Raw genomic sequence first — 109,134 nt, forward strand, 5'->3', positions numbered from 1 at the left:
TAGATATCAATTTTCACCTCTTTTTATTTTCCAAAATTGATGCACTGGTGAATATTTCTTAAATTATTTGAATTCTTTGAATACGAGGCCACTATCTGTTTTAGCATTTTTTTAAAAGATTCTGTTCTCCAGAAATCTGTTTATTAAAAATCACTACTTGGGGTTAATCTTGAAGTAATAAAAGGTATGGGGCAAAAAGTAACAAAAACCGAAGATATTTCTGATATCTCGCGGTAAAAGAAACGTCATTGCCATGTGTCGCCGCTTGTTGTTGTAGACAGTGATGGTGATCAAGATCCAAAAAAACTAAAAAAAAAAAATACACACGGCCCAATGTTATACTCTGAAGGATCAAAGATCTGTCGACTTTTACTGAATCTAAGATATTTTGTTTAAAAGAACACAAAACACTTTTTCCATTATTTTTTTTTTATTTTGTCTTTATTATGCACTATTCCGTCATATTTACTTGGCAACTCTTCGGCAGATTTCGTCAAATGCATCTCGCCTAATTTGCTATTTTCGCCTTTTCAGAATGGTTGAATAGAATTTTCTTGTCAAAAATAGCCCTTTGAAAATAACTTGAAAAACGCTTTTTTTCGTTCAGATGGAGAAAACATTGTTCTACAAAAGTGTAGAGGAATAAATTTCCTTTCAAAATATGTCGTCTAAGTATTTTTTTAAATTTACAGGAGCCCACCGAAATAAATCGAATCAAAATATGATAAGTTTACCCTATGCCTGATACTATTTTACCCAGAATTTTTGAGGAATAGAGGAAAATTATTATCACAAAGTTAAGGAGTGGTAAATTTTCTATAAAACTGTGCTAATTAGAGATTTCTAGGACGCTCGGGTAGCTTGTAAAAAAAATAAAATATCCGTTTTGTTACTTTTTACCCCAATCTCCCCTATTCTCCATTCAGTGGTAATATTGAAGTCTGTATAAACAGTGTCTTAGAAATCTTTTTTTTTTCATTTTTTTCGAAGAGCTGCTTAGATATTTAGTTATTGCAAATTCAACTGCAATTAACGTTATTCATTATATTTTTTGAACTTTTAGTAACAATCAAGATCAATAAAACTAATTGTTTTATTTTTATATATTTTTTTTATGATATCTGGTCGGATTTCAAATTATCCCATACTACTTCAATATGTCAAATTTTCCCATTAAAAAATTAAAATTCGTCTGTAAAACAAAGAGAAAGTCTAGGCATAACCTATGTGAAGATTTCGGTTCTCTCTAAAATCTAAATTTGATTAAATCTGATTGAATTAATAAAATGTTTCCTTAACCAAAACGACACAGATAAAATCATTTAATAATAACTTATCGCTCAATATTAAATAAAATTAATAACAGTTTTTTTACGCGTATTTTATTTTATTTTTTTTTTGTGAATTGTGTTATATGGTAATTGTAAGTAATTTTATAATTGCAATACTTTCTAAATGAGTAACTTTGGGGAGGTTTTATTGTATAATTCAGAAATTTTTGAAATAAAATTTTTACATAATATTACATTATGAAAAAAATAATTCAAACTCAACACAGATTATTTACAATTTAAGGCCATACTGTACAAAATGAGTAATAAATAAATAAATTTAATCCGTAAAAAAATTAAATTTGAGCAGTAGGAGGAAGTGGGGCACTTTTGAGTAGAGGCACCTTTAAAATTGACCTTTTTTCTCATATTTTTAAATAAAACTAGATATTACCGTAATACAAGTTAGCTGCACAAATCAATGTGAAGCTGAAATTGTATAATGATAAGGGTCAGTTCCATCTAAAAATGGGAGAATTTTAAATCTGCCCCATTTCAAAAATGCCCCAATTCCCCCTAACAATATCTAGAGCTTCAAAAGCAGTGATTTTTTTTTAACAAGTTTTGACAAATGGTAAATAAATAGGTTTTCATTAGGGGGAAGTGGGGCTCCTTTGAAAGTGGGGCACCTTTGAAATTGGGATTTTTATCCGATGTTTAAGTGAAATTGAGCCATAACATAATGTAATTAAGCTTCTCAATCTGTTTGTGTAGCTAAATTATATTACGATAAAGCTCAATTTTATTTAAAAATAAGTGAAAAATTCCAATTTCAAAGGTGTCCCACTTTCCCCTACGTAATCTTAAATGTTAATTATATAAATTGTAGGGGAAACTGGGGCACTACCAAACACGGGGCACCACCAAACACTAATTTTTATTTCTAAACTACTTGGACTATCTCGACGATCTCGACCATTCCTTCAGTGGACAAGCCCCTATAGTGCCTATAAATTCCTATAGGTCTTATCCTGTGAAGTCGAATATCCGATTAAAAAATCGCAGTGTTTGGTGGTACTCCGTGTTTGGTGGTGCCCCAGTTTCCCGCACCCTTTTTTGTAAAGATTTACGTTTTTACTGACCAACATTCAATATTTTATCTGTCCAAATTTGATCCTTATTGACTAATTTCAGTTTTACTGCTCATTTCTTTCTTTTTTTTGTCAATTGTAAATTTAAAAATTCTGAACAGGATTTTAAGTTTATTAAAGGATTTGACTTTTATTTAAACGTGCTTTTACTCAAAGGATACTTCTGGACTGTTTCTTGCTGATATTTCCCATACTAAAATGACTTAACAACTTTCCCATTTTATATTCTATTGCTGTATACCAGGATATAATAGAAGTATTTTCCAAATATAAAATATACACAAATTTTTACAATATCCTGAATATTTCTTGAAAATTTGAATATTTATACATTCTCTGTTTATCACTCCTATACCTCCTGGCAGTACAAGCTCATAAATCATTTTTCTTTAATATAGAATCCTAACTCAACAAGGGGTTGAATTTTTTGAGTCAATATGTAGTTTTCTTCTTATATCCTTAACACATCTTCAGTTCTATATATAATATAGTTTTCTACCTAAATAGCTTTTTGACATGCATGAACATTCCACATAGCGTTTGTGAGAAAATTCTAACCGTTTGCTATCAAGATAAGTTGTAAACGATTACAAATTAAACTTTCAATAAAATCACTCAAATTCCAATTTGGCTTAAAATAGAAACGAATCGCTGATAACTTTTTTGGCGGTGTTCTGAGAACTTTTTCGAAATATTCAGAGAATATTATTAAATTAGTTTTGATCTATTTAAATTTGAAATAGTTATTTGTTTCCTGCTAATTAAACGTGGAAAAAATTGCTGAACATTTCGATGATGTTTGGAGTATAATTTTTGCTCATTATGAAAAATTTAGATATAGGGTAAAGTGATATAATTTGGAATTAGTGTTACAAGTTGGACAATTCGCCGGTACAAGTTGGACATGGCTTTTTTCTTGATAAATATAGTACAAAATTTGTTTTTAAGCACAAGGAACCAAATTATAAAATTAAACAAATAAAAATGAAGTACTAAATTTATTAAGACAAAAAGCCCTGTTCAAATTGTACTATTATCCAACTTGTACCGCTGTCCAATTTGTACCACTTTACCCTAATTATTGAATTTTTAAAGTAAACCTTTTTTACTAAGATGCAAACAGAGTGACTTACTGTTGACAGTATCGATCGGAAGTATAAGTATTGACATTAATTTTCGTAATTGAATGAACTTTTTTCTGGTAATTGTGAGGCAATTTCAAAGAAGGTTCCGTTTAATGAAAAAAAGTCAATAAATTAGAGCAAAATAAAAATACATCGCAACATTCTCTCTTAATATAATTCAATGATGAAGTAAAGTTGTAAAGTGTTGAAGGGCAGAACATTATCATACCTTTGATGTGGATGGAGTAAGGCCTCATCAGTGTGATAAAAACAATATAGATTATTTTGCAAGTGGAATATTTTTAGTGCATTCTCCCGTGGGGTAATTGCCAAGGACCTTGACACGGAAATCAGTTAGTAGAAGGTTGAAGTACGCGTAAATTTTATTATTTACCTTCTACTCTGTCATCTCACGTGAGATTTTCACTGTGTCAGCTTGAGGACATTGGGTTGGATGTTCGATTGCACAGAGAGTAGACATCACAACAATTGCTTTTGCGATGATGGAAAAGGCTCTCAAAATAGATCGATTTGTGCTCCTTCGGCAACCAAAATCTCTCAGACTGTTTTCTCACACCCATCTTGATCGTTTTCTGGCTAAAAATAGTCGATGAATTTTCGGATAAATTAAATTGACGACGTGGCAATATTTCTCCTTTTGGTACCCTCTTTCGCTTTTCCTCCACTACATCCTACTTCTGATGCTTTTCTCTGGTGAACTTTCGAGGAGCTTTTGGCAAAACATTTATAAGAAATATTAGTCTAATGATTCTACGTATTTTACTTTATGTCCAGGAATTTCTTGCAGGGATGTTCATAGTAAAAATGATTTTGGGTCTATAAGACCATTTCTCATCAACTTCGAGATAAAGTATCTTCAAATTACTGCATAAATTCTTAAAATGTAGCACTAAATCTATCATTTTCAAGTGTTGTATTCTCAGGGATGTCAAAATTGAAATATGTCTACATATGTATTTAATATCACCTCCAGGTTGTTGTACTTCAGGGAAAAAGAATTACTGTTGCGTGTAGGACATAAAACTGTAAATACAGAAATTTAAAACTCATTTTAACTTTACGTCGTGTAAGACATAATGTTGGCTTTTCGTATTCGATTTTTATAGGAAATGAAGTATGGGTTTAATGGGTTGTAGAGAGATTTTTTACAGTAAAAATTAATATATTAATTCAAAACGTGGTCCAAATGGGAACATTTTTAATTAAAACTTATCAATATGAATGAAATTTCGATTTTATTTGTCAGTAAATCTTCAGTAGATCGTCAGTGAAAACTCATTAGTAAATGTTACATTAATATAAATATATGGAATAGTAAATGTTGAATACCTATAGCTTTGCATCGTCAAATAATCAATCACTGGATGGATCATGTATTTTATTAGACAAGTTTTAAGATGTTCTGTTATAAGACTTGAAGCTTCAAAGTGTGAAGCAAATTTTATGAATACATACCATTAAAGTTAGAAATTCTTAGAATAAATTGATATTCAGTATCCAATATCCTAGAAAAATAATAAGAATTAGTTATTTAGTTATCATAGTTAGTAGTAATTTAAATTTAATTTTAAAAACAATATATTTTGTAGGACATAATACAAAAGAGATGGCAAAACGTCTCAGCTTTGCAGAATGCTCGAGCTCACGAGACAGAGCTCTCCGTGAATTAGTTTCGCATGATCTTTTGTTGTTTCCTAGGTATGAATTCTGAGATACGTGAGTTTTTCACGTGAGAAACTCACGACTTTTGGATCGTCTTTTGTAAGAGTTTCGTTAAGTTTTCATGTTAAGTGTCATCATGTGAAACACTTAATGCACCTAAGAATTTACACTTTACAGTTTAGTTCTTACGAAAGCTTTACAAAACGCTAACTAAAGGTGATCTCAGAGCCGTGAATTTCTCACGTAAGTAACTCACGCATCTCAGAATTAATACCCTGGTCTACTAAAGATCAAATTGATTCACAAATCACAAAACCATTTCAAATTCAAAAATTGTCAATAAGAAATGATCATTTTAGAATATTCTGGCATGAGTTACAATAATACGGACAATCAAAAAATGCAAACACGAAAAAGATAAGTCATTCTCGCATATTTAACCGATTCAACTGATTTTAAGGCCAGTTAAACTCTAATTTTAGAATATTCAAGATGGCGATTTTTTAGGCCATAGGGGAGACTGGGGCAAATTTGACAAAACGAAAATTTCAATATTTACTTATTTCTAAAATAAAAGAGATTGAGACTTGAAATTTTTATTATAGATAGCCTTCATGATCCTTCTTAAACTTACAAAGTTTCAAGGGATTCGAGGAAGGATAATGTAAAATAAAAAATAATAAAATTTTGAGCCCAATTTTGGAATATATGGCTTACAGAAAATATCAGTTACTGATTAGCTCAATTTAAGCACATTTCTCGTTCAGATAGAGAAAAAATATCTTCGACAAAGTTGTAGAAAAATAAATTTCCTATAAAAATATGTCTATTTGATATTTTTAACGTTTACGTGAATGAAACGTCACAAATTATCCGAAGACTGACAAAATTTACCCCAGTAATTTTGAGAATCTCCACAAAATCGACTTTTAGAAAATGATTCGAAAATCACATTTCTTTCGAGATAGAGGAAAATAGTTTTCTGCAATGTTGTAGAGCAGTAAATTTCCTATAAGAATATGCTCATTATAAAACGTTTAAGTTTTCTCAGAGGTCGTGAAAGAATTAAATATGCGTTTTGACAAGTTTTCCCCCGGTCTCCCCTATGGATGTTTGAACGAAATGTTCACCTGGAGGGGGATTCTGTAACGCTCTGGCAATGCCATATGACAAATTGGGTTCGAATCTTAAGAGAGCTTTTTCGAAAATGCGATTCTGTAGCCGTGACATTGCCATTTCAGCTCACGTGGCATTGTCAGAAGTCACATATTTGCGATTTTTGGCAATTCAAATGACAATGAATTTTCTTAAACAAATTAACTAAGACATACTGTATTTTCATAAATTTACGGGTTATTTACGGTTTACTTAATCGATTGCGATCGATGCAAAATTTTAAGAACGATTTTAAGGACGAATGGGACACCGGTGTTCCAAAAATAAAACCTAATTTTTCGGACTATTTAATTTATATTTATCGGACTATTTATATTTATATTTAGAAGACAGAATAATTTTTTATTATCAATAAAACTGTTTTTCTTTTTGGAACACCGGCGTTCCACTCGTCCTTAAAGGGTTAAAACCCAGTAAATGATTCCTCATATTCTTCTATACATTTGCATGGGACTTGTTAAAGACTTACAGACTAAATAGTTTGAGATAATGGTTTAAGGCTTTTGGGGAATCACCGGAACCACCAGATTTTCAATAGGACTTGATTAGTTTCAGTTCTTGTGAATATCCCTATGTAATTTTGGGTAGGATTTTGGGCATAGAAACACATTTAACGCACCACTCTAAATAAGTGATTGAGAGATTTTTCCGAAGGCGTCAAGTTGTGGATAGCACAACAATCTCACTTAGTCATTCAGTCACATACACCAGCATTATTTGGTCACGTTGAAGGTGTTTTGGTCTTCAATGAAAACTCCTGAGATTCAATCTTTTACCTCGTCAAACAATCACATAACGTCTGACCCTTTCACTCTCTCTTTCACCTCCATCCTTTCACTCGACCAGTATTTTTCAAGGTGATTTTGCGAAAAGGTATAAAAAGGAGTTGCACGTAGTGAAAAAGGGTGTCAATAATATGGTAAGTTCTATCTGGGATGAAGGGAAAATCTCATATATAGATTTTATTGGTGATTTAAGAAAGATGATTTTACCCTCAACAAAATCATTCGTGTGTTTTCCTACCCTCCTTCTCATCATATTTCATTTTACAATGATTTTCTTTCTCCTTCTATGTATAACCATGTCTCATCTTTTCCTCTTGAAGCCCTCTCAAGCAGAGACTTCTTTTGCGAAGGCTTCATTGGAACCAAAAACACAATTTATTCACCTTTCTCTCCCTCAAAATACTGAGAAAGTTACTGGAGCTTTTTAAAGGCGCACGTGTTGCTCGTCTTCATACCCATCCTCATGTGAATTTAGTCCAAATTTCCCAATATTTTCTGAATTCATGGTGAAATCTTAATTGAGTGCTTGCCGCCATTAGTGTGCATGAAAATCCTTCACACCTTTCAAATTTAATTTGATAACACGCACCGCTTAATACGCAAGAGCTGAGCAGAAGTATATGAATTTGAGAGGGAAACATCCGGAAGTTTGCATAATTAGTAAAGGAAGAAAATTTGTAATTGACAGAGTTATATTACTTCCTTATCTAAAATTTTCTTATAATAAATCTGCAGTTCAATCATTTCCCATTCTGTTTGTATTTTCAGTTACAATTTCTAGTAGTTATTTAATCAAATAACTATACCACAATTATGCTGCTTTTGCATATTCGTTAGAGACACACAAGTTCACTGATATATAATTCAATTAAAGTCAGATATTGTCATTAACAACTAAATTTCAAATACAATTAAATTCTCAAATTATCCTCTTTCGGTTTCTGAATATTCATTATTTTGTGTTGTCACAAATAAATTAATACGCTTCACACTTTTCGCAGTAAAATTTCTGTTAAAACTTATATAATTCCCATTGAATAGCATAAATGAGGATTGTTATTGAAATCACATCCTGGAAAATCCCTCAACTTTAATTGCCCATATCCTCTTTAGTACTTCGTTGTTTGCAAAAGATGATGCACAATTTTAGAAGCACGAATTTCATTTCCAGCTTTCAATTAAAAAGGAATGCCCTTGAACAAATTTCATATTTCATTATCCTTCAAGGTGTATTAATGTGAGAGTCCTCGAAAGTTTGTAAAACTGTACAACGTTTGATAGGTATGTTTTCTTACTAGGAAACGCAAGTTCATTGCACATGACTTACATAAATAGGTTTTTACAATTTTTAAATCCTTTTATACAAAATAATGTTTTTTATTATTATAAGTTTAAAAAAAAATCTTCATCTCATGTTAAATTTAATTTCAAACTTTAACTTTAAAGAGTTCAGGATTTTTTTCTATGCTTATATTCCTTTAATTATTCATTTTCTTTTATTCGAAAATAAACAGGACAAATTTAAGGAATTTTTTCATCTGAAACTTTTGAAGTTGTGAAGGTTTACTGAAATAAGTAGGTACTCAATTTTTCTTTGAACCTACCGGTAAGAAAATCTAATACAAAGTACTGAATTAAAAATTTTTGCTAATGAGATTCCCTATAATTGCACAAAAGTGAGAAGGAAGAGACTGTTTTGGCTTTTATTTCTCTTTAAAAAATAAAAAATAAATAAAATTTTCAGTATTTTTTATATACGTGACTATATTGAATCTGGTGTTAGCTTCACAAACTTTAGCAGTTTAGTTTAGTTGGCATTCAAATATCATCAGCTTATTTTTACTTTGTTATCATACTTGCACATTGAAATTTTAATATGAATAACATTAATTGTCGCTGGTGAGAGTCCAAATGTGTAATTTGTGTGTTTGAATCATTTTATATTCAAAATTTGATCTATTTGTTGATAAAAAGGTAGACTTGCCCTGCAAAATTTGATATAAGTTGATTTATAGTATTAATGCGAAAAATTAATGCGATTTTCTCTTTAATTTTTTAATGTGAAAAATATTTATGCTGTAGGTAAATTTAAACTTATTTTTGCAAGTCAAGTTCACTTCTTTATCAATAAATAGAAAAACCCTAAATATCAAGTGACTTAAAGATACAAATAACATATTTGGATGCTCACAAGCGACAATTAATGTGAATCACATTATAATTTTAATGTGCAAGTGTGATAACGCCGTTATAAACAATAAAATGGATTTAAAAGAAATGTAGCTATATTCATCTAAATACCAAAAACGAACATTTCGTTCATGTACGGAAATACCATTGAATCATTCCTAATAACGATTTTTCAAGGTCAAAGCTTAAAAGGGCTTTAGATAGCGTATTTTTCAATCGAATGATGTCGTGTTTGAGCTTTTTGGAAAGGTCTTGAAATTTCTGACAATTCTGAACCAGATCCAATTGATTTTAAACCAATTAATATTTTTTGTCAGAAAATCAATTAGGGTAAGTGTGCCAAATTTCGGCATAGTTGCATATAAGCACCGAAGTCCTAAGTTTGAAATGCAATATTTTTAGTTCATAGGGTAAAGTGGTACAAGTTGGACAGTGGTACAAGTTGGACAATGGTACAATTTGGACAGAACTTTTTGTCTTGATAAATTTAGTACTTCATTTTTATTTGTATATTTTTAATGCTTAGTTTTATAATTTGGTTCCTTTTGCTTAAGAACAAATTTTGTACTGTATTTATCAAGAAAAAAGCCATGTCCAACTTGTACCGGCGAATTGTTCAACTTGTGACACTAATTCAAAATTACATCACTTTACCCTATTGATATTTTTTGTTACTTCCTTTTCGGGAGGGCTGTGTGGAACCTTGAAGACTAGTTTATCATCTTTGTTTTCTTTAAATCACTTCCTAAAATATTGAAGAATTAATAATAATATGGACATTGCTCTGGATAGTATTCCGGCCACTTTGAGTGCAATACCGGCCACCTTTTTTCTGACCACCTTTTGTGACGCAACGGATAGAAAATTTCAAAACGTCAAACGGAACGAGTTTAATATTTAGTTTAATATATTTATATGTCCCACAAGCCCAGAGATCTTCCGTGTAATTCGTCCTGAAGACCTCAAGAGTAGCATCTCAAATTTACAAGCAGATTCCCGTAGTAATTTGCCCTTCCTGAACTCTTCCAAAGTCTTTTTCACATCATATTTTTCGTAGAAACGATGGGTGCATTATAGAACCCTGAAATTGAAAAAAAACATGAAATAAATAAAGAATGTAGGAAAGCAAAAGATGTTGCCGGAATAGGCAACACTACCTCACAGGAGAGACGCTCACAAACTATATATTTTTTTTACGCGAAATACAGGATCCAGCTGGGAAATTTTACACGAAATTTAAAGATTGATTCCCTATTAACATAAACAGAAACAATCTTTAATGAAAACTTATCAATTTTTATGGAAAACACCGAAGGAAAACCTTTTGTACTTCACCACAAATCACAAGACTGCTAGAAACACAATCGATCTGTCACATTTTTTGTAAGACTCACTGAGTTTTTACAACGCAATTTAAATTAAAATTATACCTAAAATTTAACGGTCTTTGTGTTAATACATCTTAAAATGAATAAATATTTAAAAACAAAATGAATTCTTTGACTATTTGAAGATTACATACATAATTTGAATTAATTTATTTGCATGGCCGAAATTACACTCAAAGTGGCCGAAATTTGGCACACTTCCCCTAATCTCTAAACCCCTAAAGTTCCATGAACATTTACGAACAAATGATTGTAAGAAAAAACAAAAAAAAATGCTCTTCAAGTAATCGTTAAGATTCGATCATCATACGATTATATTAATATTTTACTAGTTCCCAGTAGGTATCTGTTCACAAATATTTACGAACAATTTTACAATTTTTTTTCTATGTAGGCTACTTTGGGCGATCTTTTAAGTAATTGATCAATCAGTTCAAATCGATTGTGAACCGGTAAACGTTTAGTAGTGCGAAAGTATTTCTGAGGTATAGCATCCAAGTCACGAATTCGAGTACTTCCCAAAGCATGGGATGGTGTGTCTCCCCTTTAATAATAATGATTTCTGTTTCTTCGCGTTTTTTGATTTATTTAGCAAAACAGGCATAAAATTGTACTAAACTGCCCCACTTTTTCTGAGCGAAAGATTTAACCTGAATTATGGTTTGTTGATTGTTTTCTTTCTTTCCGTTTTTCAATTTAATTAAAAAAAATATGAATTAATCTATTTACATAGAAATTGATCAAGGAAACTTATAGGTTTATCATGGATATCCATTTGCATTCTTAATGGTAAGATGTTGTGTAAATAAGCAAATATTCTTATATAGAACAGTTAAAACAATAATTTATTCTAGAAATTAATTGAGAAAGAATTCGTAAAAACTCCGTATTTATTCCAACTTTTCTTTCTCAGATCTCTTTCTCAAATTAAGAAAGGAAGTTCGTTAGAGAGAAAATTTTAGGGATGGGAATAGAATAGGTCGTTATAGAATTTTGAGAAGAGTTAGTTGAGATTCTGTATTTTCTGATGGTTTGTGCATGTGCAAACAGAAAAACAAACATGGAGAAATATGATTATAAAGAAAAGTAATCAAATATTATAAAGAAGAGGAAAATGTCTTTTTTTGAGTATTTAAGAAGGAATCTTTTTTCATTTCAATTCTTGTATTTTTCGAAATGTCTTCAACATTTCCTCGTGTCAACTTGTGGTTTTTCCTCAGCACGAGAGAATGAATGCTCTCAAAAGCAAACGATGATTGTGTTGGAAATGAATAAAAAAAATCTTACTCTTCAGTTGAAATTGGTAGAGGGTGAGAAAACTTGTGTGAAGAGCTCCATGCTAATTTAACTTTCCCCACCAAAGTCAATTTCTCAGCGTGTTCTTGCTTAATTCCATGGGATATTTTCTTTTACTTGCGGGGAATGAGAATATACTGGTGGATTGTATTGAGGGAAAATACATCGATTTCATATGGCAAATAACATTGGGATTTACTAGACAGATTTCTAGGAAAAACCTCACAGCAGGAATATATATTTCTGGACTCTAGACGGAAGATATGGGGAAGTCTAGGAGAAGGATAACGTATAAAAGCTAGTGATAAGCTTGTATAAGCTGATTTCAGCTATGATTCTTTTATTTAAAATTTAAGTTGTCAGATAACTTGAAGGGAAATCTTCAAAACTTTCTGATAGATTTTGAAGTCTGTTTTCAGTTTTGAAGATACCTAGGTAGATCTGCGTATGTTACTGAAATCAGAATGTAATTTATATTTTATTGAAAAAAAAAATAAAAATATAGCAAATGACCGACTTGTTTTTAAAAAGATTTTGAACAATATTTAACCTCAAAACTTGCAAATAAACGCGACCATATTAACCCATTCAAATGCATAATATTTATTAAGCGAAAATTATACGTATGGACAATTTATTTCTACACAAATGGTCAAGCAATTGGTATTCAAATTGCTGTATAAGATGAATGAGGTGAAAACACATTATGTTGTTCCTTTTGCACTTCGCATAAAGTTTGGAGTGCGTCAATTTTGATAATATTTTCCTTCATTCTATTTAGAGTAAGCGTCCTAATTTAAAACCATTTCCAGACGCTTTAATTTTGACAGAAGATTCATCATATTAAGTTAATATTTTTCTGAAGAAAATTACATAAATATGTTCCTTAACTCTTCTAGAATGTTACAGTTTAGTGAAAATTCTTTAATATAATATGAAAACTTCTTAAGTACAAGAAAAATACACGAGCGTAAAATGCTTCTATTGGAAACAAATTAATCCAAATGGAGACAAGGGAAAGTTTCTAATTTGAGACAAATAGTGTAAGTGAAACCGCGACGAAAAGTTTCCAAAACCCTGTTCAGTTGCTCTTGAGTGTAGGATTTATTCTTATTCCTGTAGGGGAATTCTGTAACGATATGACAATGTCATATGACAAATTTTTGTGCTAAAATTCGGGAACAGGACAAAATTAAAGCCCAGTGAGCATCGAACAGCAATTCCAAGGGGCTTTATGAAGCTTTTAGTAACTGATAAGAATGTTATTTTCAATTAATCTTTCCGAATTATCCACATAAGAATTTTTAAATTTATCATATGACATTTTCATACTGTTACAGAATTCTCTTACTGGTCTTTTCTCCTTTCCTATCTTAGACAATAAGAAAATCTCTAAAAAAAATTATATTTCCGGTATTTTCAATTGAAGCATTTGCAGATACTTCAGAAAAACCCTTTTTGTTCACAAAATGGGCAATTATTTTAGTTGAAAACTTCACGTGCCGTTAAAATAAAGATTAACACTTAATTTCACATAATTCTGCCAGAAATATTACATATATGTAAAAAAAGTAATAAAGAACAATCACCCTAATATGTTTTTCATTAGTAAACATGGTTGATTCATGAAAAAATCAATGGTGAAAACGTATACTTTTAATTTTTCTGAGAAATTTATAAATTAATATTTGTGAATATGTATGGATTTTCGCTTTATTCGGAGCAAAATTAACTAAATAATGAAACTGACGTATAGAAAATATATAAATAAAAATTTAGTACTGTATTTATCATGGAAAAAATTATGTTTCCATTTGGAGTAGCCAAAAGTTTCCATTTGGAAAAGGTTTTAAATTAGCTTAATTTACCCTACTGATTTAAATTCTGTGTGGTAAATTCTTTCTTAAGATAGTTATGCCATATGAAAAAATTTAGCTTGTAAAGATTTAGTGGTAAAAAAAATAAAATTCAATGACCTTTAAGACGAGTGTTTTATATCGCCTAGAGAAATTGTACCAAATTTCGCCCACCTTGAAATTTCGGACACTTCCTTTGTTTCTCAAAATTCCATATCTTTTTTTTCTTGAGGTTATACAATGTGAAGAAAAACAAATATAAAGTGTCGCCTCTACAAACGAGATGATGTGGGAAAGACCAGAAGTGTTCCGGAAGGGTAGTGAACTATGAGAATCAGGGTGTCCGAAATATTACTCAGATGAATACCCAGATATTTTTATTCAATAATTGAAGGGAAAATAAAGACGATAAACTATCTAAAAGGGTCCAACCAATACCTGTGAAAAAGGAATAAAGAAAAATTTCAACTTGTATTAAAAATATTGCTTTTCCGACTTAAGACTTTGGTACTTGCGAGTAATAGTGCCGAAATATCGTACAGTTCCCCTACCCATACCCGCCAAATAGATATTCATCATCATGTAAGGAGCTATTCCTAATACGAAGTCTAGAGGGGTTAAAAGAAAATTATTAATATTCCCTTTTTCAATTGAAAATACAATATACGACGCCTTGAGGTCCAAATTTACCAAGGATTTTTGAAAATCAAAATTAAAGCTTATCTTCGATTCTTTTATATTTAATATTCTCTCAATAAAAAATGTTTTATATGGAAAATACAAAACGGTGCTATGTAGTTTAATACAACAAAAAGAATTCTTTACATTATTGGAGTTCAAAAGCTCCATTGCAAAGGTATCGCAAAGTATTTCAATCCGGTTTTTACAATAATAGCCACCCTTCGAAAACGTCCATTGCCGTCTTAGCGTTACTTTTCTAACCTCTGAGATTAAACGATTCGAAGCTTTTTTCAAATCCAAACTGACTTTAGCAGCCAGTGATTTTCAGAATTAGGGATGTTCAAAAAATCCTAGAACTGTTAATTACGAAGTCCATTGGGGATGGTTAACGAAAGAGCACGTGTACACTAGCTGTGATCGTGAGAAAATCATAGCTCACAGGAAAGATTTTATCGTCACATATTGGACCCTTTTTTCTCTTATCAGCTTGTCGATTTGAATTAAATCCTCACGATTGAGGGGATTAATTGACTACTGAAATCCTAATGTAAGTGGCACAGAAGACAAGAGAACCAAGAGAACGACTGGGAAATTGTCAGAAAAGCCTGGAAAAATGTTGTACTGAATTTTTAATTATGTTGGTCTCTGGGACAAACGGGAATTAACTTTTTGGTGCGTGAAGCATTAATCAAGAGCAAAAAGTTTAAAGACTTCAAAAGGAAACAAAAAGTTGTTCCAAATACATAAACTTCTTGCTCTAAATACTTTTTTTTTGGTATAATTAAATGTGCACTTGAAGAACTTCAATTGGAGAAAATTTCAAGGGCATCACCTGTTAAATTTTAATTATCCGCGTCTTTTAAAATTTTCACTGGGAACGTATCATGTATAAATAAGAGGATATTTTATTTGTGAAAATTAATTGAGGGCTTTGGAGCAGAACCAATTTATTCTTCATCAAGCTTTATGCCATTGTCATGTGAAATTATGTCATGATAGATATGAATTACGGCTGAAGCTTATTAATTATGTGCCGAATTGATAAATTCATTGAATTTTCATCAATCTCGTCAAATTTCAATCACCCCGGCCCAGTAGCATTTCCCGTACAATAGAGTTGGGGGATAAAGCTCGGTAAATCTGTGAAAAATCGTTGGGTAGCAAAAAAAAAGAACACAGCGTAGGGTTGATGTATAAACATTTTTGGTACAAGAGTTCAATGTCTCCTCAAATGTGTATGATAGATTGGTTATTGCTATTTTATGTTCTCGCCTACATCTGTTAAAGGCTCCAGCCACTTGTGTTTTATATTTCCGGCTCATGATGTGAACCAATGGAAAATTGACGACTAAACATGATGCTGGATGGGGAAGGAAATGCTAAAATCACTTCTTTTAGGCGCGCGTGTTCCTTTCTCAAATGATGAATGAACATTGGCGGTGTTTGCATTTTTTGGGGTCAGATTTCAAAAAGGCCCAAGTGGTTGGGGGCGGATGGTAAAAAAAAGAAGCTTCTCTCAAATAAAACGTACATGCTTAAAAGGTTCAAACCCAAGAAGAAGACCTTCTGGCAAATATTTGCTCTAGTCGGCAGCTGAAGGAGCTTCTTGTCTGTTTCTTGCACTTAAACTCTCTCCTTTCTTATTTTCTTTTCGCACTTCACCAGTCCAACATGAGTGGGGTTCCTTTAAATGGTTAGAGATCAAAATCAAAATGATGTGGTGCAATCCACTGGAGAGTCTTGTTTTTTCTTGGTCTAGCATTAACCTTTGATATTTTATTCGTCACCTCTGCCCGCGATGCTCTTTTCATCGGGTTCTCTTTCAAGAACATCGACAATCTACCCTCTGGGGACACAAAGAAGTTCCTCTCACACTTGAACTTTTGGAAGCACGAAAAAAAAGCGCGCTTTTTATTGGCAGCAGACGCACAATCTAGATGGATTGGGTAATTTGGCGCTTTCACCCCAAACTCCACCAAATAATGAGCATCATCCCACTTAAATGCATTACAAAAGCACCAACGTATTCAGCAACATCTGCAATTACACTCACCGACACGCATTTCACGCCACCGTCTTTAATGGTGAAATAAAATTATGCTGGAAATGAGATTTCACCGAATATTACACCGTAAGAGATTTCCACCTTTTATGTGATGTATACACAGGTTGTTCAGGGTCCTGTGGGACTCTTTGTTGTCTGACTTAAAAAAATCCAGTAGTAGGGGAAGGCTTATAAGCTTCGCACACACTCTGCAGCTTCAAACACGTCATGTTTTGCCGTATTACTTGAATGATTCTGAATGAGATCCAAGAAATACGTGTTCCGGAAAATATCTTGGCTTACCAGTGCACAGAAGCCGGGAAATAAAGTCCACCACACGGACTTAAAGATAGGAGAACAGTGGTAGACCGAGAATGGATGTACAGTAGACTCTCGCTAATTCGGCTCTTTTAAGATCGGAATACTTTTTAATTCGGGCGGCAGTTAAATTCGAAAAAAGTTTCTTAACATTTTTCAAGTTTGATTATGATTATCAAATGAAGCAAATATGCTCAAATTTGTCATGATTTGTCTTAGTTTTGATGTGATTTTGCATTATTAAGAGGATTTCATGAAATTTATAACAGCAATGAGCATATAAACTCAATATGAGTATGCACAGGGGCATGACATTTTCTATGTTTCCCATATGTTTCTAGCGCGCCGAAAAAACTTTTGAGTTTATTAGCTGTTTTCTGTCATTGTAGAATGACTTAGGAAAAAATACTAATACAAAATAAAAGCCAATTTAATAACGAAGAGGCAACCGAAATTAATTTGGGAAATTAAATTTTTAATTTCCCAAAATATTTTATTTCCATTTTATTTTATGATTTGATAGAGTTTGAAATTTAAAGTTTTAAAGTTTGTATTTAAAGCTTCAGTCAATCAGAAATTGACTATTAAAATAAATTTATCCGGAAGTATAATAATAACACTAATCTCAACCCTTAGATTTTCTTGTACGAAGTCATTTGCCTTCCATACAGCGTACGAACTCCTTTCTTCTTCCATTCCAGGAACAAAACTCAATAATCGCTCAATTAAATTTGCTTTTGAAATTTTAAAACAAGCATCAAATATTTGATTAGCTTTTAACAAAACTGTCTTACACTTTTCCAATCAAAAGCTCAAGCTCCGTAGACTACATCAAACACTGGATATACCGTATATACAGGTTTATTCACCTTTTCTTTTATCACCATTTGGCAGAGAAATCTCTCTTAAAAAAAGGAACCGGAAGGTAAAAGCGAATGAAAGTATTCTTCTTGGACTATGACATCAGTGATTTCTCAGACAAATCAACTTAATGGAAACAATTTCCTATATACTCACTCTAATGTAATCAATAATTTTCCCTAATTGCCTGTCAATAGCCAGAAAATCTACCTTCATCTCCTGAAAGTTACTGCAAGACATTTTCCGGGTAAAGTCAATGACCTCTGGGATTGTATTTAAATGTGTCCCTTGAGAGTAAAACATTCAAATTTTCCCTGCTGTGGCACAAGTTCATTGAGCTTCTTAGGCAATCTAGGCCTCTAGGGAGCCCCAAAAAGGGAAAGATTCTTCTAGGGAAAAAGGGGTGTACATGTAAAGTTCATGGGTGAATCATAAGAGGATTAAAATTCACTTGGAATAGACTTTGAAAAAGACGGGTGTTATGTGATCCAAAATCGTTAATCACGAACACCCATAATAAATGATGCTGTCGTGCACTCTGAAGCAACAAAGTCCATTGATTATTTGCAGATTTTGCTATTCAGTAGTTAAGTGTCTTGAGAGTCTAATGAAAATTTCTGTGAAACTTCAAGTTGACCACACATGAGATTAATTGATGTGTGAAACAATGAAGGATTTCTTACCACGTGGTATGGCCACTTCAAGACACTTTAATCACGGTCCATGAAACTTGATGATCCTTTTCGGGGAACTTTCACTGCTTATTTGGTGGTTTTGCTCATAAAATGTGTCTATGGCAGCTTATATGAGGTTTTTTGCTTAAATTCTAACACTTATACTTCTTAATTAAATTTACTTGATAGATGACGAGCAAGAATTTTGAGTAAATTTTGTGTTTTATTGTTTATGCATTTGGCCGTCCCGAGCTAATTAAGGAAAAACTGCAACTAAATTTTCATAATGCAATAAAAGTAGCGGTATCCTCTACTCTACGTGCTATGCTTCGAATGTCGTTTTTAGTAAAATTAATGTTTTTCTTCAATATAATTGAGAGCAAAAAAGAATTAATCAAATAGGGGGAGATGGGACTGCATTGAGCTGGGGCTGCATTAAAAACGAAATTTTTGCACACTTCTAATGGAAATTGGTTTTAAAGTACAGCAGAGTCTCTTAAATTCGAACGCTCGGGGGGTATTTTTGACATTTCTCACCTCCCAAATTCGAACGATTTTTTCAAAACTAACGAAATTTGTGTGAGATTAAATTGTACTTTGAATCAAATTCTCGTACTTTCTCGCAAGTTTCAGTGATAACATACTTCCTTTTCATTTTATACGATAATAATGTATGTAAAATGTAAACATTCAGGAAGAAGCACATATATATGATTTTCATTCACCGAGAACACGAACTTTCCAACATAACCTGACAATTGACATTTTGAATCCAAACGGCGTTCGAATTTGAGAGATTCAGATTTGAAAGATTCTACTGTAATGTAACTTAAATAGGTAAAACAATTTTGGATCTAAATTAAATTATGACTAATCTAGTTTCCTTTAGAGGTAGGGGAAGTGTGCCAAATTTCGGCCAAATTTCGGCCACTTTGAGTGTAATTTCGGCCATGGAAATAAATTAATTAAAATTATGTATGTATTCTTCGAACAGTCAATGAATACATTTTGCTTTTAAATATTTATTCATTTTAAGATTTTTTAACACAAATACCGTTAAATTTTAGGTCTAATTTGAATTTAAATTGCGTTGCAAAAACTCAGTGTGGAAAGAGTCTTACAAAAAATGTGACAGATCGATTGTGTTTCTAGCAGTCTTGTGATTTGTGGTGAAGTACGAAAGGTTTTCCTTCGGTGTTTTTCATGAAAATTGATTAGTTTTCATTAAAGATTGTTTCTGTTTATGTTAATAGTGAATCAATCTTTAAATTTCGGGTAAAATTTCCCAGATGGATCCTGTATTTCGCGTAAAAAGTATTGTAACGAAATTGGCTCTCTCAAGGCGGTAAAATTGAGCACATTTCACAGACTGGAGGAAATTTAAAATCACGCGCCAAAATTACGCGCCAAAAACAATGTATGTGTTCACCGCACGGTGGTGCTGCGCAAAATACCAGTCTTCCCGTCTCGAAGTTGTGGCGCAACAAGCGCACCAAGTGCAGAGTGGGGACGTGTGCAAAAGGATCCCGTTAGAATCGGGCTATATAAGCAGCACTCCAGAGCTCCAGAAGGGAGTCGTCGCCGGCCAACAGGCCGAGGGGGATCTCCAGGAGGAACCAGCAGCAGAAACAGCCAGCATCAACACCCAGGACTAGGAGCAGCCACCAGCCAGCAGCCAAGAGGGCCAACTCCAGCAGCAGCAATCATCGTGGGAAAGAGCTGTTGCTACGCCGGGAGGCTGCTCGACTGACTCAAGAAGGAATGCTGCCGAAAGGGACCTGCAAAGTGCAGCAGTGCGAGAGGGAAGGAACAATTCCTCGCACCATCTTCGCCACAGGAGACAGCAGGACAACCGCATTAGTGCGAGAGGGACCATTCCTCGCACTAACTTGTGCCCCAGGAGAGACAAAGACAACAGCCGAGCTTGGGGACGTCACGTACCAAGGGAGAGGATGGTGGCCAAGATCGACGCTCACAGCCCGTGTCAACGCTCGAGGGTGATGTCCGCGCTGGGACATGTATACAGCCCGTTGCCCGAAGACAGCCGAAGACATCCGAGGGCCCGCATAGCGTCGGAAGCCGCCACAAGATGTCATGCAGCGTAAACCTTAGTGAGAGGGAGATTCCGGACAGAGCCATAATGCCATCCGAAGGTGCCCGAAGACCACCGAGGTTAACCGAAGGTGAATCAAACGTCGAGACCAGCCGCTAAAAGCGTTCCACGAGTTTTACAGCGAAGAGGGGAATGCCGGACTGTAGTCAAACTCCAGCCGATGGACCCCGATGACCGCCGAACTCACGCGAGGATCTCCAGACGTTTGGACGCAATGTCAATGCATGCTGTTGCGGAGGAAGCGAGAGGGAGAAGCCAGTACCGAAGTAGAAATCATCAACGCATGGCCCCCGAAGACCGCCGAATCCCCACGAAGACTTTCCAGACGTCCTAGGCTGGCAGACACCTCTCCATCTGCCCCCCCCCCCCCATGGAACGATCTCAATACGGGCCTAAGCCCCCCCAGAGTAAAGGAAATGGGTGGAGCCACCGAGACAGGCTAGAGGATGAAAGCTGCCGAATGAAAGAGAAAGCTGCTGCCGAGAAGAAGTTGAAAGAGTAACGAGAATGAAGCTGCTATGGTTCGAAAAGAGATGTCTGTACTTGGTAAAGAAATAAATGGATCCCCTCTAGAGAACAAGTTGGGTGTTTTAGTCACACAGAGGACTTCGTCGCTCCCTTCCACTTAGCCCCCATTGACTGTTTCGATTAGGAGAATCTATGGTCAGGGTGTTTTCTTATGAAGAAGGGGTACCCACTCCCCTTCTTTCGTAACAGTATATACTTTGTGAGCGTCTCTCCGGTGAAGTAGTGTTGCCTATTCCGGCAACATCTTTTGCTTTCCTACATTTCTTATTTATTTTGTGATTTGTTTTCTCAATTTCTGAGTTCTACAATGTCCAGAGAAAAAAACCATCGCTTCTATGAAAAAGATGATGTGGAAAAGGCCTTGGAAGAGTTCAGAAAAAGCAAACTGCTACGGGAATCTGCGCGTACATTTGAGATGCTACTCTTCAGGTCTTCAGGACAAATTACGCGGAAGATCTCAGGGCTTATGGGTCATATAAACGTATTTAACTAAATATTAAACTCGTTCCGTTTGAAGTTTTGAAATTTTCTATCCGTTGCGTTACAAAAGGTGGCCAGAAAAAAGGTGGCCGGAATTTCACTCAAAGTGGCCGGAATACTACCCTAAGCAATGTCCATATTTTTATTATTTTTCAATATTTTAGGAAGCGATTTAAAGAAAACAAAAATGATAAACTAGTTTTCAAGATTCCACACAGCCCTCCCGAAAAGGAGGTAACAAAAAATATCAATATGAATTAAAATTATTGCATTTCAAACTTAGGACTTCGGTGCTTATATGCAACTATGCCGAAATTTGGCACACTTACCCTAAATAATAAATAGCATTTTGAATGGAACCCCAGCTCAATCTAGCCCCACTTCCCTTTACTTTGATTTAGCAAGACTCAAAAAAAGCGATATATTGAAAGTGACTATTTTATTCAAAATGCCATTAGCACTAAACCTAGCGACCGTTTTTGGTCGTTTTTCGGTCAATTGACAAACCGTGGTAGGGCAGAATACTCAACAGATTTGTCTTGGAAAAGAGCAAAAAACTTAAAATTTAAACACTGAAAAATATATTACTTGCATAATTTTAAGAAATTCATAAACTTCATAAAGTTTTTGTTTTTGCCATAATATTATTCACTTGCGAATTAATGATGGCTCAAAATTCCTTACATTGTGATCATAGACCTAATCAAAAAATCTTAAGACAAGAGAGAAAAGCCTAGAGAACTTTCAATTGGTCAAAAAGCTTAAAATCACGTAAAGAAAATTATTTTGTTGGAAAATGATAGACTGTTAATAAACCTACGAATTTTATCACAAAATTACCATGTTCTTACATAAATATTTTTTCTTGTGTTCAAAGTGTTACGTTGATACACAATAAGACTGGTTTTTATTTCGAACAGATCATATTAAATCATATGATATTATTAGTTCAATAACACAAGAAAAGTTGACTCTATCGGAGTCAATTTGGGACCAAGTTGACACTATCGGAGTCCGTAGAGTAAAAAAATAGCTGTTGACTCTAATGGAGATTGACTTGGGGGTTGACTCTATCGAGGTCCCACTGTAATATTAATTTATATAATTCTTTCTAACACAGTAAAAACGAGTTTAAGAAATTGTTATTCAATTAGAATTTTTGACGTTCTTGAGTGTTTTCTGATTTTTTTTTTCCAGAAATAAGAAGAATGAGAAGAACTCAAGTAGATTCTTAAAATTAGATTCTTAATTTAGAATTTAGGTATTTTCAACTTTCTCAATTGAAAACATGAAATTAGGCTTTTAATGGCTTTTTCGCACCCAAAAAATCCTTCCCATACCTCTAATTTCTCACCTTAAATTTTCCTTCTTTACTCCAATAACCAATGATTTTCGTGAGCCTGAAAGCCTGGAGAGAGGGTAACTCTGGGTGAGTCCCTCAATCTTATTGAAATTTATTGGCCTGGGGTTTTTTTGAGAAATTTTCACACAATTGATTCTTTAGGATAATGGGAAAATTTTAACAATAAAGATTGTATGTTAAGAGTTTAACAGTCTGGCAGAATTGGATCGTAAATTGGTTAGAAATTTTATTCGATTACTCCTACAGGATTGACCTAAAAAGCTCTCCTGGATGGGGTTGGAGTTGCCTGAAATCCTGCATATGACCTTGTTTGCTGAAAACATTACCATCAATCACGCGTTTCATTCAATATTTGGACATTTATCATGTGTCTCGTTTTTATGCCTTGTCTTGGCAGCAGCAGCCAGCCTCAAATTGTCCTTATCTGATTGGGATTGGGGTGTGAGGTAGTTCGCCTGGAGGAAATTGATAGAGGAAGTGGCAATCAATTGATTATGTGATTTGGCCCAATTTAGTGCGTTTCTCGCACTCATTGAGATGGTTCTATTGAAAACGATATATACCCACATATCCTGACCAAGATGATGGGGGAAGATAGTAAAAAGTGGTTCTCGTTTAGACTTGGAGAGTGAGGATCTTTCATGACGCGACCTAGTTTAAGGCACAAAACACTGAGGGAAAAAATATGGGGGTACCCTCAAGAGAAGTAAAAAAAAAGAAAGAGCAATAAAGACTAAAAGTTGCGTCTTGGCCCAATTCTTTTGCCTTCCAGGCACCAAATAGTCCACCTCCTGTGTCAACCACAAATTCCACTCCGCATTGCTCCCATATAATGGTAATGCCTGATGCCGAATGCAAATATGGTGCTATAAAGAATGGAGGAGAGATTATGAATTCCTTCTTTTACAAATGACAGGATATTCGTGTCCCAGATCTTTCCCATTGCGTCATCAATTACCAAGAGAAAGAGGACAACATTTGTGTGGTACATTGCCTTTTTTCCCGACACTGCGGGTATAAGTATATTAACCCCTTTTTTCCCAGCACAATACTCCACATTCTTCATTCGGGAAATCCATTGTGCAGAACGTGAATCTATTGCAGTTCTTTGGCAAGCACTTGGGTCTTTGATCTCAATCGGCTCAGTTGAAAACAGTCCAAGGCGACCTCATACCCTATGCAAGGAGTTGCCAAGAATAAGTCTAACATGTTGAGCTTTTTCTTTTGATTTGTTGAACAGTTGGACTGGATGAACAAATCTTAACTGATCTGAACTTTATAAGGATTTCTTTTTTTGGAATTCTAAAGAAATTCAGAAGACTCTCAATTTTCAAAGGGTTGACAAGCACTCCTATATAAGTCCTTATCGACTTTAACTCCTTTTTTTTAAATAGACTTAAATTATTGGAAATAATGTGATTTTTTCTAAAGAAAATAATTTGTAACAAAGTTTCTTACTATAAGTTTGAAAAAATGACTTTTTTAAAATTTATAAACACAGTACACTCCATAAAAAAGTAAATGTAACTTTAGTAAAATCAGCTCTAATTTTTAATTATTCTAAATTTGTCAATAATTTTATTTCCGTGTGTGTGTATTTAATATTTAATTTCGGATATCGGCCTTGATATAATATTTTAATCTTATAAACTCTTACAATATTTGCGAAAATTTAAAAATATTTTTGTCGGTTCAGACTTGAGTGTCTCTGAAGGATGAAATTAATCTTTTATTTAATATTTTTGATAAGGATAATACAACTTGCTAGAAGATGTTTCAAGGATCTTAAAACTGAAATCTGTTTCTTCGTGGTCCCACCTAAATATTTTCATTATTCTAATTATACATCCTTATTTATAAGAACAAATGATCAATTTAATTCTCTATTACTCTTTTGAATATGCCAATAACCATAAGACCTACGAAGAAATTATAGAATAGTTTTTTTAGAATTTTTAAAAAATTGCATTATAAAATGTAAAAATAAGAATAATACCCATTTTAGGGTGCAGTTTTTCAAAAAGTCTTTGAACGGATTCTTTAATATCATAAATCCCGAAAGCCAAAATCCCGAATTCTTAAAAGCGTCATAGCTACTACTACGATTGCACCCGCGCTTGCTGGAGGCAAAGGGAAATCTTCTGTGTCTTTAGAAATTATTCTAAACATTTTGTTCCATATAATTTTATCCCTTTCAGGAATTTGAATATTCGGGATTTTGGTCTTTTCGGGATTTTGGAGTTCGGGATTTTGGCTTTCGGGATTTTGACTGCCACCGTCTGATTGGTCTGATTTATTGTATTCAAATAAAATAAATTAAGTTCACCTTAAGTATTATTATTATTCAAACCCTTTCGGGAAAGAAATGCTATAAGGTTCTCAATTTTTTGGTCCTTTAAATTGTCCTTTTCTACCTACTCTTCGTAATTGAATCATTACTAATAATGTTTTATTTTGCAATCTCAACGATTGAAAAGAATCTAGAGGAAGGTATTTCTCAAATGATTTGGGTAACATTAGGCTCATTGGAAAGGTCTTAGAATCCGTTCAAAAACTAAATAGATTTCAATTCGGGAATATGCTAGTCTAGTACCGGTGGCAGCCAAAATCCCGAAAGCCAAAATTCCGAAAGCCAAAATCCCGAACGTCAAAATCCCGAAACGACCAAAATCCCGAAAGCCAAAATCTCGAACGCCAAAATCCCGAAAGCCAAAATCCCGAATTTAGGTATTTTGGCGTTCGGGATTTTGACTTTCGGGATTTTGACCGGGACCCGGCTGGCACAGTATGCCATAGAGGAACTATGCTTCCCTGCAAGGGGATTTCTAGACATGCATTATTATTTTTTCCTCTACGAAATGAGGTTGTCAGTACCATTCCCCGTGGTATCAAGTAAAATGAAGCTCATCTGGGACGCAATTCAAACACCTTTAACGCCAGAAAATTCCTAATGACCTAAAGGGGAATCGAACCCGAGACACTTGCACCATAGAGCGGGTACTCTACCACTTGACTCATTGAGTACTTTTAATGTTTACTCCAAGCCTATTTTCATACAAAAGTTAATACACAATTGAATTTTAGGGCGTAGTACCCAAGTTATTAGTTTAAGAATTTCGCAAAGCTGGTATGCTTTGCCACTCCTTTCAGATCTGAGATTGGAACTTAAGCTATTTACTGTACTTCTGATCTGTGCGTTTAATAAATTGCTAATTCCAAAATATCACAGCCAAATCACAATTTTCTAAAAGAAAATGAAGAAAATAGTCTATTCCTACTAATCGTATATTAATTTTTTAAAATCTGATTGATTATTTATCGATTTTTTTCATTTTTAAACTACTTGGACTATGACGACCATTTCTCAGGGGACAAGCATCCCTATAGTATCTATGAATTCATACAGGTCTCGTCCTCTGAAGTCAAATATCTAATTAAAAAATCGCAGTGTTCGGTGTTACCCCGTTTTCGGTGGTGCCCCAGTTTCCCCTAAACCTTGACTAAACCTTTGGAATAATACGATCATCACACATAGGGCTTAGCCGAAGGCTTAATTTCTCTAATTCCTTTTATCAGAGACTACATTTTTAAAGAAAGTCCTAGTTTAGGATTGCATATTAAAGCCAAACGATATATAGATTTAAAAAAAAATCAGTAAAAATGCTTGTTATTCAGATTTTAGAGACATTTGTGAACTAGATTAAACCTGTAATCTGAAGCCCCCTTATTTTATCACCCTTTCGCGATACCCCTCTCTTAGTTTCGATTTAGTGGAACGTTACTCATCTTGCGAGAGAAACCCCATTGTCAAGTCACTTGACTCAAGTGCATTATCATAAGAGAAATGGTAATTTTAAGAATGTTTTTTTTTAATACGATTAGAATTAAATATCAGAATACTTATTTATCAACCCCTTGAATGCTGTATATAAGTCCTATAATGTATTTTTGGATTTAACCTCTGCAGAGTGCACTAACCCCAATTATTCTCCAGGGAGACAATTGGAGACAAAATTTACATGCCCTTGCCTTCAATTTCCTCACTTTCATCTCTGCAAACGGGATCACTTTCCCTCTCTTTTCACTGATCTCTAAAAAAAAACAGCAGAGAATCCTAAAACTTCCGTTAAGGAATAAGAAAAGAACTCAATCTGTGGTTTGTTGACTTTCTTCCGAATTCCACTTCATCAAATCCTCCTACTACCATTCTTTCAAATTGAATTGAGGTGTTTTCTCGGAATAAAAAAAAAACTGAAGAGTTTCCGCATGATGGTTTCTGAACCAAGCTCTTTTATTTGCACAAAAACCCCAAAAATTTTCACCATTTACATTGAGAAATTTTTGGCTGAGATTTATCCACCCAAACCTCAATCGTCTTTACGGAACAATGTACCATACCATGGTTACATGTGGGGTGATTTCTTGGAGGTGGAATTGAATGTTGATGAAATCAGAGCCAAGAATAGAAAATATTCTACTCAGACAATGTTACCGCGCCAAATTATTGGGGACTTCATCTTGACTGGGTGCTCCCTACTGAGACAATTTTCGGAATGGGGAAAAACATTTCCAGTTTTTTTTGTGTTGAAGGGAAATGAACCACAAGTGCATTGGCCTCAATTTCCGCACTTTCACACATTTTCACAAAATCCCTTGTTGCCAAAAGCATCCCCCTAAAATGTCGTCATACCCTGGGATTGCATACTCAGAGAAGCACTCAATTGAGACGCCTCTTTGGCGACTGACCACCCAACAATACTTCGTGCCAGGAACATAAAAATAAAATTGGGGGGTTTTGATGTGAAAAATAGGGAAGTAGGACACGATGAATATCATCTCGGATGCATTCACTTTTGGCACTTTACAATGAGGTCACAAAATGCAGAAAAAAACGTCACGACATGGAGCCAAGAGAATGTTGATTGATGTGGTCAGGTCACTCCATTCAGGATAAATAAATCCAATTAAAAAGTATCCAACTGGATACAAAAATTAATTTTCAGTCACTCACAGAATTCTGTTGAATGAACCCATTCATTCTGAATTTCCATGCAATTGAAGAATGGAAAAACAGGATTTTTTTTTAAATTACATAAAATTAGTCAATAGAAAGAGCTTTTTTTTTAACACATCTGTCCAATGCAAACTGTAGCCACTATAAATGTATTCAGAACTATAGAACTTTTCATGGGAAATGCAAATTGGAATTAACCGAGTGTGTGGGTGTTGAAATTGACACCTAAAGAAGACAATGAATTTCCATTTACCAAACAATACTTTGTACTCTATATATTCAATCAATGGTCCCTAAAGGTCAAAGAGAAACGTAGATTTGCTGGAAAAGCGTATAATAAATTTCCTATTGTGGTATCAACACTTGAAGCATATTAATGGAATCAACAAACATCATACCTATCTAGAACGTATGGGATCAAGGTCAGGATTATAATCGTATGGATTATCCGTCACAATAGTCTTAGGTACATATTTTGCTTCTAAATTTTGGCACAAAGATTGACTTATGATACTAGAAATGGGACTGAAACATTGTGTTGCAATGAAATGAATTTGAAGAAGGTTTTCTAAGTAAGGCTCTTACTTGTATAATTTATTTTTCAATTTTAACAATTAAAGTTGTAGGGTGTTTGCTTTAACCCCTTAAGAACGATTGGAACACCGGTGTCCCATAAAGAAAATATGTTTTCCTGTCTACCTAAAGTTATTTTTTTCTTATGTCTGTACATAATTGTAAAGTAGAAGGTTGAAGGAATCTAGAATATTTTTTGCAAGTCTCTGGCTATTTGCTTGAAGTAAATTTTTAAGCTCAAAAATGGCGAATTTTTAAATTCTCAAATTCATAATTGATTTTAATTATTTTTTATACTTCCAAATTTTTTTAAGCAAAACCCTTTTGGCAATAAAAACTACAATACTCATACGTAATATTTTTCATTAAAGCGAAAAATATTATTCATTTGTATTCCTAGAAAAATTACATAAATTTTTTGGGCTATTTTGTCCCTATCGTTCATATAGGCACAAAATACACCGAATCAGACTCTGTTGGACTTTCCAAAGTTAGATGTAAGACTTATCATTTGATTATGTTTCTCAGTTTAATTTTTATTGTAGATTTTTAGTCCGTAAGAAGTGTCTCGTCGTTAAAGGGTTAAGAGAATCGTTCAATAAAGATGACAAAATACATAGTGAAATAAAACTTAAAAACATTAAAAAAAATCAAAGGTTAAAATTTGCGGGATATATTCGACATGCTTAAGTACCTATCTAATTATGCGTGATACTTCCTTAATTACAGCTATTGTTACCTTGCGGTTTAGTCAACCTCCCCAATTGAAGCTTGCCTATATTCACAGAAATGTTTTAATCATTCTTGATTCCGTATAAAATGCGCCTCTTAAACTATTCCTATCGATGGTCCGGTCAATCGTAATAGAGAATATCCCCGGTGCGGAGAGACGTATTTTAGTTAAGTTATTTTAATTTTACTAACTTCATCTCACGCAAACTCTTGTACCATTATATTTTAGAGGAAACAACTTGAAAATTGTTTAGAATAGAGGTCTAATTCATAAATCAAAAATTGAGCAAAACCAAATACTTATTATCTCATACAATACACCATTATTCCTTAATTCGATTTTTTTGTCCCAAAAGTAGACTCAAATAGAGCCTAAAAAGGCCCAAATAGTCTGATCCTCGAGAATATTTAACCCACAAAAAATGGTGGCAAAGGATTAACTAAAAGAAATTTAAGCAAATGTCCTCTAATCAATGATCGTAAGCCATCAGAGTATGACATTTTGGGATAAATCTTTGCTGCTAAATTTTCCAGGCAGAATTTTCTCGAGCATCAGCCTGAGTTTATTTGGGACCCAAAGCCCCTTATCAAGGTTTTAAATATTGGGACTTATTTTGACCTAGGTCAAATATAAATAAAAAGAAATAAAATATTATCATGGAAGACGATAATTCGAACAAAAAACGCATCCTGATAAAATTAAACATATTGGCTATTTGATAATGATTAAAAAAAAACAAACATAAAAATCAATAAATATATGGACGAACAACAAATAAGTAAATAAGATTTTTTACTTGTTTTATTTTTTTTCCCCCCTTACAGCGGTCTTAGGCCTTTAAGCCTATTTTGACCAGTATCCTATATTGAAATTCCTTGAAAAACTAAAAACATCAATAAAAATAGATACCAAAATCATCAATCTATAAAATTACTATCTGAGAAATACTGATGAAAAACAATAAATAACAAAGACGGGAACCTTACACATTAATAGCAGTACTGGTAAATAAAGCTTTGACATTTCACTATTTATAAAATAATCAGAATTACGTAGAAATATTATTCAAAATTTTGATTTTAATATGTTTTACTATCTATCTCTAACACTATAACGGTACACTAATTTGATTTTCTGAGTATCAATTTTTATGAGAATTTAACTTGATTTAACGTATCAAAAATTTTGTATCTAAAAGTTTTCAAATTCCAATCACTGATTTTCATTGTACTTAATTACCTAGAGAGTTTGAGATTGAGAATCGTAACCATGGTATAGGTTCATGCAGGGGCATGACGTGGGTTCATGTATATGACACTGCGTTACAATATTACTTAAATTTTATTAATCTAAAATACATTTTTATGGGTAGTCAAAAGTGAGAATATATTAAAATCGGTGAGACCATCCCTTCTATAATTCATTTTTCGTAATTTAAACAAAAATGGTATATTTTAAAAATAGTCTATAATATAAAAATATAATCACTTATAAAAAAAAACTATCAACAACAAAAAACAGGCCATGTTTTGAGAACTTTATCCACTTTATCTTTACGTCCGTGTGTCCGGTCGTTACCTCGCCTAGAATCCAAACGATTAGAGGTAGAGAATTGGGGCATTTGGGGGACCCCTCCCTTCCATAAGTCGACTCTGGGACCATTAACATGCCATTCATTTTTCCCTATCCCTTTCATTCCACCTCCAAAACCATATTTTTGGGACTTGCTTGAAAACACGTTGTACGATTGTTTTCGTTTTTGGATATGTTTAGTTAGAGGTTATCTGAGTGAACATTTCGTTTTTATACAAAAAAAACATTGAATCATTCCTATTTTTTAAGATCAAAGATTTAAAAGGCTCTGGAAAACATATTTCTGAACCGAATGGGGTCATATTTAGACTCGCTAAAAGGCCTTGGAATTTCTTACAAGTCTGGACCGATTCCAATTGGTTATGAACTGGTTATGAATCGATAAGCAATAGTTTGTTCGAAAATCAACTCTACTAATCTTATAATATATTTTGAGGGATCTGTTGAATGATTTATAAATCGAATAAAATCGGTTGAGAACCGGTAAACGTTAAATGATGTGAAAGTTCTTTTGAGGGACAGCATCTAAGTTACAAGTTCGAGCATTTCGCATTTCGCATTCGCACCCCTTTTTTTGGAAATCTTGATTTTATTATATATCATTCACCTATACACTAGGTGAAATTACACTACCTAAAATTTGTACCGTAATTTGTAACATATTTGATTAAGAGATATTCTGTTATAAAAAAATTATTATTATTATTATTATTATTATTATTATAGGGTGAAAGGAACGTCTATTGACAATTTAAGAACTCGTGTCAGCACCTATTGACACCCTACTCTGTACCATTTGGGATATGAAATTTGAACATCCCTGTTTATAGTAAAAGGTACATTACAGAAAAAACGTTATATTACTTATATTTTACTAGATACATTAAATAATTTTCAACATTTTGACAAAAGTGTCAATAGGGGTTCCCTGTCGAACAGACGTTCCTCCGACCCTATTTGTTTAGGAGGTGGAATTTTGTGAATAATTTGCTACCTTCGGACGACTCCAGCTTCAGACAATTCAATTTTTTCTCTATGTTCCTTATGGATTTCACCCCTAACTCTTTCCTGTAATTTTGAGGCATTGGATTAGCTATTAAACTATAATATTATAATGGGCCAAGTTTATTTATAACTCATTGAAAAAAATGATTTGTGCGAAACATAAATCATCCGAAGGTAGCGCGCTTCCCCCTACACTACACGTCCGTGTGATACTTTCTTTTTTTTACAATTTCTACAATTTTATATGAAAAATTTTTAATGCCTGAACATTTACTTCCGATTTTATTCTCTTGAGCAAGGATAAAACTCTAACTTACCTAATTAGTGAATTTTTCAATCTTATTGATTTTAAGTTAATATTGATTGCAATAAAGAATCAAATACCCAGGGGAAAGTGAGACTATTTTAATCTGTGAGACTACACTGATAAACGATATTTGCATGTTTTTAAAGAAAGCTAGGCCTTATCAAAATCTTATTTAATTCCACAATTGTATGTAGTAGGGCTAAATTACATTAGGTTAAAGCCCAGCTTCTTTTAGAAATATGTGAAGGAATCGTATGTCAATGTGGCACAGCTCAAAGTAGCCCCACCTCTCTTAGCATAACATGGTAAAGTTTAGTGTAGCTGTCATATATAAGCTTACTTTCCCCGCAAGTTATTTTGTATTCATCCATAAATGTTAAACATACGAAGGACTTTGAGAGACCCAATTGCATATCATTGACCTTTTTTAACTAACGATTTAAGGATAAGCTCTTAACATATTAACACGCATTGGAACATTTAACAAACAATGAAAGTAAGAGTAACATTTCCCTCAATAACTTTTACCGTGCTGTTGGTCCCTATTTTTCCTGAAAGTTATTCCATCGGACAGATTCATTAATGAGATCAAATGGGATGCTCATGAGCACGAGGAATGTGATAGTTAGATCCCTTTCTAAGACTAAGGGTACACAATAGAACAGAGGAATTTAACATTTGGCACATGAGATTCACAGAGAATGCGACACGCATATTTGATTTCTTTCATCACGGTACTTGCCTCCGGAGGGACTTTTTTCCGGGATGAGTGAGAGTGAGGAGGACGCGGGGGGCTTGGGCGTGGGAGGTGAATGGAATGGAATATAATTTTCTTTTTTTGCTATTTTTCCATGTGATTTACTTCCCAGGAATCACCATTCCCCTTCCATTTTATTGCCATCCTTGCCGGGGCAATGAACTGATTGCGTTGCTGTGAAATCAACCGAAGCAGAAATTGGTGCTGTTCTTCCCAGGTGCGACAGAGAGGGATTTTTGTACACGATGCCTGGACCCTGTCAGCGTCTTCGACTACCGTCCCTTGTGACCGTCATGCGTAGCCCCAAGGCTGAATGTTCACCTGTGAGGCGAAAGGAACACCATCGGGTGGTCATGATGGGAGCAGCTCGGGTGGGGAAATCCTCAATCATCTCTCAGTTTCTCTACGACAAATACCTGGCTCGCTACCGACAGACCGTCGAGGAGCTACATAGGGGTGAATATGAGTTGCCTGATGGAGCTGCTCTGACCCTAGATATTTTGGACACTTCGGGAGCCTATCAGTTTCCCGCCATGAGGGCTCTATCCATATCCACGGGGGGAGCTTTTATTCTTGTCTTTTCCGTGGACGAGGAAGAATCGTGGAAGGAAGTGGAACGCCTTAGAGAACAAGTGAGCAATTTCCTCTCTTCTGCATGTGACAGTTTTAATACAATATGAATTCTATTGCAAATCTTCATGAGAAAAGCATATAGAATAACGCTTAAAAATAGAAAACATATCTATTAAATTCTGATAAGAAAAAAATTGTAATACTATTATTAAGTTTTTTTGCAAGTAGAAAAATTTTCTGGTGCAATAAACTTAATCCCTGCCTCTACTAAAAGAAGGGGTTCAAGTATTAACAGGAAACTTATTCGATAGACAAAAAAATGTTGCGTTACTAATATTGTAATTATGCTAATGTTTTCAATGTGAAAGTTTTACATAAGTTTCATGATATTTCTTTTAATTTCGTGTTATTTTCTTGAAAATTTCATTTATTTCTTTTATAGCAAGGTCCATTCTACTGTTGCTAAGTTTAAAGAGTAAAAGTTTAGAAATAGCAATTTAGGGAATTTGATGGACCCCTTATATCAATTTTCGAATCATTACCATTCATTTTCTCAGAGACTTTTTTTTGTCCTTTCCAAACCCAAGTTTAATGGATTATTTAATATCTAAATGTATTTAGTCGCAATTTTGGATGAATTTTAGATATTATGCAAAGAGGTATTTCGCTGCTTCTATCAGTTTCAAGAAGGATTTTTTTTTAAGTAGAAGGTTAAACAGCCTTAGTGAACGTATTTATAAATCAATTTCTACGAGTTTGGTTTCATTTGAAAGGTTTTTGAATTTTGGACAAATTTTATAAGTATGAACCATATACATCAGGTTAGAATAGGATAACGTTCATATACTTATAAAACGTAACCATAGTATAGGTTCATGCCATAGGAATGTCATCTACATGTAGATGACATTCCGTTACAAAATTACTTAAATTTTATTAATCTAAAATACATTTTTATGGGCAGTCAAATGTGAGAATATATTAAAAATCGGTGAGACCATTCCTTCTGTAATTCATTTTTCGTCATTTAAACAAAAATAGTAAATTTTAAAAACTGTTTAAAACTTGTTCAAGATTTAAAGATCTTTCAAATGAATCCAAACTTGTAGAAATTAATTAATAAATATTTTCGCTAAAATGTTTTAATCCTCAACTTTTAAGAAAATCGTTTATAAAACCGTTAAAAGTAGCAAAATATCTGTTTGCATTATGTATCAAATGCATCACCGGTTATGAAGCAATAGTCAATTTTAATCCTGAATTGGCCAATTTTGGTATATATCAAAATTGTCATAAGAATTTCATTCAGTTTCAGATATTATGTATAACTGGTTCAGATGAGTGGACACTTTGACCGGAAAATTCGCCATTTTGAATTTTCGAAGGTCTAAAAAAGTTAACCATTCTAGAGGGCTATATTTCCAACGGAATTCTTTACTCTTTAACGACGAGACAGTTTTCGCTGACCGAAAATCAGCAATAAAAGTGAAACCGATAAACAAAATCAGTAAAAGGTCTTACATCTAACCTTAGAAAATACAACAAAGTCTGATTTGGTGTATTTTGTGCCTATATGAACGATAGGGACAAAAATAGCCCAAAAATTTAAGTCATTTTTCTGACAATACCAATGAATGACAATTTTCACTCTAGTGAAATATATTATGTTTGAGTATTGTAGTTTCTTTTACTAAAACGGTTTTGCTTAAAAAAAATTGGAAATATAAAAAATAATTAAAATAATTTTTCAATATAAGAATTTAAAAATTAATTATTTTTAAGTTTAAATATTTACTATATCGCAAATAGCTTGAGACTTGCAAAATATATTCCAGATTCCTTCAACCTTCTACTTTGCACATAACTTTAGGTAGTCAGGAAAAATTATTTTCTTTATGGGACACTGGTGTTCCAATCGTCCTTAAAGAGTTAAATTTGGATTTTTTGGAAAGGTCTTGAAATTTCCAATGCAACTGTATTGGTGTTTATCAGTAATGAATCGTTTTTTATTTGATTTACCTCTCTCGAATTTACTTATTTATTTGTCTGTATGTTTGATACTCTTTCCTAAACATTCGAAAATCGGGATTTGGTAACCAATTTTCGAATTCAGAATGCCTGTTATGAATCAATTTACACTGAGAAAAAAACAGGGTGCGATTAACTTTTTTCCTGAGAACTTTAACCCCGTTTTAGATGTAAAAATATATCAACATTTTTTAATGTTAATTTTACAACTTTTTAAGGGTGAAATTAACATGAAAAAGGGTAACTTTAACCCCTAATACACCTAAAAAGGGTAATATTTACACCAATTTTGGATCAATACTGCAGGTGCAGGGTAAAATAAACATTTCCGGAATGTTATTTTAACTTTTTCGGATTTCTCTCAGTGTAATTATGGTAGTATGCAAGTATGCACCCAAAACCAATGCGAAAAATTAATTCACGGAGATCTCTTTCTCAAGAGTTTGAGCATTCCGCAAAGTTGAGACGCTTTGCCATCTAATTTTACTTCAAGTTGAACCGCTAAACAATTAATGAGATAGTACTTTTGAGGATAAAACATAAAACTTACGAGATCGAGCATTCTATAAGTGTTTATCACTTGGTCACTTTACTTTATAGTACTCTTTAACTGTTTCTTTATAAATAGTCGATAATATGACGATTTTTATGCGCATTTTTATGAGCTCTCGTTTGGTTATGATAAAGGATTTTTTTTGAAGATTTATCTTTAAATTGCAAATTCAATTACGATATAACACACCATTCGCTGACATTCATAAATGAAAAAGAACACCTTAAATTTTTACCTTTGAGAATTATTATTGCGTAGAAATTTCCCAAAGTTTATTCAACTTTGAATTTCTGCGGAAAAAAATTGAGGCATTTTCTCGTACTGTCGTATTTCTTCAGAATTCATAATATATAATGCAAAATCATTGAAATTAATATCACACAACGTTTGTGTAAATATTTTGTCAATTGGGTTTAAAACAATCGTGAATTAATATCAAGGTAAATAACGGAGAATTCAAAAGATATGTATTTAAACATAAAGTATTTTATGTATTTACCTGCCAATGCAAGTCCTGGTGAATTGTTATGTGACAGGCGTTGAACTGTACAAAGTCTGATATTTTGGATGGTTTAGAACTGGAGACTTTGTAGGTGGGAGTATTACATTGATTTTCACACCACATGAGAGCTTTAAAAGCTACTTTTTCACGCCAATTCATCCATTAAATGCGCTTTAGGATTGCTTTAAGAGTAAATAAAAAAGTTCATTTCACGGTGTTTAGGAGGGACTTTTTGGGCCATTCACTTTATGAATTATTCTGTTCCGGGCCCATGTTATACGAAAAAAATATCGTAATTTTCGTTTTATTGAACTGGAAACAAATTGTAATTTAATTCAAAAAAGAAGTTAAATGAATTAGAATGTGAAACTTTAAGTAACTTTAAGTTTGCTTAATTTTAGGTAAATTGTTAGTTTTTCGTAATAACGACGTAAAACTTACCAAAATGAACTTATGTGTGATATTCCACACTTTTTTACCAGTTGATGGTGAGCTAAAGCACTTTAAAAAATTTAGTACAGAGAATTAGAAAAAAGGCTGTAGTATATTTTCTAAAAGATTTTTTTAAAAACAAATTTGCAATCTATAACCTGACCTTCCGCATTCTCTGTTTGGCAGGAACTTTAAGTAATTCAAAACTCTACCCTCTAGTCTAGTCGATTAGAGAACACGATGGTCCATAATATTTATTTGGATTTATCTTATATAAATGAATTATTGTGGTATTGCAATGAGAAATGAAAAGGGCAAATCTTTCTTCTGAATATTTTTTTTAGAACATGACTGTTCTAAAGTGCCTCTATATAATCAAGTTTTCTTTGTGTTGGTTCATGTCACGACTGTTTGGTGGTTTTACTCGAGACAAGAATCAACCGGAAGAAAAGTCGGTAATGCAGAAGCACTTTAGTACAGTAAAGTGCTAAAAAACTGGTTTATTTTTCATTGGAATAGGACCATTATTGATTTTTCTTTATATTGGTTCCTATTTCGACTATTTTCCCCAGTCCTCATCGTGTTCCAAACCATCAAACAGTCGCGACGGAAACCAATACAGAGAAAAGTCGATTATATAGGGGCACTTGAGAACAGTCATGTTCTATAAATAATGTTCAGGAGAAGCATTTTATCCCTTTATTATTATTAATTGGAATAGCACCATTAAAGCGCAAATCACTGTTTCTAAAATTTTACAATCAATTGAAAAGTAAGGGAAAGTGCCCATGCTTTGTACGATCCCAAGCTTCGTAATGACTAAATTAGGTGTGATTCCTTCATAATCATAAATATATTTCCTATGTTTCTCAATAAATGTGACTCATCGCACCCATATTTTGAAAACTATTGGAAATTCCCAAGAAATTGCGGGGTCACATTTATTAACCCAAGTACGCAATTACTCTACCATTGAGATGGAGTCCCAAGAGATTATTTAAATAAATTATTAAAAAAAAATAGTGGACCCAAGACTGTCCCTTGAGGTACTCCATATTTAATGATTTTAAAAATACTGTGTGTGCTCCCTTCGTACCTATGCGGTAGAGAAGGACGCCAAATGCATTGTTTTTGGCGCGTCATTTTTTGTACGGGAAAAGACCGTCATTTGGAGTCGCTTTTGTTACTGCATGGCAGAGTAAACTTTAGAACCGTAAAATAACGATAATATTATTACAGTGCTGTCTCTCTATATGCACACTCTCTATATGCACAGCTTTTGTGTCGGTTGCATTCAAAATCAATTTGTTTACATTTTGACAAAGTAATAAAGAAAATTATTTTCTTGGCAACTAATTTTTCTTGTTCTAATTTTCTTAATTTTGTTTTTTTTCTGTCTCATATTATATTTAAAACAACACGGAAAATTCTAGAACAATAAAAAAATGATAATTTATTAAAAGAAAGAAAAAAACCGTTGGGAATTTCAAAAAAAGTTGTGCATATTCAGAGAGAGAACTGTCAAAAAAAGTACCCAAACTGTGCATATAGAGAGACAGCACTGTAATTCAATCTTGAGTAATGCTGTGACCGAAATACGACACGAATACGACTAATTTTTAAGATTCCAATTAGGAGTAATCTTTCTGACTATTTCTTGTACACCAAAAACCAGTCATTTTTGAGTCAGAGTAATTTTTTGCGGATTGGGAAGATACATGACAAAAATTTAGTCAGTACGAAGCATTGACACTTTCCCCTTTAAGGGAAAATGTGCATTGTCTCGAGAAAATACTAATACACTGAAAGAAAATATTTCGTAAAATTGTTTGTAAATGTTTGTGAAGTCCTACTGGGGATTTACGAAATGTTCGTAGATTGTACAACGTACTAAAAAGTTCATAAAAGTTTGTACATTTTTCACAAACTTTGTTTATAAAACTATTACTTCACGAGCAGTTTTTGTTCTTTTACAAATATTGGTTCATAAATGTTCGTGAACACACAAATAAATGTCCAAAAAAATTTCTATTTTGTTCGTAAGTTTTTGTTAAACAAAGAAAAATCTTTTTTTAATACATTTTTTGTTTGGCAAAAATTTAAGAACAAAACACAAAATTTTACAAACATTTTATTGTGTGTCTATGAACTTTTACTAACCAAAGTTTGTAAAAAAAACAAAAAATATTCTCGATAAAATTACGTTAATACGACGAAATATTTACAGCGAAACTTTGAAGGAATGTTTTCAGTAAAATTCTGGTAACTCAAATTACCTGAAAATGAAGTTCACGTGAAGTACTTAATTTGGTAATAAAATGTTTATTGGGGTGGATAATTTAGCTCATTTATTGCCACAGATATTTAAATGAGAATTACTGCTTTCTCTTTCAGATCATCGAAGCCCGTGGCTATCGTGTGCCCATAGTTATAGTGGCCAATAAAGCGGACCTGAAGGAGCGGAAATTGCCACGTGAATTGACCGAGACAATCGCAACAGTTGACTGGGAATGTGGGTATGTGGAGGCTAGCGCCAAGGACAATACAGGAATTGTAGATGTGTTCAAGGAGTTGCTGGCGCAGGCCAAGATTCGGTACAATCTCAGTCCAGCTGTCCGGAGACGCCGACAATCGCTACCATCGTATGCCAGTCAGCACAATGGGAAGGGCCCATCGACGCCGAAGCACTCCCTGAAGCGGCACTCCTGCACCGTGGCGTAGGTGAAAATCGTCAGACACCTCCACCCGGACACCCACGCTTCCTGCAGCCGTACTTTTGCGCGCCAAAGTCATTTCGTCACCCTGGTCCCCAGGGGACTTCGGTGTTCGGAAATACAAATACACGGCGGATATTGCGTCGCTAGAGCCTTATTGGGGAGGGAGAGTACGATGATGATAAACATGAGGAACAAGGTTAAAATTTTTTTCTTAATGACTATTTCACCGAAAAATTCCACGTAATTCCAATGGGAGACAAGCTTTGTCTTCAGGGCAGCTTTTCAGATGTGGAACACATTAACAGGGTGCTCTAATGAAATTTCGCGAGACCTTTAAATAACACGGAATTATAAAAACAGTTTCCTGATTGATAAAATTCAGGTTGTGAATTTATATGGAATATTAATAAAGTTCAACGATACTTGAGCATTATCCACATGTAAAAGGTTTAAAATAATTTAGGGATGAGCTATAGTGGGTTAATTACATATGGATAATGCTTTAGAGCGATCTGAGAAAAGAAAATTTGCAACGTCCGAATATAAAATCGCAGGTTAGTATAGGCTATATGTATGCAAAGTTAATGAATTTTTCATGAAGACACCAAAAATGTGCAGTATTACGATTGGTTTTGGCAGGGACACATGCAAATGACGAACATTTGTGTAAAAAAAATGAAAAATAAATTGGAAATATCCTAAATTTATTAATGAGACTGATAAAACCGTTCCGTATTTGACAAATGGACGCCATTCTAAAACGATTTTTAATAAGAAATTTAGAAATTTGGATAATATTTTGACACAGATGTAAGTCATTTTATTGTGTCTGCCTTACGGAGTACTCACGTACAGCTCTATAGCTAAAAAAAATTATTTTAACCTATAATAAAGTTCTAAAACTCAAAATTTTAAACTTGAAGAAGGGTATTTTTTCAAGTTTTGCTCTTTTAACTGCATTCTTTTTTTTTTTAATTTTAAGGGAATAATTCTTGTTTAGAGACCCTTCACTGAGAAAAAAAGAGGGTGCGATTAACATTTTTTCCTCATAAATTTAACACTTTTTAGGTGTAAAAATATATCAACATTTTTTAATGTTAATTTTACACCTTATTAAGGGTAAAATTAACATGAGAAAGAATACATTTTACCCCTAATACACCTAAAAAGGGTAATATTTACACCGATTTCGGATCAATACTGCAGGGTAAAATTAACATTTCCGGAATGTTATTTTAACTTTTTCGGATTACTCTCAGTGTTGGGACTGATTGATTAAGTTGTTAGAGCCCTGAATTGAACATTCAAAATTTGCCTTTGTTTATCTAAAGGTTAACATATTGTTAAAATACCTGATCTAAAATCAAAGGGATGTCTCCAGTGATTGCCAGTGAAAAGGTAGTCACCCTAAGATGAAAACATTTTTTTTTGTTTTCAGGATCGAAAGCTCTGGGCAAAAAAAAGTGTTTTCATCTTAGGGTGATTACCTTTTCACTGGCAATCACCGGAGATATCCCTCTGAAATCAATTGCGCCATTCCATTTTTGAGCGTATGATCTAAAATCATCTAGAATTCTTTTATGTAATAAAAATTTCAACGGTAAATACTCAAAGACATTTTAAGAAATAATAAATTAAGAAACAAAGAAGCTATTTTATCTGATATATGAGTAACTATTCATACGAGTTGGGAAATATCAAATCGATCGCTCAGAATAAGAAACGAATAACTCGCAGCAGGCAAATTTTACAGGAGAGCAAATTGAAGCTCAGCTTTTACATCCAAAGTATAGGATTTTTGAGATTTAAAATCTCTATATTATTGGAAATAATTATCTTTTGAAGTATAATATTCACAGATAAGGTAAAGGGTATGAAGGAGTATCCAAAAAGCGAATAAAACGAATTTTATAAAAAATCGAGTTGTTCGACTTATATTCTGAGTCGTCGAAATTACATATTTTTATGAGAACTTTGGGAAAATTTGTTTTTTTCCGAGACACTCTCCACTCATGACGTTCATTAGTTCTCATAATGAGTAAATTATTCGTCAGTTTTCACTAAGTATAGTCAAATAATAAATAATACTCTTACCTTTAAATCTGCTTCTGTTTAAATTTTCGAAAATTCCTAACGAAGAGAATAAAATTGCAAAGGAAGTTCTGTTACAATGCGCTATATTTCAATAAATACGATATCATTTAAATTCATTAAATTCTTTTATATTTAATTTCTTTTTAGATTACAGGGAGTTCCGCTTTAAGTGAAAACGAATCGAAAGAATTTTATATAAATTGCCTACTATTGGAAGCTAATTTATATAATAATTTTTCAGATGCACCTAAATGTATGCAAATATTTTACACGCGGTAAATTTGAAATACATTTCTTATGAATTGCTGGCGCTGAAAATAGACTGGAAAATTGGTGCTTAAAATGTTTTGCATACATCACGGCGTTTCTGTAACTTATTCCAAAGACCTCTCCTGTGGGTATACAATTTTTCTGTGTCACTGGAGTGAATTCGCGGGGTTTTTCACGCGGAGTAGCACTGCATCAAGTCACGACAATGAAGTCATAAAGACGTGGAGTGAATGATAATACCCCATAAGTAAAATTACTAAAATTTTAAAATTTTGATATCAATCAAAATGAATATAAATTTATTGTCGAACTGCCAACGTAACGATGGCGAATTATGGTATGTTTCTCGATCATGAAAAATGAATTATCTATCATTATCTTTATTATTTTTTGTTTTTTCTTTCTCACAATTCCACACGTTCTTCAGCAAATATCACAAAGCACAAATAAATTCAAAGAAATAGATTTAGAGAAGATTTTGAAATATTCATAAAATTTTGCATGCAAAAATATAGTAAAATTTCATTTAAACTCTTAAGTGCTCTATATAAAGTAAGTATCAACGTAGGTCAGACTTACTAAAATGTGTGCAGTGAAGAATAGATTTTGTTACTTGGGAATCTTTTTACAAATATAGAAAGTTTGATTTTTAAGGCTTAAATTAAAAATTTTGTTAGTTTTAAGTTTTTTTTAACAAAAATTAACAAATAAAACTGACTTAAATAACTGACTTAGGGTAAAATGAGGTAATTTGGAAGCATTATAATTTGGGACATTTGAGACTTTCTTATTGTTTCAGATGAGCAGAGAGGAAACAAAGACCGCGAAATAGAAGAAAAAGGAAATTAAGAAGAACAGAAACAGCTTTTCTTTCTTTTCAATTTCTAAAACGGTGAAAAAATCTCAAATGTGCCAAATTGTAAATTGTTCCAAATTACCCCATTTTACCCCATATAAAAATTTTCATTGCGCTTAAGAATTTCAAAATTAGATTCTTATCTTGATTTTAATAAATTTTAAATACTCTTACTCCACATTTTAATTTAAAGTAGATAGGAAGATATTTTTTGAATGAGAAATTTACAGAGAAAACTCTACTTTGGAATTCGTAAATTAAACTTTTATAACAGGTTAATTAATAATGCGTTTTGATATAAGGAATTTAAGTGATAATTCATCATTTTATTTTATTTTAAATAGAATAAATATCGGAATTAATAATCTTTGGAATTTAATGCTTTGTATTAAATTCGTGTAATCTGTAATACTCACAAGAAGTAGTATCATTTTTCGAGAGCTTTTGCATAATTTAATCTTTCGGGATTTTGTTAATCTGGGTCTATCGGGTCTATAGCTTTAATTTCAATTTTAATTAGCGAAATTTGAAATATAGAAAACAGGGACAATCCTCTCAGCGCTGAGTGAAATATTTAGGAATATAACTTTTAAATACGGATTTAAAGAAAATATCGTGTTGAAGATTTCTAATTTTCCAATTCTAATTCTAATGAGGCTGACACAGCTTATCAATTTAGTGTAATCAATAGATTAAAATTTTACCTTTTTCTCTTAAAAACTGAAATCAGATATAATTGTCTCTCTCATGTAAGAGGTGGAATATCAATCAATTGAATATAACTAGTTTGATAAGACGTGCTAGCTAGCGCCATAAATTGTTAATCATTATCCATATGGAGTGAATTATTTAAAATGGACAGGTAAACTTAGATCAGTTTACTGTAGGTGAGATTTTTAATGTGAACAAACTCGGATTGCATGCAAAATCGATTTGGAACTACTTATACTGAAAAAAAGGGGGTGCGATTAACTTTTTTTCCTCGTAAGGTAAAGTCCCCTCAAGTCGACCGGTTCCTTGACTCGACCGGTGGGTCAATTTTTGAATGTTTTATGGTCAATTTCTATGAAATTGTCACAGATTCGTATTATTTATGGAATAATTGACCCATATTAATGTTAGATATTACGCCAAATATTGTAGCATTTTGTCGAAATATAGATATAAATGTCCTCTACAATTATGTCGAAATAATCATTAAAATTGGTTGAGCAAGAGTCGATATATTTGAGTTTTGTAATACAGTCGAGTTCCTCAAATTTGAACTCCTCAAATTTGAACGATGGCGACGGTTGCATTCAAAATGTAAAATATGAGGTTATGTAAAAGAAATTTTGCATGGAGTCTGAATTAGAAATATTTTTCTCTGATGTTTCCTAAATATTGTCGTATTATATTAATTTCCTCAACAAATTCCACCTATTTAACAACAAATTTAATCGATAAAATTCTCTGAAGTTATTTTCCTTAATTTAGGAAAAGTGAATTTTAGGGTAGAGTCAGCACTTTTGGCCACCTAAAGTAAAATCACATTGTAAGGCAATTATGAGTTTATTTAAAACAGGAAAATGGGTCTTATTTCGTGACCTCTAATCTAACGAATCAGAAAACCATATTTGATTTTGTATCGACTTGATTAATTCTAAGTTATTGAAAGAAATTCTCGACAAGGTGGTAAACAATCACTAAAAAAACATGGGATTCTTAAGAAACTTGTTAATGTTAAGAGAAATTGTTTTGCATTATTTCATATTTTTGATGAAAATATTTGATGTTATTCAATGAAAGTCCATTTCTTAATTAACTAAATTTTATTGTGATATCATTCTTAATAAGATTTTCTAACAAATTAAATGAAAATCGGATGTGGCTAAAAGAGCTTACTTTTTTCGGCTGTGTAAGTACTTTTGGCCATTCATTTTCCCATACATTTTACACGTGGCGCACCTGGCGGATTTCAGTAAAACCAATCGTGACTTTTGACTGATTTTTACATCAAATAGAAAATGTGTAAAAAGTCATTTAAAATACTCTAATAATCGCATAAAATTGGTGTTAAATAAGAATAGGACTTGTGCTGTGTATTTGTGAAAGTTTTCGAAATTTCTTCTCTTATTTTATTAAAATTCTATTGGAAACAAGTGGCCAAAAGTGCTTACACAATGGCCAAAAGTGCTTACAAAGTGGCCAAAAGTACTGACACATGCATAGTTGCATAAAATGAATTTTTCACTAAATTATCCAAAACATTTTGGGAATTCTCTTGGATTATTAGGAAGAAACGGCTTTAAGGTATCTTTGTACAAAATTTCATTTTCTTTAAATAAAGATGATAGAAATTACAAGCACATGAAACCTCAAAGTGGCCAAAAGTACTTACTCTACCCTACATGAATTCTGTTACGTTTTTGATAATATTGTTCAAATTTGAGGAATTCTACTGTATGAAAATTGTTTTTTCGACTGTACCGCCTCTAGCGTTGGTCTAGAAAGTTATAGTGCTTTGTGAGACCTTTAATTTTGTGCCATCACTTGTCAAAATCGGTCGAATAGAACCGGAGACATGGCGTTTTGAATTTCGTGGACTTTGACTCTCATATCTTCGGTTCTATTTAAACCACAGCGAACCCACACAACTTTTTGGAAACTTCATAGCCTATAAAGTACACTAGAGTCTCGCTATAGGCCATCGCTCTACAGTCCACAATTTATCGACCGTTGATTTCAAAACACTGATTTTAAGTTAGGTTATGTTTTTTAGTATGCGACATGCATAATTATTTTAATATTTTTGGCAAACTTTATTAAGTAGTTGTGATAATTGTGATCCACAATGAAGAGAGCAAGGACAAGTACCACAATCGCAAAGAAAGTGGAAGCCGTCGAGCAATTTCAATACTAAAAATCGTTGATAATTTTAAAAAATTACATGAACTATAGTGCGACCCAAGTGTCAAATTTGAAACCAAATATGGACTATAGCGAGACTCTACTGTATAATAGCATAGAATTCTATAATTACAGTAGACTCTCACTCAATCGGCTCTTTATAAATCGGGCGACAAATTTTGTTGACAATTTTCTCGTTTAATTATGAAGCTAATTCGCTCAAATTCGCTATAGTTCTTCCTATTTTATCGTGATTCTTTATAATTGAGCGCTTTTTGTGGAATTTACAAAGGCTTTGACGCTCAATTCTATCGCTAAACCGGATGACATTTTGCTCCATATTCCCGATTGAGAGAGAGTCTACTGTATGTCTTTTTAATCTTCTTTAAAACTTTTATACTAATTCTACTAAAAAAAAAATATTGTACTATATTTTCGAGACGTTGAACAAATTCAAAAAATCCATCCGGATAGAAGCAGACATCTGTCATATTGTCTCCTAATCATCCGGATTACAAAGCGGGCACTGTACGTGTATCCATTCCAGTTTTTTCTCAGTAGATAAATTATGATTTTAATTTGTAAATTTTATATTTATTATTTCATTGAATTTTAGGTTTTTGTCAGAAGACAAAACTTGGTAGAAATTTCACTTTATCATCAGAAAATTTTAATTTGTTATAAAGAAATAAGCAAAATGTTGTATTCGGACAAAAACAACTATTTCAAGGGATTCAAATTTATAAAATTTTAAAGTATGAGAGCATAGCATTACAGTAGAATCCTGCTATAGGCCATCGCTCTATAGTCCACAATTTATCGAGCGTTGATTTCAAAACACTGATTTTAAGTTAGGTTATGTTTTTTAGTGCGCGACATGCAATGTTGTCATAAATATTTTAATATTTTTGGCAAAGTTAATTGAGTAGTTGTGATAATTGTGATCCATAATGAAGAGAGCGAGGACGAGTACCACAATCGCAAAGAAAGTGGAAGCCGTCGAGCAATTTCAATACTAAAAGTCGTTGATAATTTTGAAAAATGACATGGACTATAGTGCGATCCAAGTGTCACATATGGAACCAAATATGGCCTATAGCGAGGCTCTACTGTACTTTAAAATCGTGAGAAATAAAACTTTAGCGTTTAGCCCCAAAAAAATGTAGAAAAGGATTGAAATAGTTTTAACTTCAATTTAAAACCAATTAAAAACCGCGAAATTTCATGTATTGGAGCATCCTGTAGTGGATAGAATTAAAATCAGTAAGACTCTACCCCTCTCCAGAAGATAGAATTGCGGGAAATTGTCTCAAAACACCTCCCTCAGTGTCGGGAGATGCGTGTTGGAATAAAGCAGAAGTTGTTAGCATTTCTAATTGTAGCTGTAGGTTTTTGGATGTGTATGAATTTGCATTAAGCTTAGTGTTAAGTAGTTGTATATTAATTGTCAGAATTTGTGGTAGAGACATTTCTCCCCCAGATAATTATGTCTTGAGCAAAATCACTCAAAATTTGCATTAAAATAGTTATTTCAAGAGTCACGTGCTTTTGTTTTCATGAGGTCATTTCCCTCCAAAGCATCGCACATGGTGGAAACTCTTCAACGGTTGGATAGCTGCTAACTGGTTGGTGTCTTCACTCAATGGTACAGGAATTCTTAAAATAAGAGACGCATTTGTGGTTGAAATCAAGAGAATTTATTAAGAAAATCGCCAAATAAAATAGAAAATTCAAAAGAGAATTTCTGGTGGTAGCAAGGAGTTTTATCTCAGTGGCTGTCTGAGCTAAAAGTCCTTTAAAAGAGCTGGTTCTTGTACAAAATTCTACATGGATTGATTTATAAGATTTTCCCTCCAAAAAGTCATCTTTCCTTTCATTCGTAAAACAATAATTGCACTGAATGGCTGTCTCAATGCAATTATTCAATCTTTGAACACTTTCCTCCGCATTTTATTCTTTTTGAAAATATTTCAATGGCTGTATAAAATATTTCCAAATGAAAACAAATCCACAAAAATCTCAAAGGGATCAATCTCATCAATCTACTAAAGGTACTTACACAAGCTCATACGAAAGGATTTATCATTTAAAATTTAATTATTTTCTTTCTCGATTGGACATTTTTTTCAAAGTTTTTTTTTGAACGAACTTTTCGGATAATGTTAAAACCGCACTGGTATTTCTTTCAATGTCTTTTTAAAGCTCAATTTACACATTGTCTGCTTTGCTAAATTACATGGTTTCATTCCTTAAGAACTAGGATTAATTATTACAATTTCTAACACACTATAACAAACTTATTTTCGATCATGTATGAAACATTTCTATTATCTACACAGCATTTCCGCATATTTTATTCAAACTTGCTATAACTCTTTTTTTTAAATCTTCATTACAAAAGAAATCCTTTCATGTGGTTTTTATTCTTCACTTAAAATTAGGTTTTTTTTTCACTTACTGGTAAAAATCTCATTGGGATTTGTAAGTTTTGGAAGAGAAGAAATCAATAAGGTAAGTTTGTTTTTATAAAAGGAATAGACTCTAAATTGCAATTTCGTCACAGAAATTGTCTTCCTAATGTAACAACTTAATATTTACTAAACATAGTAAATTTTAAATCTTGTCCATGGCGCAACTCAGACATCCTCAGCATCTTTAACGTCAGCCAAGCGAGCTTGCACATGAACTGACTCAATCCCATTTGCATTGGCCACTTGAGTATCCCTCCAGGGTGTTGTGAGTTTCCTAAAGCGCTGCATGGGATGAAAAAAAATTACAAAAATTTATTAAACATTTAATAACAATGATCATAGTCGGTTATTCTATTTTATTTTAATTTGGTGTATTTTGAGGCGCAAAATAATGATTATATTACATTTCCATGGCTGCGGCTTTTTGGTCAGTAAAAAATCAAATTTCGTCAGTAAAAAATTAAATTTGGCCAGTAAAAAATTGGTCAGTAAAAAATAAGATTTGGTCAGTAAAAAATTAAATTTGGTCAGTAAAAAATAAAATTTGGTCAGTAAGAATTAAGTCAGTAAAAAATTCAATATGGTCAGTAAAAAACTTAAAAAGATCGGTAAAAAATTAAATTTGGTCACTAAAAGATCAAATTTGGTCAGTAAAAAATCAAATACGGTCAGTAAAAAATAAAATACGGTCAGTAAAAAATAAAATATGGTCAGTAAAAAATCAAATTTTATCAGCGTATATTTTGGTAAGCAAAAAATCAAATTTGGTCAGTAGAAAAGTAAAATTTGGTCAGTATAAAATAAAATTTGGTCAGTGAAAAATCAAATTCGGTCGGAGAAAAGTCAAACTTGGTCGGTAAAAAGTTAAATTTGGTCAGTAAAAAATCAAATTCGGTCGGAGAAAAGTCAAATTTGGTCGGTGAAAAATTAAATTTGATTGGTAAAATATTAAAAAAAAATTGTCAGTAAAAAATAAAGGACGTGGTCAGTAAAAAATCAAATTTTCTGTGCTTCGGAAAGTTATCTGCATCGCCTGTTGAGGCAAAGGGAAATTTTCTGTCCTTTGGAAAGTTGTCAGTAGCACCTGTTTAATTTTTGTACAAAATTTAGGAAAGACGAAATATGAAATACGAAATGGTAAAATACGAAATGTACTAAAATTCGAAGTTTTCGCAATACGAAATGTGCAATACTTTTTATCCGGATATGCAAAGTTTTAACTTTTATTGATTTTGAGTTTTTTGTTGACTAAATTATTATTCACTGATCATATTTAATTTTCCACTGAATAAATTTCACATTTTACTGATTAAAAAAAAATTACTGACAAAATTTGACTTTTTACCGACCAAATTTTACTTTTCTCCGACCGAATTTGATTTTTTACTGATCAATTTTTTATTTTTTACTGACCAAATTTTATTTATTACTGACCAAATTTTATTTATTACTGACCAAATTTTATTTTTTACTGACCAAATTTGATTTTTTACTGATCAAATTTGACTAAACCGACCAAATTTTATTTTTTACTGACCAAATTTGACTTTTTACCGACCAAATTTAATGTTTTACTGATTTTTTTAGTTTTTTACTGACCATATTTAATTTTTTACTGACCATATTTTACTTTTTACTGACCGAATTTTATTTTTTAATGACCAATTTGAATTTTTTACTGACCAAAAAGATTTTGCCATTCCCATCAGTTTCTCACTAAGCCCTTTCTCGGCTTAAGCAAGGGATATTTTTTCCGGGGAACTTGAGCCAATCTGGCCAGGAAATGCACCATAAACCCGGGGAATTCACGGGAAACTCGGGGAAACCATACATTTTGTCAGGGAGCCCATGGGTAACCAGGGGAACCCATCGTTTTTCTAGGGAACACGGGGAACACATATATTTTTTTAAGAACCCACAAGGAATCCAGGGAACCCATATATTTTTCAGAGAAGTCACAGGAAACCTGAGGAATCCTTATATTTTTCAGGGAACTTTTAGGGATCCCGGAGAATCCAAACATTTTTGTGGGAACTCACGGTAAATTCGTACATTTTTCAGGAAATCCAGGGAACCCATATATTTTTCAGGGAATCCCAGGGAACCTTTATATTTTTCAAGGAATTATCGGAGAACCCAGCTAACCGTTACATTTTTCAAGGAACTTACGAAGAACCCCGGGAACCTTTACATTTTTCTGGGAACCTATGGGGAAACCAAGGAAAATATACGTTTTTTAGGAGACTCACGAGAATCCATATATTTTTCAGGAAACCCGGAGAACCATATATCGTTTCAAGCAACTCAGGGAACTCATATATTTTCTGGGGACCCACAGGGAATCCAGAGGGAACCTATACATTTTTCAGGGAGCTCACGATAAATCCGTACATTTTCTCAGGAAACTTAGGGAATCCATATATTTTTCAGGGAATTCTTGAGGAATCCGGAGAACCCTTACATTTTTCAGGAAACTCACGAAGAACCCGGGGAACCCTTACATTCTTCTGGGAACATATGGGGAAACCAAGGAAAATTACATTTTTCAGGAGACTCACGGGAATCAACATATTTTTCAGGGAACCCAGAGACCTATATAATTTCTTTTAAGCAACTCAGGGAATTCATATATTTTCTGGAGACCCACGGAGAATCCAGGGAACCTATACATTCTTCAGGGAACTCACGAGAAATCCGTACATTTTTCAGGGAACCGGGGGAACCCAAATGTTTTTCTGGAAACTCACGGGAAATCCGTATATATTTTAGGAAGCCCGGGGAACTCATATATTTTTCAGGGAATTCTTGGGGAACTCGGGAACCCTTACATTTTTCAGGTAACTTACGAAGAGCTCAGGAGACCCTTACATTTTTGTGGGAAAAAATGGGGAAACCAGGGAACACATTCATTTTTCAGGAAATTCACGGGGAATGCGTACATTTTTCAGGGAACCCGGGAAATCTGAAAGTATTTCCTGGGAACCCGGGGAACCCATATTTTTTGTGGAAACCCACGGGAAACTCGAGGAACTCAAAAACTTTTTTTTTGGAAATCAGGAACTCGTGACAATCTAATTGCTTATGAATCACCCCACACAGAAAAATTTTGATTCTAAATTTAAGAATATATAAGACTCTGCATGGGAACTTAAATTGGACGTGAATCCCCGAGGCGTTTAAATTCTGAAGCTCTTTGCCAATGAAATTGGGCTAGAATCTCTATCTCTTTGACGATAAGAGATCGGGGGTTTAAGTTTAAGTTCAACATTAGCTGAAAAATGAAAAATGTCTTGATATTTGCAACTTACAATTAAAACTAAATGATCAGGGATTTAGGATTAGGGTATTGGCATTCATTGGATGGGATTTGAAATTAAATTCCTGGGTGTTTCTGTTTAAGAATATTACATTTATCTGTGTGCATGAAACATTTTCATATCAAACTGGAATTTGAGCATAACGAATATGTAAGTTTAACATTATTAAAATCGTTTTTAGCTAGCCCCAGGCGGTTTTGAGTAAGAAAATTTTAATCGTAAAGTTTTCGTTACTTGCATTTCAATAAGGTAAGACTCAAGTTACAATTTAAACGCAAGCTACGTAAGTTTTATGAACATTTTTCCTAAAAGTTTAAGGTTTAAATAGCATAATTTCCGTAGTTTTGTAAGTTTAACGAAAGTAATCCTCAAAAAAATAATTATCGTAATTTTGAAGAAAAACACCAACCAAATGAGGCATGACACTCAGTAGTACCAATGCCTTATGAAGATTTTCCTGATCCTAGATTTCCAGTATCATAAAAGCCTTCTTCAAAGGAAATATTCAAGGATTAAAAAGTGTGTAATCTCAATTATTCTTACCTGCCTACAAGATCCGGACGTCGAGAAGAACTTGTAGGTGCCGATGATTGGAATCATGGCCATCGACGATCCAGCAATGCACCATCCGAGTGTATTAGCCCAACCAGGATACACGTAGTCTTCGTAACTCAGGGGTTCATACATAATCAGCCCGTAGAGAATGATAAAGAGTAAGAAGATTGGTGCCACGAATTTCCAGCAGACTCTCCAATAGAGTCCTGGAGGGAAACCAATCATGTCCTCAATGTCATCGCAGAAGCGCTGAACACCATAAATCCAGGATACAGCAATGGCTTCAAAGAACACTGCGATAAGAATGGAGTATCCTGCTGCGTATCGATCCAGGAGATGGAAGAAATAGAATCCACCTTGCGTGCAGCTGGCTAGGCCCACAACGAAGTACAGCGAGAACAGACTAGCCACGAATATCTCGCGGTTGCGTCCAATCTTGGGGAATTCATCACTTAAAGCTGTGATGATGGCTTCAGAGCCCCCGAAGGAACTATCAAGGCCCAGTGTTAGAAGCATCATGAAGAAAATTAGCGCCCAGAATATACTTCCAGGCATTGTGGCAATAGCGGCTGGGTACACGATAAAAACCAAGCCCGGACCCTACCAGAAATAGTCAGTGAATATTTTAAATAAATTAATTAACTTTGACCATCTTTACCTCCGTAGCTACGTCCCTAATATCCTGATTGGAAGTATGCGCCATATATCCCAGAACCGAAAAGATAACGAAACCTGCCACGAAGCTCGTGGCGGAATTTATGAAGCTGGTCAATAGGGCATCTCTGGAAATAGTATTTTTTAGAAAGTGCCAAAAAAAATAAAAGACATTTGTTACAAACTTGTAAACGTTGTTGTGGTATTTATTGTAGGAAGCGTAAGCTAGTAGAACTCCAAATCCTGGACCTAGGGAGAAGAACACCTGTGTGGCAGCGTCTACCCACACTTCAGCGTTGTAGATAGCGTCAAAATTGGGACTTAGGTAGTAACGGACTCCATCTGCAGAGCCAGGAAGTGTGATACCGCGGATAAAGAGGATTAGGAGGACAACGTAGGGGAAAAGAGCCGTAAACCAGACGACCTTTCCTGACGTGCTGATACCTTTCCACAGGGAGAAGTAGCAGATGAGGTATACAGCCAAGAGGCAGAGGGCCATCTCCCACTTGATGATACCCAAATCATGGATACCATCACTCTGATGGATCTCCAGGATGTAGCGACTAAGTGATGGTAAGTAATGGTAAGAGATAGATAGTTCATAAACTTAGAGTTGCTCCCTTTACAATTACTTGGAAGTAGATTCGGGTGTGCTCCAAGCTGGACATTAATTGTTTAAAAGTGTCTCTAAAGGTAAATGCCACGTTGGCACTCTATTAATACAAAATGTTGTTAATATTTGAAAAATTAAAATGGAATTTCGAATTTTCAAATAAAATTTTCGCATACTATGAAGATATTAAAGAAGTTAATTGGACTTTATAATTTGATCAAATATTGTAAACGTAAACCACGTTTCATAACAGGTCAGGAATGTAAAAACTCATACGTGTTTAGAGACATTTCTTAATCCTCACTATAAATTACGTGAGGAATCTGCAGTATTGTGAAATCAAACCGTTTTTTTTAACAAAATCGAAATATGGAAAATTCGAACATCGTTTTCTGAAGCCAAAATGTCAAATAAAAAACATTTTAAAATTTTGGTAATTCCGTCGCGTGTCTCTTGTAAATTTCTGTTTCGATTTCGAAATGTTTCGAGTGTCAAGCTTCCCATTCACAGCTGGAATTTGATTCTCTAATTGTGTCTTGGATAAAAGATAAATGGAACTCTTAGTTGTCGAAAGAGTCGTTGATGTTTAAAATTCACACAGAAATTTCGAAGTTTAAAACTAAATTTTTGCACAAGGAGAGCAAAATTTATGAAATGTCATGCTAAAAAGTTTTTTTTTAAAATATTTGTACTGTGATTAAAAGGGAAATTATGATAAAATGAGCCTTGTTTCTTTGATTTTCCGCAGGACAAAGCAAAAAAAAAGATACATTTTGACATTCGTAACACTTCGAAACTTTTTAAATTTTCCCGTGAAAAAATTGGATTTCAGAATTCGTAACTAAGTTTGACATTTTCGAATAACAATGACACTTTATACAAGTACAAAGCCATTATCTTTTAGCCGACACACTTTTTGGAGAGTCAAAAGCTCTGACTTTAAAGACAGAAATTATCCCTTCATTGGCTTTGGAAACCGATTTTCCAATTTTTCAAATTACGACTGTAGGTACATGGAATAAGGACTGAGAAGTTTCTCTGACTAAAATGTAAATGGAACTCGATTTGAACAAAATGTCATTGTTGTTCGAAGATTCAAAATTGTCGTTGATGTTCAACAATGAGAGAAAAATTTTTGAAATATCACCAGTAGGGGAATTCAGTAATTTTCGTGGCATTGTCACGCGTGAGTTCGAAACCTGACAATGGCATTCGAGAGTTTTTTTGTGATGTCATATGACTTCGAAAATGCAATTCATTGGATTTTTAATGAAATCCCTTTACTTGATAATTTTATGAAAATACAGTACCTCTTGATTGATTTGTTTAACAAAATTCATTGTCATTTGGATTGCCAGAAATCTCTAATATGTGACTTCTGACAATGCTACGTGAGCTGAAATGGAAATGTCACGGCTACAGAATCGCATTTTCGAAAAAGCTCTTTTAAGATTCGAACTCAATTTGACATATGGCATTGCCAGAGCGTTACAGAATTCCCCCCCCAAAATTTACGAAGTGCTCCAATTTGTGACTTAGATGGTATTCCTCTAAAGTACATACTTTCGCATCATTTACCGATTCTCTACCGATTTAAACCGATTTGTAAATCACTCGAAATATCCTACAAAATAATTTTTTTAAGAGTAATAAAATAGATTTTCGGACAAAACTTACTTATCGGTTCATAATCGGTTCATTGCCGATTCACTACTGTTTTGAACGGATTAATAAATCAGTCAAAACATTGCCTAAAATATCTAAGGACTAATATAATTGAATTTCGAATAAAAATTAGTTACTGGTTATGAACCGATTCATTAACCGTTAAAAACCGATTGGAACCGGTTTAGTTTTGTCGAAAATTCTAAGACCTTTCTGACGTATTTCGAGTGGACACGCGTTCTTACTTGTTTCAGACCTTACACTACAATTAGTCGTTGAATTGTTGAGGAAGACACTTTCGATGAAATTAGTTCGAATTCAGACTTCGCAGAATTTGAAGTTTCGGACCAAATAATTTGAAAGTTCGCGCATGGATAGTCTAGCCTAGTCCATCATTTAGTGATTTATAATTCTAAAGAACTTTGAAGATCATCTATAATTTATTTTTTAACAATTTATTTATAAGGAAATTGTCCGAATTGTAAATTGGTTTGTTCGAAATTTCGTATTATCCAAATTTACAAATTTTACCCTAAAGCCTTATTCGAGACTTTGCACCAAATTTTGCAATGGAATAAAATGTTAATTTATTATTACTCTTTTCAATTAACCTTGTATCTTTTAAGTCATATAATCCACAAAATCAATCTGCACAAGATATTATTGTGCTTTCTAAACCAAATGACTTTGTTTTATTATTTTTTAGCAAAAAAAAAAACTAAATGTGAAAGGTAAAACTAAATGGGATTGTACATGATCAAAGTTTACTCACTTGAAATACTCTGAGGCAGCTGAGGCGAATTTAGTTGTTGGCATTGGTGTGGTCTCGTTGATGAGGGTGTAATTGATATATGAACTATTATCAAATTGTCTACAGTTGTCAGTGTTCCAGGGATTGTTGCATGATGTCCATGGCAGGACGTCAGTGAATGAGGCAAAGAAGAATCTCAGCGACCACGCAATTATCACGTTATAGTAGAAATCCACGTAGAAAGCGATTAGAACCACCGCATAACCAATTCCTGCAAATACGACCACAGATCATTGTGAAAGAGGAAGCTCTAAAGTGGTTGACATACACATATAATTTTTATATGATGGCATAAAATAAAAAGAACCCCACAAAAGTCACTTCAACTGTTGCCTCCTTTTTTTTCCCTACTTCTTTCTTTCGCCCAGGAATATGTGATAAATCAGAAGAAACTTTTCCCTTTTGTGGAGACTTGACACAACATCCACCTTCCAAATCCTCACCCAACCTCAATCCTCATGCTCCTTGTGGTAAGATGTACAAGAGGGTAAGTGCACATCATTATGGGGATGACAATGGGAAGAATTCACTTCATGTGTGTCGTAATGTCGATTTAGACGAGAAAAATGATAACATTATCGAACGATGGAGACATAGTGAAATAATATACACTCAAATGGAAATTATTTTCCATAAAAAATATTGGATTTTCTCAACAACTTTTGCTATACAAAATATTTTCAGCGGGAATATGTGGTAATCTCAACGTTAAATCTGTCCTCAAAGTCGATGAATTACTATTCAAATTCAATTAGATTTCATGAATATAAAAAGGTGTATTTGTAAGAGCTTTAGCCTTTTTAACACCGCCTTTTCATCCCTTTTGCATCTATAAATAAATTTGTTTGCACTGTAAATGCATCAATTTATATACAAAGCTCGTTAAAAAACTTTATTCTTGTATGTTTAAGTCTTTGTATAAATAAATTCTTAAACAGTTTATTTTTCTGAATGTTGCAAGATTGATAATAATAAACTTAAACGCCTGGGTAAATATTTAACATCACAAGTTATTTTTTGCAATTTTATTTTTAATAAAATTTCGAAATTTAAATAAGCTTACTTTAAACTATATAGGGTAAGTGTGCCAAATTTCGGCATAGTTGCATGCAAGCGCCAAAGTCTCAAGTTTGAAATGTAACTAGATGTAGTTCGGTCAGTTTTGATTGATGAGAATTAAAACACGGGTTTTGACCTGGTTAGGATTTATTCCTTTTTTCTCTTTACGACGTTTCGGGGATTGTTGTCCCCTTCTTCAGGTCTACAAATTAAACAAAATTAATTTTTAGAAATTTTCAATAACCTAAAAATAACATGGATCGTTCTTTTGACTTTCACTTACATTGAGATTAATTGGACAAATCGGGTCAGGGTTTTTCACAATCACTACCTTTTTACACAGAGTTGGACAAGTTTGCACCATGACGGTCAAATGCCGACTAATGGGCTATTCCGTTACGTGGGATCGTTGACCCCCAAGTCTGGTTATTTCATTCCTCTCTCCTGTGATCCGATTGATGACGTTCTCCTTGCTCATGCATTTGATCAGTTCCTCCTTCACAACTGTGGAAAGAATCTTCTGCTTCCCTGGTAGGCACATGTTGTCGTTGTTTCACTCTTTGCAATAAGTGTGAATATATTGAACTAATGGCAGTTGTATCTGTTCTTTTGTTGATGTTGTCTCGTTTCGTCATGTGGATGTACAGCATCTCCAGGAACTCCAGTTGTTTATTATGATCACATTTGTCGATGATTTCGGTTTGGTCAAACCTGAATTGATGTTTGTTTTCTCTTGCGTGGGTGACCAAAGCAGTGACGTCTTGTTTTTCTTCTGTGTTGTTTTGTTGTTGTTTTATGCTACGTTCATGTTGTGATATTCTGTCTTTTAGTCTTTGTATTGTTTTACCCACATACGTTTTACCACATTCGCATGGGATCTGATAGACCACTCCACTATCTGCTAAAGGGTTGATTTTATCTTTGAGATTGGTGTGTAGTTTGTGATTCGTATTGTGACATTTAAATGATATTTTTAATTCATTCATTTCCGATCTTAGTATTTTTCGGATCTTGTCACTGAGTGTTGGTATGTACATTATGGATCTATATGTGACGTCATTTGGATTTGTGTCCTCTCGTGTTGTGTTGTGATTTGTGTTGTTGTTGTGGGTGTTCCAGAGAGCATTGATTAATCTAGTCGGGAAACCATTCATTTTTAATTTCGTAATAATTATGTTTTTCGTATTGTATGTATTGGCTGTTGTTAACTTGAGAACCCGGTTAATGAGACTAATCGCAGTGCTGACTTTTTGTTGTAAAGGATGATTTGAGTGATAATTTAGCATCCTGTCCGATGCTATCGGCTTTTTGTACCACATTGTACGCATGCATGATTCTTGTCTCACTACGTATGTATCCAGATATGGTATGGCTCCATCAACTTCTTTTTCAATTGTAAATTGGAGTTTTTCATGGTAGTTATTAAAGTACGATAGGACTTCATCGGATTTGTCATGTGGGATCAGGCAGAAACATCAATCAAAACTGACCGAACTACATCTAGTAATACAACACACGGAAAAATGACTAGCTATCTACAAATTATTCAGAGCAATTTTGGATCAGAAACAGCATCAATGATGAAAACATATATGCGAGGACAACGTAAGTTCGCACGGTTACTGGCAAGGAAGAAATTCCTGCTGAATTGCCGAAAAATGGGGTTGACCCCCTCGCATATCTTTAACAATGTCAAATGCCTATATCAAACACTCACCAAGGATTCACCGTACAACAGACAAATAGATACAATGGTGAGATCGTTCCAACTTAGAATACTTTACATGGAGATCAAGGTGACTTACTGGGAGATTGGACAAACTAAACTGAGTTTAATGAACTTACAACAGAGACTGAGAGCGACAGAGATAGCATCAGTGAATGGTTTCTTGCTCGTGCAAGATCAGGTCTTCTGGCGGGAATTTCGGAGGTCAACTAGCAATCAACAGGAAAAGTTCAATGCCCTCTTTTTGAGGCAATTGGGGCACGTCACCAACATGCCATCAGCTGATTGGGTTGTAAACAAGACTGATGTTCCTATACCTCACGAAGTAAAACTTCTCATGGGCTTAAGCCCAAAGTTTGCATTACCACAACAAAATCTTCCACCACGTACAATATTACATCTCTTAACTGAGATTGAAGGTGTGATTGATACAATAAATAATGACAATAATGAAACGAAAAAGAACACATTAAGGTATAAAATATCCCAACTTATCAATAGCCACCTCACACATCACAAATTACGCCCACAAGACAAATATTTCATGCATTTAGAGAGAACAACAAGGAATTTCATCAAAGAACACGAGGATATCATCATTACTACATCTGACAAGGGAAACAAAACGGTTTTTATGTGGAAGCAGGACTATGAGAACAAAATGCTAAACATAGTATCGGACGAGTCAACATACAAGAAAATACCAATGTCCAAGACAATCACTACAGAAAACAAGAACAATGCGTTGGTGAAAAAACTGTACGATAGAGGACACATTGATCCTATCACCAGACGACAACTTACCACGCACAATTCAAGGACCCCTAGGATTTATGGACTCCCCAAAATCCACAAACCAGATACTCCCTTAAGACCTATTGCATCATGCATAAAATCACCCACATACAGTCTCTCTAAATTCCTGATACACATTCTCAGGCAAGCAACCAATTTAGGAGGATACAGCGTGAAGGACTCGTACGAGTTTTGTGGATAGAGTCTGTAACACAGAAGTACCCGAAGGATACATAATGATCAGTTTGGATGTGGTATCCCTATTTCCAAACATCCCACGTCAGCTGGCAATGGAAATAGTAGATGAACTCTGGAATTCTGAAAAAATCAACACAGATATTAGTAAGGATCTCTTCGAACAAATGCTACGCCTATGCCTCGAAACAAGCTACTTTACATACAATGATCAACATTATGTCCAAATTGATGGAATGCCCATGGGTGGCCCGCTTTCCCCAGTGATTGCAGATATTGTTATGGATCATGTATTGATCAACATAACCCAAAGAATCCCATTCCAAATTGTCTGCCTGACTAAATATGTGGATGATTTGTTCTGCCTGATCCCACATGACAAATCCGATGAAGTCCTATCGTACTTTAATAACTACCATGAAAAACTCCAATTTACAATTGAAAAAGAAGTTGATGGAGCCATACCATATCTGGATACATACGTAGTGAGACAAGAATCATGCATGCGTACAATGTGGTACAAAAAGCCGATAGCATCGGACAGGATGCTAAATTATCACTCAAATCATCCTTTACAACAAAAAGTCAGCACTGCGATTGGTCTCATTAACCGGGTTCTCAAGTTAACAACAGCCAATACAGACAATACGAAAAACATAATTATTACGAAATTAAAAATGAATGGTTTCCCGACTAGATTAATCAATGCTCTCTGGAACACCCACAACAACAACACAAATCACAACACAACACGAGAGGACACAAATCCAAATGACGTCACATATAGATCCATAATGTACATACCAACACTCAGTGACAAGATCCGAAAAATACTAAGATCGGAAATGAATGAATTAAAAATATCATTTAAATGTCACAATACGAATCACAAACTACACACCAATCTCAAAGATAAAATCAACCCTTTAGCAGATAGTGGAGTGGTCTATCAGATCCCATGCGAATGTGGTAAAACGTATGTGGGTAAAACAATACAAAGACTAAAAGACAGAATATCACAACATGAACGTAGCATAAAACAACAACAAAACAACACAGAAGAAAAACAAGACGTCACTGCTTTGGTCACCCACGCAAGAGAAAACAAACATCAATTCAGGTTTGACCAAACCGAAATCATCGACAAATGTGATCATAATAAACAACTGGAGTTCCTGGAGATGCTGTACATCCACATGACGAAACGAGACAACATCAACAAAAGAACAGATACAACTGCCATTAGTTCAATATATTCACACTTATTGCAAAGAGTGAAACAACGACAACATGTGCCTACCAGGGAAGCAGAAGATTCTTTCCACAGTTGTGAAGGAGGAACTGATCAAATGCATGAGCAAGGAGAACGTCATCAATCGGATCACAGGAGAGAGGAATGAAATAACCAGACTTGGGGGTCAACGATCCCACGTAACGGAATAGCCCATTAGTCGGCATTTGACCGTCATGGTGCAAACTTGTCCAACTCTGTGTAAAAAGGTAGTGATTGTGAAAAACCCTGACCCGATTTGTCCAATTAATCTCAATGTAAGTGAAAGTCAAAAGAACGATCCATGTTATTTTTAGGTTATTGAAAATTTCTAAAAATTAATTTTGTTTAATTTGTAGACCTGAAGAAGGGGACAACAATCCCCGAAACGTCGTAAAGAGAAAAAAGGAATAAATCCTAACCAGGTCAAAACCCGTGTTTTAATTCTCATTTGAAATGTAATATTTTTAATAGAAATTGATTTTTTAATTCCTTTTACTTAAGGAGTGTTGCTTAGAACCTTGTAGAAAGTTTATCGTCTTTATTTACTTTAAAATCATTCTTAATACATTTTAAAATGAATAAAAATGTAGACATAGCTTTGGTGCCCTATTTCGGCCACCTTCATTCTCATAGTTCCTTGCTCATCGGGAATTCTTCCAATGTCTTTTTTACGTCATCTCGTTTGTCAAAGCCACATTTTTTGTAATTCTTTTGCATTGTATAATCTCTAGGGTATGTAAAAACTAAAAATTCATGGAAATTCGAGGAACAAAAAAGGTGGCCGGAATTGGAAGCTGGCCGGAATTTGGCACACTTACCCTAGACTTTGAATGGAAGAATTTCTCACCAGAATTTTCTGTTGAACCAACTAAAAATTTCCCATTTTGTAAAAATTCTTGCATTTTGATATTTATTCCTTTCTTCTTATTTTATTTTATTTAGATAGATATTTCATTCATCGACAAATACTTTAAAAGTGCAACAATTTACAGAAACGGTGTTTGCTTTTTGTCTACCGCCGTCTTAGCGTTGGTGACCAACCTCCAGAGGCAAACGGAGGAAATATTCCTTCTCAGGTTATATAAGCCGTCTTTATTATGATACGCATAGTGATTACCAAATTATTCTTAGTTTACCATAGTTTTCGATATCATTATGGTTATCCACAGTAGAATTTTGATACGAAATTTCGAAGTATAAAATTTTTAAAAGGCGGGAAAGCGGAAATATTTGAAATTCCGGGCAGACCAAACTTGATAAAAAAATAAATTTAAATAATTTTAAAAGTACTTAAAAATTGCATAATTAGAAGAAAGTGCCCATGCTTCGTACGATTCCAAGACTACATTTTTCCTATATTTTTGAATAAATATGACTCCTCAATATATTTTAAAAGAGATGGCAAACCGTTCCAGCTTTACGGAATGCTCGAACTCATGAGATAGAGCTCACCGTGAATTAGTTTTTTGCATGATCTTTCGGTGCTTACTACTCTACTACACGGTAAAAACTTTTGGACACTGACCAAAATATTGGAATAAGTTTTCCTTGGAACAATTTTTTTGGAATCAATTTGTACTTAGAGAAGATATTTGTTTGTTCCAAAAAGTTTTCTTTAAAATTTTGTTACGAAATATAGTTACAATTTTGTTAGAGTTTTCTTTTGGAACCGTTTTGATACGGTGGAATGTCTACAAATTTGAGTTGATTTCATTTTATATAAATTTGTTCCTGAAAGTTGGAATAAAATTTGTTGCACTTGGCTGTTTTGTTCCTACTGTGAGGAACAAATTGGTACATTTTTTTACAACAATATTATTTCTACATCTATAACATATTTGTTCCAAAAAAGTGCAGTGTCCGTGCACGAGGTAATTTTTGGAACGAAATTGTTACTCACATGGGAAATCTTTTTGTTCCCATTGTCGGGAACAAATTCGTGTAAAAGATTTCGTCTTACAGTTAAGGCCTATACTTCAGTTGAGATGGATTTTTATACAGACGCGTGCATGACGAAATCATATGCGAGTGTTGGCAGCAGGAGGGGAAGGGAATCTCAAATTAAAAAGTGAAACTACACTCTTAGAAAAAATTAGTTCGTACAAGCTCATATGCAGTTATTAGAACTATAAAATATAGTAAATATAGACCCAACTATATATTTAGTTTGGGTAACTAAATGAAATAGTTGACCACAGTTAGTTAAAGTATCCTTTTCAATTAGTTATCACAACTAAATCAAAATAGTAATGGGTACTATAACATATTAGTTCCAATTACTAAATAAATGGGGTTGATACCCATCTTATTGGCTGTAATAACTATATCATATTAGTTGTGGTTACTATATAGCATTTATTGTGATGCATATTTCTTATTAGTTGCTTAAAATTCGAAAGAGCTTCAACGTATTACTAAAATAAAAACCACTCTTTACTATTGGAAAAGTAGTCATAACTTTATGAAAATATAGGCCTATCTATTTACATTGGTTGTGAGAACTAAAAGGAATTAGTGACCAATATTAGTTGGGATAATGATTTCATTTAATTAACACAAGCAAATATAATTGTATGAAAGCATTATGAAATAATTGCCGCAACTTATGCACGTAAATATTGTCTTATATTCTCACTACTAATAAATTTATTATGAGTATAATGTTTTAAGAATATAAGAACTATTTTAAATAGATTTGATAATAATCACCCGAACAACTAATTTTCATTAGTAATCACGTCTAAACTTTTCTAAGAGTGTATGTAGCACGAAAATTGCCACAGATTTGGCGTCCTCCTCGCTTCGTTGGTGACGAATGACTGAGTGTGAGAGGAGGGATATGATTTTATACTGGACGAGCTATTTTTTGGAACAAATTCGTCACTAATATTGAGTATCTTTTTGTTTCTCCTAGAAGGTACAAATATATTCCAAAAAATTTCTGTGTCCGTGGACGAGCTAATTTTTGGAACAAATATGTGGCGAAATTTTTTACCGTGTAGAGATCAAATTGATTCATAAATCACAAAAGCATTTGGAAATCAAAAAATCGGTACTTAACCGATTCATTACATTAAAAATCCAAATTTAATTAAATCTGTTGAAAAATGGGCCCTCCAAAGAGATTGGCCTTTGACATTAAATAATACAAAATGGCAAATTTTTCGATCATAGATATGTTTGGACTAAATGTTCACCTGGACTACCTCTAAAACATATCCGAAAATCATTGAAAAAGCTTGAGCTATTTTAAAAAAATTAAAAAAAAAATTAGCTGCCCCATCCCCCGCGCTTACCGGAATTGATAATACCTAAATGGGTTCCGGTCAAAATCCCGAAAGCCAAAATACCGAATTCTTGAAAGTGTCATAGCTACTTCAACGATTGCACCCACGTTTGTTGGAGGCAACGGGAAATTGTCTGTATCTTGGGAAATTATTCTGCACATTATCCTCTATATAATTTTATCTCTTTCAGGATTTTGAACATTCGGGATTTTGGCTTTCGTGATTTTGGTTTTCGGAATTTTGGCTGCCTATGACCTAAATTATTACATTATACGCTTTAATTTCTTTTAGGAGAGAAAATACGTATTTAAAATGTACCCCAATTCAAAGGTGCCCCACTTCCCCCTACAATTATTGTGCAATATTTTAAAAGCTGTCTATGAAATTTAAAATATGAGTATATCGATTTATCGACAATTTTTAAGAAGGTATACTTTTAAACTTTGTATTTTAACTTACCTTTAAAAAGTGGCACTAGACGTCCCCAGCACGTGATGGCGCCTTTTCTGTTGAACTGCCCAAGAGCCAATTCCATGTAGAAGAGAGGAATTCCACCCACAATCAGCATAATGCAGTAGGGAACCAGAAATGCCCCTGAAAGACACAAACACCTCTTCAATTAGAACCAATCAAAATATCAGCAAAGAACAAGGAAGTATATGAATAGTAGACAAAATTGATATTCTTCCCGGAATGTCCTCAGGACAATTACTCTCATACCTTTAGGAGAATGCCTTCATATACGCAAATTACCTCGTTTGATCATGTAATCAACTTTGAAACTTTATTTTGTCGGACAATGTTGATGGAAAATTGTGATTGAAAATTGTGAAAACACCCCTGAAGGCATAAGAGACACATTTTCTCGGCTCCAAAGGGGGAGTGTTGCTGCGGCAATTGGATGGGGTGGCAGCTTTTTTCTTCGTCTGAGTGAAAAATGAGTGGAGATTAAGGATAGTCTCTGGGAGTTTGAGTGTTATACACCATTGAAAAAAAAAGTGCGGTAAAAGTAATGAGCCCACTTCCGCTTCCAGATAGATTGTGTCCACAACAGGCAGGATGTCATCTTGCTGTGTGTCTCTGACATGGTGAAAGCTCCTCTTGGATGAATTAAATATGGATGGGTTTGAGGAAGATCATTTGACGCCATTCACTCTTCAGCATCAACTCTTGTGATCACTCAATCGTCATCACTTGTGATTTCAATGGGAAAAGAGACCACCGTCCGGCAGAGAGTAAAGGCGGATGAGAAGAGAAAATCGACGGGAAATTGTATGCCACTGAAAGGAAAATGGAGGGTGGCAGTGAGAGAATGAAATCTTCAACCACTTTGAATGTCATCCTCAATGTCTCATAACTTATCTCCTTAGCCATTGAGAAGATTTTCTTTGTGAAAAGAATGCATGACGATTAAAAAGAAATTATTCTCATATGCAATTTTTGGGATTTAGCACTCAATTAATGCAAAATTTTCATTTAAATTAAAATCGAAAGGATACGTTGCAACTTAAGAGATAATTGAAATAACTTAGTCTTGAAACATTTCCTCCACTCATCTTTAATCCATTTCCCGTTCTGTTTGAGCTTCTTTTTTAGCTACATTTTCCCCGATTTCTCATTTACCCTTGTCCTGTTAGAGTCTGAAATCACCGCATTCCAATCCATTTTACTTTCCCACACCATCTTCTAGGAACTGAGCTGAGGGATGAGGAATAAAAAGGCAGAGAGCACAATGCCGCAAGTGAACTTATTTCTGTGGGAAAGTTGGTGCTTAAAAGCTCGCCGACTTCCTCCTACCAGGGGAATTCCTTGGCGTATAATTGTGTAATCCTGCTTAATTTTTTTCGTCAAATTAACCTGTGTATTGAGCTTTGTCTTCTAATTAGTAGCCAGTAAAAGATTTATTAAATCAGAACGTTCTGGAGAAAAATAAATTTGGATAAGTTAATCAGATTACTTTTTAAGTAGTCGGTTTGATTAAACTCAATGTTTTGCCCTACAGATATTTAAGGAATTTAGATAATTTTCCTAATGTAAAAATGTTGGTTATTGAAATATTTTATACCATTAGCTGTATGATAAATTAAGCTAATTCAAAACCTGCTTTAAATGGAAATTTTTCGCTACTTCAAATGGAAACGTCACTGTGTTCATGACAAATTACAGTACTAAATTACTATATTTATATATTTTCTATACCTCAGTTTCATTATTTAGTTAATTTTGCTCTAAATTCATATTCATGTAGGATTTTGGGAAAGGGGGATGTCGAGGGAAAACTCTCCTTTTAATTTAATAAATGGTTTAATTCAGTACTATGCAACTTCATCACGTCTCCTCCCTTGAACAGAATTCTATAATACTATTTGTTCTACTGATCGGGTACTACGTTCCCAATAAAATCATTCCAAATTCCAAATTCATTCCCACATTCATATTCACAAATTTCCCATTCCATTCATATTCACAAATTTTAGTTTGTTAATTTCGTTTTTTAGTCGCAGTTTCACTTACACTGTTTGTCTCCAATTAGAATCCCTTGTCTCCATTTAGATTAATTTGTTTCTAATAGAACCATTTTGCACTCGAGTATTTTTTCTTGTATTTAAGAAGTTTTCAAATTATATTTAAAGAATTTTCACTAAACAGTAACATTCTAGAAGAGTCAAGGAGCAAATTTACGTAATTCTCTTCAGAAAAAATATGAACTTAGTGTGTTGAATCTTCTGTCAAATTTAAAGCGTCTGGAAATGGTTTTGAATTAGGACATTTACCCTAGAGCAAATAAAATACTCTTAATAATCTCATTAACTAAATTTTAAAAGTTGTAATTTGAGTACTGATAAAATTTTATTTATTGACGTCAAAATTCGGTTTTTACTGTCCGCATTGGTACAGGATCTTTAATTAATTTCAATCCTATTTTCTTAAGGGGTTACATGGGTCTGTCAAGTCAAAAAATAGGCCTTTTTTCTGATAAGAATTTATTGTGTCGAAAATATTTCAGAAATTCCAACTTTTGGGATATGAAAGAGTAACTTTAGAACAAAATAAAAAAAAAATGAAAAATTTTAAAAATTCGACCGTTAGTAGCTGATTTTCGGAACCATTCCTCAAAAAAACAAACCTTGCGGTAGGCAGGATTTCTCCCAGTAGGTTCATCTGAAGTCAAAAAACCAAATACACTCTGTTAGAGGTTTAGTTGGACCCCTGAATGAACGAAGGATTTTTGAAAAAAAAAAACAAAATTTGGATTTTTGGCAAAAGTTTTTATAAAAAGTATAAATTTTACGCTATTTTTCAACACATTTTGTATTGTAAAAATGGTTCTGATTAAAGGAAGTGCAAATCTTTCGTTTTAACAGTAGATAATACTTCTCAAAACAGGTATGCAATATTTCAGAAAGATCGGTTCAGTAGACTCTGAGTAATCTTGACTACCGCATTGTAAAACGGTGTTTTGAGAAAAATATGTTTAACTCTTTCAGGACGATTGGAACACCGGTGTCCCATAAAGAAAATAATTTTTCCTGACTACCTAAACTTATTTTTTTCTTATATTTGCACATAATTGTAAAGTAGAAGGTTGAAGGAATCTCTTATATTTTTTATAAGCCTTCAGCTATCTATACAGCTCAGTAAGAGCTAGCCATTTTTAACCTCTCACAATACTGCAAAGCAGTACAGTTTCAACAGAACAGAATCTTCTGTTTTTGGTTTTTTTTTCTCTTTTTTTCATTGGAATTCTGTGTATTAAAAAAAAGATTCAAACATGTTTTTACATGACTGGCATATACAACCTGAGAATGAGCTTTTCCACCGTTTTGCTCTGGAGGTTGGTCACCAACGCTAAGACGGCGGTGGACGCTGAAAACTACAGGGGATCTCAGTAAAACGAAACTGTACTTTGAAAGCATTGCCCGGCCGGCTATTCGTACTGACTTTACAGATCCTACTTAGTATATACAGCGTATTTATGTGAGGAAAGTACTAATTTCCATACTTTCTATGTATATACTATGTATTTACGTGAAAGATATACAAATTTAAATATATAGTCAAGTAATACGTAGTGTCAAATTGGAAGGCAAGTGCAATTCACATACTTCTATAGCGCTCCTGTTTTTTCTGGATTTTACTTACACCTATCTGTGTTCTCAAGCCAAATACCGGCTGTTTTTACAGGTGAGGGGGTTCCACGATCTTCTTTGTGAAGGGCGATTTTTCGTGGATCTCCTGACCCGAATTTCTGAGCTATTTTACTTTTCGTTGGTGTGGGACTTCATCGCTTGACATTTGGAAGCCATGAATGAGAGCATCGGTGAAAACAGCAACTTGGACTCCGGCTGGATAAATGTAGCTGGTAAACGGATTAGACAAAGCCCTCCACGGGTAAATGGACAACCGGCTAAGCAGTCGAAGATCAGTGATTATTTACCACCTGTGATACCCACTGGAAATAAATTCTCTGGACTCATAGTGGAGGATCTTCCGGATAATACTCAAAATGACGTGACAGTAGACAATGTCGAACAGTCTGGACAGCAACCGAAACCTCCTCCAATCATTGTCCATAATGTGGGACAAATTTCTTCATTAACAGCACTTTTGAAATCGAGTGGGCTAAACGACTTTTCACTGAAAACTCTAGGTAACGATCAAATCAAAATTCAATTGAATTGCATTGAGTCATACAGAAACGTATTGAAGAAACTCAGGGAAAATCAAATTTCGTTGCATTCCTATCAATACAAAGCTGACAAGCCCTTCCGTGTTGTGTTGCGGCACATGCACTCCTCGGCTGATGTAGAGGAGATAAAAGAGGAACTTGCCTCAAAAGGGCACACTGTGCAAAACATATGGAACATGAAGCATAGAGTTTCGAAGAAGCCTTTACCTATGTTCAATATAAACCTTGCTCCTAAAAACAATAATAGTGAAATTTACAAAATAGATGTCTTATTACATATGAAAGTTAAGTTCGAGGCTCCAAAACCAAAGCGTGAAGTTCCCCAATGTACCCGTTGTCAGTCCTTCAATCATACGAAGTCCTATTGTAACAGGGGTCCTAGATGTGTTAAATGTACAGGACTCCATTTGTCTAAAGACTGCCCTAGAAAGGAGAAGGACAATAACGTCCAATGCACAAATTGTCAGGAAAATCACCCTGCAAATTATAAAGGATGCAGAATCTACAAACAGCTCCAGAGCAAAATGTTCCCATCTCTTCGAGAAAGGCCCCCAAAGAGACGTGAGCGACTGGATCCTTCCACTGATGTACATCGTGACGCTCCCACCGATTTCCATCATGTTAATCCGAGAATTTCCTATGCAGATATGGCTCGTCAAGACAGTCAGTGGAACAATCATGTTAATCGAGCTTCTCAGCAGATCCCAACGTAGGGCGTATCCTCTTCAGAGGATATGAAGGAGCTAAAGTCTATGATGAAAGATCTAATGTCCCAAGTGAGTAACATGTTAAATGTTATCAATCTTCTCGTCTCAAAAATTAAATAATGATGGAATTATTAAAAATTGTATGCTGGAATTCCAATGGTCTATGTAGACACATAGATGAACTCAAAGCCTTTATTGCACTAAACAATGTTGACATGTTACTAATTTCTGAAACTCATTTTACCCAGAAAAGTCTCGTTAAAATCCCAAAATATAAGATATACTCGTCTAATCATCCAAGTGGTAAGGGTCACGGTGGCTCTGCAATTATTATTCGAGAAAATTTAAGACACAGTGTTATGCCTTCCATATATGAAGATCATCTACAAGCAACAATGATACAGTTAGATGATCTTGTTGGTAAAATTACATTCTCTGCAATTTACTTTCCACCGAAGTACAACAATAAGGAAGCAGACTTTACCCAATTGTTCTCAGTATTGGGATCGAGATTCATTGTGGGAGGTGACTTTAACGCGAAACATACAGAATGGGGATCGCGACTTATCACATCTAAAGGACGAGAATTACTTAAATCCATAAGGAACCTTGACTTGAGAGTACTTTCAACGGGCGAACCAACCTACTGGCCAAGCGACAGGCATAAAATTCCTGACGTCATAGACTTCTTTATTGCAAAGGGTATAGATGTACGCCGCTCTGTGGTCACCTCAAGTTCGGAACTGTCCTCAGACCACTCTCCTGTTTTCCTATCTTTATTTGCGGAAATTCAGAGAACTCCAAGAAATCCGTCTTTGCATAATCGAAGAACGGATTGGGCTGAGTTCAGACGCAGAATTGATCGGCACTTATCGATCGACGTTTCCCTTAAGGATTCTATTGAGTTGGAGGTTGCGGTTGAGGATTTCGCTGATGGATTGCGTGAAGCGGCTTGGGCAGCAACACCGGATTCTGGGGAATCCACAATCAAGTCTTTTGTTCCAGTCAATATTAGAAACAAGATTGCCGAAAAAAGACAACTCAGGAAACGTTGGCAACAGTTTAGATCGCCGGATCTCAAGAGGGCCCTGAACAAAAGCACTAAGGAACTGAAAAGACTTTTGTCTGAACTGAGAGAAAACTCGCTCCAGTCATATCTTTCAGAGCTTACTCCCGGTCAAGATTCCGACTACAGTCTCTGGAGGGCGACCAAACGGATAACCAGGCCTATTGTGCCGGTGCCTCCAATTAGGGATCCTGCTGGTGTTTGGGCAAAAAGTCCTGAGGAAAAGGCATTGGTCTTCTCCGACCATCTTGTCAAAGTTTTTCAGCCATGGTCGAACCAGAATGGTCATGGGGTGGATGATGACATGATTCAGTGCATGGAGAGCCCACATCAGATGTGCTTACCTGTAAAGCCATTTGGACTTCTGGAGATCAAAAGGACCATTGAATGCATGAACCCAAAAAAAGCACCGGGTTTTGATCTTTTGACAGCCAGGATTCTTCGGGAGCTCCCTCACAAGGCCCTTCTCTTTTTGAGACTTATATTCAATGCCATGCTTCGATTAGAATACTTCCCTGTACAGCTTAAGGTTGCTCAGATTACAATGTGTCCGAAGCCAGGAAAACCTTTAGAGGAGTGTTCATCTTACCGACCCATTAGTCTGCTTCCGGTGTTGTCTAAACTTTTTGAAAAGCTCTTGATCTCTAGGTTAGAGCCAATTGTGTCCGGAAAGCATTTAATACCTGACCATCAGTTTGGATTTAGACAGCATCACTCAACTATTGAACAAGTACATCGCGTTGTTGATCATATCGCAGGGGCAATGGAGGAGGGAAAATTTTGCTCTGCTGTCTTTCTCGATGTGCAGCAGGCGTTTGACAAGGTGTGGCACATGGGTCTTCTATGTAAATTGAAGTCATGTTTTCCTCATCAACTCTTCTCGCTTTTGAAGTCTTATCTTGAAAACAGAACATTCTTCGTAAAATTTGAAGATGCTCTATCAGACTTATGTCCTGCTGCTTCGGGTGTACCTCAGGGGAGTGTCCTGGCTCCCCTCCTATACGCAATTTACACAGCGGATTTGCCAGTTATCGACGACGTCATCGTTGCTACATATGCAGACGATACGGTATTCATGGCCTCACACAGCGATCCCCAGATTGCCTCTCAAAAACTCCAGGTTGGGCTACGGACCTTAGAACCATGGCTTAATAAATGGAAAGTAAGAGTGTCAGAAGCCAAATCTGTTCATATTACTTTTACTACAAAACGTCAAACCTGCCCTCCAGTCCTCTTAAACGGTCAAGTTTTGCCCATTCATAACGAGGTTAAATATCTGGGTATGCACTTGGATAGGCGTCTGACATGGCAAAAACATATTTTGTCGAAACGATGCCAGCTGGGTCTGAAGTTTCGAAAGATGTTCTGGATGTTGGGGAGAAGATCAAATCTATCACTTGAAAGTAAAGTGCTTTTATATAAGGCCATGCTGAAGCCTATTTGGGCTTATGGTATTCAGCTATGGGGCTCAGCATCCCACTCCAATATTGAAATAATCCAAAGATTTCAAAATAAAACTCTAAGGATCTTGGTGGATGCCCCATGGTATGTCCCCAATGATTTGATTCGACATGATCTTCAACTGCCTACAGTCCAAGAGGAGATCGCTCGTTACAGAAAGGTTTATGGAAAAAAGCTGGTGGCTCACCCGAATAACCTAGCAAAAGAGTTATTAGCCTCACGCGAGCCTAGTAGATTCAAACGACTGCTGATTCCTGTTCTGTGATAAGCCAACTGTGATACATATATGTACTTTTGTCTCTTTATTTTATTTATTTATTTATTTTAATCTCGTTTGAGTAGAATCCATGCCTAAAGTATACATTGTATAAATTTTTAATATTAGGAATTAAGTCATTGGACTTAACTTCCTCTCATGCCATTTTTGTCACTTAACCAAAAAATTAGCTGAATGTATATATATACAGATTGCAAATAAAACAGGAGTTAAAAAAAAAAAAAGTAATACGTTGTATCTCTACGCAAAAAATACTATGTTGAAGAAGTGCCCGGAATATATCGAGTATAAACTTTGTATTTCTGGTTTAAAGTCCTTACAAACAACTACACAACCTTGCTGTGTCGGTGTGCCCGTCGACCATTTTCTCTCTAGTTGACAAAGTTGTGACATGTCTGATGGTGAAAGATGTGCGTCGCTCAGTGAAAAAGGGTAAGTTTTCCTTAATTTATTAATTATATTCGGTTAATTCAATCAAAAGGAACCCCCCAGCGAGCACCAAATGCTAAGCTTTTTCAAATCAGCTGAAAAAATATATTTTTTCAGCTGAGCTCTGCTGACCTCGAAGTTACACTAGCGATCGCAGTGGCAATTAGTCAAAGTTATTCTTTTTCCCCAATCGAGTGAGAGTCTTTAATGCACTTGGTTTTTGTCTTTGCTGAGTTGAGTAGAAGCTAAGGTTAACCTTTTCCATTATTACAATTTTATGATTCTTACAATAACCACATTTGACATTAAAAAATAAAGCAAAAAATTTAAAATTCACAAAAAATTTAAAAAATCATATTTATAATATATTTTGAATAATATGTATTCTTAAACCTTTTCCGACCAATAAATTTAATTTTTTTATCTAATTTTATCAAAAAATATTGTGAATTCATTTATAAAAAAATATACTACACCTAAATTAAAATTGCATTGCCAAGAATTCTTGTCCGCTGTGATTTTAGAAAATTAATAACCCAAGAAATTCTTGGGAATTCTCAAGATATTTTGATATTTAATGAATTCTAAATTCGAGAAATATTGAAAAAACTTCGGAACCTCATGGAAATACCAAGAAGATCAAGAACATATAGAATTTAGAGCCTCTATAATTTTTATTTAATGGTATACACAGTCTACTCAAAATTATTTGAAATGATTTCCAACAAATTAGCATATTTTCCTGACTTTAAAGGTATTTAAAATCTCTCTTCTAAAAAATATAAATGCATATCTTTTTAATTTAAAAAATGAATCATCAAATTGAATAAATTTTTCATTTAAAAAAGAATATGTACAGTATTAAAAAAACGATAATTGTTGGTTTGTTATTTTACCACGATAATAAAAGTAGTTTTTTGCGTAAAAATGCGCTTTAGAAAATTTATAATCGAAAATTTATAAATAGAAAAGTGCAGCATATACATTATGCATATTCATCGTGCACGGATCATACATTTATTTCACTTGTAAAATATAAAACATTTTATAACATAAAAAAATATATATTTTCCTCATTTGCCGCAACAAACAAAAACGCTTTTATGTAAATTTTTCAACTTAAATTGTGATAAAACAATTATATTTTATTTTGTAGTATCCATAGAAATTTTTTTGTAGTATTTTTAAAAGGCATTATTGAACTCATTAACTCTTTCCGGACCGCAGCATATACTGTAAGCCAATTTCACTTTTTTTTTTTTAAATCAAAAATATCTTTGCTCAGAAATTAATTGAGGTCCTACAAAAAAATATTTTACATTTAGACATCCTTATAGTTTGTAATCATTCACAAGAATAGGATTTTTATCAGTTCTGAATAATTAAAAAAAAAACATTGTTTTCCACAAAGTATTCATATGCTGCTTTGTGTACTCAGAGTCCCAAAAGAGGCGAAAGAGTTAAGTGGGGGAGTCACAACTTTTAAATGGATATTTTTAAATGCATCTGCAATTTTATTTACCATAAAAAAGTTAAAAAAGTAGAAAAATCCTGTTTCAAGATCAATTACAATAGTTGTGACCGACTGTGAGCATAATACATCAATGGCTGTTCCAGGAAAGATGCCAATATTTAATTGCGAAAATTGAGGAAAATATGCTTTTTGCAAAAGAAAAAACATATTTTTCATAAATAATGAATAATTTTATAACCCCCGACTGAATATTTGCTCAGAAACAAATATTTTTTTTTCTCGGGAAAATAATGACGCAATTAACTAAAAAATGCAACATTTTTGGTCGGGAGTATGTTTAATACTCTTATTTGACCATTCTCTATAGGCAGCATACCGCAGCATAATTTCTATAATAATATAAGTAATAAAAATCGTGTTTATAATATCCCCCAAGTTGATAAATAATTTCAGGGGAAATTCCAAGTCCATTTTGACATTTTGAGAGAAAAAGAAAAAAAATGAAAGAGAAAATTTGCTGCTAAATGCTTCCTGGCGCCATCTACCGGCAGTATTTAGTTCTGCCATCATCCACTGCGAGCGCTAAACAGTGCCATTTTTATGTATTTGCTTAGCACTTTTTGTTCGAGAGCTGCTGATTGGCCAGCAGACCGATTCAGCAAAAAAATGCTGAAAATCCTATTTTATTCTGCTAACTGTGCTCGCTGGGCCCCCTCAAGTCCATTTCACAAAAACAATTTGGAGATAAGTGTGTGCGGTAGTTTTCTTGAACAAATTTGAGGAAAAACAAGGTACGTCATTTTCAGTGAAAAAAAAAATGATCAGCTTGTTGAGGTTCGTTCCGGAAACCACTAGAATCCAATGTACTTAGCTTTCGCGTTCAGCTGAGCATCTTGATGTGAGGGGTTAAGACGGAAAAGACATAGCGTATTGTTGATAATCTCTGTTGAAAGATTGTTCTGTGAAGCAAGTTTAGGCTGTGGGTGTAGAAAATTCTGCGAGAAATTATAATGACGGTTTTTGAGAATCAAATCATAAACCACATATCGTTAGACTCCGGTATTTGATTAGAAGTGATATACACAGATATTATTTCAGAATCTGTTGAAAATTTCCCATTTTTCTCATCTTTTTGCGCATAGTAATTTTAAATTTGAGTTTTGAAAAATTGTACGTTATCGTCCTGTTTGTTTACATTTTTTTTCCAGAATATTAAAAGATCGAGATTCTTTGCTGAGGTGCATCACGTTCCTGTCAAATCCACCAGGCCTGTTACATTCCCGGAACTATCATCGTACGCACATCAGTTACCGGAAGTCGTCTATAATGGCCTCTACTAAGGATTACTCTCCTATCGATGCTTGGTAAAAATTTTCATGCCCATACTAGTGCAAACAAAACGAACAAAACTGCGTGCATGAATAATGCGATGTAATGCTCAGAAATTAAGTTCGGGATTTGCAGGACTTTCAGTCTCGAGAGTATCGTAAAGGAGGGATAGAACGTCTTTCAAATCTATGAGAGAAATATGCGCTAGGATATTCTCTAATACTTGTGACTGGAAAAGATGGATGATTTAGTTCTTTGCTCAAGCCCTTCTTTCTTTTCCAGAAATATCTTTTTTAAACATTAAAAACTAAACCATCGATTCTTTCAGACTCAAATATATTATAAAGATTATCATTGTGGATAATTCACCTATAGACCTCAAAGATATCCTATCCCTCCTCCCCGATACTCTACTAGAGATTTAAAGTCTCCCAAATCACGCAATACTGAACATCAAATCGCATTATTCCAAAGTTCGCTTTTAATCGCTTTGTTTGCACTGCTGTGGGACACAAAATTTTTTTTCCAACTATCCATCCATAATAATATGTGCCTAGCCACATTGCATTTAAAAAAAAAGTTCCGAAAATAAATATTTATAGAAAATAAAAATATTGTTTTTACTTAGTATAAATAACCGAAAAATACTATGTATCGAGTCAGTACCAATACACGAAAAATACTTAGTATAAATAGTCGAAAAATACTCGGAAAATTTGATGAAAATTTATGAGGAAAATCAAGTAAATACAAAGTAAATGTACTCAGTATATACTCAGTATAAATGTCGACTCACGAACACTAATGATGAGTATTTGGGACATTTCATACAAAATCTACTATGTATTTTATATGGGCTAGTTTCGTACTAAGTATTATACTCAATATATACTGAGTTTGTACATAGTAGATAGCCGGCCGGGTGTTGATGAATAAATTTATCTATCTATCTATCTATTTGCTGTATAGTAAGGTGGGGTAAGTGGATCGTTTTCCGAAGAGTGCTACTTAAACGCTTGTTTTTGGACTGATGAAATTCTTTTTTACTTCTTCTAAATCCATAGAATTATTCACCGCTTAATTCAGAAACATAATATAAAAAATAAATTATCAAAAATATTACAGAAAATTTATAAAATAATGATAATACTGAAATAAGTCAGCATGCACTAAATGGGTCGACTTTTCGCTAATTCACTTTTAATTAAACCTTTGGATTTAAAATACTTTTTTTCCAAAAGGAAAAAACAATAAATGTTTTCAATTAACCAGCTGTCATTAGCGAAAATATCATTGATACAAAATTTTTAGTGAAGAACCCCGCTGGCACAAGATTTAAATGAGTCGATTACACTCACTTATTTAATGGATAAAAATATTATTTTTGCTTTTTCTCAAATTTGAATAGTTATACAATATTATATTACTGTAGTGACTATATTACGGAAATACAAATAAAAATATTATTTTAAGTGGATTAGTCATAAATAATCCAAATAACAAAGCGCCCGGATTAGCACACTAGACTATATATAGTAAACTTTTAAGCTAAAAAACGACGAATTTTTAATTTTTCATATTGAAAATTTATTTTAATTTTTTTTATACTTCCAGTTTTTTTTAAGCAAAATCGCTTTGGAAAAAGAAATTACAATACTGAAACATAATATTTTTCATTAGAATGAAAATTATCAGTTATTGGTATCATCAGAAAAATTGCTTAAAATTTTTAGCTTTTTTTGTCTCTATCGTTCATAGAGTCAAAAAATAGACCAAATTAAACTCTGTTGGTTTTTCGAAGGTTAGATGTAAGACGTTTGACAAGTTTTGTTTATCGGTTTCATTTTTATTGGTGATTTTCGGTCAGCGAAAACTGTCTCGTCGTTAAAGGGTTAAAGTTTTACAACATTATGCGCGCGCGGGCGGAATGCATAACTAAAACTTCTCTACCTCCGAGAGTTTTACTCCAATTGACTTGAAATTTTCAAAAAATATTTTTAAAATGTTATATTATAATATAAAAAATAGATTTTTTTGACCTGAGATACCCATGTAACCTTAATACATAGCATTTGCTTTATAAGAAATTATTAAACTTTACAAAACTTTCTTGTAACATTGTCTACAAGAAAGTTAAAGAGAATTAAAAGATAGATCTTTTTGCGATGAATTCATTCCAAAAAATTATTCTAAAAAGAGGTTTACTGATGGCTTTTTGACGCATTTTCAATGGATTCCGAAAGAAATTCTCACTCATCTCTCGATGGAGTAAATCGTTGGTGAGAAGGCGTGATACAGAGGGGATGGGTGATGGCATAAAAAGGCAGAAAGACTCAATCTCCATGCTGAGGGGATTTCAGAAGGCGGGAAAATTGCACTCAACAGGTTCTACGTGGTCTCTCCTCTGGAGCGGAACGGGGCGATGTCTTGAGATTCTAACTGAGAAGTGTTGAGCGGGAACAATCGTCAAGTGGATAAATGGATGAGGTGATTTGTGGAGCGGAAGTGGGGCAAAGAGATGGGGCAAAATAGTCAGGCTTTCACTTAAAATTACACATGAATCAAAAGCTCTATGAGAGGCTTTTCTTGTGTGGCTCAGAAGTTAGTGAGTGTGGAAAATGGAGGGTCAATGTTCTACTTGACTTATCGTTACACATTTTCATGACAATTTTTCATTTTATTTCCCTCAGCCTCGATGGTTCCCAACCCTCTGCAATATATGGTGACCGTGAAGGAAGTAAAGGGAAATCTAAGGGCTACTCGGAAATTACTTGTTGCTAAATTAAGGAAGGATACGCAAGTCTTCAATTGGTAAAGCGTTTGCTCTATTATGAAAATGTCCCTATAGATCGAATCTCCTTTAGGTATCAAACATTTTCTTGTATTTTATTATTATTTTTTGGTTAGTAAATTTGATTTTGGTTAGAAAATAACCAAAGTCAAATAGAGAAATCTATTATGGGAGAAGATTTTGCAGCTTCGCAATGTTTCAGTTTAATAAAGACACTCAGGCAGATTACAGATTACAATAGGGGTGGTTCCTTGCAGGAACCGCTGCAGCCAGGCCTCTTTTTGGGCCCATTATGCATCCCCAATTAAATTTAGCCCTGTTAAGGGTAACTTAAGCAGGGCAACTTTAATCTTAATATCATCTTATTCAGATCAAAACAAATCATCTTATTCAGATGTTTGTTTAGTCTCAGATGTATTCAAGAAACAAAATAAACGTCAAATTATTATTAATCATGCCGGGATATATTTGTTACCATTCAATTATGTTGTCGTATATCCGTTGGAAGAATCTGCTGATCGTATATTGCCCAGGAACGCCTTCCCGGAGTTTTTGGGCAGAGGCAGTGCATTTTCATTACGTTATATAACAGTGCAAATGTATTTTTCTAGACATTCAGATTTTTGCACCGGGCGGGACTCAAATTCACAACCCTGTGAGTCAAGTCGGGGATCTATACGCCCAAGAACCAACGGTCTTGCCTATTGCGCCACTGAGATCACCACACGTCAAATGAAACTTGTACGTCAATAGTCAAAACGCTGCCTGAACAAACTTATTTTGACGTTTATTCGGTTTCAAACGGTTCTTGCACACCCCAGGTTTAGACAGTGGCCGGTTAGGAGATTAGCAATCTGCCGGGCTCTCCAGTGACTGTCTCCCACAAGGCGTGCTGTTATGTTCTTATCCAAGTTGGTCTTGAACAGTTTGGGCACGCTACAATCCTTAGTGGCGTGCCCAAAGTTTGATGAACTTTAAATAAATCCTCCTGTATAATAGATTTCCTCATTTGCAAGGAAATCCCTACAGCAGATTCGAAACTAATGAAGGCGGTCCTTGCCCTCCGCTATCGCGAGGCGAACCGCTTCTTCATTTCCCGCTATACCCCTGTGTCCAGGTACCCAATGAGCCCGATCACAAGTAGATTTTGATTCTCCAATAGTGTCTTGGATGAAAGGTAAATGGAACTCTATTTGCACAAAAAGTCGTTGAAGTTCGAAGAATTCAAATTCAATTTCGAATTTTCATACTAAATTTTCGAACAAGGTGGGGAAAATTTATCAAATATCACACTTAAAAGCTGGCAAAAGAGTTGCTCAGTGATTATGGAGTGATTAAATACTGGGGCGAGAACAGTAAACGTCGTTGTTCTGTTTTTTTCCTCACAAATTTGTGAAGACCGTCACATTTTGACACTTGAGCACTTCGAAATTCGAACAGGATGTAACTTCCGCCACCTTGCGAAAGTATTAAGAAGTAAGAAAGTCTCTTTTTTGGAACTTCAAATAGATTTTCGAATTTTTCAAGATCTACTTCTGTACGGAAAGAATGTAGACATTTCGTCACACTTCTTTGAGGCCGCTTCTAACATTTCCCTACACTCAGTAACGAGAGCAGAACGCTGTTATAGACAGAATCGCAGAAGATTTGAACTTTCCTACCCTCGATGTCAGACTTCACTAGACTCCGAGAACCAAGCAAGATTGCGACGACCTCAGCCTGAAACATAGTCGTGTACTGGCTAAGGGGCGCTGAACCGCTAATTTGAAAATCCGAGCAATGGTAACCGGCGTCAGAGTTCAGAGAATCTTCAATGCGAGAATCGTAAGTGAATAGGGCGACCGTATCGGACTCGATAATCTCATCCGCGCGTTCAGTCCAGTCAGCCCTCGTATGAAGTATTGCTTTAATTATTTTCTTGGGCAGCCTTCCCTCAATGCGGAAGTCATCCCTCATTAGAAGGTCTAGCAACAGGCTTATCGAGTATTCTCGTATGATCTGCTGGGCGACAACCAACTTTCCAAGTTAAAGCTGAGCGTAACTTCAGAGCTGCCATGCTCGCTTCCGACTTTATCCGACGCTGTCCCAATAACCCCTGTTATCGCAAGACAGGCCATTCTTTAGAACCGTTGTAGTGCCCGCTCCGAATTTTTAAATTCGACTCTTGACCACCATATCACAGCTCTGTAAGAAATTATTAGCCTAACGATGGCTTTGTACATCCATAATACGATTTTCGACGAAAGAGCCCAAGTCTTACCGAAGAATCGTCGACAGCTGAAAAGGGATCTAGTGGCCGCATTAATGTGGTTTTTCAGATGTCCCTTCCAGGATAGTTTATGATCAAGTAAAATACCAAGGTATTTAACTTCCTTGTGACAGACAAGTTCCTGTCCAAATAGCTTGAGCTGAATCCTTCCAGTTTTTTTTTCTCGTGAAAATGATTAGTGCGGTCTTGACAGGTTTTACTGACAGACCGCGAGATCTACACCACCTTTCATTCCAACACCTCACATTTCCTGACAAACTTGGGAGCCTAGGTCTTTTTTCCTATTTTGATAAACTTGAAAATTGGATGAACGTGAACGGGAGTGAAGCTTCAGTATCGGGAGTAATTTGCTGAGATCATCCAAAGCCATTCGAAAGAAATTATTGTGCCAAGAAATCTCCTTTTTGTATGACTTCACACAGATATTCACAGAGTTGCATCACGGGCTTCTTTGGGTACAACGCTTTCTCTTGGCTTTGAGGATCCTTTTGAATAACAGATAAGACATTTTAAGTACAATCACACGTTTTCCGGAGTCATTCACAATCAAAAGTCTCGCGGTACTATTTAAAATTGAGCAAATTTCTTGCAAAATGTGTCCTGGCTGTGAGAATTTTTAAGTAAATTCTAGAAATCTTATAATGCGCAATTGGCTCAATTAAATTTGAAATTAAGTTGTGAAAATCCTAGTATGACGCACTGTAATATTTTAAGCATTTTACACATTTTAAGTGTCTTTTCGAAAAAACAACTATTACAAATTATACAGGGTTAATGAGGTTTAATATTTACCGCACTGAGAAAAAAAAGAGGCTACGATTAACTTTTTTCGTCATAACTTTAACATTTTTCGGGTGTAAAAATATATCAACATTTTTTAATGTTAATTTTACACCTTTTGACGGTAAAATCAACATGAAAAAAGGGTAACTTTAACCCATAATACACCTAAAAAGGGTAATATTTACAACGATTTCGGATTAATACTGCAGAGTAAAATTAACATTTCCGGAGTGTTATTTTAACTTTTTCGGATTTCTATCAGTGCGTGATAATCTTTTGTTCGAAAATCTTTTCTAATGATATAGTACAAATTTTTGTGTCAGTTGAAAATGAGGCGTACATAGGTGGGAAAATTTTGTACGTAGCTAAACAAACAGGAGCAGCTTCGTAAAAATCTCCATAAAATTTTAATTTTGCTCTAGAGGAAAGAGGAAAATATAAGGATTTCCAGGTGTTATATGAGGTGAAACTACGAATTCATTATTCGAGTCGTATAATTGATTCGGTTTGTTTGGCATTCAGTAAAAAAATCTTGAAGCATGGACAGCATTTTCCGTAGGAAGCTGCTCTGCAGATCTTATCACTTTTTAGGCCAAATGTGTGACTTTTTTCTATGTTTTGTGATATATAACATCTCAATCTTGTTTACTTAGTACATTCAATTGATCTGTGAGTAGCCCTTAATAGGGAAATGTTGCAATAATAAAAATGCTTTCCAACCAGAACCACTCTTTCATCTCTGGCCCTCTTCCTTGTACCCCAACTCATACCACTGGTGGTTTATCAAGTGTTTAAGGGAATTTCCAATTCGATTAGCTTCAAAGCTTTTCACCATCTATTGCTCTTGTTCTTGTATCAGCCTCTGAGATTTCCCTCCATCATCAGTCATATCTCTTCTTCAAGATGGAAAAAAAAATATAAAATCGTATTACGTGCAATAGAATATCTTTGATATCACAATTTTCTCCGCCATCCAATATTTCTCACTCCATCTAACTCTTGGTGAATCCGATTTATGTTGTTCAATTCAATTATCAGAGGCTTTGGATTTTTTTCCTTGTGAGAAACATCATCCTAAACCTGGAGAAAAGTTTCCGCCTAGAGAACATGCAAAATAGCCCGTGATAGATGTTTTCTGTCTTTCAGAGAATTTCTCTACTCATTCCTCTGCAATTCTCTTTAGAGAAATAATTGAGAATACCTTGACACTCGTGAAGAACTAAAAACATGATATAATTCAATTGTATCGTCAAAGGAGTGTATAATTGATGTTCAACAAAGAGGCATCGCCTTTTGCATCTTCCTCTCCTTATAGAATTTTGACACCCACGTGTCTTTTTCCCAAAAATAAGCATCAGGGAATCATTTAACTTCAAAGATCAATATTTTGAAGTTAAATTTGAGGAAGACAAATAAATTGACGATGGTGACATTTGATAACCAAGTGTGAACAAATAAAACTTGCACAAATCTTGGTTTATTTGTTTTGATGGGAATTTTGTGAGATAGTGAATTTAAATTTCACAGAAGCCCAACTCTAAAGATAATACTCAATTTTGTCAGACTACTCCAGAAAATACATTTTACAAAAAAATCCCCTTTTGAATAGACTTTTAACACCTCATGAGTCAACATAAACATTGGTAACAAAAATACCCATAAACACGTGTGTTTTATAGTTGTCGTAAATATTTGGCAGTGAAAGGAAATAAGAAAGATTTACCTCCTCCGTTCTTGAAGACCAAGTACGGGAACCGCCAAACATTGGCTAAATCCACTGCAAATCCGATCACGGACAGGAGGAAATCCACCTTTCCTGACCATGTTTCGCGTTCGTCGTTCTGCGTGAGTTCGCTCCTGGGCGTCCTGGACTTGACGACTTGTCCAATCGGCGCCATCGCCAGGACGACGCCTTCCTTATCCTCGTCAGCTACGACGCCAGTCTCTGGATTTTCTGGAGAGATACGATTTCAAATTTTCAAAATTATATCAAAGGGGTGATTCAATCAAACACTTAATTGACAAAACTTTATGATTTCTTAGGTTTCTTGCGAAACTGCTCAATCTCTACAGAAAGAGTAGTATATAATCTCTCGGTTTTGAGTTTATTATTTCGACTTCTTACCCCAAATATGGGTCGTATTTTTGTAAAATTTTGGAAATTTAAAATTTTGATTTTTTAACGTCAGGCTAGGCTGTTTGTCCGTCTGTCCAGCTCTTACCTCGCCCTAAGGCCAAACGGTAAGAGATCGATTTGGTCTTGTTGGAAATGTCTTGGAATTTCTCACAATTCTGAACTGGTTCCATTCACTTATGAACCAGTAATTTTTGTCCAAAAAAAAATTATTATTCCTCAGGTATTTTGGGTGATCTTTTGAGTAATTTATGAATCGGTTCAAATAGATTTCGCACAGGTAAATGGTAAGTTATGCGAAAGTACTTATGAGATATTGCATAGAAGTCAAGAGCTTGAGCATTTTGTAAAGCATGGAACGTTTTGCCACCTGAAAAAATCCTGAGCAGCTTAGTTTTTTCAGTTTCAGGAAAAAAATTATCGGTTCCTAAAGGTTTTGGGGTTTTTAAGTTTCCTGAAAATCATAAAACGAATTATGAATGTCTTTTTATGTTCCAAAACTTTACATAAGTTTCTTAGCTTTCACGGAACTTTACTTGGTTATCCCAAGGTTCAAAAAAGCCTTTCATAAGTCACACAGGTTATCTGGAATTTGTGAAACCTATCGGGTTTAGAGATATCCCAGTTTCCGAAATTCGAAAATGGGTTTCGCGTTTCGCGAAATTCTTGTGATTGGATGTTATGGATCTTAGGTTTCTTATGGATTTCATTCATAGCTCTTTTCTGAAAATTTGAGACATAAGACTATTACAATCAATGGGCCAAATTCATTTACAAGGTATTGAAAAAAATGAATTGTTCTAAGCTTAAATCGTCCGTAGGTAGCACGCTTTCCCCTAATAACTTTTCAAAAAATTGATGTGAAATAATAGAGTGACGGCGGTTATATAAATTTCCCGCTAGTGACCCTCTTCTTGCCACTTATAGTACAGTCGAAAAAAGATCATATAAAAAGGTGACCAGCAACGCTGTATGTAGTGTTATAATAATATTGTCTAAAATAATCGTGTTTGGGCCTTTTCAAGTAAGAAGTGATTATTTTTGAATTTCTAATAATTTTTTAAATATTCCATTATTAAATTGCAGCATTATTAGTGTAGCTTAATATAAAGGGATCAGAATGTTAAAAGATATGCTCCATATTTAGTTAAAAATATTAGTCCCAACTCACTATTTGATTTTTTTTGTATTACGCTAAAGTATATTAATAATGCATTTAACTATATCTATCAATTTGATTTTTTAATATTTATAAAAATTAAAAAATAGGTAGGGGAAAGTCGTCTGCCTTTAAATGCAGCAGCCTTTAAATGTTGCTATTTTTTCGTTGTTCTCAAAAGCATAAATTATATTCTATTAACTATTAGGTAGCTATCCATCATCCTCACAAATCATCAAAAAATGGAGAGCCTAAAGCTGTCTATACATTAGGAGAAAATTTCATTAATATTTGCAATAAATATTTAATATTGATGAAAATTGCCTACACATTAGCAAAACATATGGACATGAATTTGGATTATTGAAGAAAATTTGTCTAATGTGGAGGCAATTTCTTCAATATTCGGTTTCAATATGGATGACTTTTCTTCCATATTGTCTTTCAATATTGTTTACCCCTACACATTGAGACAAATATCATCAATATTATTCTTCCATAATATTATTGAAGTGGAATATGGAAGAAATGGTCGATATCAAGTTCATTAGATATTTTCTTCAATATATTAATTTTCGTTTTCACGCAAATTCGAATATTTTGTGTTGCAGAATATTCGAAAAATGTTATTTGTCGATTTTGGTGCAAGTTCCAAAAGAAAAAAAGTGTGTTTCAGGGAATGTGACTTCCTAGTGGAATTTACCCCAGTTTTCGTGAAAGTTTTTGTTCAGATATAAATTGGGAGTAATTTGTGCATCTGGACATGGATTGAGGCTTCTGAGACAAAGCAGATCTCAATCCCAGCATCCAGCTGGAGAACAGATCAAGGTAAAGAATTGAATTGGGATGGAAGTGAGACATTCTATTGCATTAGCAGGTCCCGTGAGTTTTTTAGTTGGAACACAACCCGTGGATCTCTTCAATATAAACCTGAACACTGGCTGACAGACAAGGAAAATATCAAGGAGTAGATAAGGCGCGAGATCTTATCATGCAAAGAGACTGGGAGCCACAGTTGAAGTGACACAATATTGGAAAAAAGAAAGAGATTTTTGTTTATTTTTTTGTTAATTTTATTTTTTTAATAAAAAATTTTAAATAAAAAAGTCTTCACAATTTTATACATACAATATTTTTTTGTTTCTCTGAGATTTTTCTGTACTTCTGGAACAGAGTCGTATCCATAATCTGTCTGCAACTCCCTTCTGTGAATCTCAGGAAGAGCTTCTGAGTGTATCCATGAACCTTTGGGCAGCAGAAGCACTTACAAGTCAGAACAGTCCCTGCTTGTGAATATATATAATCCAACAGCCGGATATGAGGGTCTCTCAACTTCTAAATGAAGAGAATGTTTATTGGATGTGGAACTAAAGACATCCGGATGTATTTAAACCACCAACTGTTGGATCCTGCATCCCACTGGCACTTTCTACAGTGTTATCAGGGACAACTTCGCAGTCTTTGCATCATCAGGGTGATCAAGGATAACTTCTCAGCCGAGGCTGGACTCACAGCAGCCATATGTCCCTCAGCTGCCTCATCACGGAAAAACTTCGCGTTTTTTCATCATCAGGACGATGTGGGCTAACTTCTCAGCCGACACTGGACTCGCAGCATCCACCCGTCCGGCTCCGGCAGCTGGTGTCAGATTGTTACAATCTTCGGTTTTCAGCACTTCAATACCTCCATCAAGGAAACTGAGCACAGCTAGCAAATCCCTCAGTCAGCAATTCAAACTGCTGCACCACTTCTCTAGAACGACAAACACATCGCACTGATGCTTTTCACTCTTGTGAATTACAAAATTTTCCTGCTGCTGTACACTTTTCAGAAATTTATTTTGAGCAAAGTTTGAGGTTATGTTTTATGTCTCGAAGTTCTGAAAAACTTTATTGTCGTCCGGATATGTGTCGGATCATTTTGGAAATTGGAATATGGTATTAAATAACTCTACAGTGATGCACAAGAGGTTTACTACCAATAATTAAAAAAAAAACGAGTGAAAACTTCTAGTAAAACTTGGTTGAATCCCACTACAAAAAACATCTCTCGAAAACACTTCTCCTTCGCACTTTTGGACAATTTTCCACTAATATTCACTAAACACTATCTCAATGAACTTCAACAAACACTTTCCACGCTTTTCCAGCAGCCAAATAATAAATTTTCACGAAAAATAATCTCAAGCCGCAAGAAAACTTGAGATGATGACACGAACTGTCAATATTGAAACGTATTTAGTTCCTGTGTGGAGGCATTTTCTTCAATAATTCTCTTCAATAATTGAAGCTTTTTATCAATAGTATTATTGAAGGGCCACTCATCCATATTTTTCCTAGTGTATAGACAGCTTAACTCCTATTTCCTAGATGCTAGATCAAAAAAAATGAAAATGAGCTCTAAACTGTAATTTTGATGCTCCACAAATCATGTGATTTTTCATAGTAAAAATCATTTTACAAATAAATCTTCCATTGCGACACATAGAAGGTTAATCAGGCTTAATATTTCAGTTAATACATTTTGGTTCAGATGACACAATTTTTGTGGGTGGCAAAAATTTGCAAATATCACCCTGCAGCAGCCTTTAAATGCTAATGTCGTGTGCCTTTAAATCCTATCTTTCCATACATCAAAACATGTGAAATCGAACTCCTAATTTTCTCTGACGAACGTCATACAAATACTTGTAGCCTGCTATCTTGCTTCGGCCGGGATGTTTCAAGTTGACAATTGTCAACTTCAATGGCTTTTTCTTCCAAATTTTCAAGTGCAAAACAGTGCTTCAGAAAAATGTGAAGAAAAGTTATTGTGTAATGTCTTTTGACTGCAGTGATGATTTTAGTGAGTGCGTTAGGCTTCAATCTAATCATTTATAGCCCATTTAGTTTTATTGATTCAATATCCTCAGTGAAAAAAAAACGTTTAAAGGCAGCTGCCTCGCGTTTAAAGGCAGACTATGCCAGCTGCCTTCATACAAATCGACATCACTTTTTTAATTTCCTCAGAAGGAAAAACTGAGGACTTGCAAGTGCTAAATGAGGTAATCATATACGCCGAATGAACAAGAGAATTTTTTGGTGTAGTAGAAAATAAAATCCATTTTGTGGATTCTTCAGAAAATAATCTTAAATTTGGAACCCCATTTTTCGTTTGAAGGCAGACGACTTTCCCCTATAATTACGAACATGCGTTTTTTACCTCAGATCTACACGAATAATCGGTCTCATAAATTAAACATGAATTAATGCACTGCAATCTTTTAAGAGTTCAATGGTAAAAAGTTGCAAATAATTTTAAAAAATACATTTTATTGTGGAGCAACAATATGGGGATGATCTGAAAGGTCGACATTCAGAGAAATCCGAAAAAGTTAAAATAATATTACGGAAATCTTAATTTTACTCCACGGTATTGGTCCGAAATCGGTGTAAATATTACTAATGTGTATTACACTGGTAAAATAAAAGGATCAAATTGATCCAAATTTGATCCTTTTGCAAAGGATGGATCCAATTTCAAACTCTGAATGCACATTTTTCATAATAGAACATGTTAATTTGATCCATCCTTTTCAAAATTATCAATTTGATCCTTTTATTTTTACCAGTGTAGAAGTTAAAATTACCCTTTAATACGATAATTTTACCCCTAAAAAGGTGTCAAAATAACATGAAAAATGTTGATATATTTTACACCTTTAAGGCCTCTACACATTGGGTGCAATTTTTGTCAAAAATTGCATTTTTGACAGAATTTTGACGTTTCTGCCTACAGCACTGCAGACAATTTCCTTCAAAAAAGCAATTTTTGACGAAAACTGTGCTCAATGTGTAGACACCTTTAAATGTTACTGTTATGATGAAAACAAGTTAATCGTAGGGGAAAGTGTCCATGCTTTGCACGGTCCCAAGTTTCATTATGACGAGATTTTTCCTACACTTTCTTCAACAACTTTCTTCCTAAAGTTGTTGAATTTCAAGTTGCTGAATTTGGAGTTGTTGAATTTAAAAATTGTTGAATTTCTGTGCGTAAACTCAAAAATTGTTGAATTTTCATTTCATTTAATTTATTTTAGTTTTTTTTGCCTATTCAGACATTTGTAATGTTTTTTCCAGTACTTGGGATCCTCCCTAATGCGAGATAATTACATCTGATGCTCGGATCTTCACGATATTCTTATTATGCATATAAGTATTTAATGTTCTATATGACTTTTGCCCAATGAAAAACATTTCGACTGAAGTATATGTCTTAAATGGAAATTCAACAAGTTTTGTTTAAAAATTCAACAGCTTTGGTTGAAATACATAAGGCTTCGCACTATAATAGTGTGAAAAATTATGATCAAACTATAATAGTGTTGATTTTTGATCATGTGACAAAAAATACCATAAAATTGTGTATTTTTTCACACTATAATAATGTGAAAAACTATAATCATATTATATTAGTGGTAGTTTTAGAATTTTTCAACAGTTTTAAATTACAAAACATTGTTGGAAAAGTTTTATGACTATAACAGTGAGAAATTTTACACAGATCGCAATTAAATAAATAATTTATTCGATTTCACACTATTATAGTGTTAAAATTTTACACATTTTCAAATTACACAACGTTGTTGAAAATTTTTCAACTATAATAGTGGTAATTTTCAATCACGTGACAATAAATTACCAAATTATTGAGCATTTTTTAAACATTTTTAAATTAAACAACTAAAATGGTCGATTTTGCACTATTATTAGTAGTAAAATTATACACATTTTTTTACTGTGTATGTTTTCCAATAAATATGACTCATCGCATCCATGTTTTAAAAACTAGGGGAAAGTGTCCTGTTTTTAAAATTATATTGCGGAGTCACATTTATTCAGACACATAGGAAAAAATTGTATTGTATTGTATTGTATTATATTGTATTTATTTGCCTTCATGTGTCTTGATAATAACACCCCGTACCATGCGTCCGCCGCTGTATCAGCGTTGGCGACCAGCCTCCAAAGCCAAACGGCAGAACTGCTTCTTCTCAGGCTGTATAATCTTTTGTCGTCTTAGACGATCTTTCGTGGTCTTGCAACCGTGAGCAATGGGCACTTTCCCCTACCCTCTTTTTTTCTCAGTGGAGGAACACTGCTGATCGCTGATGGTGACCTTCCTTTATCTTAGCCAATACACTTAAGTAACTTTGTCTTAAATTTTAGTTACTTAATAATAAGAAGTTAAAAGTTATAACTAAATTAATTTCACTTTTCGTGACGATAAGTGTTTACTCCATCAAAAGAAAAATATTTAGGAAATAAGCATAAACTATTTTTGAGAAAAGATAATTTTAAGCATTAAAAATTTTAGTCAATATGAGTGTCTTAAAAATTGTAATGATTTTTTCAGACTTCTTTTGCAAGTTTTTCTAAATATATTTTTTCTCGTTTTCGGCTTAACGAGAAAATCCTATATATTTTATTGATTTTACAAAATTATAAATTTAAGAGCTTCACGAAATGTGTAGAACAATATTCAAGTCTTTCACTTGTCTTTGAAACAAATACGGTGGGTTTTTTTTTACATAAATTGAAAATTCAAGCCTAATTGTTAATTACTCTTCCTTGCTCAAATGTTTAAAAAATATTCTTTTAGATTTTTGAAGATAGGCAATTGGATTTTTCGTGTAGCAATAAACTGCATAATTATTTTGAAGCATTCACAAATTTATTACTGTTTCTATTGTGTGTGAATCACCTGCAGACCTAATTAAAATCCATCGAAACTGACGGAAAGAATTGACTGGATGCAGAAAATGAGCCATTGCGGAAATAGGAAATCGACACGGTTGAGCTTTTAGTGAGGTTTTTGGTCAAGCTTTAGCGGAAATTGAGGTTTTACCATATTGAGTTGGGATGGTTATTTATCCTCAGGATCATTTTCCTCTCATCATTGCAGAGCTGCACCTCTTTCGTAGGTGTGGGAGGGCATATATTTAGGGAAAGCATCAAACACAGGCATAATGTAAAAGAGAGGTGAAAGCTTCAGAAGGACACATATCATTGTACAACAACACTCTGACTTGTCAAACGTAGATTTATTTATAAAATAATTTCATTTGGCACAATTTCCATTAAGCACCCGCTCGCCTCTCGAGCATCTCGGTGATTGAGTGCTAATGAATGGTTTCGATGGGAGGGTTCAGGAGATGACGAGAGACACATTGTGCCAGAGACTCAAAAGGAGGTCTCGAGTGCCGGTAAATTGAGGCATTGTGACCCATTCCAGAGGTACTAGTGCTATTTTGCATAACTTTCCCAGAGTGCCTTCTCCACTCCAAAAATATTTTAACAATTTTATCAAACTAATATGTCTATTTTTTGAATTATTTTCACTTCCTACTCAACCGGTTCGGCATTGTCATCCATGGGATATTTTTGTTCGTCCCACGAAAAGCTTTTTGCAGTACTTTGACCTTTGCTTATTTACAAAAGGAAACTTTTGCAATTATCAAACATATTGATATGAAGAGGTTTAAAAATAACATTCTATGGTCATTATGCTTTTCACACTTCTAAAATTTTATAACAACTTTTTGCTCATAATAATATAATTAAAGACAAATTTATATTTAGCACAAGTTTTTGTTTCGTGGGATAAAATATGGGAGAATATAATTCTTGTCTTGTAATTAGATAGGGTAAGGTCGGATAATTTGAAACCATGTCTAATTCGAAATTTTGAAATTTATTTACTGTTATAGATGGCCAAAGAGAAAAGGAAGATCACAAGTACACGTGAGAAATTCATTTATCGAAGATTACGTTTATTAAGCGTTTTATGAAGCTTTCGCAAAAGCTGTGAATTCTTAGATTTTGTAAGTGTATCACATGACACTCTTTATGAAAGCTCCATGAAATACTTACAAATTCAGAATTCACCCTGGTCCCTTAGTACATAAAAAAAAAGTTGCAAGCACCTTAGTACATAAAATAAATTCTAATTAGATGTCGTGAAGATGTTATACCTCAAAACTACTTTCGTATCATATACACCGTTTATCGGTTCATAAATCACTCAAAAGATCCTACAAAGTAGTTTAAAACTGATTTTCGGACAAAAATTACTTATCGCTTCACTGCCGGATCTCAACCGATTTGAACCGACTTATAAATCATCTAAAATATTGTTCAAAATAATATATATATAATTTAGAGTATATTTCTAAGAGTAATATAATTGAATTTCGGATAAAAATTACTTATCGGTTCTCAACCGATTCATTACCAGTTGATAATTGACAAGGGATTACTCAAATTTGGAATACCGACACATTTTTTCGTTCGAATCTATTGAATCCACGGAATCACTCAGATTCTAATAGAATCTGAAATAACATTCCTTCAAGAATCACTGGAATCAAATGAGATCATAGAATCATTCGTACTCAATATTCCGCGATAGATAATGATAAACCATAGTTCATTACAGATTTATATGGATTTTTTTTTATTTTTCAAAGAAGAGTGGACATTTTCAACTAAAACAACAATCATAGAATATGTCCCATTCGAAAAGAAATATGACTTCTCCCGTGGCGGATACAAGATAAAAGACCCAGTCAGCAAATGAAGTGGTTAAGGGGGATTCCTGGGATAGCGAGAACAAAATTGTGAATTGTGAGGCGCTACATTTTGTCCTATGTTCAATATTTTGTATAGATAGAGGTGACCATTATTTAGGATTAATAAGATGACCTATTTAGAGGCAAGGATGAAGCTAGGATTTTAGCAAGACAGGAGTCAAATTGGAAAACTATCCCCAAAAGAAATCGTTTTTTTTCGAACGCAAAGAGCACAATTCCTAAAAAATTTGTAAAAATTAGCTTAATTATTATGACTTTAAGCTTAATTAAAAATCAATAAAAGGAAAAGGGAATACAGTTACGATCTGTTTTATTTTTAGGAAATCACTATGCCGATTTAAGCAATTTTTTCGGATTTAGACAAAGGGTACAAAAACGTTATTATGGATCTGAGTGTGTAGCTTTCCGTTCCAGGAAATTGCATTTTAAATTTGAGGATCCCAAAATAATATTTTTATAGATTTAAATAGCTTTTTTATCTTTATATGCTTGAAAATCAGAATCAAACTTTTTTAATCCGATTTTGATGATTTTAAGAGATACCACTTAATCTTATTTAATCGATTTCCAAAAATAAGTACTAGCTTTTATGTTTTAAGGAAAATGGATTTAAAAAAAACACCTTAAAAGAAGATTTCGACAAACTTTCTATTGAAAGTTCACAATAAATTAATTTTCAAGTCGCTTATAATTATATTAACTTATTCAGACGCAAACATTCCACAAAAAAATCCAGTGGAAATTTTGATAAAAAAAATATTTTTTACAAGTTTAAAATAAAGCATTTAATTAAGGCTTTTCGTTGAAGAAAATGGCGGGAAATTTTGATCAAAAATGGACTGATAATGGTGTTTTTAGAGTTTCACAAACTTTCTTTCAAAAATTGAATTTTATTCCTATTTTGATTTTTTTGAGGCCTGATTTGGAACGCTTTCTAACTAGATATTTCCTAAATCTGTTCATTAACGACATTGTAGCTCTTCCTATTGTTTAAAAATTATCTTGATCGTATTTGGCAACATTTGAAATTCGCTAAATTCGAAGATATAGGGAATAAACAGAATCACAGGATGGAATAATTGAGAATTACAGAATACCGAACTAAATTATTAAGGGAATCACACATTTAGAATCATTAGAAACACATTGGAATCGCATGGAATAAACGAAATATGGACACAAATTTTCGATCTTGAGTAACCCCTTGAAAATTGATTGATATTTGCTCAAGTTTGTCAGAAATTCCAAGATTTTTCCTACGACCACAAACATGATACCATTCGGTTAAGTAATATACTCTCTAGTCTTTTTAACATTTGAGCTTGAAAAACGATTAGGAATGATTCAACGGATTAAACGGTATTTTGTTTTAGGACCAAATGTTTGCCTAGATAATAATCTCTTCTAAAACATATCCAAAAATGAAAAAAATCGGACTATGCGTTTTTGAGAAATTCCCAAAAGACACGGTTTTGGAAGGGAAGGGGGGTGGGGAAAATGAGGGGAATGTTAATGGTCTCAGGGGGGTCACCCGAAAGCCCCAAGTCTCTATCTCTAACTTTTGGGCTTTAGGCGGGGTAACGGCCGCTCAGGCGTACAGACGCACAGACGGACAAACAGAGTGATGTCAAAAAATCGAAACTTTAGATTTCCAAAATTCTACCAAAATTCTATCCAAAATTCTACCAAAAAAAAACGACTCTTTTAATACACGACATACTTAAAAGGAGCACTTCCCCCGTTTTACTTTGGAGGCTGGTCATCAACGCTGAGACGGCGGCGTACGCGTGGAATGGAGGGTTATTGTTAAAAAAAAATGATGGAAAATAAATACACCACAAATGTCACTAATTTTTGGAAAAAAAATGCAGAGGAAATCCAGCAGTTAATACCTCTTTAAAAATGTGGCAGAAGAGCTATTAATGTCGACGTACACTGTGAGTAAACAACAAATGTTTTAAATATAAAAATGAAACTAATTAAACCAAGATAATTATCGAAATATTTATCAACTTTACGAAAAAAATATTATGTTTTTAGAACAGTGAATAAAAGAAAACTCCATATAGTTTATAAAAAGAGTAAAAAATGGTAAAACCACAAAAAGATAAACATTTCAGTTTTGCAAGTACCAAAAGCAATTAATTTACATTTTTCAACTTCGTAAAAAAACAACATTTAAATGCAATAAAACTTTGTCTGTGCATTTTAAGACTTGTAGATATAAGCCTCATAATAAGGTGTTTTTAACACTATATAGAAAAAGATATGTCATACGGGCTTTAAATAAGATTAAAAAAAAACAAAACTGTACGACGCATTTTTAAAGGGTTACGTGTGTCAAAGTAGACAAAAAACTGCATATTTTTCTCTAATTTTTTGCAATATAATAAAAAAATTTAGTAAATTCAAGCTCTTATAAAAGTGCAATATTTGAACTAATTTTCTGAAATGTTCATTAAAAATTTTTAAAAATTCAGAAATTATACTGATCTGTTTGTAAAGTTCGAGCAGTAAAATATAGAATTATTCTAGATTGAAAGAGCTTTCAAAATTAATCAAATCTGTAATCAATTGGACAATGATGAGTTATCGAAAACCTTTTTTAATTCATTGCAAATTGGTTATAGTTGAATATATTATTGTCTAAACATTACTTAAGATTTATATCAATTTTTGAGCTTTAATACAATGTCGGCCATAAGTTTCTTGACCAATCAAGAAACCACGTCAATTGTGGAAAGTCCAACAGAGTCTGATCCGGTGTATTTTGTGCTCCTATAAACGATAGGGACAAAAATAGCCCAAAAATTTAATTAATTTTTCTGACAATACCAATGAATAATATTTTTCGCTTTAATGAAAAATATTACGTATGAGTATTGTATTTATTGCCAAAAGGCTTATGCTTAAAAAAATTGTAAGTATAAAAAATAAATAAAATCAATGATGAATTTGAGAATTTATAAATTCACCATTTTTTAGCCTAAATATTTTCTATATAGCAAATAACTAGAGACTTGCAAAAAATATTGTAGATTCCTTCAACCTTCTACTTTACAATTATGTACAGACATAAGAAAAAAATAACTTTAGGTAATCAGGAAAAATTATTTTCTTTATGGGACACCGGTGTTCCAATCGTCCTTATAAAGAGTTAATACAATTATTATGAAGTTATGTCATTTGAGAGACAAATCGTGGATTTGAACGTTCCTAAACTTTTCAATGGTAAATCTAAACACATAAAAGTAAAGATAGATAATCATAAAATAATAATGTATTTTTTATTATTTTATATATTTAGGTAAAATTTAGGTTTAAGATCAAGGTTTGGCCTCTAATTTTCAAATGGAAAGTAGGAGGAAGTGGGGCACCTATGAAATTGTGATTTTTCTCCTATGTTTAAGTGAAACTGAGCCATATCATAATGCAATTTAGCTTCTCAATCTGATTGTGCAGCTAAATTATATCACGATAAGGCTCAATTTTATTTAAAAATTGGTGAAAAATTCCAATTTCAAAGGTTCCCCACTTCACCCTATCAGATTTTACACAACACATTCTCCATGAAGTTCCACAAATAATTTGGGAATCTGTAAGCGTCCATATTTTTCGAAAAAACTAATTAACAATTTTATCCTTTCATTTTATGTAAACCTAAAAAGAAATTTTCGTGCTTTACATCATCCTTATAAATTGATTTAATATGAAGTTATAAATTGATAAAACTTCTGTATAGGAACGTGGGGCAAAATGTGACAAAATGGATATTTTATTTTTTCACGACTGTTCGTGTCCTTCGCAAAACCTGAGACACTTTGCCAACCCTTTTTATTTAAGTTTCTTTTTGAAATATTTTTGAAAAGATCATGGGTTGTGATTTATGCGGTTTATTTCCGGTTTTTATTTTGATTTCCTTTATTTTTTTAGGCTTTTGGTAAACTTTTCACTTAATTTTTTAATTTAATATTATTTAAAATTGTTTTATATACTACTTTATATTGTTAAATATCATCTTGAAACAATTTTGTTCAAGGTGCTTTATTTGAAAATTCATAGAACTTATTTTAAATCATAAATTTGAAATTCCTATTTCATAATCCGATAAGATAAAGTAATATTAACGATTTTCGATTTTGGTTATTAATATTTGAGTGTGTTTGAGATAATTTACATAAAAGACACTCACCGTGAATTTTATTAAAATTTTTAGGATTGTTTATGCCACAAACGATCAATTTATATTATATATTGTTCTACGATATGACATCTTAGTCATGGATTATTTCTTTTTTGATTAAGTCAGACAAGTCTTGAGGTTTGTTCAGCATTGTTTTGAATGGAATTTTTAGCTTATTCTTACATAATTTCCACAACAAACCATCGTCTTACAAAAGACTTCATCTCTGGACATCTTTTACACCTTTTGAGATCTATACTTATTGGGATTATCAATTTGGTGCCTAAATTTATTGATCGATCATCATCCCACGTGCCTTTTTGAAACTGAAGATTTATTTCTCACTATGAGATTCGTAATATTTGGGTTTGTTTTTCTATAAACACCAAATAGAGAGATTTTGATATGGAAAGATTGTGATAGTTTTATGAGTCAGCACAACAAACAGGTATTTCTGTAGCTTCAAATATCGACGATACAATATGATATTTTTCATACAGAATTGAAGCAATTGCACTGAATTCTTTTGCTGATTTACTTTTGAGTAAAAAAAATTGTATAGCGCACGATTTCACATACGGTCAAATAGTATCAATTTACGGCAAGTTTTCTTGTATTTTTTTTGTTGTACCACTCAATACTGTACTATTTTCTTCACTTTTTATTGCTGTTTGCAAGCAAAACAAACACCTTCAAAATCACTTTGCATTTTTACAACTCTATCGTTCTACTGGGCAGTTTTTTTTGCATTTATACTAAAGATTCCCATCTCTAAGCTAATTTATTCCCTTATTACCCGGTGTGTTGTTTTTTTATTGCACTGGAGATTAATTGCTAAACAAATAAATTTTTATTAGAACACACGACAGTGGAAACACGCATGTAAATTAATTATTGCGATAATTTTCATCATTTTCACGCCTTTTTTTCTGGTTTTTTTTCTACAACAATGGCCTGGTAGAATTTGTGGCAGAAGCCACTGCTAGGAAAATTTGTAGTAAAAATTACGAGTTTATTCACACAATTAATCAAGGCCCAGCCACTCAATTAATGCTAATTTCCTCTTTAGATGGAATTTAAATACAAATTTCCTACGTCTGCATGAGATTTTTTTTCAAGATGGTACTATTTGATTAAAATTTATCATAAAATAAAATACAATTTTCACCGCACTTTTGCCATAAGATCAACAATGTTTTTAGTGGAAAATCTCCTATAATTTTTACCTTGATCCTCTGCAAAGCCCATTTTTGAGGCTCAACAGAAATTCTTCATCCACTTCTCACTCAAATATTTTCCCTTAGAGACTTTGGTGATTAATCTGGATTGATTGGAAAGAATTTATCAAAATCCACATTGAATTATTCCCAGGGATATTGTAATAATAACACTGATCGTGTTTCTCTCAATATGATGTAGCTCACATTGTGACTGAACACAAACTGTTCCAAGTCCAGTGTTGGAGGAGCTGCTGAAGGCTAACAGAAAGCCCACCAAAAGTCTGTGTTGGATTTGTGAGCGGGAAGGGAATATTAATTACAAATGAGATTAAAGAGACGTCTCAAAATGAAACGAGTTTTCACGGGGAATTTTTTTTTCACTCCAGCAAAATACCGTCAAAAACCCATGAGACCCATTGAACAAGATCACCAGTACAAGTCAAATAATTCAATATTTGATTAGTGACTCTCAATTAATACTAGAGTTGCTTACTCGTCAGGTGAAGTTCAAAGAAATCCAATCACATTATTCAATCAACAGTATTCACAAGGTGTGGCGAAAAAAAAACTGTCTGTTATGTTGCGTTTCGTCCACAAGAATTTCCCGACGGCCAAAGGCCCCTCTGAGAATTTTCACACAATTTTTTACCAGCCAGAAAATTGCTCCTTCAACCACCTTTTTTTTGGCTCCTGGTTAACAATTTAACTGTTGAAGAGAAACTGACCATCAACCGTTGGACGTGGATGCTTAAATATCCGCGCCAGGAGTTCATAAGGATTTTTCCCGCCATGCGCAAGCCGTACGATCGGAAAATTCGCACAATTTCGTCAAAAGCTCCTTCACCTTTCACGCAAGACATGCATAGCTTTTTGGTCAGTGATTGACGAGGAAAAATTTCCCTGAACGAAATGGTACGTATTAAAGATTAGGAATTAATTTTGTTTAATTTTACTATCCGAATTCTGTCGAAATAGCAGACTCCCTTCCTAAAGATTTTGAACTTAAAACCCTAACATTTCCATCTTCAATCCCCCAAGGGACAATCTTTTCCAAGACTTTTCGCGAATCAGATGATTTTTCAAAAATGATGTCCCGTTATTAGTCCTTCCCTGATCCTTCTATCTGTCAAGCCACCATTTCACCTAGAGGCCAAACTATTACAAATACCAACTTAGGGCATACAGAGGACCTCCTCATAAATCGAACAAAACAAAGGACCATTAACATTATACCTTTATTTTACCCCGACCATTTTCCTTCTTCTCCAAAACCAAGTGATTGAAAATGACGAAAATACCGTTGAATAATTTCTAATAACGAATTTTCAAAGTCAAATATTAAAAAGACGAACGAATGTAAGAATTTTTAGCTTCATTAGAAAGGTGTTGGAATTCCTGATAAGCCTGAATTAGTTTCTGTTCCAATCCGCAAAAAATTATTCTGACTCAAAAAAGACTGGTTTTTGCTGTACAAGAAATGGTCAAAAAGAAATCTTAAAAATTAGTCGTATTCGCGTCGTATTTTGGTCACAGCATTACTCAAGATTGAATTAGTAATAGGGTCGGAGGAACGTCTGTTCGACAGGGAACCCCTATTGACACTTTTGTCAAAATGTTGAAAATTAATTAATTTATCTAGTAAAATATAAGTAATATAACGTTTTTTCGGTAATATACCTTTTACTATAAACAGAGATGTTCAAATTTCGTATCCCAAATGGTACAGAGTAGGGTGTCAATAGGTGCTTACACGAGTTCTTAAAGTGTCAATAGACGTTCCTTTCACCCTATTATCGTTATTTTACGATTCCTAAGTTTACTCTGCTATGTGGTAACAAAAGCGACTCCAAATAACGGTCTTTTTTCGTACAAAAAAATGACGAGCCAAAAATAATGCATTTGAATTGACGTCCTCCTCTACCGCATGGGTACGAAATCGACGTACGCACTTTGAATGAAGACGTTAAGTACACTTCACAATTTTGTATTGCACTACCACCGTAGACACTATTTTCTGAACAATTCATCACATTTTCTGTCGTTTTCTACTACGTTCTATGTAAATTTCTCTATTTTTTCCCTAATTCACTACTCGCATTTGCGAAGATTTTTGCCATTCGACTATTGCTGAATGAGGCATCCGACATGTTGAAAATTTTCCAACTGAATAGGAATAACACAAAAAAATCTTTTAAAATTTTCACTAAATAGGTCTTTTCGACACAAAATTTTAATCACAGGACACTACAGAAACTGGAACAAACTCCTGAACCACAAAATTTCATTTTACAGGAAAATGTTTGTTCATCATGCCAAAAATTGCCTAATTTTCACTTAATTCCTGTCGGCACTGTACTTTTTCGAATCACAACACACATGTCTACCGGGAGAGCTTTTCTTCCCAGTGAGTACTATAATATTTTTGAGAAAACACGCGAAAATATCAATTACTTTGCGAATTTACAGCACTGAATAGTTTTTCCATTTGACAAGTTAAATTACCCCTCAGATATACCCAGTGAGGGGAAGATTTTTTATAGGGACACTGGAAGTTATTGGAAATTGGCGTCATATTTTAGTCGTGAGCGAGTAATTTCAGAGTTATTATGACGCCCAATGACTTCCGTAATTACCGTCACATTATTCCCCACTTACCGTCATTCGACTCTCTGACGACCATTGCAGGACCCGATTTTGGAATCCAGAATACATACATCCAACAGTAATCTTACTCCAAATTGCTATTTGGGGTTAAATAATAAATTAAGAATAAATCAAATTAAAAAATACGCAGTGGAAAAACTTCGTTAATTTTCAAACTTCTGAGAACGATGGGTGGGACGTCGTAGTGATTCCAACAACGGTTAACCAGTTTCGAAAAAACGGTTAACCGCCCTATTTTGGAGATGGTTTTAAAACCAGTTTTTAGAGATGAAACCAGTTTAAAACCGTTTCCTTACAAAAATTATAAAATTTCTCTTAAGCTTTAGTTTATTTGTTGAAAATCAAGATACACTGCAAAATATTTCCTTGACTTTGGAAGGGAACCTGAAGTGCAATATGATTCTAAGTGTAATCTGTAGTATGGCAGTATGTTAATAATATAAGAAGGATATTAGTAATGGGTTTCCTGTACGTTTCTTGCACTCTTGAAAGAATTATTTGATTAAAGGTTATCGGAAATTATTCCAGGACTTCTTTACTTGAAAATATATTACCTTTTACACCTTAGTTAAATATTTAGAAGACTAAAAAATCAATTGTATACTGAGAAAATAATTGTAAACGATTTAGTACAAACTTGTAAAATATTGTTTTGTGTGGAAAAGTAACAAGATGTTTACCGTTTCCTGTCTTCATAGAGATTTTTATTGTGTCTTGCTATATTTTAGTTTAACTATGTATCTTATTAGTCCCAAATTCACCAAGATTGTTCCACAAGATTATTGTAAAATTTTTGTCTAAATCTGGTATTTATTAGTTTCTTAACCAATAGAGTGAAAAACAATAAAGATTTGCTTTTATAGTATTTCCTTTTTAACTGCTCGAACTCCAAGAGAGAGATCATGATTTTCATGATATTAATAACATAAATCATGCATCGGTGTGTTTTCTGTAGAGAATGATCTAAAAAATTGACTTTAGAAACCATTCCTAATCGAAAAATCTGGATTTTTTTTTTTGGAAAAAAGAATATTTTTGACAATACTTTTGCAAGATATTACAAAAAAGCTATAGATAATAATATAATGTAGCGGTAAATCTTGGTACTATCCTACAACTATTTTTTTTTTATATTTTTGCGAATATTATTTTTCTTTCATGATTCAAATTTTCTAAACTTAAGTTTAATAAGATTTAACTAATCGTAGCATTTTAAAAATAAAGAGGAAAACTCTTTCGATTTGTTCGTTAAAATATTTTTTTCATTTTCCAAGATTTAGAAATTTTTTTTAAACTATTTCCTCATTATAGATTGTCACACATGACAATGTTTATAAACAATTCATTTTAAGAAAAATAAATTGTATGAAAAAATAGTTATTTTTACGGAAATCTGCATTGTTATTAGGTTTTCTACGTTAAAATATTATTGGAAAAACTCCCAGTAATTTTCCTGCACTCTGAAATTTTCTGAACTATTTTAAATACAAAATAAAGCAATAAAATAAATAAGTTCTAAACTAATTGTGAAAAAGAATATATTTATTTGTTAAATATTACATCAAAGTTAAAGTTCTGAAAAATTGCTCAAAATTCCATAATCTAATGCTAAATTTGAAACCGGTTTAAAACCGGTTAGGGGAAAGTGCCCATGCTTGATACCATTGGAAGCTTCGTAATGACTAAATTTTCTATGTTTCACAATATATATGTGACTCATCGCAACCATATTTTAAAAACTATGGGAAAGTGGCCAGTTTTAAAATATATTACGGAGTCACGTTTATTGAGAAACATGAGAAAAAATTAGTTATTACGAAGCTTCCAATGGTATCAAGCATGGGCACTTTCCCCTAACCGGTTTCAGAGCCATCCAAAACCAGTTAACCGTCTATCCTAAAAACCCGGTTATTTGGAATCACTAGTCGTAAGTAAATGATACGAGGCTTTTGAGGTAACTTTGGTTGAATATGGATTTTTTGGAAAGGTCTTGACATTTCTTATCTGGCTATATCAGTCCCAATCGATAGTCAATTGGTCAAGTAATCGTAATTGATTTATTTTTCTCTAATTAATAACCCTTTTTATTTGCGTGTAAGCAAGTTAGTAAAGAGAAGAATATTCTAAAATGCAAACTTCTTACCGAATTTTCTAGTCCAGAATTGTTTTCCGATTTGTGGATGAATTTGATCGTTAATCAGAGGCCCATCAAACCTAATAAAAAGTAAGATATTTTTCACTTTTCTTTGTAAAAATTTTGCTGATATTGCACCGCGACTTAAACAAATTTCCTCGTAGTTCTTGTATTATTTCGGCGAGCATTATGAAATAGTTATGTATTTTTAGATAGCTTTTAATGCACGATTTCGAAATATATCAGACTGATAAGTCAATTCTCCTTACGGAAAAACTTGCCAATTGTCTTCAGTGTCTCTATGCAAGATCGCATGGAAAGTCGAGAGGCCCCTGCGTTAATAAACCGGTGGGGGATACCGGGGTAGAATTAGCCAGCAAATGAAATTTTGCATTACATAATAATTTATAGAAAAAAAATGTATGTATCAGGCTGATAAATTTTTCATTGAATAGGAAGGAAGGTATTTTCTTCGAATAAATAATGGTTTCCTCAATATTCCTTCTAAGACAAACTATAACATGCCACTGTTTAATCCTATGCGTGGCTAATTCTTCCCCGGTCTCCCTATACTTAAAAAAATATGCAAAACAGATATCGTCAGTTAAATCAGCATTTATCGCAACTTCATTTTTGCGATTTTGAGATATATACATATTTGGAATCAGCGTAATTTTGTTTATTAAACGTACTTGTGAAAAAGAAACTTTTTTAAGCCCAATAAAAATTATTTTAAACAAAAATTATCGTAAGTGCCCTTAATTAAGAAAAATTTATCAGAATTTGTCGTAACTTCCATTTTTGGGGAAGTTACGACAAATTTCCATACAAAATTTTCAATAATCAGCATTTGCCGTAACTTCTTTTGCTCACTTGCGTGGCTTGTAATTTGCAGCAAAATTGCAATATTTCTCAATAAAACGTATATAGGGGAAATGCTTCTAATTTTGTCCAGTTTCTTATTTTGGACACTTTGAGGATAACATTGGACACTAAAAATAAATTGATTAAAATGATGGATTTTTATTCCAATATTTGATGAATAATGAATTCTATCTAAATATTTGTTCTTTTTGGAAGATTTTAACACTAAATACGTTAAAATTTGAATATGATTTGAGTTGAAATTGCTTTGTTGAAAATTCAGTGTGAGCAATTGCTTACGAGAAATATGACAGAACTTCGTGGCTTACTTCAGTCTTATTTAGTTTTGGTGAAGTACTAACAAAGTTTGTTCGCTGTTTTTGAGTGATATTATTGAATATTCATTGAATATTGTGTTGATTCACGTTACTGATGATTTGTACATTTGACCTGAAGTGAGATTTGCCTTGTGAATTATATTTTTCGTGTGAAAAATGGGAAATTTTTTAAGACATTCACCAGTGAGGTGATGATTCTTATTTTGGACAGGTGTTTTTCTCACGAAATTTCGTGAAGTTTTAGCTTTTGTGATGACTAGGTTGAACAAATGCCTGGAGAAATGAAGGAGCATCATCTCTACGAAAGAGATGCAGTGAGAAATGCCTTGAAAGGCTCCCGGAAAGGGCAGGGAATGAGCGAATCCGCACGTACTTGGAGTACCGAAGTCAACTCACTTTAATGAATGATATGGAAAGTTTCTGGGCTTCTTGTGACATTCCACGTTTCCCTTACATGACCAGGAAGAGGACTTGGTAAGATTGGTTCATAAAATGAAGAACAATGGGCATCCTGTTGAGGCGGATTATCTGTCCAAATTTACAGACAAGTTGTAAAAATTAATAACCAAGTTGTCCAAAATAAGAGTCAAATTCACCTCTACATATCAATTCATTTTTAAACGTATTAAAACTAATTTTAGTAAAAATGAGATGATAAATAGCTTGCCAAGTTTCTAAACAATCCTTCTGAAAAGAGAGTAACAAGAAAAGTCAATTAGTATTGAAAATATGGCACTTCAAACTTAGGATATCGATGCTTATATGCAGACTGTCCAAAATTATAAGCACTTCCCCTAAACTCTTCCAAATATCGAAAGACAGTGCGAATAGTGTAACATGAAATCATTTTAATTCAATATTTGCGAGAAAAAAGTGAGAAAAAATCCCTACCCATTTGTCATTAATTCAAAACAAAACAAGCGACGTGGCGCACAAAATTTATTCAATAAAACTTATGAAATTAAAGCTTTTAGGGACAGGGATAACAGTATTATAAAGTATAAAGGCGCTTATTATCACTAGAATAAATCAAATTGATATAATGCATTTTAGAAAATTGTCGTAACTTCCAGAATCTCCATACATTGGAAGTTACGGCTTTATAAACGATGGAAGTTACGATAAAATATTATTGTGTTTCATTGGACATATATCTCAATATCTCAGCTTTTAAATAATTTTATAAAGATTTTCTCGAGTTAACTTACAGTTTATTAGTGCCACTTTTATTATTTTGACTCAAAAGTATCGCATTCGGGGCTTATTTTTAAGAAAAATAATATTGAACTGTAAATTTCGTCTCCTGAAAAGTTGTCAAAAGGAAGTTACGACAAATGCTGATTTAACTGACGATATAATCCACGGTGAGCTTATTTCGTGTGTTCAAGCATTTCGCAAAGCCAGGACGCTTTATCACCCCTTTAGGAGTAAGACTATAATGCTAAATCAACTTTGGGTAACATCACTGACTAACTAAGAGAAATCCGAAAAAGTTAACATAACATTTCAGAAATGTTAATTTTATCCTGCAGTATTGATCCGAAATCGGTGTAAATATTACCCTTTTTAGGTGTATTGGGGGTTAAAGTTAACCTTTTTCATGTTAATTTTACCCTTAAAAAGGTGCAAAATTAACATTAAAAAATGTTGATATATTTTTACACCTAAAAAGTGCTAAAGTTATAAGGAAAAAATGTTAATCGCACCCTCTTTTTTTCTCAGTGATATTGGATAGAGTAGTCGATGTTGATAACGAGAGCGATTTGATTTTTACGATATTTTCAAGAATTCTAGGGGAAAGTGACCATGCTTGATACGATCCAAGCTTGATAATAACTATTTTTTTCCTACGTTAATCAATAATTGTGACTTATAGCAATATATTTTAATAGCTGGTACCAAGCCTCACATTTCCTAAAAAAATTAGGATCCCAGCTCTTTTTTCCTAGTTTCAGGAAGCAAAAATCAAAAATGGGCCCAAAACTGTAATTTCGATACATGATATTTCATAAGTATTTCTTAATTAATGTCGCTGTTCAGGAAAACTACTATCATAGGCACATAGAGGGTTCATCAGTATTAATATTTATGTAAAAATATTTTTACTTGGTGACACTGTTTTTGAGGGTGGTGACAAATTCATAAATTCTACCTGTGTCCATCCTATATTTTAAGAAGTGTCCATGAATGATAATTTAATTGTGGCAACTCTATCTTTAGATGTGATTCTTTCATAATTACACCTATTGTAATCCTCCAATTTTATCGATAATTGACATTGCCTTCAACCCTGTTGCCTGAATTTTAAGGTTACAGAGTGACATTTTCATGGACTCTAAGTGAAAAAATGGTTTTCGCTAGCGCCCTAATGTCATAAAAACATGGCTCAGAAAAATTACATAAAAGTGATATTAAAACTAATAATCAGTCGTACAAACGATTTAAGCAGATAGATTAGAGTTCCGTCTAAATATTGATGTGCCATTTTTTGTATCCGGTGAAATTTTTATAGTCAAAATGGGCCTCCGAATTGTCGAATCAATGATTATACAGCAAGGCCCCGGACCCAACTTGTATAAAAATCGTCACTGAATTTCCATTTTCTTCTTGAGAAAAATCTAAGGATTTCCAGGAACTATTTGAGGTGGGATTATGAACCTAATAAGTGAGACATTTTTTTAACATAGTGAAAGAATCGCTTCGGTTTGTGTGTTAATCAGAAAAAAAATCACAAATCTTGGACATCATTTTACAGTATCAAGCATGGTAGCTTTCCCCTATCTGGCACGGAAGTGGAGGGAGAGAAATCCGAAAAAGTTAAAATAACATTCCGGAAATGTTAATTTTACCCTGCAGTATTGATCCAAAATCAGTGTAAATATTACCCCTTTTAGGTGTATTAGGGGTTAAAGTTACCCTTTTTCATGTTAAATATACACGTAAAAAGGTGTAAAATTAACATTAAAAAATGTTGATATATTTTTACACCTAAAAAGTGTTAAATTTCTGAGGAAAAAATGTTAATCGCACCCTCTTTTTTCTCAGTGGTTAAACGGTAAAATTGATCTTCTTAAAATTTTGTCAAAAGGATGTTGTTTACCAATTTCACAGAACTTTTTCTTACATTTTGTATGGACAAACAATAATTTCACAAAATTTTAACAATATCCAATTGGGCAAATATTTGACAATTTTTTCCATATTTTCTATGGAAGAACCTCCTTTTGACAAACTCTTCTTGTTAGTTTGATAAGATTTTTTTCAGAGTAAGTTAGAATATTTGAAGTTGTTATCTTCATGGATCTCAAAAATAAATTGGAAAAATGTTTCTAAAACATTTGATTGCATGACTTTACTAAAAAAGAAGTTTTTTCTTTCATTTAATTCTTAGCATAATGCCAAAGTATATTGTGGTTAACTCTGCTGTCCCAAAGGCATTGTAAAAAGTAACTTATTCATACAATTTTAACCACATTTTTTTTCAAAATCATTCAAATTGTCACCGGTTGGGGTTGAAAATGATAAATTATATCGCCTTCCGGTATTCAGTGACTCACCCATAACTTATTAACATTCCCTTTAGCGACTTCTTTTACCAAAAAAAAAACACCCCATTCCTTTAAAAATCATGTTTTTTTATATATTTTGGAGAAAGCCTAGGTGGCCTAGGTGAAGATTTGGTCCATATGACAGGAAAAGCACGACTTTGATTTTTTTCAAAGTTAATGTTGAGTGTCTTTTTAGAAATTGTTTCTCAACGCATTTTTATTAAATTTGGATTTATTCGAAGTAAATCAATTTTTTCAGACAAAAATTAATTACACTGTGCGACACGTTGTGGGTGTTTCTGACGAGAGTGCAAAAACTCGTTAGAGGGTCATTTAGGGATCTCAAATGTGAAATCCGTTTCTCCGGGTCACGTATGGATTTTTTTGAATATGCATTTTTAGTTTTTTGCTGTTTTCTAAAATTCAAAAATTTATATTTCCGGTCCTAATTATCTGGTACAAAAAATGCTCGTCAAGTGATCATGTTACGAACGTTACGAACAAAGTTTTGTGAAAAAGTACAAACTTTTACGAACATGTTTGTGGGTTATACGATTCACGAGAACTTCGTAACTCCCCCATAGGAATTCACAAACATTTACGAACATTTTAACAAAATATTTTTTCTGTGTAGGAGAAAAATCCCACTTTTAAAGGTGCCCAACTTTCAAAGGTGCCCAACTTTCAAAGGTGCCCAACTTTCAAAGGTGCCCCACTTTCCCTTGTATAGAGTTTTTTTTTTAAATAAAATGGTAGGGGAAAGTGCTCTCCCTTCGAACGTTCATGCCTTCGTATAATGTGAATTTCTTTTGTTTTTCGTAAAAGATTTACACTAAATTATCACGGAATTATCTACAATTGATGATAAACCAACTAATATTTAATAGAAATGTGTAGGGTAAGTGTGCCAAATTCCGGCCTGTTTGCAATTTCGGCCACCTTTTTTGTCCCTCGAATTTCCATGAACTTTTAGATTTTACGTACTCTAGAGATTATACAATGCAAAAAAATAACAAAAAATGTAGCTTCGACAAACGAGATGACGTAAAAAAGACATTTGAAGAATTCTCGAAGGGCAAGGAACTATGAGAATGAAGGTGGCCGAAATAGGGTACCAAAGCTATGTCTACATTTTTATTCATTTTAAAATGTATTAAGAATGATTTTAAAGGAAATAAAGACGATAAACTGTCTACAAGGTTCTAAGCAACACTCCTTAAGTAGAAGGAATGAAAAAAAATCAATTTGTATTAAATATATTACATTTCAAACTTGAGACTTTGGCGCTTGCATGCAACTATGCCGAAATTTGGCACACTTACCCTAAGTCTCTTAGAAAACTAAAAGAAAATTCACATTACTCAAAGGCATGAACGTTCGAAGGGAGTACTTTCCCCTAGAGCAGACCTGTGCTCGTTAAAAGTCGTGTAATATCGGAAATTTTGTTCTGATAATTTTAATGAAAATATTACAGATAGCCATACTGGTAATACTAATCCCGCTTATACACGGTGCCATGATAAATATTTTTGCGTCAAAAAGACATAACAGACATAAAAACTCATATAGAAAGAAATTGTCTTCTTGATATCTTTGTCGGAAGACGGATAGATGTTCACTACACACCCTTTTACTTGAATCTTGCAGAAATACCATGAAATTAAATGCAAATATCACTTCATATG

The 109,134-nt window shown here is 33.7% G+C and overlaps 2 protein-coding genes across 3 annotated transcripts; one reads left to right on the forward strand and one right to left on the reverse strand.

The window, feature by feature from the left end:
• The first annotated feature begins 32,972 nt into the window (after window positions 1–32,972).
• LOC129804506 (GTP-binding protein Rhes-like) lies at window positions 32,973–40,603 on the forward strand. The gene is made up of 2 exons (XM_055851851.1): window positions 32,973–33,596; window positions 39,447–40,603. Exons 1-2 carry the CDS (start codon window positions 33,210–33,212, stop codon window positions 39,771–39,773), a joined length of 714 nt encoding a protein of 237 aa, XP_055707826.1. The 5' UTR covers window positions 32,973–33,209; the 3' UTR covers window positions 39,774–40,603.
• Window positions 40,604–47,552: 6,949 nt separating this feature from the next.
• On the reverse strand, window positions 47,553–98,605 carry LOC129804514 (sodium-dependent dopamine transporter). 2 transcript variants are annotated; one of them, XM_055851866.1, is made up of 8 exons: window positions 98,395–98,605; window positions 83,299–83,529; window positions 64,759–64,893; window positions 55,926–56,175; window positions 53,061–53,438; window positions 52,880–53,003; window positions 52,210–52,821; window positions 47,553–48,631 (listed from the first exon to the last, which is right to left on the reverse strand). In XM_055851866.1, exons 2-8 carry the CDS (start codon window positions 83,471–83,473, stop codon window positions 48,515–48,517), a joined length of 1,791 nt encoding a protein of 596 aa, XP_055707841.1. In that variant the 5' UTR covers window positions 83,474–83,529; window positions 98,395–98,605; the 3' UTR covers window positions 47,553–48,514. The 2 variants fall into 2 exon arrangements, with proteins under 2 accessions (XP_055707841.1, XP_055707840.1); XM_055851865.1 differs by lacking the exon at window positions 98,395–98,605 and adding an exon at window positions 97,908–98,139.
• Between the last annotated feature and the right edge of the window lie 10,529 nt (window positions 98,606–109,134).

Source organism: Phlebotomus papatasi, chromosome 2, assembly GCF_024763615.1.
Source record: "Phlebotomus papatasi isolate M1 chromosome 2, Ppap_2.1, whole genome shotgun sequence".
NCBI classification, from domain to species: Eukaryota; Metazoa; Arthropoda; class Insecta; order Diptera; family Psychodidae; genus Phlebotomus; species Phlebotomus papatasi.

Excerpts from the sequence above, each read along its gene's own strand:
- LOC129804506 (XM_055851851.1), top strand. The coding sequence starts at position 33,210 with ATGCCTGGACCCTGTCAGCGTCTTCGACTACCGTCCCTTGTGACCGTC. Across the intron at positions 33,597-39,446 it reads TGGAACGCCTTAGAGAACAA|ATCATCGAAGCCCGTGGCTA; the intron begins GTGAGCAATTTC and ends TTTCTCTTTCAG.
- LOC129804514 (XM_055851865.1), bottom strand. The coding sequence starts at position 97,929 with ATGGGCTTTGCAGAGGATCAAG. Across the intron at positions 56,176-64,758 it reads TCTAGTGCCACTTTTTAAAG|GAATTGGTTATGCGGTGGTT; the intron begins GTAAGTTAAAAT and ends TCGTATTTGCAG. Across the intron at positions 52,822-52,879 it reads TTAGGGACGTAGCTACGGAG|GGTCCGGGCTTGGTTTTTAT; the intron begins GTAAAGATGGTC and ends TATTTCTGGTAG.